Source organism: Oryzias latipes, assembly GCF_053564925.1.
Source record: "Oryzias latipes strain Hd-rR chromosome 1 unlocalized genomic scaffold, Olatipes_Hd-rR_3.1 chr1_Y".
NCBI classification, from domain to species: Eukaryota; Metazoa; Chordata; class Actinopteri; order Beloniformes; family Adrianichthyidae; genus Oryzias; species Oryzias latipes.
The window spans coordinates 9714571-9831277 of record NW_027616335.1 but is presented as its reverse complement, the minus strand read 5'-3'; the positions used below and the strand labels follow the sequence as shown (position 1 = coordinate 9831277).

At 39.5% G+C, this 116707-nt stretch overlaps 4 protein-coding genes and 1 long non-coding RNA gene across 42 annotated transcripts; 3 read left to right on the top strand and 2 right to left on the bottom strand.

Annotated features, from left to right (window-relative positions):
• The first annotated feature begins 4319 nt into the window (after positions 1 to 4319).
• On the top strand, positions 4320 to 46259 carry LOC144990449 (amyloid beta precursor protein binding family B member 2-like). Of its 7 annotated transcripts, none has more exons than XM_078943774.1 (18): positions 4320 to 4516; positions 20839 to 20930; positions 23016 to 23084; positions 24608 to 25672; positions 30487 to 30731; positions 31020 to 31151; positions 31520 to 31591; positions 32311 to 32355; positions 32899 to 32984; positions 33878 to 33938; positions 35252 to 35398; positions 35760 to 35887; positions 38437 to 38551; positions 39384 to 39471; positions 39858 to 39938; positions 40332 to 40447; positions 41576 to 41755; positions 43097 to 46259. In XM_078943774.1, exons 4-18 carry the CDS (start codon positions 24628 to 24630, stop codon positions 43265 to 43267), a joined length of 2712 nt encoding a protein of 903 aa, XP_078799900.1. In that variant the 5' UTR covers positions 4320 to 4516; positions 20839 to 20930; positions 23016 to 23084; positions 24608 to 24627; the 3' UTR covers positions 43268 to 46259. The 7 variants fall into 7 exon arrangements, with proteins under 7 accessions (XP_078799900.1, XP_078799899.1, XP_078799898.1 ...); XM_078943773.1 differs by having other exon boundaries at positions 39855 to 39938; XM_078943772.1 differs by having other exon boundaries at positions 32305 to 32355.
• A 594-nt stretch (positions 46260 to 46853) lies between these two features.
• On the bottom strand, positions 46854 to 63692 carry LOC105354157 (putative methyltransferase NSUN7). Its single transcript, XM_023961120.2, has 13 exons — positions 63523 to 63692; positions 62494 to 62610; positions 61921 to 62103; positions 60928 to 60986; positions 59067 to 59203; positions 58838 to 58990; positions 58285 to 58468; positions 56920 to 57133; positions 54499 to 54642; positions 54196 to 54297; positions 54004 to 54121; positions 51938 to 52058; positions 46854 to 47943 (listed from the first exon to the last, which is right to left on the bottom strand). Exons 1-13 carry the CDS (start codon positions 63560 to 63562, stop codon positions 47149 to 47151), a joined length of 2367 nt encoding a protein of 788 aa, XP_023816888.2. The 5' UTR covers positions 63563 to 63692; the 3' UTR covers positions 46854 to 47148.
• An 8836-nt stretch (positions 63693 to 72528) lies between these two features.
• On the top strand, positions 72529 to 104012 carry LOC101167848 (RNA-binding protein 47). 29 transcript variants are annotated; one of them, XM_011475162.4, is made up of 8 exons: positions 72529 to 72822; positions 74175 to 74329; positions 94692 to 95550; positions 96805 to 97138; positions 97458 to 97481; positions 97838 to 98044; positions 99822 to 100009; positions 100993 to 104012. In XM_011475162.4, the coding sequence occupies exons 3-8, from the start codon at positions 94723 to 94725 to the stop codon at positions 101242 to 101244; spliced, it is 1833 nt and encodes a 610-aa protein (XP_011473464.1). In that variant the 5' UTR covers positions 72529 to 72822; positions 74175 to 74329; positions 94692 to 94722; the 3' UTR covers positions 101245 to 104012. The 29 variants fall into 29 exon arrangements, with proteins under 29 accessions (XP_011473464.1, XP_011473439.1, XP_011473474.1 ...); XM_011475137.4 differs by having other exon boundaries at positions 97835 to 98044; XM_078943433.1 differs by lacking the exon at positions 72529 to 72822 and adding an exon at positions 73472 to 73722.
• LOC144990281 (uncharacterized) lies at positions 104006 to 114401 on the top strand. Of its 4 annotated transcripts, none has more exons than XM_078943425.1 (13): positions 104006 to 106738; positions 106983 to 107020; positions 107095 to 107211; positions 107295 to 107334; positions 107892 to 108005; positions 108091 to 108180; positions 108330 to 108515; positions 108758 to 108808; positions 111137 to 111215; positions 111433 to 111547; positions 112543 to 112642; positions 112732 to 113746; positions 113898 to 114401. In XM_078943425.1, exons 1-12 carry the CDS (start codon positions 106332 to 106334, stop codon positions 113711 to 113713), a joined length of 2319 nt encoding a protein of 772 aa, XP_078799551.1. In that variant the 5' UTR covers positions 104006 to 106331; the 3' UTR covers positions 113714 to 113746; positions 113898 to 114401. The 4 variants fall into 4 exon arrangements, with proteins under 4 accessions (XP_078799551.1, XP_078799549.1, XP_078799550.1 ...); XM_078943423.1 differs by having other exon boundaries at positions 108088 to 108180; XM_078943424.1 differs by having other exon boundaries at positions 112732 to 114401.
• On the bottom strand, positions 114267 to 115665 carry LOC144990282 (uncharacterized). Its single transcript, XR_013654281.1, has 2 exons — positions 115348 to 115665; positions 114267 to 115248 (listed from the first exon to the last, which is right to left on the bottom strand). It is a non-coding gene; the product is annotated as an uncharacterized LOC144990282 (long non-coding RNA).
• Between the last annotated feature and the right edge of the window lie 1042 nt (positions 115666 to 116707).

Genomic DNA, 116707 nt, shown 5'->3' with positions numbered 1-116707 from the left:
TTAAAGTCAAATTTGTTTGTAGAGAGCATTTAAAGATAAAAAATAGCAAATAAAATTACATTTACTTCCTCAAATACATCATTTTAGTTGAGCAGCATCCATAGCTGTAAAAAAAATACATGATTCATACACTATAAATGTCAATTCATGGAACTTATAACTGTTACAAAGTCATAGATGTAATATTTTACCAATGCATTTGGGTGGAACTGTTCTTATGAAATGTTTCTTTTGATTTAGTATTTTTATTTTAATTTATTATTTACAATAAAAAAAGCAATTTGACCCATCCCCTGGGGGGAGTGGTGAGCTGCTGCCAAACTGCACTCAGGAGGCAGTAGCATTAGGGTCTTGCCCAAGGGCCATCACTGCGTGATGTTAATTGCTTGCCATTGATATGGTACTTGCCCCAATACCATTGTTCATTCTCCTCTGGAAATTGAACCCTGGTTTCCTGCGTGGTAGTCTCTCACCTGAGCTGCCCAGCCCCACCAACTGTGCTAGTTACCTTAACCGTTGGCAAACGTAAAAATTCCCTTCATCCAAAAAATTGACAATTTTACAACATTCAGACATTTCTTGACATATGTTTACATCAAATTTTAACGGAATCTATTTGAAATAAAGCTGATCTGTGACTTGAAGTGTGTACTTTTACTTGAGACAGTTGGTAAGGTCACCTGTACACAGACTTGTTATGCGCCAGTTTAACCACCAGGTGTCCTCCTTTATCAGACCATCCATTTATTCATCTTCTAAACCTGCTTATTCTTGTTGTGGGTCACAGAGAGGAGGCAAAACGGGGGTACACCTGATAGTTGAGTCCATTGCAGCCCCACACAGAAACAAACAACCATACACACTCACATTCACACCTGAGGGACAATTTAACATCCGCTATTGGCTTAGGAACCATTTTTGGACTGCAGGAGGAAACTATTGCTAAAAAAATCCATGCATGCATGCAGAGAACATACACATTTTACACAGAAGGAACCCAGATGGGATTTGAACCAGGAACCAGGGCCTTCTTGCTGTGAGATGAGAGTGCGAACCATTACACCACCACACAACCCTATATTGGATTTTTTTTGTTCCTATTTATTTCCCTTATTTCTATTTTTATAATAATGATTACAGTTGAAGAGGAGAGCCAAATTAATAATTGGGTACACTGTTTTTCCAGTGATCAATACTGCAGCTTACCTAAACACTTTATGGACCTTCATGCTGTTGAACTAAGTGAATCAGAGCTTTAATTAAATTGTTGGCGAGTATGTGCAAACATGCAGATGAGAAAATAAGCAATCCAGAGTGTGGTGTCATACTCTACAAATTAAAAAGATTTTTGGTTCTAATCTTATGTCTTTGTTTAAAGTTCAACTGATCTGCTTTGGAAACAAATCTTAGTACAGTTTGTCATCATTTCCATTATTTTTTTCAAATGATTGTTTGAACTCTACTGTCATTTAATTAACTTAGATATTACTTCGACATGAGTTAAGTAACAGTGACTGTTCTTCCAAATATGTCTTCCTGAGGTAACATTTTGCAGGCAGACCAAGCTGGACTTCCTGGCCTGCAAGCCAAACAATAAATGTGGAAGTTATGAATCTATTTCTTCTTCTTTTTTTTTTAAATGTAACATGAGATGCATGATGGTTAACTACTGTATCAATGCAATGCTGAGTTATCGACTACATCCAGTAACACCTTTCATTTAGTTAGGAAAGTCATTACTGTACACTGTCATGGTCTTTGGTTTTAATTGCGGTGAACAAAAACACTCCTGCATCCACTTATTTTGTCACACTCCAAAGTATTTATGTCCTGCTGCCCATCAATCTGTCAGCTTATCTCCACACAGCCAGTTTTACGTCCTCTCTTCTCCCTGCTCTGTGTTTTTGTTGTTCGAAACTCTGTTTATTGAGCTTTCTTGCATTAGTTCCCTGTAAAGCAGCTTGAGTTTGTTCATTAGTAAGATAAAATACCTCACCATGTAGTGTTGATGGCTGTTTTAGCCACACAAAAAAAGAAATCCACACTCATGAAACTGAACTGGTTGAAAAGTGAAACTTTGCAAAACTATTTTTGGGAGATGCAACAATATTGATTAAAAGGCTTTAAATAACATAAAAGATTTCAGACAAACTTTAAACTTTTCTTTTTTTTATTATTGTGCAAAAAAATAAAACCTACAAACCTTTTAAAAGGCAATCGTTGTATTGTTTGAGACTTTGCGTGGAGAAAATAATTAAGTTAGTGTGTTGAATAGAAAAAGACAAAGAAAAACTAAAGAGAATTCTGCAGAGGTTGTGAGTCTCAGTCCTGAAACCTGAAATTTTAGGTTGCCAGAAGCTCTGAGATGCGTGCAAAGAACAGAGTACAAGGTCAGTAAAATGATTCCTAAGTTAGAGATCGTAGAAGTGAGGTTGGAATCGCTCTTTTAGGTTTGAATGTTTGTTACATTTTTTAAAAAGATGGAAAAAAAACTTAGCTCCTATTTCCTATTTAAAAACAAACAACAACAACAACACAGGACTGCATAAGCAGCATCTGTCATGTGTTTCTTTAATTTGGTCAAGCAATCAAAGCCTTAAAGTACTCCAAGCATCTTTTAATCTATTTTAAAATATTTTGTTCCCTCTTTAATTATAATTATGATGTTTTTTGCCTAAATTAAAAAAATTGTTATTGCTTTCTAGAACATAGTTTCTGCAGAGCAGCAGGAGTTCATTAGAAATTCTTTGGTGCAGAGGAATCCTGCCCCCCTTCCCCTCCCCTTTAGTGTGAGCTCTCTGTTTACAGGCAGTAAGCTTGTGGCCCATCCAGCATATTTTCTACATCACAAATACAAGATTGGCATTTTTTTTGTTTGCCCCTGATTTACAACAATTTGAGTAAAGAAATACTCAAAAATAACATTTTAAGCTTAATCTTCTTTATAAATATCCTCCATTATCATAAAAAAGCCACAACAACATCTTAAAAACACCAAAAACACAATTTTCTTCTGTCTGGGTCTCTAAAACTTTCCCTAAGTTGACCAAAAACTTCCGTGATGCCCTAAAGTTGTGAGATAAAAATATATAATTACAAGATTTCTAAAAATATTCTTTGTCTTATAGAGTTGAGACATAACATTCTGAACTAAGTACTACCTCAAATCTACAATTGAGAAAATCCTAATGAGTACATTCAACTTTAAAGAATGCACACACACCACCACAGCTGGGATCCTTCAATTCTATGCAAGTCTGCAAAAGGAGCTGGTTAAAAAAAAAAGAAAAGCAATAAGTTCTTATGCAAAAGCCTCCAGAGAGGAAACAGTTAATAAAGCTTTTCACATTTTGAAATAACCAGTAATAATAAATTGCAATGAATAATTCAAGTCCTCCAGAACTCTGTCCCGGCGTGACTTCTGCATTTCACCATGTAACAGAAGGAAAAGACAGAAGGATCTGGATATTTATTTACCTGAGTAAATATTAGGAATAGAACAATTCACCCTCCTTAGGAATGGGATCAGACCTCGATTTTTGGTTCACGATTGTTTCAGTTTGATATAGGCCGATGAAATGTGTATTGCAAAACAACAACAAAAACTGAAAAATCAGTACATTTCTTTGTTTAATTTTGCTAATAAGAAAGTACCAAAGTAGAAAAACCTTTCAGTTGGCTTATTCTAAGCCTGGTATAATGCAATCAAACAATATTAAATATATCAAATGTTGCTTAGACACTTTAGAGTAAACATGTGTTAATATGTGCAATATAGATGCAACAATTCCCACATCCACCACTGCATAAGAAGTGATCTTCTGTTATTTTTATATTTCCAGATCAGGGTAAATTAATTTGAAGTTTTGGAAAATTGAAAATGGGGACCCAACACTGTATCAAAAACTTTATTAATCAAACAAGAATTTAAGGGGGTAAGTAAATGCTATTTGGATTGAGGTTTTGCACTGGTGAACAGTCAAACAAACAAACAAATAAGAAGACAAACAAACAAACATACAGCTTGTTCAGCTGCTTTTGGCATGTGAGTGGATCAAAAATAAAACTCACAAACAAACGACTTATTTGGTTTGTAACAATGAAGAAAACATTATGTTTATGGAGGCTCTAGTCCCTTATCTTTGAGAAAATATACCAGACAGAAAAAATGTAGAAGTTTTGAACATTAGATCAAAGTTAAAATTTCGTTATTCCATATCAGATTAATGAAAGAAAGCGTTTATTACACACTACTATGTATTACAATTGTCATAGACACTTTAAAAAGTAAATGCCATAATTAAAAAAACCCTGAAACTAAACAAAAGTAAAGGGAATTGGGGGTGAGCGGTGGGAATGCCCACTTCCGGATTAGCTTCTCTTCCCCCTGCCGGAGACCAGCGGCATCAGGAGGGAGGAGGAAGAGACGCAAGCCAGGAGAGAAAACGGACGGGAGGGGAAAAACAAAAAGGAAGCAGCGAGCCTCCGAAGGAGGACGTAACCCGCGGGAGATGAGGTGAGTGATGTGGAATGCCGAGAATTCCTCCAGCACGGATCCTAAAGCCTCGTTACGGTTCCCGTATGATTAACCGAAAGGCGAGGAACGTGAGGAACTTTCATTCGTTCGTATGATCCTAATGACGACGGGTTGATTGAGACATTTTCGAGGGCGCCGCTGTGTTGCAAACAACTAGGGGAGGTGGAGGGGGTGGGATTGGGGAGGCTGCCGTGGCAGATGGGGGGGATCTGCAGGACCCTGTCGGTGCTGGTCGGGGTCCGCAGCTGCGGATTCGGGTCTCGTTCGAGCCGGTTTCTAACGGTTCAGTTAGCAGGCGGCAGACATCGCGGGGTCCCCGCGATGTCTGCCTGTTTTAGCTACCCAAAGTCGAGTGCTGTGTCACATTAAATGTCTGGGGTTCAGGGAAGAAAAACTCGGGTCCAAACAAAGCCCCCCTCCTAAATAAGTCCCCCAAATCCTCCTCGACCCCTGTTCCGTCCAGCTGGGTGCCTGGGTTTGGTCAACATGTAACCTTTAATCAGAACCTGACCCAACATGAAGAAATAGTTTGGCCCCAAACGCTTTAAATGACTCAAACAAATCTGCATTCATTTAATTGTCAATTGAGATGGCCTTTCTATTTATTATAAATCAAATAAAAAATTGTTTTGAACTCTAAAGATGGATTTTTGGAAATAATTAGCCTGGACGTTTCATTTAGCACCTTTTGTAATAGCTATCTATCTGATGTCAACATGGTCAATACAGGCTAACTTTATGCCCAGATAAAATCCCATGAAATATTATTTGTAAATACATTTACAAATAATATTTCTGCCATCTGGAATCAAAAATACAGCGCTAGAAGTTTGTAACTCCCAGCAATGAAAGCTATGTTTTCTACACTCACACCCCCCCCCCCCACACACACACACCCACACACACACACACACACACACAAAAAAAATGAATCTGAAAATCCTGAAGTTTCATGACATTTTCAGTCCAGAACAAAGTTACCTTACTTTAAAGTCAACAAAAGGATGCATCACTTTTATGAGACAAACTAAGCAGTTATGGGTCATTTTCAAGCTAAATCTTTGATATCATTTCTTCATCTAGCTAAAGTTTAGAACTCCGTACAGAGTTTTGTCCGCAGCAGTTGATGTTGCAGTGAAAAAGGCTCCTTGTGAACCCAGCGTGCATAAAGGAGTGTATTCTCCTGACTGCCTTTATGCGTGTTACAGCCCTGTAGGACGAATGGGCTATGTGTGTTTATGGTGCTTGGTACTGGCTAGACATGGCTGGATATTTCCAATTTCTATCAGACCTTTAGGATAATACACTTTTATTTTGAACAAACACACATACTATTATTATACTATTTATTCTTAGCATATATTTTGTTGCCCTAAACAAATTCTTTACCTAGTTTTCTTTAAATATTAGAGGACACAGACTAGAATTATTTTTATCCTTGCATATGAACCTGCTTAACATTACAAAGGAGCAAATAAGTCTGATTTTTGTTTAAGGAGGGATTTGTCATTTTTGGTGGATTATTGTGTGGATTAAAAGCGCAATTGAATAATGGAAAATCTCCAATTTAAGACACTTTCATCTGAATAATACTACGTAATTTTTTGAATTGAAGCTTATTTTTAGAGTAATGTTTAGGATTTTATGCAATTTGTACAAAATGGTTTATCTTAATGAAACACATCCATGTCTGTGAAGAAAAGGATGGCAGTAAAGAAAAAATAATAGTTTTAGGAGATGTTCTTTTTTTGTCAATGTGACTTTTTTCATAACATATAAGATGAATGCAGCTTTTGGAGTGGAAGTATTGTCTTAATATTTAAATCATTAGTATGTGTTTTTACACATACTGTGTTTTTATGGTTCCCTTTTTGTCCTGCTCATGTTTTGGCACATTTAACCATCTATACAGCCCAACAAAACTATCTTTGTGTCATTCCTTCAGCGCTGTTTATTGGTTGTCTGTCCTTAATGTTTACTTATTTATTTGGTTTGGGTTTTAGTTTTTTTTTAAATATGAAAACCAAGTCAAAGAAACCCTAAATAAAGCCAAACAACACAAAAAAGAGCAGTTAGAAGACAAATCATTTATAGCACAGCACTGTCCATAAATTCTGTTTTTATCTAAATAAATAGTCGATTGTTTATCTGCCAAGATGTGGGATTTTGCAGATGATAAACAGCCATTGTTACACAGACACAAATGCATTCCATAGAATTACCAGTTTATACAAATTTAGCACTAAAAAGTACCATATAGTAAGTATCTCCTTGGAAGAAATCTTCTTTCAACTGGTGTCTGCTTGTAGATGACACAGCTGTAGTATGTCTCATCCGTTTGTGCTTCACATTGGCTAACCTCTCATGCACATATTTGTTTTTGGCACACGTGTGAACCATTAGAACTGTATTCCTATCTCACAGCTTCTAGTTTCTAATTGGTATTCTCACGTCAAACAAAGAGAGAGATGAGGAAAAAAGTCCGGTGGCTGTGCTTTAAGATGCAGGCCCAATTGCCATTGAGCCTCTCTGTATAGGTATTCTTTCACAAAGGCAAAAATTGCTTCCCAGGAAAAAAATAATCCTTTTGTTTTGCTTGTTCTGCGCAGTATGTGGTAGGTGAGAAATATTCAGTTAAAAAAAAAGTGCTTATGTAAACTTCCTCTGCCATAAAAGTTTTCCATTTATGGGGATTCTGGACAATATGCAATTCTCAGACAAAGAGAAGTACTTGCAATTATACAAATATGAAGTATTGCGTGTTATAATCCTCGGATCATGCTGTAGTTGTGGAGATTTTTTTCTTTTTTATTGTCTTTACAGTGGTATTGCTTTAGTAAGCTAATCAGTTTAAGCTGCACCACCACAGTGGAAAATACTGCACTGCCGTCGTCGTTTACTCCTTTCTACACTTGGTCCTGTCTCTGGCTCCTCACCCAGGCCTGGTCCTGGTCTGCAGTGTCTGTGTGTGTGTCTATGATTTCATTGTTAATTGCTCCAGGCTCTCGGGCCGTTCTGTTGGTTTATGTTTTACCCCTCTCCCCATTTCCTGCTACCTCTCCTCACTTCATCCTTCTTTCCCTTGTCATTTAGTTTCTACCCCGCCTTCTGTGTAATGTCAGGATTTGCTGAGTATGGAAAAAGTGACTTGGACATTTATGGGCAGAGTTTTGGGCTAAGCGCTGCAGAGTGTTTTTCTACCCTTGTTTGTTTAGCGTTGCTGCTATTAGAGTGCCTCTGTTTCAAAATGGCCACTTCTCAGTCAGTCAGTTAATTGGTATCGTTTCTCTGGTGGGCAGAATATAGGTATACAACACTACCAGTGTGTACATGTATGATTGGGGTGATGGCTGCCTCCCAGCACCATCCAATTAGACGGTGTGCACACTCAAAATCGTGTTCAACAGCTGTTGAACAAGTGTGGTAGAGGTTTGCGTGTGCGTACATGCTTGTTTCTGTGTGGGGTTGTGGAAGAAATCATATCATGATGATTCAGTCTTATCACCTCCCTTCTTCCTCTGAAATATCACTACCACCAATGACCACCTTGGTTCAGACATGTGTTCATGTTAGTGAATAATCCTGCTTGTGTAGTCTATACAACAGTAAGGATCAACTAAGGATTTTGGTACAGTAATGGTTGTGTCAGCCCATGTGTCAATTTGTCATTATTTTCTTCCTTTTTTGTGTGTGCACTTTTTCAAGGCATCCTATCAATGGCTTTCAATGAGGTTATTGTGCCCACTATCAAGCTGGCTGTAGTGGATATGTGTGTGTGTGTGTGTGCATTGTTGTTGCAGGGAGCAGACAGCCGTGAGGTGTGTTTGAACAAGGAAAGGAGTACAGAGGCCCAGTTCATCCTGTAGGCTGTGAAAATGAATGGGAGGGTCCACATCTTGTCCATTGTTCTGTTGTCCAGTCTAATTTTTTCGGACAGATCTTTGCATCCGCAGCCCTGACCGATCATCTGTCTTTTTTCCGTCAAGTCTGCCATGTGAATGGCTAATGAGCACGGGTGTGTTTGAAAACAGGCGGAGGTTGACTTCACAACCACCTACTATCTCACCCATTGTGTATGCTCCTCTGCTGGTGATGTCTTTTCCACATCAATGCATTTTCAAATGTGTACCCCCATCGTTCCAGCTCAGCTGCGTTATGGTCTCTGCTCTTTTGTCTGACCGTTTGGCTTTTTCTCTCTGAATCATTTTTAAAACAAACGCACAGTGGGAAGATGTGAAAGCCAGAAAGAGAGGGAAGAGGCCTTTTGAACAGACCACCTACACTTGGTGTGAAGCTTTTCGCTGGGATTAAGTGAAAAATTAGTGGAGTACAGGTAGGCCTGCACAATATACCGCAAATCTATCGTTATCGCAATATCCATATCGCAAAAGACGGCGAATATCGCAATAAATCGCAAACCCAAAATGTGTTAAAACAACCTTCTAGCAGCTTGAAGCATTTAACGAATCAAATAAATCCCTTTATGCTTTGACCAATCAGATGGACGCCTTCCCATTGTTGACCAATCAGATGGAGGCCTATTATGTTAACCCTGGTCCTGAAGAGCCTCAACCCTGCCTGTTTTCCAGCTCTCCTTAACCAGCTTGCTGTTGATTGGCTGACTCAAGTGATTTCACATCCTGATTGACTGAACACACCTGATTTTGGTTATCATTATCAAGCAGTCTAGGGAGAATTGGAAAACAGACAGGGTTGAGGCTCTTGAGGACCAGGGTTAGCCACCCTGACGTTTGTCCCCCATGTCGATGAGGGTCATTTGGAGTATAATTTTTAAACTGTTGCAATGAAATGGGAATGATGTTTTTGTTTATTTTTCTATTTGTTTATTTACCGCAAATTTATCGTTATCGCAATATTGATCACTAATATCGCATATCGCAAGTTTTCCTCATATCGTGCAGCCCTAAGTACAGGTCAATTACTGGAAAAAGTTTTTGTCCTTGGGTATTGTAAGATCTGCAATATCAGAAAATTAAGAAATGCATGTTTTGAGTTATATAAGCTGAAATGGAATACTGATGTGTTATGTAAACCAAAATTTAGAACTTATAATTTGATAAAAGAAAGTTTTGGTACAGAAATTTATGTTAAACATAATCTGAGTAGAGGTCAGAGGTCATTGTGTGCCCAGTTTAGATGTGGTATTCTGCCTCTAGCTTTAGAGACGGGGCGATTCCACTCTGTCCCTGAAGATAACTGTGTTTGTACCCTCTGTCACCTAAATGACATAGAAAATGAATGCCAGTTTTTGTTTTATTGTACCATCTATCACAATCTGAGAAGTGGATTATTCTCTGGTTTATTTTCGATTGATATGTCGGATGAAGACAAATTGAAACATTTAAGTTGAATGTGTTTAAAATAGCATTTTTTTTGTTGAAAGCTTGGGAACGCTATAAGATATTTTATTCAAAATGATAAAAACCTGTCTGTCTATTGTTTTTTGTCTTCGGAAGTCCATGTGGGCCGGGGACTTTGGTGCTTGACGCTACAATAAATAAAAATAAAAAATCAACAATTTTGAGTGGGATATAGAGTATGTTGACCATCTGTGTTAATCTGTAAGAGGAATGCAAACAAATATTACTTATAGGCTAAAAAGGTGAGTTTAAGCTATCAAAGCTGTACAGTAATTTTCTTAGTGGCCTTGGTCATTGCCTATTGGGCAGGGACTGCCCAATAGTCATCTTCTCGGTGACCTTGTGGAACAGTGTTCAATCTAAAATAAGGTTCACTTCCATAGATGGGTCATATCATAGACTGATGTTTCAACCAGGTAAACTTTAAGTCCCATTTTTTTCAGTGGTGGGAATTGTTGAATCACCAGTTAGTTCCTGAGCATTGACTTCAGTTTACTATTATGTCACTGGATGGATGGAGTGCAGACAGCAAATATCTAGAGGCAGCTAGACTTCAGTTTATGGTTACATGATGACTGTGTATTAGTTGGTGTTACTTTAGCAGGAATGAGTGACTATAGAGAGCATACTGCATATGTTTGTGAGCAGAGTTGCATGCTGTTGGGTCAGAAATACATCTGGACTATATTTATCTAAATGCAAAGATGCATATTTGAAATTTAGCAGACAGGAAATATGGAGAGAAAGGGAATGAGAAAAGGAGAATTGGCTCGATTTTTCAATTCATAACTGCATTTACCTTGTGGGTAACTCGTAATCTAATGAATGCTGCAGAAACATCCCTAGTGGGGCCTGTAGGCGAATCAAAACAGCTAAGCTGTGATGTTTAGACTTTGGTATCACACTTTTAGTATTTCTCAGTACTTTGACCTAGAGAAAAAAGGAAGGTGCTTCACATGTATACGTTTATACAAATATCACTAGTGTTATTGACAGAAAAAGCCAGAGGTAGTGATTTCTTTTATTTCCCTAAAATGTCATTTTAAATAGAACATTTACATTAACGAAAATGTGTAGTTTGTCAGGATGCTTTTTTCGAGGTAAATATAGACTCACATAAATGTGTGCTGTAAGAAAACCTGATAATAGATCACAAAGGGAAAACAATTATGAACACATAATTTTGAAATATTCTAAATTACTAACAGAACCTTGTCTGGTCATTAAAAAAGAAGCCCATTACATAATACTATTTATCACTAAACAAAAGCTATGCTAATATCCAGAAGCAGTTTTTAAAAATCAACTCAACAGATTCTCCTGGGATTCCCTTTTCATAAATATTTGTTTAAAAAAAGCTTGTAATTTAAAATGTTTCTATTAATGGAGGTAATGCCATTTTTTAATAGAGGAAGTGAACTATCATTCATCTCTTTGTCCATTCCTGCTTTTACATGCTGGCAGCTTCCCTCTCCTTGTTCTGATGTAATAATCAACCCCCTATCAAAAGGCCACGGTTTGTCAGTTTACGAAAGGCTCTTTGGTTGGAATACCGAGGATGACAGGTAATTGAAATGCTGAGTCACGGCTCCTGTCATTGTGGTCTTTTGGGTTTTCGACCGCACAAGATGCATTTCATCATTTCCCATGGTTGGAGTAAAATGAATCACCATCACAATGAACTGTATAAGAAAAAAATCCTCAATTTTGACATGACTTCTGAAACTACATCAGCAAAAAGTGTCATTGTGGTTTCAAGGTTAACAACTGAAAGTAGTTGAAGAGTGTAACTTGTTTAGCTGCACAATGAAACAGCTAAAAATAAATCAGTGGTTTCTCCAGACAGTGGTGGTGCAATATTGGCACACCAGAGGTGGTTAACCATCTATATAATTTCTACCTCAAATCAGTGTCCATTCAGAGAAGAATGTGCCGTTGAAGTTGTGTAATAACTAGAAGAACTTGATGACAAAGAACACAAAATTATGCTGGAGCTCGAGAGACTATGAACAAGAAATGGAAAAAAAATAGAGAATTGGATAATGGACAAGTACTGTAATTGTGTCCATTATAGACATCTGTTTGCTCATGAGTCACTCTTTATTTTTCATTGGTTTGTAAGAATCCCTTCCCTTGACCTAAGGGTCAGAGCCATCCTTTCTAAACCTCTGTGTTTGAGATCAATGTTATTAGTAATAAAAACTCAGTTGTAGTTTTCAGAAAGTCTTGTGGCGCTACAATGTAACAACTTGCCAAAGGCTTTTCTTTTGTGGACAAGACTGGGCTGAAGTCACAAAATAGCTAACAGTCTAAGTGCTTCTCGGTATGTCTGGACCTCCCTGTCCTCTCCGATGTCCTGTCACATCTTGGCTATATTTAGGAAGCACAGTCTCTGGGCTGCCTTTGCCCTCGCCTTGGATCTGACAGGTCTTTTATTCATGTGCATGCATGTCTGCCTGTCTATGTCTGTTTTCACTGAGAGAAGATTTTCAAATGACTTGCCTCTTGTTTACTGCAAGCCAAAAGAATGATCTTACATATTGCTTTGAGGCAGATGTGCTAAGAAGAAACAACACATCATTCTGTTGAGCGAAAAAAGCCTGACATAGATTTCCAATGTTGTGAATTTAAATAAAGGTCTTCTTCTGGACAATTTCTCTTTTCATTATGACAATTTGAGAAACATTTAATAAAAATGTAATCATTGATGTCCTATTCACCTGAGCTTATTTACATTACCCCAAAATCCGATAACTGGAAGAAATCAGATAACTGCAACATTAAAGCCTTAGTCATAAGTACCATTAGGGCTAGATATGGCTGCCTGCGGGCAAAAAATGGGCAAACCTGAACGGGACATGCAGGTTGCATTTCGCGTAGTGGTTTCTCCAGACAGGTCACCGTATGACAGTTTCACCTGAACATCATAAGTGTTTGCAACTTCCATTAACCTTAGAAATATTTCACAATACACTTAACACTTGTATGACAATTCTACATTTCATTTTCATGACATCCCTTGAGGTGGTCATACAAGCCTCTTCAATGGAACTGTAAGACACACCTGCGCTCTTCTCAAGGTGCGGCCGCTCCTCTCTACGACCCTCCATGGGACCGGTCAACCCAAAAACCTGCAACAGCCGTACAGGTCTTACAATTTAGATATGACTGGCATTTCAGAAATCCAATGACCCCAAAAACCCTGGTTGGTAGGCCTTCACAATAAATCGCAAATTTATCATTATCGCAAAATCAAGTTGTGCAATAAGCATATCGCAAAAGTCGGTGGAAATTGCAAAAAAAAATGCTAACTTTAAATGTGCTAAAACAATCTTATGTCAGCTTGAAGGATTTAACTAATCAAAAAAAAATCCCTTTTTGTATTTGACCAATCGGATGGAGCCCTTTTACAGGGAGCCGGTTTAGCTTGTGCTGGTTTGCGGCGCCTTCCGTCCGTGAAACAAGGGTTCAACTCCGGGCCGCTCCCTGTTCCCTTCTCTACTTCTGTGCCGGTCCCAAGCCCGGTTGCTTTGAGAAGGTTGCGTCAGGAAGGGCATCCGGCGTAAAACATTGCCAAGTTTTCCATGCGACTCGTTCGCTGTGGCGACCCCTGATGGGAAAAGCCGAAAGAGAGACGGATGGAGCCCTTTTACATTAGATGCTTGCCTCCTATGTAGACGGGGAGTACATTTGGAGTGTAATTGACGTTATGTTGACTCTTATTTAAATTAAACAGCTGCAGTGAAATGGAAATAATGTAGTTGGTTGTTCTGCTATTTGTTCATGTATCGCAAGTATTGTGAGTTTTTCTCACATCGTGCAGCCCCACTGGCTGGTATGTTTTAGTCCTGTCTTTTGATTTCTATCATTTTGCATGGATGTAGGGACTCTAAGACTTTCTTTATTTGATTCTCATGGTTCCGTTTTGATTTGATCTGTCCTGTATTACTCTTTTATTCTGTTAAAGAAATCGAGCAGAATTTCTCAGAATCCAACAATTTACCCAAAGATTTCTCTGCATGCATTCATAATGGTAGAACTTAATGTGGTACCAACAAAAGAGACAGTACACTGCCTTCTGTTTTGAAATTTAGCATGCCTGCTGAAAGGTGCGTTGTGAAGAGCCCCCACTACTGTTGCAGCTTCTGTCTCACACGTTTGCTGAAGGGTTGATTGATTTGATCTTAAAGCAACTCCAAGCCTGTATGTGCAGATTTACTGCTATGAATTTGTGTGTTTTCATAAGATAGGAAGGACTATTTGTCCACTTTTTGCTCACACAGTAGAAATTAACAATAGTGCATATTAGGGTTCGGTAAATGATTATTTTGGTTGTGGACGAGTATCTGCAATTTTTTTGTACTTGTCATCCTACAAAAAGTCTTTTAAATATCGCATTGAAAATACCTATATTTATCCATTTTACCATTTATATTATCTGACTGGGATATTATTTTTTTAGTTGAATCTAAATTGGTCCACACAAGTGTGTTTGCATTTTAGTGTTTGTCTTTGTTGATCCTCAAGAGACCCTGAACTCTTTTTTTCTTAGTTTCAGAGACCTTGAAAAACAAAAACAAAAAAAACTTGATTACTTCATTTTATTTTGCTTTACTATAAGCCAGACATCTCTGTTGTTTGCATCATGGTCAAACCCCCGCTGTCTGACTCCTCACTGCTTTCAAAAGGCGAGACTGCATGGCCCCCACTCTTGCCTCTCCATATTGGACCTGTGTCAGTTTTAGATTTTAAATGGACATTCTTGTATTTGTTTTCAGAGCACTTCATGGTTTTACTCTTGCATTTCAGTGGTTTTAACAGCGTACCCCTCCTAATAGCCCCTGAACAGGAGCTCCCGGTCATTCCTCAGATGGTAGCTCAGGAGCAACCATGTGTTCTGGCTGCTGCACACTGTGGACCCAGGCATGGGGAAACTGGAATAATTGTTAGATATACGATGTAACTAAAAATCACCTGCTCTCCCCTCAAGTCTGCAGTTTACCTTGTTGCTGGCATGTAAAACTTAACAAGGAGAGACTGTTCATAATGGTCCTGTTGAGTTTATTTTTTGGGGAAAGTAACTGCTAAAATGCCTTTATACAACTTAATCGGGCTTTTTAACCATTTGTCCTGATACTTCCAGTTTTTTGTTGGATTTTACAAAGCCAAGCAAACCTTTACACATGAATTAAAAGTGCTTTAATGAAGCTCTTTCATTTAGTTATTCGAATAACTGCAGGAAGCGTAGGCTCTGCTGCACTACAATTGCAAAACTAATATTGCTTTTGTAACTTTAATGGTGTTGACTTTCAGCATAAACTAGTGTTTGTTTACAAAACTCTGCTTTGATACAAACAAAACCACTGGATGCAGGTTTTCATCAATATAAATAGATTTAAGACAAACAGCCTGCATCTCCAACTCATTTTTTCCTATACAATCCCTTTTTAAAAAGGTTGCAGTAAGGACCGGAGGTTGTTAATAAAGGAGGAGGAAGTTGCAGCACAAATACTCCACCTCTCCAAATGCAGGAAGACGTTCCTATGTTTTCTGAAGTTGTTAGTTTTCCATTTTTGATGGATTTTGATACATGAACGTGCCCCCCCTGACTTTTGTACAGCTTCAAAAGCCTTGAAATCTTTGCCTTGAAACATCACGGTTCAGTTCTTATCCATCAGTCCTGCCTGTCACTCAGTACACATAGGATGCATTCATGTAAATGCATATGAAAACACGGTTTCAGTCAAAACCGACACATTTCTTTCACGCTTAACACGCCATCAGCCTTTGCCCTTTCTCTATTTCATTGGTGCTTTCATTGCTGCATGTTTGCTCAGGGTCACTGGGTCAAGAGTGTTTGCAGAAATGCAGTCACTCACCACTCTAAAGGTGTGAGCTCTGTGTTCAAGTTTATCTGTGCTTGTTTGCTCCCCAATCACGCCAACTCCTGCAGAGATGCCTGAGATTCTTTGGCACACCCTGAACATTCCTCCCTCCTTTACTTTCTGTTGTGGTCATTTGTTCCACCCATGCAAACCACAATAGTGCAAAATGATATCTTTAGCTGTATGTTTACATCACATTGAGGCATTCCTTTATGTACTTTAAACTTTGTCTGACCTTTATCGCTATAAACTGGTGCTACCTTGTAGATATGGTACAAAAGTGTCTGCAAGTTTAAGCTATAGTGTTATTTGAGGGAAACACCCAAGTATGTGTGTGTTTGCCTGTACACAAGTAGGTTTGTTTAGACTGAAGGCTCAGTCAGAGTGTTACTTTGTCTCTGTCATTTCCCGCTATTGACTGAGTAAGGATACCCCCCCATCTCTCTCCCCCTTAAACATCCGTTGAAACCATGGAAGCAGTTTCATGATGGCTTAGTTTTCTCCTCAGCTTCCTTATGGAAAAAAACACAAGGAAGCACAAAGTGATTCATTACAGTTCAGATGTTCTTGATGGGCCTATCGTCAGTTGTCTCCTGTCTTCATATGTATGATGTCGATGTTTTTTCTTTTTTGTCACTTGCATCCGTTTAGTCAACCTACCTTTTCTGTCTCAATAAAGTTCAAGGAAGGAAGTTCTGTGCACTAACAAAGAGGAAGGAAGTTAAACAAATTGGTCAAGCAAGCACCTAAGCTGTTATTGATCACATTGGTAATAATTACTGTTTAACTACTAAAAGCAAATTAAGTAACACGTTTATACTGTTTGGCTTTTTTTCTCTTAATGTTAATGTCTTCAGCTTTTCTCTGCTCTGAAAGTCAAAGTGAAGTGCAAAAGAACAAAGAAGATATTTAAAAAATGAACATCTTGCATTTACTTTCATTACATCTTTGTTTGAGTTGTCTGACTCTTAAGCGACGATCACACCACCCTCGACAATGCACCTTCAAGCAGCTATTTGCACCACTTAGACTTTTCGCACCAAGCCTCTTCCAACCATACATGAGCTTATAAACGATAGCAAAAAAATAAAGAAAAAAAAAGGCGACGCCCCTCCTTGTTTGTATGTGAACACAATGGGCTGAACGCATTTGACGCGCTTTCAAAAACGAGCTAAAAGCCCGGTGAGAACTAAGCATTAGGAAGAAAAAGACAGCATTTCTGCAATAGGGACAGAAAAAGGAGTAAGAATGTGTCAAGAAACGGAACAGATCTCCAAATGAATCAGCAGAGAAGCTGGAATGACAAAGAAAGACTTGCCCATTGGAGTGTGGGCAGACGTCCACTTGGCATAAAAAGTTCAAACCCGGCCTTTCCTCACTGAGTGCTGATTCTAAAAAGTGATGAAGGCATGTAAAAGGAAACATTGATACAGAGAGAGAAATGTTGTTTTTACAGGTGGGAACTACATCCTTTTTGGTTGTCCAAGCTTGCCAGTATATCTGAAAAAAAAAATCTCATCACAGTATGTTTTTAATAATAATCCAAATACACATCTTTTTAGGCTAAAGATATTCCATATTATTGACTCATCAGACCGTATTTTATTCATTTATATTTAAACCTATTTACTTCAACAGTAACATAATTACTCTTCTCAAAAATGTTGTTTGCTGGCATTTAATGAAATGCCAAGCTGGTTTAGGATAACAACCCGATCTAAAGGAAAGTCTTTAATCTAAATGCCAAGTTAATATCTCTCATGTTTGTGATGACAGAAAAAAATAATGTATTAAAATGAATCAAGCTGTTCTTTTAGGCCTAAGAGATAATGTAACTAGGGGAAAATAAATGCACTATTTCTCTGAGAATGCAACATTTCTCAGATGTTTTAGTGGTAGAGGTTTTTATCATTTCTGTGCCCAAATGTAACGCTGCACCTATTTTTGTTTCATAATTGTCAACACAAATAGCTAACAGATTTTGCAGACTGCCTGTCATTCTAACTTACGTTAAGGAAGTTTCGCTGCTTGCTACTGTTGTCTACCACATGTCTCTCTCTCTCTGTGGGATGGTGCCGGCCCTGCCCATGACGAGGCTCTTTAATTATGCTTTGATACCCTTATCTGCAGCACAAGACTGCAGAGATCCCCTCAGTGTGTTAAGGCCCTAAAAACAGCAGTTCAGTTTGGAGATGTAGATTCATTTGGGTGAAAAGTTTCCCTTTTTTTAAACCTTAGTCACTAAAAACAACTGTAGCTTCACACACGAATGAATGGTTGGTTTGTCTTTGCATTTATACATTTTTTCTTGTAGAAAATAGTCAGAACATGATCAATTTTTGTAGTTTTTGTTGCTTTGTTTGCTGCATCATTCTTGGCTCACAATAGAACCTTTTCAGATCATTTCACCAGATTGTCTTCATTCTTTCACCAATAAACCATTAAAAAAAAGTAACATGTCATTAGAGAAAACGTTTACTGCACACGCCTTGTCGTACGTTTTCCCCTCTACTTTCTCACACAAAGATTTAAGCATATATTCTCTGGTATGCAGGCTTGTTGCAGCAGGATTTGAGGAACCAATTGAGCCTTGTAATTTTAATCCTAGTCTGTGTGAAGATGGATTGCTGCAGTTGCCTGTTAGTCTTATTTGGGATGTTATCCCTCCTCCCGATGTTACATCACCAAACATTAACCATTACAGAATAAACTGTTGTGTTTTCTTGTGTTTTTCTTCAAATGGTTGGAAACATTTTCAAGCAGAGTAGTTTGCTTTCACTCAAATCTGTTTTTTTTTTTTTTAGTTCTAAGCATTTTTTATATCTTGAAAAGACTGTATTTGGACTTGAGTCACAAAATATGTCTGTACTTTATTGCGTTATAACTGTATACATTATTAATTAAAGTTGTATTGCAGTCAGAAAGCTGGAATAGATGAATTTCTAGATTTGTTTGAACAAATGGAACATATTATGCTTGGAGCAGCAGATGTCCTTTCTGACTGCAAAGTGGTGGTTGAAAAAAGGCTACAAGATCTAAATAAATGCATTTAAAAAAGCTGGGTGCATACAGTGCAGTCAAGAGCTAAACATTAGTGACCTTAATTTAATTTGTGCAGCCATGGGTGACCGGTGTTTGCATTTTGACCTAAAAGACACAGAACTGGGAATGGCCGGGGCCTTTTTTGTTAAGGCACTAAAAGATTATTTCAGACTTGTGGCCTCTGGATTTCCCCTGAGATCTCTCGTTTCTACTGAGACTAGATTAGGCTAATTAAGTGCTGAATTGTTTCTCTTGCCAGAGCAGCATTGGTGTTGCAGTATTCGAAGCAGCCTCTGTATCAAATACAAAAACCTATAATCTTTTTTTAAAAATTGTTGCGATGCTTATAGTAAGATTCTTTAAAATTCCAGTTATAAGCATAATTACTGTCTTTATAAGCCTTTAAAGAATATTTATAAATCGTTCACTAACATTTCTAGTTGTCTTACTAATGCTTTATAAGTGTTTTTCTGCTGCTTTACATTTAAAAGACATTTAAAAATTCTAATAAATGTCCTCTAAATCTCTCATAAAGACTCTACACATGCTTTACATAATCTACAATTTTTATCAAGCCAAACTCCACAAAGATAGTTGAAGACAAACACTGAAGGAAGCTCACTTTGAGTCTAGTTACATTTCGAGGAACATAATTCCTTGGCATTGATAGACAAATGATGCTTTTTCTGTATTTTAGTATTATTAAATTATTAGCACCATTGTTACTGATTCATTTTTTAAATGTAAGGTTTGTTTTGTGTTTAAAACATTTTTTTGATTAGTCGTCAAAGCATTTATTTAAGAAGGGTGTTTTTGTTATACCAGCTTTTACAATTTAGAACTAACTACAATTTGGGATTAAAAAAAAAGGTTTGAAGTACTCAACTCTCACTTCCATACTGTCAGGTTGTTTTCTGCACAAGATCACACAAGCATATACCAGTATGTCTCCTTGCAAATTTTAAGATTTTAAAATACTGGTACTTAAGATAAGATTGATTATCTGTCACAAATGTGAAAGAGCACAGGGATAAACGCATAAAACTGAGAATGATCTGGTTGATTTTAGTCGTTAAATCTGAAATCCACCTGCTGCTGTCTATTTGGCAAAGGGTAAACTAGACATTTTTAAAGAGGGGATACGATTATGTTAACTATGCAGAAGGGAAGCTTTGTTGTACCTTAAAGCCTAAAGAACTGCTTACATGGTGAAGTGACTTTCTTATGTTGACAGAGCAGATATCTTGGGATGTGGCCCTGGGCTTTTCTTGCTCACCCCAGAAAATTACATGGAAGCTGTAAAAACTGTGATAGGTGTGAGATTGTAAATGGGAAGGATTGGCACCTTTACCAAACTCTGTTATAAGACTATATAATTCATTTTTAGACTTTATGGTTCTTGTCTGTTAAATCTGTTGCAGGCCCAGAACAGATAAAATGTCTGAATCTAGTAGCTTAGTTTGTATTTCATTAAAAAATGAAACTTCAAAAAGGCATGTAAAGACAGAAGGTGACATACCTTTAAATGGGATTTCCAAAACATGTGTTTTTTACATCATGTTTTTTTCCATAAACTTCCTGCCAAGATTTTCTGTCTCCAGTTGTGACAGGATGTCCAACATGGACTGCCTCTTGTTGTTTTAATTCACCCTTGAGACTGTTAGTACACCAATTTAAAAAAAAGAAAGCACTATGCCTGCTAATGCAGTTTCTTTTGCTTGTAGTTATGTCTCCTGGGGTATAAAGATTGCATTCCTATATAACATGTCAGGCAAAACTCATAAAAATAGGAAGAAAAATAAGCTCCCAATAAAATGAGCTCTGTGTTCAACCTATATAAACTCACTCACCTCAAGCATTTATATTTGACAGATGTTATAAATTATTCTTTGTCTGTATTGTAACTCTTTTTGGCATACTTTTTTTTCCCCCACTCTTCCATTTCCTGTTGTTAATTGTGTTTCATGGTCGTTTCTCTTTGTTTCTTTTTCAGTGAGATCTGTTTCATCGGTTAAAGAAACGTTCCACTGAGCACCACTATGGACCTCCTACTTTTTGCTGTCCTCCACAACCCTTAATATTCTGGTTAGTAGCAACTTTAAATTGTTTTCTTGCTGTGTTTACTATAAGGGGAAAAGAAAAGTGCATTAGTGCTTCATTCCTAACCCAATTCTGTACTTGAGAGAAATATGCACCATTGACGACTCTTTACAAGTGTACTTGAAGTGTACTTGGTGTAAACTACTGGTAATATAAAAGACAATGAACAATAAAACATAATATTTATCACCCTCCAGCAATATGGTGTGCGCTTTTTAAAGCCTGCATAAACCCCGGCTGGCTACGGTGTTATTAGTATTTAGCAAGTGTTGTGATGAATTCTAGTATATGTCAGCAAGATCTAGTGACAAAACATGCAGAGCCAGATGGTTCTTAATCCACCATTTTCCCATGGCAAAGAGAAATACAGTTAGCTTAGATAACACTTAAACAAGATACTCAGACTAATCAGAGATCAGGACCACCCATGGTGATATGTGAACTTTATAAAGACTCCTCTGTTGTTGGAGAAATACATTTTTTCCTGGTTCCAATATTAAACCCTCAAAATGAATTGCTAGCTAAGCTATGTTCCATTGAAAAAATAACTACTAAGATTTGGACCAAGAACTTCATTTTTTGTTTTTGGGAGAAGTGAGAACTTTGACATCTTGGGGTTTATTATTGTTTCTGAAGAAACCGATTTTTTTATTTGTAATAACGTCTAAAGCTGATAATCTTTTAAGGTCTGCGACGTTAATGTGGTGAATAAAAATTGGACATTGAAATGCAGATGATTCTTCTGCAGGCAACTTTAGAAAAACTAGAATTTCATGAGGTGTCATTTGTTTTATCAGTGTTAAAGATGGTGAGGTGTTACTAAACTTTTGGGTTTTATTGTACAGATGTTTGAGCAACTGGTGGTGTATTGTACTTTTTATCTGAAGAAGCCAAGTGTTGGATTGTTAAACTACTAATGGCGAACATGAGCTGGGTTTAAACAGTTGTGAGACGGGTTAGTTTTACCCTACTGATGTTTTGTTGTTCCATTGGTTTATTATGTCACTGGGTTTCAGCTCTTCCAAACCCCACAGTCTCACTACCAACTCAGGAATGTCAACAAATTCTGAAATAAAGGGCTCATCATCAACGACCTGCCTGACTTTACAAAAACATCTAAACCACCAGGGTACCCATAGTTTCTTTTCATCGCACCAGAAAAACAAACCCTACTTTTTGGCTCAAACAACCCAACCTTCTTTGCAGACACTCACCATCTCTCGGTTTAATTAATTCAGTGCAACGGAGCTGCCAGTCTGCTGGTAAAATGTCTCCAAACGATCCAAAAAAGCAGTTTTGTGTTCAGTTTTAATCAGCAAAAAAGGACACAGGCCACGCAGATATTCTGAACTTTGCACTGGATTGTTTTGGCAGATGCATGAGACTCTACTTTACACTTTCTAATAGAATAGCCTATTCAGTAGCACTTTTGTACGTAAAAGTTCAGCTCTATAAAACTTATTCTGGCTCTTCCAACAAACAGCAACTGGTGTGTCCACACAACATGCAGCAAATGTTCTATTCTGCATATCTTAGTACTTGGTGGTAAAGATACAGATGTGAAGCTAAACTTTTCAGCTCTGTCATTCCACAGGGGTGGAGCGAACCACACGATTGTGCAGGCATAACAGCCTTACAACTAGTGCTAACGCAAGTTAGAAGTCTAGCTCTTCTGTGCTCCTAAAAAGATGTTAATTTCTAACTCTTAAGATCTATAAAGATTAATCTCTGTTCTTTAGGTGCTTACGTTGACTCAGAATTTTTCCTTCTCATTCACTTAATTTTATGGTTTTTTGGAGTAAATAAAAGTTTGTTAAATGTAACTATGACTGATAATGTACATGTGCTCTTTACCGTGTTTAACTTCTACCAACTCTATTAAGCTCAGGGTCTGTTTTGTTGTGGATAAACGTCTGACTGGCCTTGCAGATTTATATAGTGTCCACGCTAACAAAGTCAACTGAGGTTCCACACGAATGAGTGTGGTTTGTCAGGGCCATCCAAAAAGAACTCAAAATTCCTTGCATTTTTCCCTCATGTACTTCCTGCTTTCCCCTCTGTGGTCTCCAGGTCTGCTGCTGAATCTACCGGATTCTTATCTGTGACAAGTACCGATCTATGACTGATCCCCCCTACCAGGTATGAAATATACACATGAACATTTCAAATGTGCTGTGAATAACCGAGTCATGTTGGGCTTTGCTGGTGAGTCTTTAGTCACTTTTGACCTTGACCCATCCAGCTATAGCTCATGTTGCTACGGTCACTGGGGTGAACAGATGCAGTGGTTTGAGTTGTTTTTAAGTCTTTGTGTGAACTGTGTCAGAAAAGCCTTGAGGGGACATCCAAAGCTGCACTATAATTAAGTGTTAGATGATACTTCAGGGCTCTCTGCTGTTTGACTGTTCTACTTTTCTTAACATCAACCATCTGCAGAGAAGTCAGTTAGGTAAGAAATTCAACTGACTTAACAAATTGTCCCCAAAAAACCCACCCATCTGAAAAAATCCGGACTAATTACCCCTCAGCCTGCTTGTATGATGGCCACAGTGTCTTTAAGGACCAAGAACGTGGACTTGCTGTATTTTTATTTGATTTCGGTTATTGATATTGACTAGACTCCAATAACATCTAGTAAATTATTATTTTAATTTATAACATTTTGAACAGTTAAAATCGATCAATAACCCTTTTAATTGGCTTAAATATTGGGAAATGCTGCTGTACTCTTTTTCTTAGAAATTTGATGTGATTTTATGTGTACAGATTTTAGGTGGTTTTCCTCAGATGACCCAGTAGTTGAGCCAGTTAGATGGATATTTCAGACATGCACTTTGCAGTACAAGGGACAAATTTGGATTGGATGTACCTTAGGATCCCTTTTTTCAGAAAAGCACGTTAGCCATGAATATATTAAAAAAAGGTGACCATACACTCAATTTTTACAAGAGTGTTCAATGTCCATTTGCCTCAGTCTCAACAATATGGGCTGTTCAATTAGAAAAAAATACTGTCTTTAAACTTGTGGGGTACCTGCAGAATATTATAAATATTTTGATTTTCTCGTGGCTAACATGTTTTCCTGAAAGGGGGGATTCTAAGGTACATCCATACCAAATTTTGTACTTGCACAACCAAAAGCACGATTATTTTAATAACTCCACCGCAATAATGAATGTATAGTCACTGTCCTTTTTGGGCTTTACCCATAGCAGAAATGGAGCATTTTAGGAAGGTGTATGATCATACTTTTTGGTTAATAAGTTTTTAATGTAAATATGATTTCTATCAATGTCTCTCAGCACTTTCTGGTTGGCACGTTGCTAGAGCAGTCACTGCTGCAGCTATATTTATGCGGGTGCCTTAGTACAATTTTTAACCCTTTAACTCCAGAGCTGTCACCAGCGACAGCTAAATAAAACATGCTCTTTGGACTTGCACTTCACTATATTGAAATGGTGCATATCAGTGCAAATCTGCTTTTCTCCGCTTAAGAATCTGTTGGAATTACGTCTGTAAACTGTTAAAGAGTTACGGTAACACAGAGAACGTCAATACTGGAGATAAGTCTCCGATGTTTAAGGGGTTTATGGTGTGTAATTCATTAAGTGTGTGGATTCTGAGTCATTACCTTTCTTTTTTTTTTACCTGGATTGTTTCAGGTGTTCTGTCTTGACCCATAATGATGCCAGTGGATGTGACCAATCGCAACGGCCCCGCCGCCACACCTCCCACCTCACTTAGCCTTCGCTCCTCTCACAATCAGCTTCTCACCAGCGATGTCATCAAACAGGGCTTGGCCACACCACCCAAATGTCGCAAAAAATATGCCCTCACAAGTATCCAGACAGCCATGGGTCTGGGAGAAGCAGCGCCTCCATCATCATCTCCATCCTCCTCTCCGTCGCAGTCTTCAACGCCTACAAACTCTAAACTAGCTAAGAATGGAGTTAACCAACTTCGAAAGGCTGGTCAGGACCAGAACAAAAACACAACTGGCTGTGATGTGATGGAACTTGACTATAACTCAGAAACTATGGAAGATGACTTCAATGTCAATACAGTAGAGGAACAGAATAGTTGCATTCTAACAAATAATGACCGAGAGGAGGATGGGTCTGACTTTAATGCTGAACCTTATTTATGTGCCAGCAGTGATGTAGAGTCTGAGCAGAATAAAGATTCAGACTTGGATAGCGACGCTAACACCACTGTGGAGGTAAAACTGAATAACAACACACCGGATCTGGAGCTTAACTTGAATGGGGAGGCAGACGAGAATGATGACATCAGTATTCTGTCGGAGAAGGAACTGATGTCCAAGGTAAGGCTTGAAGAAGACGAGCTGGTGGAAGAGCAGGAAGATGAAGAGAAGAAGCCTTTACTTGTGATTGGAAGCAAATCGCCCGTGAAGAGCCTCAGAGGTTCTTCAGACTTTGAAATCATCTCTGACATTCACTCCAACATCAAGCTCCTTCAATCAAGCAAGAACTCTGTTGTGCCCCCTCCTCCCTCCCCGCGAAGACAAGCCAGTCCAGAAGACACTCCATTGATGTCCTTGGCCTCCTGCCCCTCCTCTTCCTCTTCTTCTCCAGAGACTAAAAAGGACAGAAGGACCGGGGCAAAGACAGACTGTGCTTTGAACCGCATCCAGAATCTGAACCCCAGTGACGAAGAGTTGAGTTGGACGACCCTGTCCCAGGAGAGCAACTCCCCTGAAGAGACTGGTAGGTGCCAACACAAACTCATGCTGTACGTTTCTCCTTTACTCTTTCTTGCCACTGGCATTTGTTACAGAGAGTGGCGTTGCCATCTCTTACGACAGTCTTTTCTGTAATTAAAAATGTTGCTATTCATTCCATCCTGATCTGGGACTGTGCTTTCACAGTGCTCCTGCTGTTTACAACGGCCCTCCAGGCGGCTTTTAACAAGGTGACTCAGTTGGGCTCCGCCAGATTAAAAACACATAAAGGCTGTCGAGCATAGTATTGTTTATCCATTAAACAGACACTTTAACATCTCCGGGAAGTTTTTGTGTTATTTCACAAAAGGTTAGAAAGAACATGTCACAGTTTAGCTGATTTGTTTTGCTGCAGTACGTGAACTTCAATCTTATTCTCATAAATGTTGGACTTTTTTCTGAAACTTTATTGGTAGCGCACATTCTTGGCAGCATTTCTTGCTGTTTTGTCAGGTAGTGTCACGTTGAGTTTTGCTCAAAGTATTTTTTTGTTTGTTTCTCATAAAGTTTCATCGATTGTGGAAAAAAGTTGTTTTTATGTTCTACTTTTTGGGTAATAATAACAAAAAAATCCGTCAGCTGCAGAGCTTCAGTCTTGATTCTTGAATCCCAGTTCTAAAACTTAACTTAAGAGATATACTCTCTTACAACATCACTTCTGCCCCCCCTCAATTCACTCGGATGATCCACAGTTGCTTAGACTGAAGGCTCAAAACAACAGTGTTTTTGAATATTTCTACATATACATTTGCTGCTGGTGGTAAATTTGTCTCTTATTATGTCTTTTTGTCCAATTATTTTTTTTCTAAACTGTAAAACTTAACTTGAAAATTGTGTTGATGTTGTTTCTGTTAAGTTTTATTATTTTTAAGTTTTCCTAATTTTGTTATCTATGGATGATGGGACAGAACAAGACCTTGGAAGGACTGTAGCTACTGGCTTTTGTTGGCTTTAGGGTTGAATTAAGCGCAAGAGGAAAAAAAATATTCTTTTCAAAATAACTCTAACAATTACTATAAAAAAGTGTTATTTCCAAATGAACAAAATCAAAATTTTCAAAACAAGTTCATATGACCAATTATTGAGAACAATCACTGCTAGAGAAGCTACACCACACCTTCAAGTCTTCTTTGAGTTAAATTGTGTCTGTTTTTATGACTGCTGCAGTTTACAGTTGAAATTATTGCTTTTTTAAACGTTTAAGTACATTTTTTTCTGAATTGTTGCCTCTGAATCCTCGTGGTGATCGTTATTGCATGTCTGGTTGCTACCATATCAATGTGGGACTGTGCAGACTGAGCTGGGGTTTCTTTCACAGGCTTGTGTTAGCTTAATTTTGTGGGTTGGAGGGCTTGATGACACTACACTTGCATAGAGAAGCTAATGCAAATACACATCCTACCCGTTTCAGCTGTGCCCAACATCATACTTTAACTCTACTCCGCATCAGGCACACCTGGTGTGAAGCTTCTTCCCAAATGTTACTGAAGTGTGCTTATTGTTTTCTGACCTCTTAGATAGAGGAAACGGATTGCATAGGCATGGGTAAGGAGATGGGGCATTGTAAAATTAAAAATCTATATAAAAATTTGGCAGAAAGTTCAGCAATGGACTATTCTTTACTTATGAGATGCCAAGTTACTGTGTTGTGTTGTTTATTCCAGTATTGTTGTAAATTAAACAAAAAAAATCTATAGGAAAGTGTCTATTACAGCTAAGCAAAGCTTGAAGAATAGAGTTCCGGCCATATGATACTTTGTTTTGAATTTAATCCTAAAAAGGTTTTTTTCTTGTCTGAATTAAGGATTAAGGAAAATTGGGATTTACCATAGTTGTTCTGCTTCACACAGATGTCTCTGTTTCTGCTTTGTCAGTGCTCAGTCATGTTAGTTTTTGAAATCTCTGCAGCTCCAAACATAAAATGGGCTTCAATAGAACCTCTAAAAATCTCCGTTAGACTCATTTGAGGAGCATGTTGTGTGGCATTGCACATGTTTAAGCGTTTGCCTTAATGCATGGTTGTTTCGGTACTCGAAAGGGGAAGCGCCATTACAAATCTCCACTGCTCCAGATAGAGAAGGCAGAGACGACTATAACAAACCTGTCTCAGCTGGAGGGAACGCACAGCCTCTCCCCCTTCTTAAATGTCTGTCTCTCTTTTCCCTCTTTGCCTCAGTCTCTATCTCGTGTTGCTGGTACTGTTCTCTCAGGCAGCCTTTCTTCTCGTCTTCCCTGCCCCTCTCCTTTCAGATCACGCTGCCTCCGAATCTGTGCTCTCCCATGTCTCGATGCCCCTCCGGTCTCCGCTCTCTCGTGTGCCTCCTCACCCCTCTTTACCAGCCTCTCCCCCTTCCCTCTCTGTCTGTCTGGGATTCTCTCTGATCACAGCAGCAAGTTTTTGCTGTTTGAGAAGCAGCTAGCTAACTATGATGCTGGGGAAAGACTATATGCTGGCAATTGTGATTGTCAATCACGAGGGTAGGTGCTTTTGTCACGGGGTCGGCTGGAAGCAACACTGTGGGGTTGGTTAGTTTGCGCCGTCCGAGTGTGTCAGTGTGGCTCTTGCAGCAGTATCAGCAAATGTGTTTTGGGGCTTTCTCCGATTGGTGCACAAAGTTAGTTCATGGCTGCATTGGTCTGACACACGTAAAGGATCTGCAGTTTGTGCATGCTAGTGCTGGTGCGCCGTGAGGGAAGCTGTCGGTCCATGTTGGTATCATTTGTCAGGCAGACGTGTGTATCCGTGTGAATGCCTTTTCTTGTTGCTCCACAGACTCACACTTCTCCCCTCCCCCCTGGCTCAACTGTATTCTGCATAGAAATGCGTGCGTGCCGGTTGTCACATGCTAACTGCTCCATCGCTCCCTTGTGGTACATTTTTACGGCGCATTGGCACTTTAACATAACTGCAATCTGCATGCCAGATCCCCATGTTGCATTTCTATACTTGCCTAATTGCTTGCAGAGAACTGACACTGCTGATTTTGTATCATGTACCGTAATAACTCAGAGTTCAACTTTGATGTCTGCTTGCCTCTTCCTTGGTGTGTACATGCTTTGCTCTTTCATTCTCATTCATGAGTTCCCATCCTTCCTCTTACTCAAAGCAGAGACAGTCATTTTAGGACCGCTGTAGTTTTATTTGCTCTGACCTATTTATTTGTTTATGGAGACTACAACTCCCATACAGTGCAGCTTCACAGCTCGTATGTGCATCTGTGTGTGTCTCCGTTCCTTCTTAGTCTGGACTCGTCTACTTGTTCTGACATGTAGCCTGATTTTATGGCCACAGGTCCATGTTCCATCAGTGTGTGGTCAACAGTTTAGAAACTGCTTGAAATTGTGTACACACACACACACACACACACACACACACCCACCCACACACACACACACACACACACACACAAAGCACCATTCTAGTCGGTCAGAGCTTATATCATCTTTAGGAGCTGCTGTCCCCATTTCTGCAACTTGGCATCAGTTACCTTTCATCCTCTGTTACAGCCTTCTCTGCAGGCGTGCATGTGCTCTTCACTTCATGGTTTTGTTTCTTGTGTTTGATGTAGATGAAAAGACTTTGGGTAAATCAGTGACAACAGATTCCAACAAAACACAATCATCCTACGAGTGTTTTATTATTTTCTTAGGAAAACTAGAGCTATGGTGCCTTAAGCAACCTTCACACGGCTCTCTGCAACGTGCGCTTAGGCAGCCACTTACAATGAAAAGTCTTTCAGGAAGGATATCAGGAACTTTCGCATTCACACATAGATACGACAGGGTCTACGACTTTTCTCGGGCTCTACGTACAAAACGCACAGACATTGAATGCACGTTGAAAGTTAAACCAAGTTAAACTTTGACCAATCTTGGACTCGAATTTGGTAGTGACGTATGGATGGCGGCCCCTTTTAAATTCACGGAAGTGCCAAGCGGTTAAAAATTGATCATGAAGGAGAGATTCATCGTTGCCGTTTGTGCTCGGCTGGAATTCTATTACAGCAAGTCTTTCATATAGTGGAAAAGAGCTGTGAAAGAAGAAGCCTTGAGCAAGATTCTTAAGATTTGCACCATGACAGCATTTCACACCAGGACCGACAGCACGTGGTGGCCACGCGCTAGTAAACAGTAGAAAAGAAAAAGAAGAGGAAGACCCTCAATGCCTATCTAGTGTAAACACCATAGGCTATATGTTCAGGAACTCATGTTTAGCGCGTTCTTGAACCCACGCCACATGCCCAGCATGTCTGTAGTTTTAGAGACAAATGCCTCACGAACATATGAGAGAAAAAAAGAAGCATAAAGTAGTGAAGGGTAAGTTGTAAATTGATCACATATCCACTTAATGAAACTGGTGATATTTTTGCAGAATTTTTGGAGAAGAAAACACGATGGCAGATGTCCAGTATAAATGTTTTTACTTGTGCTTGTAAAAGATGTAATATTTTTCAATTCTGCTCACATTTTAATCATTGGGATTTGACAAAATGTCCAGAGCTGGGCATGTACTTTTTCTTCTAGAAATTTATCTCTTTACACATATTTTGAAATCAGAAATATTTTTCATTCTTGTGGGGTTTTTGTTGCATTAATCTCAGCAATTTCTGTCCAGTTCTTTCTGGAAAAAAATGATAAAATTAAGTTAAATATTATCCTGAAACCTCCGACCAAGTTGGACTTTCTGCTTTCAGGATGTCCTCTTACTAGTTGGTTGCTTGTTGCACTTTAGCTTGGACTCATTCCTGTATTTTTGCCCACTTTCACCTTTTTTCTTTCTGTTTTTTAATTGCTCATCAGATATTTGGAGTGAGCAGTCATTCCAGACAGACCCCGACCTCCCTCCGGGATGGAAGAAGATCACAGACATGGCTGGCATCTACTACTGGCACATTCCGACAGGTACCACCCAGTGGGAGCGACCTGCTGCCCGTCCACCTCACCCCGGAGAAACTGAGTTCACAACCTTGGGGGATCATTCAACTTCAGCACCACGTAAACACTCGCTGGGCTCCCTCAGCCCCTCGCCCACTCCTGACCACGAGGTGAGAGCTTAAGAAAGTGCATTTGATCAGATGGTTGAAGTTTAGAAAGATTATTTAAAAAAAACATTTTTTTATTGATTTCCAAGAACACTACATTTTTGGTTGGTAGAAAAATCAATTTTTGTCTTAGTAAAAGTCCAGAATGTTGAGAAAATTCACAAGTTGTTTTAATGAGATCATTAATGCCCCAAATCTCTGTATATTCTTTAGATGTCTTACCATCTGTCACAGACCACAGGAAATATAAGACATTGAATTTTTGATGACTCCTTATGTGTTTTTCTACAGTCGTCCCAGGCTGAGATCTTCTTCCAAGCGTCAACCCGCTCAGGCAGCACCACTTCTGACAGCTCTGTGGAGCCCCTCTCAGCTCATGAGCACATCCTCCCCACGTGTGGATTTGTCAACAGCTGCTACTTTGTAAGCTTCAGAAGAATTGTTTTTAAATCTCCTTTTCCACATGTTCTTAAAAAAGTATAACCTGCTTTTATTGATGTCCTCCTTGAAAGAAAAAACCTTAGTCGTGTAGCATGATGGCTTTAGGACAGAGTGTTAAAGGAGATTGATGGAGATCAGCAATGTGTAGATACAATATTGATCGACTGAGAATGGCCTGATGTTGATGGATTGACGTGTTGGAACCAGATTCCTGATAATTCTTTATGTGGCCACTGACCTTGAGGCCTCTCCTTTTTAAGCTGACAAAGTGACAAACTAGATTATGACCTAATAGAAATGACAACATTTCACATCTCATCGTCGTCTCATTCGATCCTCTGTCTTTTCAGCCTCGCTCCACTTCTCCACAGGGGACGTCCGATCAAGAAAGTCACTCCCAGCATCATGAGGACGAAGATAAGGCAGGGAATTTAAGCATTTCTTTTTCTGTTCACTTTCTACTTGAACTCAGTGGAGTTCTGGGCTAAATGGGGCAATTCTTTTTTCCTGTAACACTAGAGATGTTGCCAGCAACACCTAAACAACCCCACGATCTTTGACATAACTCAAGTTAGAAATGGGAATCAGTGGAATCTGATGCAGAGAAAAGCAGCTTTTCTTTATACCGCGATAAATTGATTGTGTGAGCACTTCACTACTGTAAAGAGTTGCACATCAGAACAAGGCTGCTTTTCTTTAATTTAAAATCTGCTGGAATTACGTTCATTAGGTAAACAGTCAAAGAGTTATGATAGGCGAAAGAATGTAAACACTGGAGAGTTAAAGGGGTAAAAATATGCATGAGTGCATCTGGTAAAGACTCAAACGTGGCATCAATGTGTTGTAGCTCGCCACATATGAATAAAAATGGTTTCTGTCAAATAAATCTATTGTTCTAAGCACACAAGAAAAAAAACAAGTTTCTAATCAAGCTTATTCTGTTGTTTTTTTTTAAATGTTTTGTTGCTTCGCTCCTCATTGCAAAACCCGAGTGTGAAGTGATCTGGTTAGCTGATAATCCTGTTTTGTCTTTCTCCCCTTGCTCCTTTCCCACCTTCAACCTTTCAATCTCCACCCACCACTGTCTTTTCTTTTTTGTGTTTTTTATTTTTATTTTTTTTAACGCTGTATGTAGAAACAGGTGTGGAGTGAATTTGGCGGCAAAATTGATAGTGAAATGTGGAAGGCAAGTATAAAGCGCTCTGAGTGTGTGGGGAAGTCTTGTCTAACCTCACAGTGTTTGCATTTTTGTAGAGTTCACTGCCCGAGCAGAAGCATGTGTGGCTGATGCTTCAACAAAAGCACAGACATTTATTTTTCAATGACGCTGATATGTGAGAATATGTCCGTGACATGGCTCATTTAACAGGTTGCCTCTTGAAACCATCTTTTCATCCTAATTGCACAGACATCTTTTTGTCTTGATGTAGCATGCCCTGTTATTAGTATTGTACCATAACCATTTTTTAACCAGCCCACACTTGAATGCATGTTTGCGTGCACCGTTCAGCATATTGGCTTTTTAGCATATTTTGTGTTTGGGCTTGTAACCTATGGTTTTTCATGCCACGACAGTCGATGTGTTGGTGTTTATGCATATTTTATTCCAGAGTCTGCCAGAGGAACATAAGCTGCTGTTAGAACAGACATGTTGACTGCACATTTCAAAGGGGTGTATTCTGGGGTTTTAATCTTTCCTTGACACGCCCATGTCACTTGTGTGTCTCAGGATCTTCAGGCTGCTACAGTGAACCCTGATCCAAGCCTAAAGGAGTTTGAAGGGGCCACGCTTCGATATGCATCCCTAAAGCTCAGGTGAAGGTTTGCTCAGAGACACTGCTAACATCAGACTTTCAACTTACCTACCGGTACATGTACTGTAAATGTCTGAAACCTATTTATTTATTTTTTACTTTTAAGCTCCATTTTTCTGTTTCTGCCACTAATTCTCACCCTAAATATTTAGCCTTTTCCTTTGTGTATTTAGTGAGGTCAAACAGGGTCATGTAGACGTTAGTTCCATCATTAATTTGATCTTCATCAGCACACTGAATAATGTGGAGAACAAAGTAAACAGGATATTCTGACAACATTTTATTCTCCTTTGCAATCACAAAAAAGTCTATTAACTAATTTTTAATTTTTTTATTTACATTTAAACTTGCACAGAATATTAGGACAAATGCTTCTTCTCTTTTTTATGCAGTAAAGTGCAGCCTTTTAAGTTGTTGAACAGGTGTTGATCTTTTTGTTGAGCAGTTTTTAGGTTTTCCTGACAATGTAGAACGTCTGTACGCCTGTAGAAGTGTAATGTTTCAGAACAAATACAAATTCTACCTATCATATCTTAAAGGAGAACTAAACAGTGCTATCAATCATTTGACGCTATTCACTTATTTTTTACTTAACATAGTTTTGTTATTACTCAAAGAAAAAAGCCACTACAGTTACTCTTTAATACAGCAGATCCACCAATGCCAGCATTGTTGTTTTGTGAGGGGAAAAGCCATTCTTGTGATATTGTAATCAAAGGGAGATTTGTTTTACACATTTCTGTAGGTCCAAATGTTTGCAGGCTATTGGTTGTATTTGTTTCTGTGCACACTATTGGTTTAGTGGCCAGCAATCTGATTCAGAGTCCACAGGATCTTAGCATTATTTAACCTTCGGAAGAATGTTAATTCTTTGACTCTGTTGGGTTTTTTTAGGAGCTGTCCTGCTTTGGAAGAGAACGAGACGACAAACGTGAAGAGTGAATCCGAAGCAAAGGTAATTCTTTACGTAAGGGTTACTGGCAGACGAAGTGTGCATTATGAAAATGAACGCACTTCTGCGAAGTGCGTTCATTTTCATAATGCACACTTCGAAGGCCATTAACCCGCTTATTCCATGGTCACTTATAAAAGAAATAAATATTCAACCAGTTTTTAGTCCTTTATTGGTATTATTTTCTTTTGGATCGCTTTTGTTCACAAAAAGCGGTCTATTTGTCACATGGAGCGGCGCCCACTCTGACCTCCGATCTCGACTGCAGCGGCAAAGGAAAACGATATCTATGCTGATTGTCACGATGGGTTAAATAATTTCAGAGAGAAAGTTCACCTCTTAATGCTTGTTTTTGTCCAGATGATGAAGAAAAAGTTTGTTCTAAAGAAGCCAGCGCAGTGAAATAGAACATTTAAGCTAGATGTGACCAGATCTTCTTTTTTAGGTGTGCATTTTTACTGTGGATTATCACTTTTTAATCTACACCCAGCAGCCAATCAGAAATGAGAATTAACCCGGACCATGGCATAAACCCATTTAAATGATGGCATCTGAGGTCAGGGGGAAAATTATAAGTACAAAAAAAACTGTTAAAACTTTATGAACCAAATAAAAACTAGCCAACCAATATTGCCCCCTGGTGGTTAAACAGGATAAATGACATCCTTGTTTTTCAAGGGTTACTGCAATTAAATGCTGAACTAAATGAAACATTCCGGCTTTAAGGAGTCCCTCATACTGCAGAGTTATTCTGGTAACTTTCTACAATGGTCGCCCAGCTGATGATTTGTTTCATCATAGCTGATCCAAGTTTGATTATTCAGTGCTAATTTTGCCAAAGTCCTGAATGTCAGAAACTTTCTTAGCTTCTCAGGTGCCTTAAATAGACCCAAATGGAGTCAAGCAATCTGGGCTTCTGGACCAGCAGCACATTTGTGTGAAAAATAGTCATCTGCAGATAAAGATTGGAATCTTTAAAGGCTTGTGTACTGTTTGGAATCTGCATGCACAGAATAGCCTGCATTAAGGATGCTTATAGCTGATTGTATTTTATTTGTAACTTCCCACACTACTTTCTTTTAATGGTTTTGATTTATAAACTAAATCTGATAAATAAACTGTACTTTTACTGGAGGAAAATGATGTCAAAATGTAATGAATACTTGGCTTTCTCTGCCTCAGGTTTCTTCCTCCTTACTACTTGCCTTCTCAAGTCTAAATTGAACTTAGAAAAGGTTTTCGGTGTAAAAGCCTGGTAATATGTATCTGAATCAGTAACACGGTTTCCTGTTTTTTTTTTACTGTTTGTCCGCCAGTGCTTTGCGGTGCGCTCTTTGGGCTGGGTGGAGATGGGCGAGGAGGACCTGGCCCCTGGAAAGAGCAGCGTTGCCGTCAACAACTGTATCCGACAACTGTCGTACTGCAAGAATGACATTAGAGACACTGTTGGCATCTGGGGAGAGGTGAGGAAGAGGAAGGCATGAAGCATGAAGGCATGGCAGCAGATTTATTAAAGTAAAAGACTTTTTAGGCTGAAAACTTGCTTTTAAAAAAAACAAGAGGATTAAAAAATAAAAGACTTTCTACTATCAAACATGTGAAATATGTCAGACAGAGTGAGGAAGAGGAGAGAAAAGAACAGACATGTGTGAAGGTGTCTCTCTGTGTGTGATGTAAAATGACACTTCATGCCCTTCTTCGATGCTTTAATCTCGCTCAGGTTTGATCATTTATTTAAAGGCCTTAGTAAACAGAGAAAGCACACACTTTTATACACATTTTCAACATTGTGTGTTTGATTGCACTGTATTTGCTAATCCTCAGGGGAAGGACATGTACCTGGTTCTGGAGAACAACATGTTGAATCTGGTTGATCCCATGGACCGCAGTGTGCTTCATTCCCAGCCAATTGCAAGTATCCGGGTCTGGGGCGTTGGCCGGGACAATGGCAGGTAAGCTGTGATGGCAACCCCATAGATTTACCCCATGTTACCTCCTTTTACATTCACCTTGGTAATACAGTAGTTTGTAAATTTCCAAAGAGACCTTGTATTAAACAACAGTTGCATTTGCTGTAGTTGTTCTCGTTAGTCAGAGCTTTAAATAGGTTTTTGATGAAGAGATGACGAAATCAGAGAAACTGAAAATGAAGATTCAAAGATTATTAGGAATAAACCATCCTTTAAATCCAGAGGACAAGAAATGATTTTGATTTTCCTTCTTTCAGTTTCATCTCTTCCTTTATTGATTGATTTTATTGCAGCTGCCTTTCACTTTAGGTCACAGATACTTCTGATATGCTACGTGTTGATGACCATTAGAGGGCGCTGTGCACAAAAACCAAAAAATATAGCTAAAATCCATTTTCCAGCATGGATATGTGATGTGAAGTTTACAAGCTGTGCGATTCTAACAGGCAGGTAGACCAGCATGTGTTCACTGCCAAGCTGCTGGAGTCAGAAAAGGAAGAGTTTCAAGCTGCTGCAGTAGCTGGTTCCACGTTTCCCCTCTATACGCATCCACACTCGAGCTTTAAAAAACAAATCATAAAAAAACCAAGATGATTCTGTCATGTTTCCTGAGAGCTGCAGAGCTGCTACCGTGCACATTTCCATCGCAGGAGAGCCTCACGAGTGAGAATACCTCAGCTGGAGCGAAGGGAGGAGGCTGAGGGATGGTCAGAGGGAGGAGGAGAGGAGAGGGGGCTTTCGGAAGGAGAGAAGGAGAGGGGGAGGACACTGTTCAGTTCTCTGTGATTTGGGGGATCAGACAGGTTAAGAAGAATGCGCGAGCCTGCAGCATCACCGGGGACTGAGAATGTAATTGTCTGAGGACGATCCTGTTCAGAGGATTAACTGTCAAGACCGCAAACAAAGCGCTGTGAGTATCTCTGCAGCCCTCTTGTTTTATCAGAAAGTAGAAGTAGCTGATAGGAGGTCTGAGCACCCTGATGATGTATCACAGCAGTCTGTGTCTCCAAGTCTTTAAGAACTGTCCAGAGGTCTACCTGTTAGAGATCAGCAGTTGGCTGTAGGTGTAGCTTTACTCGTAGCTGGTTTTCTGGATCTGTTTGCCTGAGATAATGTTAAGTGATATGTGTGTTTTTTTTAATGTAGCATCCTCACAGTCAATTACTGCAGAGCAGGGTTCTGTTGGGGTCTGTCTGTGCATATCTCTTCCCATTTTTGCTGTGGTTTGGATTCCCACGTGAATGATGAGGGGATGAAAACCTGGATTTAGCGGGGATTTTCCTGTCCGCGCAGACAGAAGTGGATCTGTCAGTAAACAAGCAGAGTCTCTGATCCTCCTCTCTCCTTATGTGCCTGAAAAGTCATCATCACTTCTGAGGAAACGCATTCCCACTGAAACCTTGGTATCTTGGTGGGGGGTGTGGCATATGAGATTATAGATGAAATGAAAAATCCATCCAACCTGCATCTCCATTTTTATGTTTTTCTATCTGGATGGTGCTCTGTCATCCTCCAAGTGTTTCTATTTACATTTTTAAGCTTTTCAAATGTGTTTTTCTTTGTCCTGGATAATACTTAACAATGCAATGTGATGAAATGTGATGTTTCTATTTGTGCTTTTATTTATTTTAAGGGATAAAATATTGATTAGTAGCTTTCCCTGCCAATGAAAACTACCTATTCCCAACCACAAATCTGTGTATTTGACTAAACTGCAACTGAAAAAAATGTCCCAAAAACTCCCAAAGACACACGATAGATTACAAGTGTTTACTTAAACTGTTTATACAGGTTGTCTCTGGTGTGAAAACAGTTGTTTTTTTTTGTTCTTTTTTACTAAATGCCCTCTTTTCCTGCCATGCCTTCTTGGATGCAGAGAGAGGTAAACACATTCTTGGTGTCGCTGAACCTCCCACAGCATGTCTGTCATCAGTGGTCTTTGTTCACTTTTCTCCGTTTGTGTGTATTTATTTTCGTGCCTTTGTACACACATGCAGAACTGAGGGTGACCTCATCTGCTGGTTGTTTCTACAGGACTGCAGAACAGAACCACAGAAAATGCCAATGTTTAAGGAGATCTTCCTCCCCCATGATTCATTATTACAACATGAAAACAAAGGATTTCATTTGTTCAAAGTCGTTATTTTTTTATTTTTTTTAATGAATAACGCTATCCATCTAAGGCAGCACTGTTTTTTCCTTATTATTACTTTTGTTTATTCTAAGAGGTTCAAAGGATTCCTTTCTGGGCCCTCTCCTCCCCTCATTCGTCATTCCTTCTGTACAGCAGATTTAAATTATTTTCTGCTCCAGTGGCCTCAGTGGAAAGTTCTGTCCTGCTGTCACCGGAGTCATCTCCATCGCACATCATGCTGTTCTATTGATCTCAGGGGTCCTTCGACAAGACAGTGCATGTGTGTGTTTTTGTGTGTGTGTGTAATGTTCAGCATGCTGATAAAGGGCTGCCAGCTCCACAGCTGGACCTGCCGCTCCTCATATTTCTTTTTTTTTTCTTTTTTCCATCTTCTCAGGGACTTTGCTTATGTGGCGCGGGATAAAAACACCAGGATCCTGAAATGTCATGTGTTCCGCTGTGACACTCCGGCCAAAGCCATCGCCACCAGCCTGCACGAGATCTGCTCCCGGGTGGGTGTCTTCACACACCAGGCTGCTCTGGAGGCCACAGCCCTTTCTTTTGATGAGGTTTACATTGAATGATGAGCTTTAATAGAGCTGTGCTTCACGCCATATTGATTTATAAAATTCCTTTTGGCCGTCCTCTTTGTTTTTCTTTGAAGAAGTAGCCATGAGGTTATGGGCCGTTTAAAGGCTCCGTGTGTGTAATTAAGGGCTTTCAACTCACTTACAAAGCTTTTTCTAGCGTTCTATTATTTCATTGTTGCAAAGTCCCCCCCCCCCCCCCCCATCTCATTAGTCATGTTTATTGACTCCGCATTTTTTAAAGTTTTTTTAAATTACATTTACTGATGCTTTCTTATTGCATTTTTTCTGAAATAAAGGGAGAAATTGCAAATCATTTTATTTCTTTACCAATTTGCTAATAAATCCAACTATTAATGTGGTTTAATTCAATTGTCATTGATTTGAGTCTCCAAAAAAGCAAAGTTATGCAAGAATTACCAGCATTTTTTTTAAAACTAAAAATACATTTTTACAATGATGTATCTGTGGATCTGAAGTTGTGATGTTTCAAACAATCGATTTGCCTTTTTTTAAATTCTTCTTGGGAAGTGAAAAGTAGTTTGTTAGCCTGCTCAGACGCTTTCTTCTGAAGATTTTCCCAGGAAGTAGCAGGGGTCCTCACCTGCCGCAGTTTTCCCTTTAAGCTTGTTACACATAACAGTTTTCAATCCACTCTTCTTCCCCATCGTCTCAGCTCGCTTTTTTTCATAAGCCTATTTGTCAATAACGCTCTCTTTACGCTCAAAAGTTCCTATTTCTTCTCCTCCTCCTCCAGATAATGACAGAGCGAAAGAATGCCAAAGCCATGGCAGGAGGCTCTCTTCAGGACAGGATGCAGGCAGGACTGGACCTCCCCTTACAGGGTTTGTTTCAATCATTCATCCACTGGTGAATGGAAAATGAACTTCCTCTGTAGATAAAATTACTAATTCTCTGCATAAAGAAAAGCAAGAAAATTGTATTTCAAAAAGATTTGATGTAGACAATCGGCTAGAGAAGATGATTCCTCACAAAATCCACCAATAGAATCTTTCTCTTCATTTGTTTTCTTATGAAGGCAAATATTTAAAATTCAATTGCGATATAAATCTTTCAAAATAAGAGTGTTAATGTAAAAATGATCTTAAGTAGGATTAACAAACGCCTCACAAAATTGACGTCCTGAATATATTTGCATTTGTAGTATTTTGACTGTTTTGGACAACAATGTTTTCCAGCCTCTAAGTTTTTGTTAAATTCTCCTCAGCAGAGTTCCCCACACCAAAGACTGAGCTGGTTCAGAAGTTTCAAGTACTTTACCTAGGAATGATGCCTGTGGCCAGACCAATCGGTTCGTATCCCATGTTCTGAAAAAAAACGAAAAACCATGGACGCTCTTCTTCATTAGAAGTGGAGACAATTTCCTAAAGTGTTCATCAAATCCATGCAGAGTTCCAAAGATCAAAAAGATGGAGGATCGAAGCTCCTTTGTCTTTAACCCCATCTTCACACAATCTTTCATAAAAAAAACACTTTTAAAGGATAGATTGGTGTTTGAGACTAACACATGTATTCTAAATGAGCAATGCCTACTTTTAAAGTACATTAAATATTTTATAATTATTATTTCAATCAGTTAAAACAGTTTTATGGTCTGGGTTACTATCAAAACTGTAGCTTTCATGTCCAGTGCAGGTGATCCACTCACACCTTTCCTGTTTGTTTTTCATATCCTCTGTTCCAGGGATGGATATATTGAATGGGGCTATCGACAGTCTTATGGGTTCTTCCACTAAAGAAGACTGGACTCCTGTGGCTCTTAATGTGGCAGACGCTACAGTCACCATCAGCAAAGACCAGGTTTTCATGTCTTTGTTCGCCTTGCCTTAACTCTCATCTTTCAGTGCTCAGCAGGAATGCCCCCACCCACCCCAAAAAGTCTTAGATAAATTAAGTCTGCTGACTCGGACAGCTCCACTTTGACATATCTGAGCACATGGTCATAGTTTTGTCCTGCGATTACCATGGAAGAAATGTATTAGATGCTGGACTGTTGCAGAGCTTCACACAGACTAATGAGGCATTCTGGTGACCGCTACACCACAGCCAGCTTGAGTACAGCAGCATTCCATCAACGCTGCGTGAATGGTGAACATCCTCAACTTCGTTCCAGATGATCCAAGAAGAGTCTTGTGATGCTGTCCTACAAATCAGTTTCCATGGCAACATGAACCTCAAGGAACCACTTTAAGGGTTTGCTGACATGACCAGTATCGTATGGAAATGCCGAGGCAGCAAACGGCAAAACAAGCAGCCAATCTCTGATCAGTGACTCTGTACATGAGTTAGATGTCATTGGTTTTGTAACTGGCTCATTTAAGGCCACCGTGCGCCTCATCCAACTGAAAATGTCCTCACTAAACTTCAACCTTTCCAAATATTTCTAAATATGGACATTTAGACAGTGTAACCAAGTAAGGCCGCTCTAAAGATCTGGACTGGTTGCTCACTCAAAAGATCCCATCCACTCTTTTTGCACAATTTAATGTGAATTTAAATGAAATGATAAATAGTTTTAGAAAACTTCAACCTCCATAACAGTTGCTTTGGATTTCTTATGCAACCAGAGGGGGAGAAAGTAAAGGTTTAGAGTTGCTGGTGTGCATTTTTTCCTGTAGCTAAATTAAGACTGTTTAGGTTGAAGAAGTTGGGAGTGAATAGAGACTCAGTTACTTTTGTAACTAGCCTTCTAGTGGTCATCTGGTGGAACTGACCTGCCTTCAACTCGTGTTTGCTTTGAAATGTGTCAATAAATGTGTCGGAATTAAAAAGAGCGGAAAATAGAAGACTGTGGAATCAGAAACTAATGATCAAAAAGAAAATGAATAAAAGTAAAGGGCTTTAAACAGATAACAAAAATAACAAATTAAAGTATGTAGCATATTTGAATTATTATTTTTACTAATCTCACCCCCTTGTTTCTGCTAGGATGAAGAAGAAGTGTTAGTGGAGTGCCGAGTTCGTTTCCTGTCTTTCATGGGCGTGGGTCGTAACATCCACACGTTTGCCTTCATCATGGACGCTGGCGGCCATCGTTTTGACTGTCATGTGTTCTGGTGTGATCCCAATGCCGGCAGTGTCTCTGAGGCGGTGCAGGCGGCGTGCATGGTAAGTCAGAGTAAACCAATCTCATCCTGAACTACCTCACAATTATTAAATATACTGCACAGATGAGAATCCATAAACATAGAAAGGTAAACACTAACACGGCAATTACATGTAATGCCTATTCATTTATAACATTTCCAATGTAAGGATTGGTCAACTCTAAGGTTTTTTTTCAGGGACTGAAATATGACTCTTTTTAGAACTTTTTTTTTAATGTTTTTTTTTTACATTTTAGTAAGCTGCAGTGTTTGAAAACAACATCTGATAACAAACTTTAGGATATTTGGCAGAATTATGCAAACAGTTTTGACATGAATGCAGATAAAAACGCACAAAAACTACAATGATGGACAACGATGTACTTAAAAACAAACTGAATCTTGAGAGTTTTTGAACATCCACCCTAATGAAAAGTGTGATTCTTTTTACATTTTTAACATCTTCTTGTGGCATTTTTCTCATAATGGACGACATGTGTGAAGAGAATTAAGCTAAAAATTGCATTTCTAAATGTTTCTTCATTAAAATAGTTGAGAATCGGTAGCAGACACAGAATACTGTTGCTAAAAGCTTGTACGTGTGACGTAGAAGCTACTGTGGCAAAGCCACAAGCTTCCATTCTGATGCATCCACTTGTAGATGAATAGATCCACGAACGTCTTTGTTTTCCTCATCTGAGCTGGAATTTTGGCTCCAAACTATACGGTTGGATAGCTTCAGTATTGCTCAGCATTTTTGTTGCACCACTAATGTTAGATTGATGTTATGAGGGGCTGTACGCTAGGGGGAGAGAATGTAAACAGATAGATAATGGGAAGTAAGGGCAGGCTTACTCTACAGCAAAAGTCCCCGCCCACATCTCTGAGGAGAATTTCTAATATGAGCTACTGACGCTCTGCAGAAACTATGTCCTAGAAAACAACTCAGGTTTTTCAATTTTGTCTAAAAATGATGTCATCATAGCAAAATGAATGCTGGGAACGCTTTTAAAATAGATCAAAAGATGATTAGAGTGGGAAAAGAGAAACCCCATCCGAGTGTTTTTGGTAGATGCAGTCCATGCATGCAGGCTGCAGATGCTGCAGATGCCTCTGCTCCTCTGAGGTATTTACAGCAGTGCTGGACTGCAGGCTATTGATCACCCTTCACAACTTTGGATGTATGCTCACACAAGCACATACACACACAGGCAAACCAAAAGTGATGGACGGTGACATGAATCATCAGTCATTACCATTGATCACAGCCAGCAGCCTGCAACAGTCCAACTTCTTTCTCCGTGTTCCTTTTGCACACACATGCGTGTGCTGTAACTCTTCTGTCTGTGTTCTCTTTTCTCAGCTGCGGTATCAGAAATGTCTGGTGGCTCGCCCGCTGTCCCAGAAGGCTTGCGGCTCCTCGCCTCCCGGTGACTCTGTGTCCCGCCGCGTCTCCACCAGCGTAAAGCGGGGGGTCTTGTCGCTCATCGACACGCTCAAACAGAAGAGACCTGTCACTGAATTGCCACAGTAACCACAGCAAAAAAAAAAAAAAGAAGAAAGGGACTCTATCTACTTACAGAATCTTAATTACCATGGTAACTCATCGCATCGCTGCTGAAAAGTCCATGTCCATAGAAGACTCAAGCAATGGCGGAAACAACAAAGCATCACCATTTGGGAATGCTACCCCAATTTCCTCCGTTTTTGGGAGAAAATCTAAAAAGTCCTGATTACTCGGCTCTCTCCTGAGCAGCGGGTCAGCTTAGTTTCCTCTGAATAATCAAGGAAATTCGGAATCATCGGCATGGGGAAGAAACGATCAGGAAGGATGCTTTGGAAGGGGAACTTGTACATAGAAGTACTTTCACCTGCCGCTCCCCCCAGAACAGTGAAAACGTGGAACACAGCTCACTCCTGCCCCAACCGTGGATCTCTCCATGCTTTGAGTGTATTTACCTGTGTGCGCTGCCAGCATGACCTTCCACCGCAGGCCGCAGCGCCTGCACTTCAATCAGCTGTCTCATTAGTCTAGGCGCTTTGTCACAGTCTGGTCCTCCTTCCTCAGTGAACATACTATAAACCTAATGAGAGAAAGGAGTAACCATAGCTACCATGTCTTGTTTTGAAGAGAAAACTTGAATTGAAGGAAGAAGCAAGCTGCTACGACATTAAAACACTCGCCAGTCTACACCTAAAGGCTAATGCATGAACCGTTTTCTATAAATGTGAACCGTTCGGACACACATCACCTCACTGCTGCTGCTTTACGGACTGGAAGGGAAGGCGATAGGAATGCTCAGCCTGACTTTCAGCTGTGGATCATTGGAGACGAGCGGTGACCTGTCACCTGAAGCTTTCTTTCACATCCCCGCCTCTCTGTTTGTTTAAATCTTTTGTTATCCCTTGTTGATAGCCATAATAAAGGCAGAGAGATTGGAGGGAAGGGGGGGGCATTTCCCCTTTGCAGGAGCAAAGTGTTCAACCCCCTGCTTCAATCACAGAAGATGTCGCATGCCGCTGCTCCACGTAACCCCCGCTGCAGGAAATTTGACTTTTGCAATCCTCTCAATCCCACCTCAGAACTGTCTTAGTGTCTTAGTAATAAAAGGGGGATTGCCTGGAGGAGATATGAGAGTTGAGGAATGTGTTTTATACTAGTGTGTTGGTTATTTTTTTTATATTATTTTATCATGTTTTTTTTTTCTCTTTATCTTACAAGGAGAGGAAATTGTTTTGGCCTCCGCTTGTTTTGGAGAAGAAAAGCAAAGACTTGCATGAACTCCAAAAGACGGGGACTGTCCTGAGCTGCTCCACGTCTCCACTTGAATTTGTTTCCTCTTCATGTTTGTGTTCATTGGTGCCATGAGATCAATTATCACGTAAATTACTTCCACATAAAAACCTTTGTGTGTCACATATCATAGATTAGATGTAATCTGTCTCATCACAGCACTCAAGACTTCAAAGCTGTAGATTGATTATGAACGGGCAAATGTTTGAAACAAGCGAAATATGTTTTTATTTTTTTTCCCAGTAAATCAGCAGATTGTCTACTTTAAAGCTATGGGCCCACCAGACATGCGATGCTTGTTCTAGAACTTGCTAAACGCGGGTTCTTGTTCAAGCAGGGAAGGGCTACTCTTTCTTTTTCTGCTGTCTACTCGAGCATGTCCACCACCTACAGTTGGAAGAGGTTTGCTGTGAAATGCTGAAGCGGTGCAAATCTTGCCAATTCAGGCTTTTTCTTTACAGCCCTACTCTGATATATGAAAGAGTGGGTATCATAGAATTCCACCCGAACACAAACTGCAATTATCAAATTGTCCCCCATGATCCATTTGAAAAAGGGTCGTTCATTCATGAACTAAAAAGGACGTCAGCCAAACAAAAATACCAAATCCGAGTCCCTGATTGGTAAAAGTTCAACTTGGGTTAACTTTAAAAAGGCATTTTGTACGTAGAGCTTTGGCGGTGTGAACATGGCTTTAGAAATGTTTATGTGAGAGCTTTTCCTGAAGCTCAGACTAGTTTCTTTAACGATTCTAGATTATTCAAAATAAGAAACCACATTTTCTTTATTGTAGCTATAAAAATCAACTAACTATATTATTAAGACATAAAAAAAGAATCAAATATTTGCTTGTTCAGAAATGTAAAGTGAATTTTGATAAAATGCACATTTATGGGAAAGCTGTTAATTCATCTTGTTTATTGTGGCGTTTCAATTTAAGGGATTTCAAGGGATGTTTTTTTTTTAAAAGCAGGATAAAAATTCTCCCACACAGCACCTTCCTTCCTTTTCACAAAGCTTTTAAAATGAAAAGTCTAAATTCTGAGTGTGCATAATGCCCATTTAATGTAACCTTTAGCGTTCGTTATTATAAGCTATTTTTATCTTTTGAAGGTTTTTTTATTTTCTTCTCATTTTAAAATGCCTTTATTTTGAAATCGTTAAATGGCCAAAGTGTAAAATACTTATATAGATCATTGTAGATATAAAAAAAAACAGTAAAAATGCAAGGAAATAAAGAAAACAGTTAAGAGTAAAAAGGGGGAAAAACTTCCAGTTATCCCTTAGATTGATGCTGAATTTAACTGTGCAATTATCTATGCATTCTTTGAGTAAATGAAAGTCATGAGAAAAAGCCTCGCATGCCCTCGAATGGTTGAAAGAGAAACTGTATGTATTGAACAGAAATATTTTTATTTTATTTATTCTATTTTATAAAGGTATGTACGGATTTTATTGGTTGGGGAGAGTTGAAGCCTCTTGACGCCATTCTCTTTGTCCCCTCTATCAAACCCCAACAAGCTTAACTTTGCAGAAAAGGAGGAAGGATTGAGAAGAGGAGGGGAGCAACAGTGGACGCTTAGCTTAAACTGTCACAAACATCAACAAATGAACACCCTCCATTACTATAGATGGATGTGTTTGCTTCCGTTTGCTGCTCACTGATTTGTACACTTTATCAATGTAACCAGTTGTGAGGATAAATGGCATTAAAAAAAAATGTATTACCTGACCTTCTGCGTCTGCTGCCACCAATCATTTCTGTGTCCCCCTACTACTACCTTTAGCGAGTCACTAATGTTTTATTCAATTAAAAATGATACTAAAATTCTTCATAAAGAAAATTTGAATCAAAACAGACTAATTAAAAACTAATCTTAAAGTTCTCGTTGAAAAAAATCAATTAATAAAAAAGGTCAAATGGATGGTCGGTGCCTGCAGGCTCCCACCTGGAGACTAAATAAACAGCAACCTGTCAGATTAGTTTGCATTAATTTTATTTTTTTAATCATGAACACCTTTAACACTCATAGGCCCAGATAATTACACTCTCACCTCTGCTTTGCTGTTTACATCCTGCAATTAGTGCTAATGTTTTCACAGAGGCCCTTATATACATTCTGTGCATACTTGGGTCGAACAATTTTACCACATCATTTGTTAGATAGTTTTCATTTTATTTTCTACAGATTAATTGCACAGTTAATGAAAATGCCATGTTATTGTCTGGGCATAAAGACAATTAGTCAGCAGGCGTCCTCGGGGCAGAGGAGACGTTTTTGCTGCAGAAATGTTGGCGTAAAAAAAAGTAGTTTTTAGACCCTTATTTGATCTCATATTTTATTTTTCTCATGTGTAAAGTTAAATGTATATATACATTCAATATATAATTATGTCACATTTACATAGAAATATAAAACTATGGCACATAAATGAATTTAGCTACATTAATAGTAAACAAACATCGTTAAAATTCCTTTTGTTCAAGCTGGCCTTAACTGTTTAAGCATTTATCTCATGTGATGGTGTTAAAAAATACACCAATTGTTAATTTTTTTATCCTTTTTTTTCAGTTTGACCCAAAAGTAGAAACACTTAAGATAAACCTCACGGCTGCATTTTTAAATGTCAGGCAGTGAGATTGAGGATAAGGATGCTGAAGTGCTTACAGGCTGAGAAGAGACGCTCTGGGAGACAGAATTTCTGCTCTTGTTGCCCGGAGAAGAGGAGATGAGACAGGAAATTGGTGGTAGGACATGGTCTTTAGGCCTCACTGCTCCCTGTGTTGTTGCAGCCTTCTCCTGTCTCCCCTGTCTGGAGGGTTCGGCGGTGTCCTTGAGTGTTTCTGCTCCTGCTTGCTGAACATTTGGTCTTCTGATGGTTGAGTTGGAAGCAGCTGAGCTCTGCTGGGACTGACCCGCTGGATTCCCACTGATCTTGTGTGCGAGAGCTGTGATCAGAGTCAAGCTGCTGGAGGGTTTGTCTGAGGAAATTGATGCGAGCGTGAGACGCGGTATTTGTTTGGGCTTACTTGCTTTCTTATTGTGCGACTGGTTCCCTGTTTTCTTTGTAGACTTCTTTTGAACAGAGTCTGCTTTTCTGCTTTGTTTTTTTGCCCGTTTACGCTTTTTTTTCTTTCCTCCGTTCGTTTCGGTCACCTTTTCCCCGTCCTTCCTGAAGTCTTCCTGGACAATCTCTTGTCCCTGTTCTGAGGTTGGATTTTCAGAATCCTCCCCCTCCCGCCTCTCTGGTTCAGATGGGGATGATGGTTTGCTTATAGATGAAGCAGCTTGAGTCTTCTTGCTTTTCCCCTTTTTACGACCTCTTGGCGGTTCAGGAATTATGCCCCCCAGGAGGCCCTTAGCAGCTGCTCTTGCCAGCACATCCTGGACTGTTTCAACCTTTGTGGGGTCAGCCTGAAAAACACCAAGTTTTTGATTGAAAACAAGCAATTTTACACCTTTATAATCATAAACCCTCACATGAGAAAGATCGGTGCAACACAGCTTCTCAGATGTGACCGTGGTGTGACTGCTTTCTATTGCAGGAAAGACAAATTGCTTCTAAGTACTGTCCATCTCCTAAAAAAAAAAAGGAAGAAAATTTAACATCTCTCAAAGCCAGTTTAGAAAACTTATTTTTTCTTTTCTTGAATCTGTCATTTACTCCACATTTTTAATGGTAGGGAGCCCAAAAGTCATACACACTGTGAAACAATCTGTCCTCTTTAACTTCCCTGTGATGCCCCATTTAGCTGCTCTAAGCTCTGGCTCACTGATTTCTTTGTTTAGGGCAGGGGCGGGTGAACTACGGCCCGCGGGCCACATCCGGCCCACCTCCATGTTTGGTCCGGGCCCCGTGAACAATATCAGAGACTCGTGATCTTTTCTTTTCAATCTGGCCATGCGATCGAGACCCGTATAGAAGGTGACCTCTAATTCCACCGTCGTGCAGTCTGTGCCTCTGAAACCCTAAAAAAATCCCTGTCAAATAGAACAGAAGACAGTCTTCCCTTTCTACATCGCAGTTCATCTTTCGCGGTTGTATTAGAGAATGTATTATTATTTTTCCTGACTTCTTTTCTTTGAAGATAACAGAGACGTTATTTTCACTTCCCAAATAGTGTTGTTTATTTTGTTAAAAGGATCCATGAACGAATGAATTAAACTTTTTTCATGTATCACTTTACAACTCCTGCAGGGGAACCCAAGTGCTTCACAATAAAAGAAGGAGAAAAGAAGTTTAAAATTAGACACATCAGTGAAGAAAAGAGTTATTGTGGCCCTCACATGAAAAAGTTTGGAAACCCCTGCTCTAGCATCCATGTGGAGTCGGACGATTTGTTATTTTTCATTCTTCCGATTGTTCAAACATCAAATGAATGCAGCATTTCTCTAAGTTTGGGTTTTACATGAAGTGCATCAAATGGCTCTAAAATGAGAACAAAAGCCACAGTGTTGAAATAAAAACTCAAACATGTTCTCTTATAAGGTGAATTACCAAAACACTCCATGCATCTGCTCCCTGTCCGGTCCTTCTATCAAATTTTAGAACCGTTTGCCCACCCTTGGTTCAGGGGCAGAAGCTCTGCTCTTCCTGAACGTAGAACAGATAGATTGTTAAAGCTTTTTGAGCGATGCAAACATTTTTACATAAAAAGCTGTTTGTGGTAGAGTCCTTTGATTAGAGAAGTTCAGCTTTCAGAGGCGGCTTTGGTGTAAGTGTTCTACAAAGTCTTATTTACTTCATGCAATGTCAGTTACATGAAGTGTTATGGTGTCAATTCAGCGCCTAATGTATTGCTGAATTGACATTTTCAGTCATTTCTGATCCTAAGAACTCTTTTCGGCCGTGGTGCAGTGATAGGGTGGTCGACCTCTGATCGGGAGATTGCAGGTTCGATTCCCGCCTTGCCCGCCCATGTGTCGAATTGTCCTTAGGCAAGACACAGAATCCCACCTTGCCTCTAGTGGGAGGTTGGCACCAGTGTGTGGCAGCGGAGTCGCCATCAGTGTGTGAATGGGTGAATGCGACTGTGACTGAAGCGCTTTGGGCCTTCGAGGAAGGTAGAAAAGCGTTACATAAGTATACTCCATACATAGGGATATTGAGCTGTGAGTAAGAACGAAACATCTCACTTGCGTTTCTTCCTCTCAGAACCGTTCAAACAATTTCCTTCTCTTGAATACTTGAATAATATTTGCAAAATGAAGCTTTCCTGATGAAACAGCATGTGAGCGCTGACGGCTGACTGTCAATGTTTTGCTTAGAGCAATGCAGAGAAGATATTTCCCAGGAGCATCCATTCATTTATTTAAATGCAGATATGAAAAAACGTCAAAGCTTTTCTTTCTGTCTTTTCACACACCAGTATTTGATTGTCTTTGTTTTTTTTTTTGTTTCCTTGATTAATAATGCACGCTTTATATATGTATATATATAGTTAGATTTGTATTTGGGTGGGGCACCACAAAAGTATTGGTGGATCAAATATTCTGTTCTGTGACTTGACTTGCTGTGACCTTGAATTTCAATCCAATTTGACCTCCTGATTGGATTTTAAATGACTGCAATGAGCTGGACGAGCCAGAATCTGCTCTGTCTGTCTAAACAGATAAAAACCATGTGGATCTTCTTATCAGCAGACATTTAAACCAAAAATATAAACACAGGATAATTTAATACATTTGTGAGGTTCTCTAGACTGTCTTTCTAGAGATATAGACTGCATTCTGTGAGCAAATATGAAATTAAATCACCCAAAATTGTATTCATAAAACTTCACTAAAACATGTGAAGGAGTTACTGTTGAAACATGTTTCCATAATTAATGTGTCATAATAAACGATGTAACTAACATACACACTGCTAAAACAGATCCCTAGAAATGTGAAAGCTTTTCTTTAAATCAATCCATTTTCTCTGTACCCCTTTCGGGGGGATGGAGTTGCTGGAGCCTGTCCCAGCTACTGTTGGGCAAAGGTAGGGTACATCCTGAACTCCCACTCACACCTATGAACACTTTAAAGCACCCAGTTAATCTATGAAGCATGTTTATGGACTGTGGGGGGAAGCTAAAGTGTCTGGAGAAAACCTATGCATGCATGGAGAGAACATGCAAACTCAACACAGAAAGATGCTGTGCAGCCCACTTTTCTTTAAATAAGAAAAGAAATCGGATAGTGGGGTAGGATTATTGGATTATTGGTCTGGTCGCTAATACATGTTTTCTCAAACTAGGATTATTTTGTTATAGAAAAACTTTCTTGATAAGTTTATTTTTCTTGAAAAAAGGGTCTTTTTTACTTTTTAAGTGTTCGTTTTTGCAGATTTCATCCTCACAGGAGGTTTCTAGTCTCATAAAATCAAAGCCTGTTTTCAGTTTTAAGGTTTTAGCTTTCAGAGTGAACGACCTCTGCTGGATTGTTCTGTTTGGAACAAGAAAATAGGATAACATCCGGAAAAGGCGCACTCATCATTTTCTGCAGGATTTTCTGCTTTTTTTTGTTTTTCGTTTTTGTTACCTCTGCTTACCATTTTTGGTTTTGTTGGTGTCTGAACTTTACTCTGTTACCTTTGTTTGTGTTAAAACTTGTTTGTGGTGTTTTTATGGTGGCTGAGGAGACTCAACGTTAGAACTCCATCAAGCTGCAATGGTTTGACATCCCTTACACTAAAAGTCAAATTTGAAGTTGGCTTTCTGAAGCCAGATGGTTTAGCCTATGGGGCTGTCAGAGTGTTAGCATCACGAGGGCCTTTTTTTTTAAGGGGACAGAGCTCACTTTTCATCTGGAGTTCTTGGTTGTTCTTGCACCATAGCTATTTATATTTTAAATCCTTGACACTTCATTACCACATACCTTTTTTGCTTACAGGTAAACCAAACAAATTAGAACATGAAGTGTGTTTTTCAACTCTCAAAATTGCATTGCAAGTCTAATTGTGCTTATGTATTTGGTGCCAGATTTTCCGGCTGCAGAGGATCAATCAAAGGAGCAGCATCTCACCTTTTCCCTCCATTTGTTCTTTTCTTGGTTTCATGAGTAAAGCAGGAAGACGGGTGGGTACAACTGTGTGGATGCAGCATGCTTGAAGAGCTCTGAGACTGTCAGGATTATCCATTCATCTTTGCCATGAAGCTCTGATATGCACCAGTGGTCCGGGTATATTTTTTTCCATAACTTGTCTCTTTTCTTATTGAGTTGGAATAATGCTGCAGTATTTTCAAGGAGCACGACTTTGCATCTGCGTGTCTGCTGACAAGCTGCATGACCTCCCAGCAGACAGTAAAAGAGTGCTGCCTCAGCACTTCTGAAGGCAATCACGCACAGACACACTCGCCCTCACAGAAATACTCCAGTGCAAGAAACACCACCGACTCCCTCTGCCCCGACTCTTTTACAGCCTCACCTGACGCGATAGTCTGGCGATAAAGCATCCGTTGGTGAGCTGAGAAGGCGCTAGTCTGAAGAACCTGGGGTCCGCTGTGGCTCCTGGTGGAGAATCACTTGGAAAAACCGGACCACTCACCCTGAGGAAGCAGTGAAAAGCAGCTCATGAAGAACATGGTCAGCGGTTATTTATTATTGTTTTAGTTCAGGGAAAGGTCAACAACTAGGGGCACTGCATGAAAGCTGTCACCTTCAGAAGTGGCATTGTGGTAGATCGTCACCCTAAGATCGGGAGGTTGGAGGGGGTTGGAGTTGGTTTTGAGCGACAAAACGGTTCCAGAACGCGATCTGGCTGCATCGGGGTCAAATGTGGCAATTTGCACAACCAGGTGTGTGACAACAACTAATGGAACTTTCCCTCAAAGACCCTGCAGGTGTTATGATAGTCAAATGGAGAAAACGTTTTTCCGATTGTGTCCAAATTCCCTCATTATTTACTACTTAGTGCACTAATTTACAATTCCAAGAGTCTCTGTGAAAAACTATTGTGCAATGATGCTCACTGGAATGGCAAATGTAGACCGCAGTGCACTGTGTTTAAACAATGTATCATTTGAAAAAAATATATATAACTTCATTTTTTATATTTCATCTAAGTTTTTACTATTAGAACACAGTGGACTCATAAATAGTCTTTGTAAAATATTAATATTTGTCAGGTTTCAAGGGTTGACCTCATTTTTTCCCTTTCAAAATAAAGTAGTGAGCTTTGTTGTCGAAAAGCGTTAAAATCCAGGGCACTGGATAGTCCTGCAAGTCCTTTAGGGGATGGAGAGTAGGTGGGGGGATTTGGACACATTAGTTTATATAAGTTATTAAAAACCTTAACACCATGCCCCAAGTGATGTAGCACAAAAATATGGAGCTCAAAGCTGAAATACAAACAAAAGTACTGTAAATCTTATTCTGATTCTTTACTTTGAACAAGTGTCTCGTTCCTCTTCCTGTTATGGGAGCATTAGTGAGGGACCCAAAATGCAGGAGACCGGACTTGTGACGGTGATAAATAAGGTCAAAGGATGACAAAATCATGAAGCAAATAGGAAGACAAAGCAGACATCCTGACCAGACTGACCTGAAAACAAGACACTTCAAGAAAACTGATGTTTGAAAAAGCCTGCAGCAGCCATGTAGCAGTTGGACCAAAATAAAGCAATAAAAAGTTGAGAGAAAAGAATCCTTAACTATGGCCACAATATATTTTAAGAGATTGTTACTTTTTCAATATTTGGATCTTTTGTCGCTTTTGTTTTATCTGTCCAGTGTTCTCGAGTGTATTGGACACCTTTTTTTAAATATAAAATCTTTAGAAATACGTTGTTGTTCAGCCGTGATATATTTTTTTAAATATAAATAAATTCAAGCTTTTATTTGACAAATCACTTTAACACATAAAACGCTATAAATTAAAAGCTTAACACAATTAAAATTTTTTAAAACTATTAAACAAGTGAAGAAAAGCATAAAAAAACCTTAAAGGTTTAAAGCAGGGCAAATTCCCTTGTTGGACCAAATGCGTGACTATAAAAATGAGTTTTAAGTATATAGAAAAGATGCTTCACTGACATTTAGAGGCATAAATCCTTGTGTGACAGCTGGCAGTTCAGCCTGAAAGGACAGTTTTGAAACGTCTGGGAAAGCAATCCAGTGAACGTGCCAGTCCTCTTGATGTTTCAAAAGAGTCAAACACACATTGAATGCTCACAAAATTGGAGATTTATCAGTGAGGAGAAGAAGCGCTCATTGTTTTTCCTGTTGGTTGTTGTATTTTCTCCCAAATGACTGACATCCTGGGGATGTCAGACTCATACCTACACATGCTCACGGCAGTTTATTATTTCAGCAGCTGCCTCTGGACGTCTTCGAATATGTTGAACAATTCTCAGTCCTTCACTGTTCATTTCAATCCTGGACAGGCTTACGGCAAAGAGATCAGTGCAAAGAAAAGTTACTGCTCTGCTTTGCAGTGGTGAACGCTCAAAGCAAACGCACAAAAGGGGAACAACGTTTTAGTTTGGGTTGTACCTGAATGGCAGCAGTTTGGGAGGAGTGCGGGCTTTTTCTAGAACCTTCCTCACCAGATCCTCATTTTCGTCAGGATAGACTGAGCGAGTGCAGTACAGAACAGTCTGCACCTTTGGAACTGACAAGCAGAGAGAGGAAGTGAATGGTTGGAGTTGTTGAAATGTTTCTTTGAAACAGTGATGTTGTACTCACAGGTGAGCGCATGACCCAGCAGCCATGATTGTTTGGTGGTCAGGGAGAGCATTTTGCTGGAGGAAACAGAACCCTGGGACAATTCTGGCAGTAGAGTCCAGTCTGTTAACAAATTCATTCACCTTTTTTAGATTTCAACAGGAAAAATTAAAACTTTTTATTTCGAACAAAAAAATGGCAGTTTTGGAGTTTTATCATTTGTGTTTTCTCTGGGTTTTCCCATCTTAATGTGGGAAATTCGTTCTTTTTTAGAAAAAATTTTAAACATGGGGCACATTTAACACAACCCTTTGATTGACACACCTCCGTGTTCGCTGTGCATGGTGGGCACCGGGTCATTGAGGGCAGAGGACGAACACTGTGGCAGAACAGCGATGACTCTGATCATCTGAGCGCTGGTGTCCCACTCGCTGAGATTGGAAAAAGCATCTGAAAGGATTTGAACATCTGCAAAAAATTATGGGTATGAGTCAGGAAAGTACAAAAGAGACGCAAACTGTAAGGATTCACCACTGACTGTTTTTTTTAGTATCTATGACTCGGCAGGCTGTTGAGATCCCCTAGGGTAGGCATGTCTAAAGTCCGGCCCGTGGGCCAAATGCGTCCCGCATTCAATTTTGCAACGACCCGTAGGCTCCTTTAATAAAATGAATGATATGTGGTCTCCAGCATTTTCTAAAAACTAGGTGTACAATTTCTTGATGGGGGATGGCTAATTTATGATTTACAGACGAGACATGCCATCAACATCAACGACAAGTTAACTAGGAATGAATAGTGCGAAAAAATGAGAACTTGACAGTAGTTTAGGCCAAAACGTATTAAAAATGATTGGTTTTCTGCGTGAAATATGCCGTGGTAATGAAATATTAATTAAATAGCTAATTTTTATTTAATGGCAAAATAGTTTAAAGAATGTCAGGCCAAATGGTTGGCCCTCACACATTTTTCCCCTCACCAAACCTGGCCTTCTTTGCAAAAAGTTTGGACGCCCCTGCCCTTAGTGAAAGCGCTTTCTTTTTCTGAGATGTGTGTTGCAGGTCTGGGTTCCAAAATTCATTAAGGTTTGAAATGTTGCAGAACTTTTAGGAGAACAATTGACCAGGACGTGGCAATGTGACATGCAGGTATCAGGTGAGAGTAAAGCCGCAGACTTCATCATGTTCAAAATCTCATTAAGCTGCACCCACAGGTCCTGAGCTGCGCTGTATGATGGATCCCACAGCGAAGAGGAGATGTGTGTCAGGTGATTGTAAGTTCCTGAACTCTACAGCCTCTTCTTACTGTTCAGGATGTCCAAGATGAAATGTCAACTGTTGCTTTAGGTTCCTTTCAAAGTTTTTCTTTCCTCAGAAATCTTGAAAGTACAGATATTTTGTCATTGAAAAAAAAAGAAGTAAACACTGAAATGAACAATAGCAGACAAAGAAAAAAGTATTTTAAAGACACGATCTGACCCATTTGAGGTTAGATTTGAACAGATTGGACCCAGCTAGATCCAGCGATGTTTATTGTTATTTATCAAATGCAAATGTAAAGCGTTAACTGGTAAGAGGGGAAGGTTTGAAGGCTTTCCAGATAAATCTAGTTAAAAGGTTTACACACACAGAGCATCTTCACCTCTATTGAAATCTCTATTGAAAGTTGAGGGTTGAGTGTCACTAATCTGTCACTGCCATATACTGAACAGATCAAATCGCAGTTTAAAAAGTTCACTATCTGATTTAAATTCCAATTTGACACCATTTTTGAACCATTTATCAAATTTTCATTCTAAAACCAATTTTATTAGGTTATAAAAAACACATAAGTGGGGATTAAGACAAAACAAACAGAAAACTTCTCTTGGTAAACTTGATATTTCTTACATTAAAACAAACAAAAGAACAGTTTTTCTCTACAAACATTATAACAGTGCTGTAAAAGAACATCAGTTAATAGATTTGGTATAGTTATTGTATATTTTTTGTGAAGTTCAATTGAATTATTACATTTGTAAATATGACCCTGGTCACTTATTTCACAGCCAACGAAACATCATCATCATTCTTCATCTATTTGTATTCTGACCCTTTTACAAAACATGCAGCCTAGTTATGCTTCAGTCCAACAGAGAATTATTCCAACATGAAATTCTCCTGAAGGACACAAAATGTTCAGCTCAGAGTGCAGCAGGAAGAGTACATTTTTATACTCGAAGGGGTTTGACGATAAGGCGGCTAAGTGCTGTCAGTCCTGAACTTTTTATCAACTGTTCAGGGAATTGAAGGCTTTCAGAAAAAACAGCTGCCTGTGGAAACAAACTAGAACCTCTTCGAGGAAAAAAACTCTTTCACTGAAATAGGGTTGACATGATCAGAAAAGTTACATTTTGAGTTCTTATAGCACTTCAGTATCATTATAAACTAAACATATAATTGTATGTTATAACACATTAAGCCATAAAAAATAGCTATAAATTATGAAGAGAAGAAAACTGCCAAATGGATCTTATTAAAAATGTGCAATAGTTGTAGATTTTCTTCATATCCTCCCAATTTTTGCATCAGAAACAATGAAAAACTAAAACCCAAATATGGAGCAATAGTTAATTCTAAGGAACCTCCAGCTGTGATAATAACAAAAAGATCATTAACAAATAAAGTTTTAGACTCATTTTTCCAAAAGTCTCAAGCATATGCTCTACCGTCCGAATCCGATCGCTGAGGTCTAATCGCCACTCACTTTGTATGTCCATTTGTGCGAGCAGCTCCCGCATTTCCTTCACCTGTGACGGTGTGTGATCGGTGCTGCACACCAGCACTCTGCCCACGCGGGAAGCAGCCACAGTGGCGATGTGAGCCACGGTCAAAGCTGAGAAGGACCCCACCACCAACACGTCGGCTTTTTCATACAGAAGAGGCTGCAGAACCCTGACTGTCAAACACGCACTTCTGTCCTGCATACAGAAGTATAAGCCAGTGTTATATATCAACTCTATATAAATATTAGAATACAGTAAAAGCAAATTCTATGTTCAAGAAGGGAACAAAATTTGACCTTTAATTAGTAAATCAGTAATTAGTATCTATCCGCTTTGTCAGGCACACCTGTCCAACGGCTCGTTAACGCAATCAGCCAATCACATCACAGGAACTCAGTGCATTTTGGCATGTAGACATGATCAAGACGATCTGCTGCAGTTCAAACCGAGCATCAGAATGGGGAAGAAAGGTGACTGGAGTGACTTTGAACGTGGCATTGTTGTTGGTGCCAGTTGGGCTGGTCTGAGTATTTCAGAAACTGCTGATCTACTAGGGCTTCTAGGGAATGGTCTGGGAAAAAAAGGAAATATCCAGTGAGCAGCAGTTCTGTGGGCAGAAATGCCTTGTTGAGGCCAGAGGTCAGACTGGTTACAGCTGATAGAAAGGCAACAGTAACTCAAATAACTACTGGTTACAACAGAGAAGAGCATCCTAATGTACAACACATCCAACCTTGAAGCAGATGGACTACAGCAGCAGAAGACCACACCAGGACCACTCCTGTCAGCTAAGAACAAGAAACTGAGGCTACAATACACACTGAATCACCATAATTGGACAATAAGAAGGAATGTTTCCAGTACCTTATTGAATCTATGCCACCAATAGTTAAGGCAGTTCTGAAGGCAAAAGGTATACCTGGCAAGGTGTACCTAATAAAGCGGCAGCTGAGTGTATTAATAACTCTTCTACATTGGGTGATAAAGATTTTTTCATGCAATGTCCTACTGTGTGCAACTTATAAGACTTTTATTTTTCTCATTTCCTTTAGGAATTTTCTTGTATTCTTTTTAATGATTCCCTATGTTTTTCTTTTAAAGTAAATGTCAAAAATAAAACATGAAAATAAAAACTTTGAAAATAAAAATCCTCCTGAAAACGCCAAACATTTGTGCTCAGATTCATGCACCTTGAATTTATTTTTCTAATTTGTAAAGTCCAAGTTGAACTTTTAAAGAGCAGAATGACATTGCATGTAATAGCATTTCTTTTTTTTTCTCTCTGGGAGATTAATCTTTTTTTTTACTCTGTTTCTTCCATCTGTGCTTTAAGTGTAGATTTCTACCTGTATGTTCAGCACATGTGTGGCAGTGAGACGGCTGTGCAGGAGCTTAGCCTGCAGGCTTTGATGGAAGACAAGAGTGTCTGGACAGAGTGGGTCTTTGCAGAAGGTGAACTCCGTGAGGTCTGTTATGTTCTGAGCTTCAATAAGGCCGGCGCTTTGCAGGGCTTCACAAATATCAGCAAGACTGCAGAAAAAAAAAAAAAGACCCAGTCTCATTTATTTTATCAGTGTGATATCAGCTTCTTCTCAGTGTTACATTGACAGAATAAAAGACTTTTACCCTCAAGTTACCACAGTGTCATTCACAAAGACCCTTGTGCTCCTAAAAACTTGAAAAAATATTCAAAATTCAAACCGTGAGACTGCCTGGAAACTGTGTTTCTCCCAAAAACAATAAAATTGAATACAACCAAAGCAGTTACAATATAAGTTCTTATATAGTTTGTTCTGCAAACACAGGTTTTTTTTTTAAATCCGAATTAGTCCAAAAATTTACAAGACTTTAAAAAGAAAACAAAAGTGCATTATTACTTGAGGAAAAACAAAGACATACCTTATCTTGTGGGTGTTAATCCATGCGTAGAGTGGCAGGATTTTAGCTCTGGTTTGTTTGGTCCTGACAGAGTCAGGCAAAAAACAGGAGACGCTCCGCAAACGATGTTTAACTCTGAAGCGAGCTAGATTTGCAGCCAGCTTGGTTTTGCACCTGTAAGAAACGGATCACACTTGCACCCATCCCAATGCAACAATGCAATTACAAAGCTCTTGAGATCTAAACACACTTTTGAAGAATCCTCTGCAATTCCCTCACTTCTTGGAAAACCTCCTGTCCCTCTTTTGGTACAAGCTCTTGTAGAGCAAACTTTTTTTCCTGGAGCTCAAACAGCATCACCATCGCCAGGGGCAACAAGTCGCTGTCCTGCAAACATAACTAAATTAATCACACAGAGAAAATAGACATAATTATTTTTCAAGACTGTCATTCATAAACAAGATTTAATGAATCTGGCATAGAGTTGGAGAGAGGTTGATGCAGCGATTTTTCTCCCCTGGAGTTTCAGCTTCATTTCACGTTACTCTCAACTTTCCACATATTCCACAACTACCTTTACAGATGATCAAATGGTCAAACCTGTTGGGGGAAAGCAGGTGGCACGCACACAATTTTGAGATCATAGACAGCTCGGTTAGCTGATTTTCTACAGGCATGCTGCAGGCGACAGGTCGTAGTGAACACTTAAACGACACATATGGGTGGACTAGGTGAGACTTTATGGATTATTCATTTTCTTAACCCCCCCCCAATCGCGCACACTTTGCAAGGAGCCCATTAGTTCTGTTCTAGTGATAAATGCTCATTGCACCCTCTGTGCATGCATCCTGAAAGTTAGAAATTAGAAAGTGTTTAAATATCACCAGCATACCCCTGTGCGTGTGGCATTTGTGCACATTAAGTAAGGAGCCAATACACGCACCTCAATAATGACTACAGTGTGGTTTAAAGGGTCTATATCATGCAAGATCAACTTTTTAAAATTTTAGATGCTTTATAATGTTCATTACTCCCAAAAAAACAACAACCCCAAAGTGGTATTTGGATTCATTCACTTATTTCTGGGTATTTCTTCCAATGTGAACATTCATCTTTGCAAAAGTTACGATGTTGTTTGTTTTCGTTGGCGACACGCTGCAGAGCCCGACTCTAGGTCAATGTCTTGAAATGGGCGGCCCCCATTTCACCCATTACAAAAGGCGGCGTTTGTGTTTAGAAAATAATTTAGGAAAACAACTAATATTTCATAAAAATGTTGTTCTTTTGTGTGTCTAAGGTAATATATTACCATGTAAATGCCCTTTAAAAGTACACGGCATTTACAATTTTTAGAAACATTTTGAATTTTAATCTGAGCAGAGTTTTAGGGGCTATATGTATTTCTTTTGCTACCTCTCTTGAACCTGTCTAAGGTTGTCTGACACATGAATTGATCCTGCATATAAATACCATCCCTCCGTCACTGTCTCTGCCTGTGGTTGACAATAATTTTTTTAAACCGGTAACTGAAAATAATACGTAAAGAGACATTAAAATGCCCATTAAAGCTAAGATTACCTTTCTGCTGTGTTAAATCGTCTGTGTTCATAATGGTCTCTTCCGGGTTAATTGATCACTCCAGGTATTCTGACACCACAAGCCAAAAAGCTGTGTGCATAAAAGGTGAAACACGTACAGTGCCGTAAAGCTGTTTGTAGAATAATAAAAAGGATCTGTGGTGGGGTTTATGGTCTTGCTTCCGCAGTAACGGCCTTTCCCCCTGCATTCTGCTCCCCAATAAACTTCCCATCCCCACATACACAAAAACAGTGTCTGTTTATCACTGTATGTGAGGTTGCACATTGTTTTATGGAGTAATTTAGTCCCCTAGTTGGAGAATGCGTCTTCTTGTATGCATCTCTTGTCACCTATAAGCAGCCAGACAACAAACGATCTGAATACAAATGTTCTTTAAACTGCAGCACTGTCTGCCTCCCCAGCATGATCAGGGGAAGCACTGATGCTTTACTGGAGGACAACAAAAAAAAAAAAAAAAACTCACATTTTTTTTTCTACAGCGAGATCCAAAATTGAAATGAGAAAGGACTCACCATATGTGGACATTTTTGCAAGCCGCTGTTAGCAATCACATCCATGAGTAACTCTTGATCTAGAATAAGAGTTTAAAAACAATAGAAGAAATACGCACATAAACGAATGTTTCTTTTTTGCACATCAAGTTTTCTCACCAAGTACATGTAGTTGTACAGTACCTCTGTACCTCTCATTTATACAAAAATACAATTGAATGATTTCTATGTGCCATTGTTTTCAAGAAAAACCTAGTAGCCAAAAATAATCCCAAGTCCTCCATGATTTCATAGAAACATTTTTTGTATTGCATCACAACACCTTGTAAAACTATTGCAATACTTTGTCTTTTATGCAATTCAAAGATCTGAATAGAATGCATTTTGAGGTTGAAGAGGCTTGGCAAGATGTAGTTTATTGTTAAGTACTACAAGTATACTTAGTCTATGCTTAAAATGTTCAAATTTAGTCTAAAAAAGTATTTAGTTAGTATACTTCCAACACTACACATACATTGTCAAAAGTTCACACACTATACTTCGTTCTGTACTCAAGTATACTTCATAAAATAAACTTCAAATGTTCTACTTTTTGTTAAGGGTGATAGTAGGTTTCTATGCTAAGAATGCAGCTGTCTGATATCATTGGTTAGAAAGGTTGTTTTTAGTTACTGTCAGTTGAGTCACTTAAGATGCACATTTGGTTGCATCATTGCAACCAAATCAATGATGCATTTGATTGATTGCAATGAAATGATGCTAAACTCTAACAGCACACTGAGTAAAACTTTCTTTTTTTAAAGCAGGGGACACAGTTTGGTAGGGTTTAAACAAACAACTGTTGCACAACTAAATAAAAAATAAGTGCTCTTTTAAGTATTTTACTGGGTGTGTTTTTGTGTGTTTGATGCATAAACCCATACAGTAAGATAACAAAACAGCTTTAACATCATTCTTTTTCTTTTTTTGGTGATAGGGAAACAATAATCTTGAATGGTTCACTGCTAAACTTACATTTGAGGGTGTTGAAGGCGAGCTGGTAGGCCTGTTTTTCTGTGTTTTTGTCTCCACTCCCCGACAGCGGTATGTCTGTCTTTTCTCTGTGTGGCAGGAGGTGATGTGGCGCTGGCTTTTCAGCATGCAGCCACTGGAAAATGGCTGCGGCCTGGAGATAAACCTGATCTGAAAGGCGTCTGTCTGAGGAGGAAGAGCAAACAATGCATGTTCAAACGAAGGTCTGAGGTAAATAAATGTGATAAAAAATGTATTAGGTCCCATTTTCTACGTTGACAAGGATGAACCCTTCAAAGAACTGAAAGTCCGACTTTAGGATAAAGTTTCAGTTTGCTTTGTTTCTCCTCTCTGCTTCATTTGATGCTCTCAGCTCATCCGGCAGACTGCAACCTGAGGCCAAACACATGCCGCCTTCTCTTCGGTTTCACAATAAAAGCTCTTACTACTTTAGTTCAACATCACATCAGCGATCAGCATGCAACCTCACCACTCTTGGAGCTAAATGATCATGACAGATTATGAAGAAGCTTCAGAGAAATGTTACATGATTTTTTTTTAAATTTAAAATCTTACCTGGGGAGGAATGCAGATCAAGAAGAGGAAGAGTGGGCAGGTTCCTTGTGTGGTTTTGATCAGAGGGAACTGCCTGCTCCGTCTCAGTATTCATATTGACATCCTCAGTGGAGCTTCCTGTGCAGTAACAGAGAGGATGAGAGTGAAATACTTGTAGAGGGTTGGCAGCTACTCTCTTTTGGGTCATTGATGTTTCTGCAAACATTTAACAAACACTTTGTGTGTTCAAATCGCTGACTGATGTACAAATATAATCCTGGTTCATGTGTCTTCTTCCTTCAGTGTTGCTATTGGTAAAGTGCATTTATAGGTTCCTCATGGTGCAGTTAGAGGGTAGTTCAGATACAGCCATGAATAAATAATCAATTGCTGTCCGACCCTGGACAAAGGTCCATCTGTGACTCACCTGCTTAACTCGTGTGCGAGAAGCGGTGCTTCAATAACATTGATTACCTTTTTTTTTTTTACTGGAAACATGCCCAAAACACCCTGCCACAGACTGCCAATCTGTCCTGGGTGTACCCCCTCTTCACCCAACAGTAGTTAGATTAAACTCTTGCATCCCCATGAAATACCCCGTGGAATACAGCGGGTTAAGAAAAAGGATGGATGGATGCCCAGAACCTGAATTATTTTGACCTCAGAATCAAAAGTCTACATGCATCCTACCTGTTCAGTGGCATTTCTTAATTTTTATTTAAACATCTAAACAGGCAGCCCCCTAATTAAACCTGAATGAAGACAAAAAGACATATAGAGTCTAATTTGCTTTTACTAAACTCATAAATGTTTAAAGAGCAAAGTCAGAGTTTATCGGAAATGTGCAGTATGTCCAATAAGGCGGCGTGTCAGGTCGAAAGGAATAAATGAGTGAATTTCAAACAGCACCGATTTAATGAGTGTCAAGCTGTTTTCTGCACCCTGCAGATGAAAACTTAAGAAGCAGCGCGTGGAAGAAAGGGCTACAACAGCTTACTGTAATCTGCACAGAGGATGATGAGCTGTTTAAAATTGCATAGCAGGTCTTACCATTGTCATTCAGAGCCCTCTTCACTGAAACTGCACTCATCTTCACAAAGAAATGCAGGGTAAGCAAGTATCCAGAAGCTTTCCATAAATTTCTAACTGCTGTTTTCTGCTCGGTGTTGTATTTCTCAGTGTCAAGGGCCTGGATGCTTCCTGATGCCTCTCCCTCTTTCTAATGCATTTGTTCGGCATGAGCCTTCCTGAGTTTGGGAAAGCCATGGCAACAATATGATAATGAAGGAGGCCTGATCCTCGAAGACAGACATGTAAAGTCTAAACTCTTTCCACCATCACTCTCATATTGATTACTTTGACTGCTGGCTGTAAAAGCGCTTTCGTATCATTTTAAATACAGTCTAAGTTCCTGCATGGAAGTAAAAGTGTAAAAACAAACAAACAGAGAAGTAAGAATAGGAGCTTAAAAGCTGTGATCTCTGCCTGAGATGGTTTAACTCCTCCAATTAAACAGATGAAAACATAAAGAAAGTTTGAAGTGTAACTATCATATTAAAAACGTATTATGCATGATTCTGCAAAAGCGTGTCATAAAATATTCAGACTTTGTTCCTTTGATGAGTACAAAGAGTTTTCTGGTTTATGTAAAGCATGTACACTCCAACGTTATTCAGAAACGTTCCATTTCGTTTTGGAAATTTAAACATAAAAAGTACAAACATTGATCCATTGATCTTTCAAATGACATATCAAAATTGTTTTACTGTTTACCTGTCTGGTCACAGGCTTGCAGTACATCTTTACATTTTACAAACTGTTAAAACTTTGGAGAAGAAACCCAACGTTGTTCACCATTGTTCAACATTACAAAAACATGATTTACTGAGTTGGCGAAACATGGTCAAATTCTCAAATCTCTGTCTCATGTCCAAAATTCTTCATGGCTTACTATCCCCTCCTCTCCACCAGTTTGTAAACAAACAACAGTCAGAGGAGACTGCATAAATCCCTTTGGAAATAGTGTTTTTGGTCAACCTATAATTCATTTTAGACACAGTTAAAGAAATGGCTCATTGGGAATCAGTGCTGTCAACACTAAACTTCCACTTACTGATCCCCGCGACCATCTTGTCTTGTATGTGTGTATATGTTCATACATTTGTCTGATTTTGGATCGTGATCTGAGGCACGAATGGCGAGTAAGGAAGGGGGAAGCTCAGTGAGGTTCAGCAGGGCAAGACCATGTAAAAATTAAAAAAACAAATAAAAGAATCTTAAAATGAACCCTAAATGGACAAGCAACCAGTGGAGCGATGCTAAAATCGGCGTGATGTAGTCTCTCTTATGTCCTCCAACCAGAAGACAGGCAGCTGCATTTTGAACACATTGGAGACATGAGAGAGACGACCACTGAGCTTATCTGCTGATCCAGTTTAAAATGACTGTCCAATTTAAAACCCAAGTTCGAAGCAATTGGTTTTAAAAAGGCAGTCAAAGGACCCAAATCAACTGGGGACAGCCCACTAAAATCATTCGGTCCAATAACTACAACTTTAGTTTGGTTTTCTTTAAAACTCAAGACAATTCAGATTTGAATGTCTTTTTCAATGGTGAATAGGGCCAAGAACTGGCAGCCCACGTCATCAAAACAAAGCATTTAGACAGTGGAAGAGAGTCAAGCACAAATACATAAAAACATATAAAAGTTTTTTTTTTCTTATTGTTTTCAAAATTTGAACAATTTGAACACAAAAACGTTTGAACAGTTTAAGCATCAAGTATCAAAAATATGTCAGCCCCCCCACCCCACCCCACCCTTCAACTTAAGACAGCCATACAAGTAAAATAATTAAAAAATAATTATACTAATAATAAAGATAAAAACTAAGTAAACAAAAAAATAAAAATAAAAAGGTATACAGGCAGTTAATACATACAAGGATGTGAACTTTTTTTTTTCCACATGTGTTACAATTCACTGACCAGTTAGTTTATGAACAAGGCATTAAAGAAGATTGCTTAATGTTTTGTCCCTGTAAAAGTAGACCCTTTAAGTTAAGCAGGCAGATGGTTTAAATAAAAGTAAATTTTTAAAAAATCATAGAAAAAACAGAAATGTAAGAATATAATGGTAAAAAAACACAAGAGTATTAAATTAGAAGCATAGTCACTGTTTGAAAGACTCTTGTTTTTTTGGGTGATTAGGAAAAGAACTAAGAATAAATGTTGGGTGCTCCAAGCAGAAGATGCAACTACTAAAAGCTTGTTTTTCAAGATTGGTCCTGACATGTGGAACATGCAAAAGATAAAGGTCCCTTAAACATTGTTGTTTTTCACATGCATGCATTTATTTTATGTGTGTATCATGTTTAAAGGACTGATTTTATGAAATTGTTTATTGTCTACAAATTTCACACTAAAAACTCCATTGTTAAAAAAAAATGTGGGTTGATTTTAACTCAAAACCAATGGGAATAACTTTTTTAGGGGTTATTTTAACTGAGAAAAAAAAAGAACACTCAGGAAAAAAACAAATTGGGTTCAAAGGACAAACAAAACCACAATGCGCCCTCCCCCCCCATAAATGAATGAATGAATGAATGAATGAATGAATGAATGAATGAATGAATGAATGAATAAATAAATTAGTATTGCTCCAAAAAAATATACACACCAACATGAATAACCCAAGTGTTTTTTTAAGTGTTCCAACAACAACTCTCCAAGTGCATCAATGATATTGATGCACTTGCATCTTGCTGATATTACCATCCATCCATCCATCCATCCATCCATCCATCCATCCATCCATCCATCCATCCATCCATCCATCCATCCATCCATCCATCCATCCATCCATCCATCCATCCATCCATATTATTAACCCGCTACATTCTGGACAGGGCCAATCTGTCCCAGGGCGCTGACCTTACTAACACTTTGATTCTTTTTTGCAGTTCCTTATAATCAGCAACTGAGATACAGTTGGCAAACATAAAAAAGTTAAGTAATGAAAAACCTTTTAGATGATTTAGTTCAGGAGTTTCTGTTCTGTCATGCCAAAGATAATTGAGTTATGTGTTTCTTCCAGTAGAATGTAAAAAAGTACCTCTGTCAAAGAATACATTCAAAAATCAAGAGTGTCTAGTAGACAAAGCATCACATACAGTCTGCACATATATTTATGGAATGCATACCCTTTGTTTAATTTAGCTTTAAGAAAATAAAAGTCAAATTTACGTTTTCGTAAAAAATGAATAACTTCTTTTTACCCGGGGAAACATGTTCTTAATGGAGTAAGCCCCTCAGGTAAATCATTATCTGTAAATATTGTAATGTTTGTTGTAGTACTGCTGTTGCACCAAGAGAGGGAGACATTTTTCTGAGTAAATCATGAAAAAAGAGAACCACTACAGCAGACTGATGTACTTTAAAAGTGTTTGTGTATATATATATATATATATATATATATATATATATATATATATATATATATATATATATATATATATATATATAAACTCTAGTAGTTATTTAATATGAAAAAAAAACAAACCAAATTAATTGCCAAGATGAAGTCACAATTCCAGAGACAATCAATTGCAAGGGATCGGACACGGTCAGCACGTGTCCAGAACTTGCTGGTAGAAGAAGAAGGAGTGGGCTTCATCAGAGTGGAAAAACCACAGCAGGATTTTGGGGCCAAATGAGCCTCACTTCTCTGCGGGTGAGAGTACAGCTGGAGAGATAATCCCATCCAACAGACGTCATCAGTGTCGCCTCACAACACGGCTCCAGTTGGTCAGAAGGTCTGGTGTTTGCGTGCACATGCGTGTGTTTGCCAGCACTCAGTTCAATAATCGGCCTGGTTGGGGACGGTGAGTTGCACTGGCTTAAGCTGACCTGGAATTTTCTCAATAAAGATTTAATCTCCAAGAAGCAGTACAAGGCCAGGGGACTTTCTGTCTTGTTGATTTTCTATCAGTTCACCTGTGCAATCACTGTCAGCCAATCCTTCACATCAAAGCCGTTCCACATGCAGTTTCGTTGCCTCCAGTTAGACAGAATTGATCTTATTTACTTATTTGATTTGTTTTGATGTGAAGTTTTACTTCTTAAATGGTACAGGTGATGCTTTAAATTGAATGATTTCAAATATTGACTAATTTTATTAATAAAGTTGCAGCCCATAGTGGCACCTGCAGTAAAGTTTGTTTTTTAATAAAAACTCTTATAAAATAAAATGTCACCCCATACATTGTAGTTTTTCTTTGCTGTGTTGTTGACTCCATTAAACTGTTGTGTGTTTTCCTGTAGTTGGCATGACGAGAAACAGAGATGATTGTATTGGTCATGGCATGACCTCATTCAGTCTTTACAGGACTTGCTAGACAATCTGTTGGAGTTGTTCTTCTTACTCCTGTCCTTTAAAGGTCTCAATTTAGCTACAAAGCAGAGAATAACACATTTGTGAAAAACACAAGGTCAGGACTTGACATGTAAATACAGAGACAGTTTGCGTGTTATACTTCACAGACTTTTGACTGATGAATTTCTTGTCTTTAAATTAAAATCTGTCAGTAATAAAGTTCCTGGAATTCGTTTGATTAGTACTTCCTGTTTTATTTTGTAAATTCTTTTCCTGTTTGTGTTGTCCTTTTCTTAATCCCCGTCTTCTCGTTAGATACTCATAGTTGCTTGCACTTCAGTCCAAAAAATATGGTACCGGTACTTGGATTTTCCACACTCCAGCTACATCTGAGATCTTGGGAAACCTTCACACTTAATAGTTTGTTTCCTTCATGTGGCTGGTGTGAAAGCTCACCTGACCTGTTGCCAAACAAGTGAATTTTTATTTCTCGAGTGATGTTTGGTGCAATTACATGTGAAGGTATCAGAAAAAAAACAGAGGTGTGTAAAGTTTTCTCCATTCCCTGCCCATGTGAATCAAGTTTGAAAGTCTTCCAAGCAAGTCTAGGAAAATGGAACAAAAATGAACAATATTTTTAGCTAACAGAAACTCTAAAAAACATGGAAAATGCAATGTTTTGTTGTGAAACCCAAAGTTTTTTGTAAAAGTGTTTTATTGAAATTTAATCTTCAATGTTGAAGAGAAACTTGGCCTGAGCTGCGGGTTGAAAAACAAGCCCAAGGCATGTTTTCTGTTCTGTCAAACAGGGAATGGTCATTTACATCAAACACACCTTCTTTCCACACACCCCTTCTTTCTGCAGGCAAAAAGGCTTGCTTTCTCGGTTGACATCAGTCGTTTCTAGAATGCATCTGTACGGTGGTCGAAAGTTAAATGCCAATTTAAACGTTTGAGTTACAAAACATCTTTAGCTCCAATTTGTGCACATTTCTTTACAGCAAAAATGTTGCACCACCTTTAATTCTGCTAAAACGTCATGAGTACCAACTGTAGCCAGACAAGGATTAGTTTTGTTTTTCTAGAAATCCTACAAGCCCTTCTTTTTAGAAACCATGATTAATGTTCCCCTAATGACATTACGACACACACAAAACAACTCCCTGGTTTAAAAAAATTGGTTTGTTGACCTTTTATAACGTCGATATTAAAGTTTTCTCTTGTCAAGATTGCTCATTGAGAACAATGCAACGTTGCTGCTTTCTGTAGTTAAACTTTGTGGTTAAACTGCCGCTGAGATTTTCGGTTCTTCTCTTTTCTTAAGACCTGAACCTGGATCTTCAGTGGGTCTCAATGTGAGACCATGAAGTCTCACTTACAAGTTACAGAAATGCATTACTGAGTCCAATGCAATGCATGCCATTGCAGCTTAATCCAAGCTTTCCTCTGTCCTGGGCTTTTTCTTTGTGGTGATGGAGGGCTGCACTGAGCGCGACTTTTGCAGATACAGAGCTACACTGGCACTGGTGGGCAGATTATTATCTCAGAGGGAATCACTTGTCTGTCTCAAGCCTCTCTTTTTATTGTGTTGCAACAAGGGCAGGGCAGAAGCTGATTATTGTTGGATGACTTTAGCTTTGATTACACGCTGAGAAAACCACACCAGCATGTCTGTAAGTTTCAGTATTAACTCCAAATGATTACACCTTCGGTTCTTAAAAGTACAGATTTGAAAAAGTAGCTGAAGCATGAAAACACAAACTTTGGATTAACTTTTATTTACCTTTTGCTTTACTACACTAAAATTGCTTGGGTTCAATGAGTAAAAGGATTAAACTTCAAATAGTTAATGTTGAAGGGGATTGAAAACAGGATTTTGATCTCTTGAATGACAGGTTGCTAAATTTCAAAAGTTTAAAATTAAAATAGGCTTTTAAAGAAGGCGTCTAACAAAACTCAAAAATAATGAGTAAAAAAAAAGAAGAGAAAAAGTGAAAAACTCAGATTCTACAGTGCGAGAAGCTATTCAGAAGCCTTGCATAAACATTTCTTCTACGATGCCATGTTCACACCGGGCATGTGATTGCTCGTTTATCCCACAGTGTTCACACTGGACAAGCAGGGAGGGGCTTCTTCTTTTTTTTTTTTTCTAGTGTTTACTGTCTCGTGAATCCTGCTCCAGGCTTTTTCTTACACAGCTCTATTCCGATATATGAAAGACTTGGTGTCATAGAATTCCGTCCGGGAACAAACTGCAATGATTAACTTCTCCTTCATGAACGATTTTCAAACTTTTGGCACTTCTGTCAATTAATGGGCATGCCAGCCAAACCTTGCTGGCAAATTCAAGTCCCCGATTGGTTCAATTGGCTTATACTCGCATTTACATAGACTTTTCTATTGGAAGTGGTTGCTTAAACACACGTTAGCAAGGGCTGTGTAAAGGTAGCTAAAGATTCTCTGAGAGGAGCCCAAATCCAGGCCTCGAAGATGGGCCTCCTGCTAGTTTTTCAGAAATCCTGCCTTATCTGCAGTTGATTATCTGAATCAGGTGTGTTTAGCCAATTAGGAGCTTCATTGGCAGGAAGGCTGGAAAACATGTAGGACACCGGCCCTCGAGGGCTGGATTTGGGCACCCCTGCTCTAAAAGATAAAAAAAAAACACTGGTCAACCCCCTAAAATAGAAACAGTGGAGTATACAAACACAAACCGTAAGAAGAAAAAGCTCAATCCAGATTCAAAATATCAGTTTATTCTCATCTACAATAGATCAGTAGTTTATTCAAAACCCAAACATGCAAATAATTGTTTTTTCATGGCTTCTCTCTGTTATGAATCCCAGTAATTACTAAATTGCATTTCCACATGTGTTTTAATAGCAATGGACATGTGTAGACACTCCCTGTATCAATTGCATGTTTAAACACAGATGACTCCACAGCCACATAGGCATCAAAAGAGCAGCAATGAAGAAGCAGTTTTTATATATGAATGTGGACATGAGATGTTTGTAAGTCAGTGAAAAGGAAGCACGTGAGACGGGGCATCCATCTGCAGTGTGGGAAAGCTTCACCTGCTTTACCAAATGAAGTTGTTGTGACGGTTATAGTTTCTTTGCTTTTGTGCTCTAGTTGTCTTTTGTTTCTGTTTGAATTCAGTTTCCTGTTTTACTTTGAAAGGTTTCCTGTTACATTGTTGTTTCGAGTTTTACTTTTGGTCCCCATTTGCCCTCATTGTTTCCACCTGTGTATCGTCTGTTCTGAATGTATTTAAGTCCTGTCCTTCCCTTCCCCCTGGGCTGCTCCATAGGTTAATGTTCCTGTTTCCAGTGTGTCTAATATTTCGAGTTTCGAGTCTGCCTGCCTGTCTGCTGCAGTGGTTTAGTTTGGGACTCTTTTCTTTTTTTTTTTTTTTTGATATCTTGTTATTAAAGCCGCTATTTCACTAAAACCTTCTGCCTCCTCCTCCTCTCTGCGCCTGGGTGCTTACCTCAATCCGCTGTTCGTAACAGTTGTAGCTTACAATTCTGGTTACATACCCAAGTTTGAAAGATTTGACAAGGACACAGATACAGATGAATGGATGGATGATTGCCTGATTTTGGCTACATGAGCCATTAAATTTTGAGTGTAGAAAAATTATGTCATGTAATGCTTAAAATCAATAAAAAATATGTTGTTCACCTGTCACCATATCCCTTCAGGGAATCAGCTTGCCCTTATTTTATCTGGGCTGGGGACCAGCACAGGGAGACCTGGGTCTCGGGAAGTTTAGGCAATAGCATGAAGGGTCTTGCCCAGGGACCCACATTGGAAGAAGCTCATCATAGAACATTATTGATCCCGTAAAGGGAAATAGACTTTGTTATAGCCTTATTAAAAACAACAGCTAAATAGTAAATAACACTAAAAACAAGTTTAAAAAGATGGTGCAACTAACCATTCTATCGTGTCCTTACTACGTCATTACTAACAGTGGAAGTCATTTCAATAAAAATCTCACTGATGGAGATTTGTTAAAGAAAATTATCAAACTATGTTAAAGTTAATCTGAATTATAGTTTTTTTTCTTGGTCCTTATTTTATTAGTTTTGTTTTGGTTATGTGCCCCCGTGCTGTTTTTTTTAAATCCATTGACTTTGCACACCTTAACCCTTGTGCTATCTTAGATGACCCCACCCTTACATTGACGTGTTATTCCTACCATGACAAAGGTGGATAAAGGTGGAAAGATTTCATGTAATCCATGGACACCAGTGAGGTTCACAAATCATTGAAGAAAAAAGTTTTACGCACTGTTTAGTGGGTCTAGATGACCCAACTCCCAACGTTAAAGTGCCTAGGATAGCACAAGGGCTACACTGAGGACTCTGCCCTAACCTGGTTTATGCTTTACTGCCTCCTTTTCATATAAAGAGTAGGAAAAGTTATCCAGGAAGCTTTTCCAAAGTTAACTTTAAACTCTGCAGAACACCTGAGTTGAAGATGCCTACACATTCTGCTGCAAAAAACATTTCTGCTTTATTCATTCAGGGGGGGGTGGAGGGTGGTTGAGATGTGTTAAGTAAGCATTTAAGTGAAAATCTATTGAGCAACTCATCCAACGGCCCAGCCTCTTCCCTGCCAGAGTTCAGCTGCTGTGTTGAAACCTTATTTCTCTGTGTGAGCACGTCTGACTCAATCTCAGTTTCCTACACACACACACACTTGCAAGTTCCCTACTGTGTGAGGGAGTGAGTGCGTGCGCTTTATCTGAACGTATATGTGTGTGTGTTGTTACTCTAAACAAAAATCCAGCTTCCTCACTTCTCTGTCCTCACTCTGGTAGCTGCAGCCCGTGCCGTTCAGCACAGTTCTCTTCTGTCCCTTTGTCTCCATGACAACTGGCTGTCATAAAGACAACGCTCTCAGCACACACCTGAGATCAGGAAGAAGGAAACACTTGGTGCCGCCCACGCCCGACTCGCGAAGGAATTCAGGTAGGCAGACACGCTCGTGTTCAGTGTTAAGGGGCAAACACTCCATGTCTGCAGCAGTACAGCTGCATGATCAAACAAGTACAATATTTTCAGTAAAGAAGGAGAATTAAGAGGGTGTGGGAAAGAAAAAGCGCAGCATGTGAAGGACAGTGAGAAACATTACTTTGGTCAGAATCCATGTTGGTTCAACGGGGTAAAGAATGTTTCTGATTTCTCGACTTCTTCCCTCTGACAGAATAACAAAACTCTTCTGAGAGTGTGTTATCACTGACAGCTACCATCATCATTACGCACGTCAAATAGCAAAGGCAGTATAGCACAAGACTGCATGTCACCATGACCTCAGAGGTGTGCGCGCATTTGTGACCCAGCAGAGAGCCGGTCTGAGCCTGATCAGCAGTAATAGGCAGGTGGTGGATGGGAGCGGTCATGTGGTGTGAGGTTTTGGGTGAGCTGTTAAGGAATCCTCTTTAGAAGAATGCTGCTCTGACTTCCATGATGCAGATCTCAAACTGGGTGTTTGAGCACACACACACACGCACATAGGGACACACACACACCCCCAAACAGGTTACACAGGGGCACAGGAGGATAGCATTTCCCATCCGGAATGATGGGAGGGAGGGTGTGCTGAGAGTGCGGGCAGTTTGATTCTGGTTTGGTTGGTTTTAGGAAAAGGCTGTACCTTTCACACACCGACAAGGTGATATAGAAACGAAACACTAACGTGAGGAACAACAGAGAGGGTTTTTTTGGTCTTTCAATACAAAGAGAGGGAAGATACAACAGGAAGTTGGACCTGGGGAACTCTGGCAGCAAGCGTCTTCATTGTACAATCTCATTTTGAGTACTGCATCAGAGAGGATAGCTCCGCGGGTCGGCTGGAATGATATTCCGATTGTGTGTGTGCTCAGAACTTTTTTTCTCTTTTGTTCCTCCTTCCTCATCTTTCTCCCCCCTTCTCGGCTCTTTGGAATGTGGGGCTTATGTCAGTGAGAGTCAGGTACAGACTCACTAATTGCCACTGCCCTTCCTCCCTCCATCCCTCCCTCCTTCTTTCTCCCGCTGTAGCGCTCTCCTTCAACTCTGTCACCTCCTGCTCTCTCCTCCACTTTGAGACCTTGTGCTCTCCCCCTTTCTCCTGTCTCCTGCTGTTACGTCTACAAGTGTTGTCGTGACTGGAACAGAGGAGAGGACAAACAGAGAGGATCTGAGTCAGAAACTGAAAAAAACCCCAAAAGGAGAAGAGAAACTCTGACTTGTCCTGTCTTACTGTGACTGGTGGTTTGTGTGTCTGGTCAAAGTTTCTGAGACCTTCTCTTGTTGTGCTTTTGGGGAACCTGTCACTGAAGGCACCTTGACAGACGACAAGAGGTCGCTGAGAACCTGACAGACTCTATAGAAGAGCTGAGGAAGATGAGTGAGTGACAAGTACGATTTGCTGCTTGAGAGTGGAGAAAGAAGAACCGAAAGTGACACTTCAACTTGGCATCCCATCATCCTGCAGGTTAGTTGTAAACTTGTCTCTTGTTTCACGTGTCTCTTCAGTCTAGTTGTTGTTGTGCTCTGGGTATCTGACAGTTTTGCTGTGAGGGCAGTTGTGAGGGACTTAGTGTGTTTTCTCACCTGGAGGTTTAATGGCGTGCACACGCAGATAGACACAGTGGGTATCTGGAAGGACATTTTTTCAGCTGGTCCAGTGATCACACTGACCCAGCTGACTGCTGTAACCTTCACTGCAAGGTTACTGGATGAGGACTTGATGTTTATTTGAGTGTGTGTGTGTCTGTCCATTTGATGTCTTCTCTGCTCATTGTGTGTGTGCGCTTTAAAAAAAAAACTGGTCGAGCAGGGCGCCAGTCAGCCTTGAGTGTCCTGTTGTTGTACAAACACGATTTAGTTTGTGTGTGTGTGCATACACATAGTGTGTGCAGAAGTACTTGTGTCTCGTAATGGCTCGTTCTAATTTGCTAAATTGACATTCAGAATCTGAAAGTTCTAAAACTATCGTCACACTGTTGTGTTTTTCTTCCAAAGTAGTTTTCTTTTGTTGATAACATTTAGCAAATATCATTTTAAATTAACAACATGACCAGAATCAGGATTAAAATCAATTCTCATTTAATGTTAGTGGGCTGAAGTGCATTTTTCCAGAATGTTGTGCTGACGCTTACTTTCACTATTCTTGTATTCTTGTCATTCAAAAATGAAAGGAATGAAATGAGGAATTATCAAATGTACTTAAAGGAGCTAAACATATTGTTGTACAAAAAGAAGCTTTGATGTAGATCACCAACACTGATGCTAGAAGGCTTTTTGCTATATTTTTATTATGTTTATTACGTATACCTGTCCTTTCGTGTAGTTACAAAGACACGCATAAAAGGGCCCACATTTAAATCTCAGAATGTCTAAACAAGACTATCAGGTCTGACTAAATAGTTACAAAAAACTGTTTAAAAACCGTTTTCATTAAGTCGAATACCTGTTGTCGTATTTTCGTCCCCATTTAGTGACATTTAGTCACAGCTTTTCAGACATTTGTCTTTTTGCACTGATCATCAGATTAGACTTAGTAAAAATGTGTCTAAAGCCGGTTTCCTGTCCTCTGACTTCATGGAAACAAGATGATTTAACACAATGAATACTTCAGCAAGGGAGGTGTCTGGAAAGGTGTGTGTTGAATCACAGGTTTATCCTGATATGCAGTTTTTTTCTTTAAATTTGCTTTATAAAAAAACAAAACAAGAATAGAGAAATAAAAAAAGATATAGATGTTAGTAAAACACCATAAAACCTATTTAATAGTGTAGTTTTAGAAAGTAGATGATCATTGTACATTTGATGCGAAGACTTGACTTGTGTAATACAAGTTTCAGGTAGTCAGAATGAAAATATGTTGTAGACCTGCAAATCTCAAGAGTAAAAGTAAGGAAGAAAAAAACAGCTTAAGCTGCATGAATCAAGCATACAGACACCCGCAACGACTACAGGATCGTGTCACATGACTGTCACGTGAACAAGTCACGCTGATGGTGAGGAAGCACAGATTCAGTCTGCCGTATGACAAAGTTAAAGTCCCTAATTCAGCAGAAACGTAAAGCCGCTGTGTGCAGACACACATGCAGCTCGGGGAGAGAAGGGAGCCTGTTAGCACCATTGTGCTGTTTATACAACACCTGTAACAAGATCTGATCTCCCCTCTTGCCCATTCTTTCATTTTGTCACAAACACACATACCTGGAGAGCACAATGATCACATTCTTCCCATCTCTTAACCCCCCCCCCCCACCTTCCTCTTTGGCTCCCCTCTGACGAAGCCACAGCGCAGCAGTGCAGGAAAGCAGAACCATCAAAATTAGAATAACGTGTTCAGGTAAAGAGATGGGTGAAGAATCATTTAAGAGAATATTTGTCGACAATTACACACTTCAAATTTGGTTGGCGTGGACTTGAATATGGAAAATGTGGTTGAATGGGCACACTTTTTAGGGATTTTAAGGAAAGAAAAAAAAGAAATCAGTGTAACTGAGTCGGGGGTTGTACCTGCTGTCCCACCTCAGCTGGAAGGATTGCCCCAACCCCTTTGTGTGTCATCAAAAAAGTGTGTTTTTTTCTGCATCCAGAAGAAAAACACACTTAATTTGACAGTTTTTATTTTACAATGTGTCAATCATAATGTTACAAACAAGACAATTGCTTCGTTTTCATCTAAAAATCTCCATCATATGGCTTGATTCAAGAGAAAAGTTACTGTTGGCATTGAAACTCTGCCACAAAAAAGAAGCTGTTGTTAAGGTAGCCACAAAAAACATGTAAGTGTGGTTTTGACTTCATTTAATACCTGGCTTAAATACTTTGCTGTCAGATTGAGGCATTGTCTGTGCGTGTATTGCAGGATTGCTATTTTTAGTGTTTGTTCTCAGGTTCTGTGGTTCCGTCTGCACTAACACAGGAGTGAATTACTCAGACTTCATGTGTGTTTGTACAGTACCATAGTTTCTGCTAATGCAATTTGTACTTCTGAAATGTACTAAAAGGACTGCCTATTTACTGCTGCACCTGTTATCGTTTGCATTTGTAATCTGACACATCTCGTGTGCTTGGTGCCCCTTTTTGATGCACAAGTAGACTCCAGGATATAATGGGGAACTCTATGGTTTCCTAAAGATTTTGTTTTCTGATGCAACTCCTTTTTCTAAAATAGGCAACAATTATTGAAGATGTGTTTAGTAGCATTTAAGAAATGTTTTCTCTGTCTTGTATTATAGACCCACTCCAAGGAAAATTGTGTTTTTGGTATTCTCGTAACATTTTTCTGAGAAACCTAAGCTTGAAATTGCTTTTCTGATTTATTTTTATTCCTTATTCCAATCATGGTGAATCAGGATCCGACTAAAAAAATGCAGTTTAAAAAAGCTTTTGTGACACACTACGGCAAGCCAAAAGCTCTGTGCTCCACTTCATTCTGATGCATTTGCTTGTAGACAAACAGATCCATGTGCGTCTTTATTTTCCTTGTCTGAAGCATCTGGCTCAAAACGGAATGGCTGGATTTATCTAATATTGTTCACCATTTTTGTTTTTTGTTGCATCAGTTATGTTAGGTTAGGGATGTTAGGGGCTGTAAGCAGGAGAGCATGTAAACAGATGTATGATTGGAAGTGAGGGAAGGCTTACTCTGCGCCAACAGTCCCAACCACAACTCTAATGAACAAATTCCGCTCTGCTGGAACTATGTCCTAGAAAAACAACTCAGGTTTTTTTAAATTTTGGCTAAAAACATCATAATCATACTAAAAAATACCACTCTGAACACATTTACAATAGATCAAAAGATGATTGGAGTGGAACTTAAGAAAAAACGGTCAATACCATCAGAGCTAATGTGCAATCATGAGCATTCACACAAAATAGATATTAAAAATGTCAAAAAAGTTTTTATCATTACTTGCTTTACTATTTCCCATCAAACTGGACTCTGCAACTTCACCACATAATGTCTGTACCTCTAACGCATTGCTCTATTAATTAACCAATTTTGACGCAGATGCATAACCCTAGACTGATTTCACAACACCCAAAGTCTTTCATTGAGACGGACTGTTGTGCAACTGTCTCCCGTATGAAAACTTTGGAGGACTGTTGAGAGTATAAACAGATGATATCCAATCACAAGGAAGGAGAATTCAACCCTCCTCCTGCCGTGTTTTTCTTCCTTCGTCCCGTGCCTTTCTGCTGTTCAACCTTTCACCCCAGGGTAACCCCCTGTACCCCTCTCTTCCAGTGCAGTAACACCCCCCCACCCACATCCTCTCCTATTATGCTGCTCCCTCTTTGTCTTCCTTGTCCTTCAAACTCTTTGTACACCAATGCTCTTATTATGCTTCATTTCACCGCTAGTTTCATAATCCACCTCTTTTAGGTTCCATTCTGGGTAAATGAGACGACTCATAAATTCATGAAAACACTCCTGTATTGTTTCTCCTGAGGTGATCCTCCCTCTATATTTCCTTCGTATGCAAATGTTTGTACAAAGCAAAGGCACTTTCTCTCTAACCTTTGTTACGATTTTTTTCAAGGATTTTGACTTTCTGAAGGAAATTTGTTAAAACTTTGACAGCTTTTTTAACTTAATCATTTAAACAGTTTTAATTTCACATGACAATATATAAATCTTTTTAAAATTAAACTTGTTTGCTATGTTTTTAAGTGCTCTGCTCTGTTTCATCCTTTGAGATACATTACTTCTCTTTAGGGAATTATTTATAATGGGCCAAGTGGCTCAACCATTGACTGTATATGAGAACAGGACTGAGTGACCCCCCTCCACCCCCATGTTCTAAGATGGATATACTCACTGGTTCCCAGAAGCCAAAATCACAGACTTCGATTGAGAAATTAACAGCTATCATATTATATTTGTCGGAATCTTTCTCTGCTACCTTTCTTTAACTTGTTCTTGCTAATCCTATTTTTTTTCTCCCAACTTTTTCTTTATTGCAAGTTATTTAAGTTATAAATTGACCAATCAGACAGCTCAGTAAACATATGTGGTCCCCACGGGCTCCACGTAGAAGGTTCGAAACGTTTGACAGGTTTTGTGTAGCCGGCTTTCAGTGGTCGGGATATGGACTTCCAAAAAGCTCACATCTGATTGCTGAGGGTTGTTGCCACAGAAACGTTGACTCAGACAGACTCAGACCAATCACTGCTTACTGACGTTGTCTGGCTCCAATATGGCTGTATCCATATCATGAAAAAATGGTGACTAAATTGACTTCATTTCATCAGAGCCAGACATAAGGACTTGATGATTATGCCATTTTTAGGCAAAAACAAAAAACCTGTGTTGTTTTCTCGAATATAGTTTCTGCAGAGCGGCAGGAGTTCATTAAAAATTCACCTCTAAGTAGTGGGAGGGACTGTTGGCGTGGAGTAAACCAGCCCCCACATCCCAACATCCATCTGTTCACACACTCTCCTGCTAGCTTCCAGCCCCAACCTCACATTACTAGTGCAACAAAAATGGAGAGCATGTTGGAGCTATCCAGCCCCATAGTTTTGAGACAGATGCTAGCTCTGACGAGGAAAACTAAGACATTTTTGGATCTAGTCGTCTAACAAGTGGATGCATCAGATGGAGCTTCTGGTCTGCCGATTGTTGCTTCTACACCACAGCAACAAGCTTTTTCAAACGGCTTTTTTTTATCTGCTCCTGATTCACAATGATTTGAATAAAGAAATACTCATAAGTGCAATTTTAATCTTAATTTTCTTTAAAAATGTCCTCCAATGTGGGAAAAATGCCACAAGAACATGACAAAAATGTGATTTTCATGGGAGGGAATTTTTAAAAGAGATGAAGAAGGATGTTAGATACCAACATCCTAACTGTAAGGTGGTGATGGCTGACCAAGCAGACCTTCTTGTGACAGCAGAGGAAGGCTGTCGCATTGATAAAAAAGAACATGTGAAACGTGAAAAACATCAAGCGGTGACAGAAGTGCTATGTAAGGCAAAACTCAACATACTTTCATAGCCTCCCTACGTTGTGCCAGGATGGAATGTTCCACTAAACTGATACTAAACCGATACTAGAATACTGTTGCCGCATGCAGACACACTCCAGACAATCAGGCTCATCCTTCCTCTGAATTGTCGCTCACACTTCTTCCTTCTCTGTTACGTTTAAATATTTCCTGCTTTGTCTGTGAGCAGTATCACTGTGCAAGTGGATCACACACAGCTGTGGGTTCTCAGGATGATTTCTTTTTGGCCTGTTGTTCCAGTGCCCGTTTCTGTGTGGTTTGCGTGACACTATTTGGTTTAGCTATTGTGTCTCTGCTAAGGGGCGTTAGCCGGAGTTGACCGGCCCTGAATTCCATCAGCTTTTTATTCTGCTCTTATCTGCCTTTATACTTCCCCCTTCTCACTTTACTGAGTGAATGTGTGTGTGTGTGTGTGTGCTTCTAGGTGTGTTGAGAACGTTTTGTCTTTTCATGAAATGTAAATATCTATTTTACCTAAAAAGATTCAAAATTGTCTCCATTCAAGTCGCATACTTTTTTTCAATGCTGGTCATCCTTGATGTGGTGTTACGTGAACACACAAGCCACACATAAAACAAATATCAACATGTATATTTTTTGCTTTGAACTAGACTTTATTGGTATGCTTTCCTATTCTCTATGTATTTTTGTCTTTTATGAAGTTGTGTTGAGTTTATTCTTTTTTAAACACTTTTGAACACCAACGCTACAAAGGTTTAGCTTCCCTCCATCATTTTGGCTGCTGCTAAGCTGCTAATTACAACATGCATTGTGTATTTTTCATGTTTTACTTTGTCTTTTACCAGATTTCCGTCTTTCCCAGGATTTTGTACTTTGTTTCTTTATATTGAGTTTACAGTCTAATTCTGTTTTCTCCTTGTTGGGATTCTGTTTGGTGTTACTAGAATTAAATAGGATTTCCTGCTTTGGAAGGGTCTCTTTTTTTTACTCTATGAGAATTTTTACTCCAGAAATCAAAATTAGGAAACATTGGTTGAACAAATTTGACGTAATTACTTTGATCTTCCCAGCACTTACTTTTTAATGTAAAAAATAAAGGCTTGCTCTAATTTTTTGGATTTACTGTCCCACACTGATCAAATTTTAATTTATTTTCAAAGCCTTCCAAGTGGTCTGTTAATTATGATTATGCTGTTTGGGCAAAATCAAAAGGATATGGTTTCTAAAGAGAAGCAGTACTTCATTCGAAATTCGCCTTAGTTGTGGCGAGGACTGTTGGCGTGAAGTAAGCCCGCCCACACTTCCCATCAGCCCTAAGTTTAAACTTTCTTAAGATATCTTACAGCTCCTCACCTATAAGCTCTTTCCAACAACAATTTTTTGTCTTTCACAACAATTTGAATAAAATCGAAAAATAATTTTAATCATTATTATCTAAATCGTCCAGCATGATAAAAAAAAATACCACAAGAACATGCTAAAAACACGAAAACACAATTTTATATCGGATTGAGTCTTTAACATATTGGTTTCATTTTGGTCATGTTTTAATGTAATCTTGTGTCATATAATTTGGTGTCCCACTCCTTATTTCACATTAATTTTGGACTGTAAATAGGGTTTCACACTCTTATGGAAAATAACCTGTTTTTGCCTGAACCATCAGCAAAAATTTTGTGTAAGCACAGTTTTTCACGTTGCACTGATGCACACTTGTAAAACCTGAAAAACATACACATCTAGTTAATAATCTGTTATTCAGCTGCTTAAACCATTATTTATACCATTGTTACTGGATCAGCTCATTACACCTCATCTCATTAGTGCTGTATAAAATTGCAACTGCCTGGCAGTAAATCTATCTCTTTTAACCAATCCCCACTCAAATCACAGATCATTTAAAATGGTGTTTCGTAAAAGTAAAAGTAGAGGAAGTCAATGAAATGTAGAGTATAATTATTACTTTAAAGCAAAAAGTTAAAGTTATTTTACTGTGATTTATAAATCTGTAGTGTGCATTGAATTACTGGTTTAGCTAATACATTTCTATAGCGGATGCACATCATGTGTATTATGATGCAATATTTATAATAAATATTATATCTCATTCCATACTTGTTATGTAATTGTATGCAGTTAGAGGGAATCTGACTGGATAGCATTTGAAAAACAGCCACATAAAACAATAAAAGCTAAAAACCTTGAAAACAGGAATGGGTTTGATTCCTTCTTCCTCTCTATCACATGACAGGGTTAACTGTGACTGCTGAGGAAAGGACAATCATCCATGCTGACGTTACAGTGGTTACTGGTTATTGGCCAGATAATGAGCAGTTCCAGTGTGGTCAACAGGCCCTATGACTCTCTTGTGCTCCTGTTTTGCAGCTTCTTCATATCTTTGCCTTTCAGTTGTTCATTCTGTCGTCTCCTTGACCTTGGCTGAAGGTGCAGCACATTAAAACTAACCGCAGCTCGTTGGCTGCTTACCGACATGCCACCTGACTGCGCAGAACCAGCTGATCAACCTCCGGGCAAAAGGGGAAACTTCTGTCATCACAATGGAAAACAAAGTGTTGGGACTTTTCGTCACGTCCGATTTCTCTATCTGTTTGTCATTTTTGTGCTGAGTCATTCAGTAGGTCGCAAAACTAAGACTGCAGCGTCGGTCGATAGTATTTCGAGAATGCGAGGTGACGTTTGGCTGAGGGAAGGTGAGCAGAACCTTTGCAGTTGCACACATTGAAACCCTTCCGATCAACTTTATTGGTTTTGACGTAAAAGATGTGACGTTTAGCATCTGGTTTCAGTCAACGAGCGTTCGCACAAGCCCAGCAGAAAACCGTTGCCACAAAAGCCGTCAGATAAACCCTTCTCATTGGAAGTGCTGCTGATAAAGACGAGTTCTTCTTTCAGCCGGAGGTGTTTTCATGAGAAACATGAACTTTAACCCCCCGTGGCCCTCTATCACGTGTCATGCAGGGTTGAAACACATCTCAGGATGTCTCTGAAATGTTTATGTTTCCAGTAACAGGATAGGAGAGTTGGAGGTTTACATACAATACATCCCCCCAACTGACATGGTTTTAGTTAGTATTTCTGACATCTGTGTTGACACACGGATCTATGTTCCTCTTAAACTAAGACAAAGCATTCAAACCCATCAAACGTCAATATTAAAATAGATTTGTCCAAAACTATGCAGGAGTGCGTGGTCTCTTTAACCGTTGAGCCTTTATTGTTGTTCACCTAAGACCTGTAGACCCAGTTCCTCCATGTTTATCTCTGTGAACGTTGAGTAGATGCTATCTGGCCTGGGTTGTGTGATGCACACGTAGCACGACTCGGATTTTTTGGCATTTTGCAATGTGTGACCATCAGAAACTTAATTTTGTGATTTGCTTTAGTCCAAATAAAGATTTATGGTGACTTGCGAGTTTAATAAAGTTACTTGTACTTGATGTCCATCTTTCATTAATGTTAAAAGATTCTACAAATGTTCAACTATTACTTAGAATTCTCAGAGTTGTTTTTTTTTTGTGCTTATTTTAGTTTTGGAAAATAAGTGCTCTTAGCCTTTAAAACAAAAAAGGTGAAAATATTCCAATTTAATTTGACTTTGACCAAAATATTTTAACAGAATCAGCTTTTCATTAAGATCATTGGTTAGACAAAGCACCAGATGCACCAGCATCAGATTTTATTATCTTTTCCAACTCTTTTTTCCTTAACTTAGCTAAATATATATATACTATCAAAGGAATGATTTTAGATAATAAAGCAGATTCCTTTATTTAAAGTTTGTCCATTTTCCTCAAAAGAGAAATTATGTGAAGTCATCCTCTCGCAATAGAACACCAACACCCAACATGTCGTGATGCAGATCTTACTTATTTGAAAACCTTGTCAAAGTGCATAATAACTGACAATCAATCTTTATTTCTGACCAATCTTTTGGTCAGTTTTTAAGATATCTATTTTAATTTTTTGTGCTTAATGAAATATGTTCTTGTATTCATTCAAACAGCATCTAAAAAGATTTATGTTTTAAACGTTTACTCATTTTTTCTAATAATGTATTTTATATTTTCGTGTTAGAATGGAGTCTGCATAAGAGGTTTTCTTGAACGCCTTACTCCTTATAACAAAACATTATAAATTGTTCAAGGGGTAAATATGGATTATCTTAAACAAACATGCACTTCCACAGATGATAATGACCACACTATACTTTTCTTGAGGACATTTTTTTGAAACGCTGTCAGAGAACCTAGTTGGATCTTTAAAGGGCTTGTTTCTCCATTTCTCTATTTCAAAAACACATTATTTTGGAGTCACAATGACTTTGTCTTGTTTGGGGTCTTCTTCTTTGACACTACTGTGCCAAACTTTCTGTTGTTTACAATGATTAAAGTAGCTCTACTAACACACGCATACAAATGAGAGAAGGATAGATGCCTGGCTTTTCCCATGAGTCCACTCTTTTTACAGCTGACCCTAAAGAAACATTTGAATTGACCTATGACCTAAATGAAGTGGTCGTGCGTCCGTCTTTAACAAAGTTGTTGATTAATCTGTCACTTGTTCAACACAAAGACATCCCCTGACTTCAGTGGGAGCTAAAGCAGGCCTGGTAGTTTGTCAGGGTTGCTTAAGGTTACATACGACCCCCTCGTTGTCCTTTCTCTTCTTCTCCATCCTCTGTGTTTCTGTTAGATATAACTGGAATGTGACAGGTTTAGTCACGTTTGCATTGTCCTTATCTTTGATGAGTTTAGCAGCTTGTTGTTGCTAAAGGGACTCTCAATTGTTACCTCACATAACAAACCAGCTGACTCTGTACTCCGTGACCCTCTGTGCCATGTTGGTTTCCCATCATCCCCCTTTTTGACAATTCATTTGAGCAGGAAACATGTCTTTGAACTTAAAAAACCTTAAACACGTTATTATCACTTTACGTTGTTTTATTCTTCAACAGTGCCCTTTTGAATAATTACTTCATTTCCCGATTTTATTTTTGATTCCTTAGACTATTTATTTCTTTATTGACGATTTGATTCAAAGACTGACTCTAATAGAAATCCTGTTTTTGTTGTATTTAAAATAATCTTGTAGCATTTTCTTGATGATGGCAGACATAAAGAAACACAGTTTAGTATTTCTGAGTATTTCTTTATTCAAACTGCTGTGAATCTGAACCAGATGAAAAAAAGAAAGTAGATGCTAAATTATGCTATGTTCACATACCCCAAAGTACCACCACGCGGCGACCTAAATACAAGTTTTTTGGCAAATTTGGCAGGTGGCCGTGCGGAGGATTTGTAGTCGAGAGATGACAGTCTCATTTTTACATGGCCAGGAAGGTTTTAAGAAAAAGTTAATGTTTTGATCTATCGTAAAAGTGTTTCCAGTAGTCTATTAACTATGATTGTGCCCTTTTAAGCTGTCGTTTCCTTGGACATAGTTTCTGTAAAGCAGCAGTGGTTAACTAAAAGTACCCCTTTTGAGTCGTGGGCAGGACTGTTGGTGCGGAGTGAGCTGACTTACTTCCCATCATCAATCTGTTTACAAGCTCTTCACCAGCTTACAGCCCCTCACAAGCACAAACGTTTGAAAGTGGTCTTTTATTTATGATAATGCTGTTTTTATTAAATTAACGCAAAAACCTGTGTTTTTTTTCTAGGACATAGTTTCTGCAGAGTGGCAGTCGTTAATCAGAAATTTATCTCTGAGTTGTGGGCGGCACTGAGTATTTACGTGACCAGATCTAGCAGTTTAGAACTGAGATGAAAAAGCCAAGCTTTTATTGCAACCATCCAAGACAAATGCCCAACTTTCTTTCCTTATTGTAGTCAATCATTCCAGTTTGTCCCACCCACTGCCCTTGTATTCTTCCCCTTTGGTCGGAATCTTTATCAAGAGAGCAAGAGTGAGATTAAAAGAAGGAGAAAATACAGAGGTTGGGTGGAGTGGAGGGTTACCTGTACTGAGTGGCTCCACCCCTCCTCTCCAATGGCCACTGAGAATGATTAACATCAAAGCACCTTTGCTCACCTCAGAGCATGTCTCAATGCTGAAGCACCAAAAAGAGGGAATGGACAGAGGAAGCAACTTTTTAGAAAAAGTGTGACGAGACGCCAAGATCACACTGACAACAACCCCTCTGCTGCCTCATCACTGTCTGCACTAGGATACAGGTAAACAAGTTCCAATCTTTAACAGGCATTCAGACGTTTTTTTTTCTGTTGTTAGTTTGAAATCTATCTAACCCCTGACCCCCTTTAACTTTAGGATTCGTGTCTTCCTCACCATCCCATAGTAGAATTTCCCGTCTTGCTTTGTGTAAGTCTACCAGACTTGCCTGTTTGGCAACCTCAGGTCTGATCGGAAAAGAGCAACAAAAGCACGCCACGCCGATCAGAAACTAGAGTGGAGATCAAGGAGTCTTTTCAAAGAAACCAGTGGAACCAGTGGAGTGGCCTGACACTGTACAGTGTGTGTTTAGAGTGGTGGATTAAAATGACAGAATACACATAGAAACTGCTATTATTGTTCATAGACATCCTGACTCTTTGTCAAATAATATATGGACTTTAGCCCTGGTAAGGCGTGTTGTTTGTTCAGTGTGTTTGTGTCAAAGATTCATTCACTGAATGTTCTGATTCACTTCTTCAAGGACAAGTGGAAAGCAGAGAGAGACTCTGACGTGAGCTGTTTTTTTGGATCATGTCGCGTTTGTCAACAGGGTGGGCCCAAGTTTGTGCAAGGGTTAGCTGCTTTTGTAACCCGCTAAAGTTGGTGGGATGTGAAGTATGCCTGGAAAAAAGATGGCAGCAGGCAGTATCATTTGATTCATAACAATTCTAGAATCTTTTTAAGTTCATGCTCCGAAACGCTAAATTAACTTAGAGCCAAAAGGGTATTCATTTATTAAGGAAACATTTGTCTTTAGTTAAATCAGTTTTGTGAATATTGTAAATTTCCCAAGACTTATTTAACATTTTTCTTGGTAAATTCATTCAATGAAATGCAGTAAAAACATTTCAGTCAGACAACTTATGCAGTAGAAAAAGCTTTATTTTCCAGATTTTTTTTGGCATAAGGCTCCGTTCAGATACGATAAAACAAGACCTCCATTGAAAACTTATATATAAAAGTATAAAACTAACTCCTTATGGAGCTCACAGGTAGAAGCCGGGGAGGAGGGTGGGGCGACAAACGCAGCACTAGGGCAAATGGATGACTGAAGGCGTAGAGCACACACCTGGTTCTTGAAGTAGGTCACGGAACAGGTGAGTTAATTGGCTGAAGTGTCCATGTAGAGGTGAAAACAGGTAATCGCACTGCTGAGCTGCCTGCCTGAAACTCTCCCAAGGTCGTTCATTTTAATATAATGTTGTACATCAAATAAAAATCTGGTTCTGGCCGTCACCGTCTTCAGTCAGGTCCTCTTGAGAAAAATGCTAATTTACAGTTAGGTTAATGTCTTTCACACATATTTGCAGGTGAATGATTTCATCAACGTTGTTGTTTTTATTTTAATTGAAGGCTGAAATTGTGCTTAAATGGGGGTGTGCTGTCAAAAAATAAGATTTTACTCGGGCCTGTTTACTCATTTTTGCAGAGGTTGGGGTTTGGGGAAATATTTTTAAGTCAGGATTGATGAAAACTGTGGAGCTGAAAAGCTTTCTTTAAGTCCGTCCAGTGCAAACCAACAGGTCTCACGGCTGCTATGTATTTAGCCATTGATGTCCTATTCTGTTTTCAACGTGTAGCCTGATAAGAAAACACATTTTGATAGAAGTACTGTTAAGAATTAATCATCAAAATTGACAATGCATTGATCACCATATATGAAAAGGTTCTATTTTTCTTGAATTGGCCTTCAGGAGTCCCCACATCCTTTATAAAGCCACTTTTCCCAAGGAGGCCACAGTGGCTTTTATCCCAACTGTGACACGGTCAACGTCAGGAATAATTGTTTGAAACAATGACTGCTAGGGCCTTGAGCATGCTAGCAGATTACCCCGAGGAATGTGTTTGCCCAAGGAAGCAAAGCCCCTAAAGCTAAAGCAGCTCTTCTGATTAGCGATGACTGTGTGACTGAATAAGAGCCTCCTCTGTTTAGAACTCCTGCTCGGAATAAGACCGATAAAATGCTCTGAGCTGCCGATCTGGACTCTTTGCAATATTGTTTCCAGTTTTTGCACTTTGGAGCCAGGCTGCTGTGGTTTTGAGTGACGTTGGAGATAAATGTGAAGGTCCTGGAGGAGGCAGGCTCAGGAGGGGGGTGCTTAGTTAAATGAAGTGGAATCATCTCTCTCTGGTGAAGTTAGTGTGGGCTGGAGGCAGTGACTTCCAAACTCTGTCTGACCTGGAATTCTTCTGGCTGGTTTCACTTTGAGGGGCTTTCTAGCGTCAAGGGAGTCCTACTCAGGTTCTCCTTCTTAGACCTTGTCTGCCTGTAAACACACTCTTTCCTTGAAACAATCTGCTTCAGTTTCTTCAGTGCTGCTTCTTTCTGAGACTGGGTGAGCCAGAGGAATGCTGGCGACAGGTGCATGAATGAGAAAAAAGAAAAATGAGAAGAATTAGGCAATAGAAAACAGAGAATTAAACACAAAGGATGTTATACTTCACAAAATGACTAGCAATGATGCTTTAAGTGAAATAAAGGACATTTTTTGGGGGGGTTGTATTGAATCTGCTTTCGATTTGTTTTAGTTGAGGAGCTGAGAGTCAAAATCTGCAAAATGAGGATATCATGTGACCTCAGAGGTCAGCCAAAGCTCTCACTTCTCTCTTTCTCCTGTCAAGTTCAGAGTTACATAACAACTAGTTGGGACAATATATTCTCAGACAACACAAATTCCGCTGGGATTTATTAAAAATCCCATGAATCATCCACAGTTTAAAACAGCTATGTTGTCAATAAATTACGTATTTCGAGATACTGAAAATAATTCTTTATGTTGCTGAAATAGAGTGACATGGTGGTAACAGCTTCCAGGAAAATATAGTTAAGCCAGTTTGGATCGGGTGTTACTCCAGTTCAAAGCTGTAGGACCCACAGTCTTGTGACACGCTGCATCATTCACTTGTAGATGTCTCGTCACAATCAGTCATCAAGCCATTTAGGACGATTAGAAGTTTTGCTGTTTTGCTTACATTTTGTTCTGATTTTTTTAGAACCCCCCCCCCCCCCCCCCCCCATGCAGCAGATTCCATTACGGTTGTGTGTGTGTGTGTTTTTGTCAGACAATGACCTTACAAAAGAACCATCTTATCTGAGATTTAATTCGAGACCCACAAGGTCATATCTTCTCCTCCTGCTTTATTTTCCCCTTGATTTCACTTCCGGTCGAGCATCAACATAATTAGCCATCATATTAAAAGTTAAAAGAATTGCTACATTGTGATCAAAGACCGATCAATCAACCTTGCTCCTAAACAGATCATCTTTAGTTGGTTTCAGCCGTATAAAACTGTTTTGTCTGTCAACAAATCCTGAACAAAAACCAGATTCACCAATCATTCCTGTCTTTCTTTGTGCTTCCAGTTGGTTCAGCACAGATAAATACAAACAAGACCGCCCACACGTCAACCTGCATGTTATTTTACGTTGCTGCATTTAACACAATGACCGTGGTTTGTTTTGAATTACTTTATTCATTTAACAGTTGTCCAAAGGTCATTCTGCGTGATAATGTTCCTGTTTGTTAAAGATGGAAAATTACAGCTCGGTTAAGCAAACTCGAAAGATTTTATTGAAACAACAAGTGAGTCAGCAGCATGCATTGTTGCTTTTTGGGTTGAGTTTACCTTAAATTGAAAATGAGAGATGAGTTAGTTTGTCGGCTTGTGGGTTTAACAGTTAACTGCTGACCTGTTGGGCTGATGGTTGCGCTGTGCAGTCACCAGAACACCTCAGTCGGGAGACGTTCTGATTGGCTGCTAGCAATGACAGGATGTTAATCTTTACACTGACCTCCTTAGCTAAAATGAGAGTTCACAAATATAAATTTTTCAGACATTCTGACAATACAATCTAAAAACAATATCTGTTTTCAATATTTATCTAAAACGTTTAATCAGATCCTGAGATTCTGAGGTTCTCTTTGATAAAAAAAAAAGGTTTTGAAAAAATCAATCCCTATGCATTTTAGATTACGCAAACATGACTTTCTACTTTCATACAAGCTGAATTAGAGCGGCTGTATGATCAGTGCAAAAGCAGGCACTTTAGAAATGATCTTAAGAAAAATGGTTTTAAAAATAATTCTAATTTTAAGAAAAAAATTCTAGTCATTGAGACATATTTTCTCAAACTAAGATTATTTTGTAATCAAAAAACTTTATTAATAAGATATTTTTTTCTTGAAATACAGAAAATAAGACAACTTTTCTTTTTACTTTCTTAAGATTCAGTTTTTGCATCGATGGGCTTTCGTCTTTCTACGAAATTAAAGGATCTCTTTTTCCCCATTTTCTTTGGTTTGCAGTAACTTCAGATGACATGAGTGCTAATGTTGTGATATCAAAAACTGGTAGAACCAGATTTCAACCTGTTATCCTCTGTCATTGTTTTATAATCACCCTAAAAATCTATTTTGACTACTATTTATTTTTACATCCAAACTATATCTTTTAGTCTAAACTTAAATTTTCTGGACATTATTAAATTAGGATAAACAAAACCAATTAATCATATTTTCTTTAATCTGAAACCTGCTGCTCTGTTTATCACTGATATTTATACTAAAACAAACCCTTTTAGAGTGTTTGCTCAGTCTGCACGGCGCGAGCTAGTTTCAATAGCAGCTGAAACTCACACTGAGTGTGCTGTTGACCTCACTGCGACTTTCACCTCCTTTCTTTTCCTCACTTTCTCCATTCTCACTCGACTTAGCTACAGTTTGAGGTGTTTTTCCACAGAAACTCCTCAAAAGTGAGGACCCCCCTGTCTTTGTCTCTTCTTTTTCTTTTTTTTCTTTTAAACCTGCCGGTCTCTTGACTGCCCAGGAAGGTGTGTGTTGTTTGTACAAGTAAGGTGCTCTGGGAACACACTTGTTATGTACAACAAAAAAAAAGTACGCACACTTTATGACAATACAAGCACATTTAAAGACACAGAGAGTCTTGTGCTGACATGACAGACAGTAAATCCCTCTAGTGGTTACTCCCTGTCAGAATTTCCTATGGTCCTCTTATACTGTGACACAAACATCAGGAAGTTTGAACATTTCCTGCCCCTTTTTGCCCAATTCTGCATCTCTAAGCAGAAAACCCTCGAAGGCTTGTAAAACCAGATTTCCCATCATAAAACTCTCAGTCCAGGAACGTTACTGAAGGTGGACAATCGGTTAAGATGCCAGAAATTGAAAAATCTCTCTTATTATATTTGGTCTACAATGAAGACATTGAAGTTGATGCTTAAAAAAGCAGGGGAATGAAAACCTCACAATAATTTGTATTTGTCTGTTATGTTCCCTTTTCACTTGAAGTAAAATAATTTTTAAATTCACACAATGGTTAAAGTTGATTTTCTGTTTAATGTCCAAACTACTCTACCCAATTACACAAAAAAAACACATCTTAAATAATTAATAATAATTCCCCCCTCTAATTTTGTGAAATAAACTATCACTAAAATAAAAACTAAAGCGAGCCACACAAAACACTTGATGAGATGTCTTCCAATTTTGTTTATTACCCAAAGATCAATACTTCCTTAAAAACAAAGCTGGAATCCATGCACTCTACCCAGTATTACCTTTTTTTTTTTTTTTTTGCTCCACCCTCACCGCCTCTCAGGGCTGTGGCTTTAATCTCGTTGTGTGTGTGTGCACAAGTGTGTGTGCGTGTGAGTAAAGGAGGCTGGACTCTGCTCAGTGCCCTGCTGTACCTGTCTCTCATGGAGGTGGACTAACACTCCCAGAGCAGGCGGCCAGGCAGCACAGCGCTGTGAATCCACAGGGGTAGCTATCCTCTCTGATCACTCTCTGCTTCTCTTTTCCTCCTCCTCCTTCACCGCCTCAGCTATGATAAAGCTTTGTCAAGATTTCTGATTTGTTCTGGTCTTAACTTCCTCTTTTCCAACACTGCCTTTTGCTCGAAAAACATTGTAGCTGGGAAAAACAAGTACTTTGACCTGAGAAGTTCTGTGACTTTATGTTTTCAGTTGAATCTTTCCTTTGTTGAAGGATAAGTTGAACTGGGGTTGCATGAGACATTTAGCACCTTGTCTGTTTTTATGTGGCAACAGCAGATTGGGGCTTAGATTTTAAGTGCTCTGTTGATCCTGTTCTGCTGAGTTGTGTTGTCACTAGCTGCTGGGTGGATGCTGCAAATCAACTGCATCCACGTGTCCACATGTGCGCTCAGGCACCCATGTTTCCCTGTAAAGTGGATCAATGTCAGTCAGAATAACCAGAACAATAGATGCATTGTTCCTTATTTCTGAAAAGGGCCTGGATTTTCTGTGCTCCATAATCTGGAGTAAAATGGGAGGTTTTTTGGTTCACTCCTTCAAAAAAAATTAGGGGCAGTTAATTTGACATAACAAATGCAATGTGTTTCCCCCTTTAAGCACTGTCTAAATTACACTAGGTTGCATTTGTGAAGAAATTGTGGAAATTTACCCAAAGTAGCCACACTGTGTTTGTAAAACTCCCCCTTAAGGAAACCCATAAAAGCCTTTGTGTCTGCTCGTAAAACAATCTGGCCCCAGGTTAACATGCTGTTAATAAGCACAGAGTCAGGTGCTTCTATCAATCATAAACATAACTTAATGGGCAATAGGGGCAGCAATAACCGGAACACTGACTTTCTTCACTTGCTCGCTGGCTGCTCCATCCCCCTTTCTGAGCTAACCTTTGACCAGGTGAACTCTGAGTCTAAACTCGGATTATGTTTGACCTGTAAACTGCTGGCTGCTCCTGTCAACCTGAACAGGAATGATTCTCATAACTTTCTATATTGTTTTAACTCGATGAGTCATTATCTGTAAAACTTTATTCCTTCTGCGAACGAAGACTGTGATTAGCGTTCGTCTAAGTTAATTATCTACCTTGTAATGAATCAGGTTTCCTTCTTCCACAGACACATGATTACACCTTCTACAAATCCCAGGGTCTGTTGCTGCAAAAATTGCTTCAAATGTCATCCATTTTTACAAGACATTCACCCCTTGCCATGAAAAAAAAACCCCAACTCTTGGGTCTTTCATATATTGGATTTTCAGTTCAGTTTTGTCAGCAATGAGGAAGCTGGCCTAAAAGCAGGAAGCAGGATAGCGTATGTCAAAAGTAAAGGTCTGACAAACATGTCGCAAGGAGAGGAATTCTGCATGTGTCACCAGAATGTTACATCGTCTTCGTGCTACATAGCTCCATCTTTATCAAGCAAGTACTGTCCTCCCTTTGTCATCGGACAGCAAGATAAGGCTGATAAGACATGGAGTCATGTTAGCACTTTGGGCGAAATGAAGAACAGAGGGAGGACACGTCAGGCTCCCAAACCAACCACAGAGATGTTAAAATGTAGCTAAATTTATTTTTGTGTTGTTGTTTTTTCTGTGAGGTCAAGGCAACTTCACCCTCTGTGAGCAGAATCAGGACCTTTACAAACACTTAGTTTCACCCTATTGAGGTTTCCTTCCTTCCTGCTGCCAAGATGGAGGAGGAAACTGGAGCACGTGGTTGCTACCACTTGACTTTTGATCTGTTTTGACTGTCTTGTCAAAACAGCCAAATCCTGTCACTTTAACCAGTAATGAAGCCTTGAAATAGCTCTCCCATATCATTCTCTTTCAAACTGATGCTCGTGTATTTGTTGTCATTTTAAGAATCCCAGCCTTAGGCGAACTGAGCAGGTACATGTGTGTATGTGTGTGTGGGAGGGAAAGATATCAGGTCAGGTCAAATGAGTGTGCATGTTGCCATGGTTGCTTGGCTTTGTAGTGTTCCACCATTGTTGTGACAGCCTCACCTATCTCTGTCAAAGTCCAGGCAATCTTGTTAGCGGCCTGGCTATCGAGCAACATGTGGCTTTTTTTTTTTTTTTTGCTAACTAGCTAGCCAGGCATTGAGCTACGTGTTGGAGTTTTGATTGGTTTCTTCAGAAATTGAGGTTATTTAAGGATTTGGAATTTTTCTGAATGTGGGCTGTGTTGAAAATAAGAGAGTAAGAGGTTTATGTTTGCGAAGCCGATTTCTGCTTGTTCTCTGGCACTTTTTTGAGACTGCGCCCCTCAAAGAAAGCACACATGCATGCTAAAAGCTACACCCACACATTGTATAACATTCATATTGATAAGAAGGTTGAAAGTCCAAGGTGGACTTGTGTGTATGTGCTTTTGCGTTTAACTAATGAGTACGTTGGGTCACAATGTACAACAATTAAATGTGCAGAATTTTTGTCACAGCTTGAGGTCATATTTCACAAAGAATTCCTCAAGTAGCTTAATTCCAATTGGTCTTTCCTCTGACCCACACACACACATTGTCACGTCCATACACTCACACACTTATGAAAGCACACAGAGCATATGACGGAGTCACACTGAGCGGACCTTGAGCTAGAGTTTTCAGGGTTTACAGCCCTTCGTGTTCTCAGATGGGGGTCAGAGGTCAGCCAGGGATCTGACGGACTCAACAAAACAAGGTTGTAAAACCACTGATAGAGGAAGGTGCTCTGAGGATTTATAGACGCTTTATTTCCACTCTTGCGTACAGGTCAAATAATGAATCTAAACTACTGGGCATATTGTGTTTATTGTTAATTGATTTTCTCCACCCTAGAAAGCAGCCATTTTGTGAGCAGTTTGGCTTGATTTGATGTTTTTTTCCTGTCTTCCAGTTCCCCAAACTGATTGGATGGTTTAGTCAGAATGACAGCTGAGGATCCTGCTGCTTCTTCAACAATGAGCAATAACGCTGCCCATGCTAAACCCTCCGCTGCTTCCCACCATTCTCTCCACGGACACATCAACATCCCAGAGGGTGTTGCAGGAGCCTCCAATGAAGCTGCACTGGTGACCTTGATGGAGCGCACTGGCTACACTATGGTGCAGGAAAATGGTCAACGCAAATATGGCCCTCCTCCTGGCTGGAACGGCCCATCTCCTCCTCGAGGATGTGAAATCTTTGTTGGGAAAATCCCAAGAGACGTTTATGAGGATGAGTTAGTCCCAGTGTTTGAGTCAGTAGGCCGCATCTACGAAATGCGTCTGATGATGGACTTCGATGGCAAAAACAGAGGGTATGCATTTGTGATGTACACAGAGAAACATGAGGCTAAAAGAGCAGTGCGGGAGCTAAATAACTATGAGGTGCGGCCTGGTCGGCTGTTGGGGGTCTGCTCTTCTGTGGATAACTGCCGTCTTTTCATTGGTGGCATTCCCAAGACAAAGAAGCGTGAAGAGATCCTGGAGGAAGTCTCCAAAGTGACAGAAGGGGTATTAGATGTCATAGTTTATGCCAGTGCAGCAGACAAGATGAAGAACCGAGGCTTCGCCTTTGTAGAGTACGAGTCGCATCGGGCAGCTGCTATGGCCCGCAGGAAGCTGATGCCTGGCCGAATTCAGCTGTGGGGCCACCAGATCGCTGTGGACTGGGCTGAACCAGAAATCGATGTAGATGAAGATGTGATGGAGACGGTGAAGATCCTCTACGTTAGAAATCTAATGATGGAGACAAATGAAGAGACAATCAGACAGGTAGGACTTGTGATATATTTTGTGTTTTTAAAGAAAGACTTATTTTCATTTTTGCTGCTCACTAGAATTCACTTATATGGTTAGTAGTGTTCAAATTAGTCCCAAACATTTATTTCGACAAATGTCAAAGCTTGTTTGAAACTCTGATCCACCTAAAGAAAAAAATAGGTTTCTCTTGGGTTGCAAGTGAACACTGGTGTGGTTACCTACAGTGTGAATTCACTATCTGGCATATTAGAGAAGAATAAAAGACATAAAATGGCATAAGCAACAATCATTTGTAAGGAAATAAATATGTATAAAGATTAAAGTACCATTTAAATGAGTGCAAATCAAGAAAGGTTTTAACATGGTGGTGCTTGAACCAGCAGAAGTAAGACAGTAAAGGTCCTTATTCAGAAATTATCCTAGGTCTAAAAACCAACAAAGGTTTCTCTTCACCTTTTTCCTTCAGTGCTTGTTTTTTGGACAATCCCACTTCCAGACATGCAGATCTATTAACAGCAAAATCCTGCTTAACCCTTTAACACGGCAAATGTCTGCAGTAACACCTAAATAACGCACACTCTTTGACATACCGTAACTCCTCGACTATTCACACAATTAACGTGAAGCGGCTGATTCTGAAGTGGAGAAAAGCGACTTTTCATATCGGCTTTGCACCTTTACGCAGCACATTTCAAATGTAAAGTGTTGCGCAAGGCTACTTTTCTCCACTTCAGAACCCGCTGAAATTATTTGCCTAATTGCATAAGGTTGGAGAGTTACAGTAGTTGAAAGAATGTCAACAACACTGGAGCAGGTCCACTCCTAAAGGTTTATTAATAAAAGACAAAAAAATCTAAATACAGTTTTGACATCTTTTATCACTCCTTGTCTAATTACGGTAAACCAAGTCCGCCAAACTGTTCTGATCTAAAGTTGCCCTTAATAAGTCTACCTTTCTCAAAAGGGTTCTCAGATTTTTAAGAAGGCACATTGTGGAGCTTACGCTACTCACACTTTGTCGACATCAAAGTTGACATTAAATAATTGAACGTGTCGACTCAGAAAGCTAGAAAGCTATGGCTAGAAAGCTAGAAAATGCAACGTTTTTTTTTTTATTGCTGATTAGACTTTTTAACACTGTCAACCTTTACTTTTGAAGCACCCTAAAAGAAAAGGGGAAAAAACACAAAAACAGATTCATGATTCATCTTCTTTGTGTTTTTTACCAAAAGATCCAAAATCACGTTGTCTCATTCCGTTCTCCAGATCTTCAGCCAGTGGAACCCTGGATGTGTCGAGCGCGTAAAAAAGATTCGTGACTATGCTTTTGTCCACTTCACATCACGGGACGATGCTGTGCTGGCAATGGACAACCTGAATGGCACAGAGATTGAGGGGTCCTGCATCGAGGTGACCCTCGCCAAACCGGTAGATAAAGAGCAGTACTCCCGCCAGAAGGCGTCCAAGGGGGCAATTCCTGCCACTCCAGAAGCCACTCAGCAGCAGAACTACGTTTACCAGTGTGACCCCTACACATTGGCCTACTATGGTTATCCCTACAGCACCCTCATTGGACCAAACAGGGACTACTTTGTGAAAGGTTAGAGTTCATGTTTGCTTAACGTCTGAGAAGATTAAAATGTCTAATACACATCTAGAGATTGTCAGAAAAAATGCAAGTTCTGCATTATTTAAGAAAGCGATGTAATAATGAGAAAGGATCACATTAATTTTCAAAAAAATTCCCAAGCTTGATAAATATTTCAAATCTGAGAATTGTTAAAAACCAAAGTCAAAATGAGCTGATGGACCAATGAATGCTAATTACTTGTGATGATTGATTAAGTGTGGTCTTGGGTAGGAGAAGGACGATCTTATTGACTTTCAACAATCATTGTGTTTTGGTTTTCTCTCCAAAGGAACCCCAATGATACTGAACAATGGTAATCACTCACACCCATATTCCGTCTCATTCCTTCAATGAACAATCAGCTTTCTTGTCATGTGACAAATTTCACATTCTAACACCATTCTTTTTCTGCTGTGCTGTCACCTCACATTTCAAGCTAGGTCATTTTAGAGTATTTTACAGCGCTGTAAACTTACAAAACTGCATAGTTGTACATAGACACAAGGCCAAACGTGGATAAACAGTCCAGCGGCAAGTGTCTTTTAAAAGCCCACAACAGAAAAAAAGTTCAGCTTAAAGAAAGTTTTTAGTCTTGTTCCCCACCAATAGTTACCTAAGTCCTAAACCACAGCTACTGTCGTCATATAACTTTAATTGTATTTTAAGCAGGTACTGTGAGAGGTCGTGGCCGTGCCGCTGCAGGTAATCGTACCCCTGGACCGCGAGGGTCATACCTTGGGGGTTACTCTGCTGGTCGTGGCATCTACAGCCGCTATCACGAGGGCAAGACCAAGCAGCCCGAAAAGCCCTATGAGCTGATGAACAGTCTGGAGCTTCCTGCCTCCGTCAACCCAGTTGGCATCAAACCTGGCACAAGTCAGTGAGATAGATGTACCCATCCATGTCCAAAGCCTGCACTAAACCTCTCTCCTGTGTGGTTTGAGGCAGCGTCATAGCTGTTGCTAGATGGTCATGTGTGAAAAGACTTTATCTAGATGAGACAAGTTTCAAATACAAAAATAAAATGTTTGAAATTTCTGTCTTTTCCATCATGACCGGAAAGCAACTCATTCATTTCATTTCTCCATCTTTCCTTTTTCTGTCCCATCAAAAATGTGCCTTTTCTGAGAAACAGTGCTGTGTTGAATAAACAAAAACAAACACGAGGAACTGCATTGGACATTGCCAGTAAAACACAATGGTCTGTTTAAAGATAACAGGAAGGATTCCTCACATATGTATCATCTTGCCTCACCATTGACTTTGCCAGAGGGCATTTCATTTCCTTTAACGAACACTTGACATTCATAACACCTATTGGAGTTTTTGGCACCCGAATGCAGTGAAACGATGAGTTTTGGATGCACAGCGCTGTTACTTCTCTAAATGTGATGACGGGGGTTGACAATTTTTACCTGAGCTCCAACTTTGACTCTAACCTCAGGAAGAATTGAACCCGTTGAGCAACCAAAGCCTACATGGTCCGTCAAAATGCCTCTCTTCGTGGATAAAGTTCTTCTCCTCTCCTGAGCTTCCATAGATGGAACTGAAATTTTAAATATGAATCATCTCAGCTCTGTCTGTTAAGATATTCAGCAACGGGACCTTGAATGGTTGGTCTAGGCGACATCTAATTGCTCATCTGAGAAGCTTCTTCAGTTCTAACTGGGAATGGGGAATTTCAATTTCAACCCAAAGTGTCATCTATGCATCTGAGCCCAAATGTAAACTAGAAAAAGGTGGAGTTTAGCCGGATGTCCCGCAGATCAACCTTTTAAAGTCCGCTTTCCTTGAGGAACACAATTCTGCCATCCTAACGATGAAGTCAGGAATAATGCCTGCGTTGATTAACTTGAACTAGTTTAACGTGCTTTAAGAAAAATTTGTTCTAATTTCTGCTTGACTTCTTTTCATGCCAGTGAGCAGCACTGTAGCAAATGACAGGAAGAATTCAAGTCAGACAAGAAGATTTCAATTTTTAATTTGTCTAGATCAAAAAAAGAAAAAGAAATGGACTGTATTCCCAAATAAACACAGGCATTATTTCCCAATCAAATCCCTTTTCTAAAGCCTAACCCAGCGACTGCCCATCCCGGACTGTTTGCAAGTCTAATGCAGGGTCCCAATTGAATCAACTTTACACAAATTACCTAACTTAATTGCTTTTTGTTTTAAAATCATTTATTGTTGTTTTCATTTGTTCCTGATTGCAAGTCTTGTTTTGATTTTTTGGTTGATTTAACTTCAAGTTCCTTTTTCCAAAATAGAATCATGTCAGTCTGGAATTTGGCTTTGTAGTGTCTGTGAAAAATTAATACAGACTGAAAGATTTTTTAGTCTCTGAAACAATTACTTATGTTCTGTGTGAGTGTTTGTTAAAGTAAGGGGGTTAATCCGCTGCAGAACACCGTCATAATCCAAATCACACCTCAGTGCCAGTTTGTGTAACTTATTTTCACCACTTATAGGGAAATGTAAATTGCCCTCATGTTAAGGATGCTCCATTGTATTTTAATTCGTTTGTTTTAGAGACTGCTTTCAGTTTGAAGCATGCCTGCATGTGTGTGTCCCCTGTCTCCTGCTTTTACCACACCCTGTTGTTGTGGCCCACTCTGTTATCCAGGCTTTTATTTTGGAATATTTCTTTGTGCAGTGGCTTTACCTGCTCTGGGTGCCCAGTACCCAGTGTTCAGCCCCACTCCTGCACCCAAACTGATGGAGGATGGAAAGGTGCACACAGTGGAGCATCTCATCAACCCTTTGGCCATTCAACACCCAGAACACACCACTGCTGCTGCCGCCACAGTCCTACCTGCAGTGTCCACTCCTCCTCCCTTCCAGGTGAGTCTCACAGAAAGCTGTTGTTTAGGAGAGGGTTACTACAGTTATTGTAGTTTACTCAAAATACTTATTACTAAAAAGTTATTGCAAAAAAGGGGTTGGTTGGCTCCACTTCTTATACCTTTGCTCCCATGTCTCTAAATGACTGACCCCAAACGTAACAGCCATAAAGGCTGATTTTAATATTTTTGTCTTAAAAGAAAGTTAAACCATGTCAGATGTTTAAATATCCACTCCGATGAAAATTGTGTTACGCACACAATTGTACTTCTGAACATTTCTTAATTTAAATTGTTGTGAATCAGGGGCAGATAAAAAATGTCACCTGAAAAGGCTTGTAAGTGTGATGTAGAAGCTACAATGGTAAGCTGCAAGCTCCCGGGTCCTTTCCATTCTGATGCATCGGCTTGCAGACAAATAGATCCACGTACATCATTCTTTTCCTCATCTGAGCTGGCATCTGGCTCCAAACTGTACGTCTGGATAGCTCCAATATTGCTCACCATTTTTGTTGCACCGGTATTGTTAGGATGGGGTGAGAGGGGCTGTAAGCTACCGATAGAGAGGGTAAACAAAGGGACGATGGGAAATGGGAGCAGGTTAGTCCACATTAAAAGTCCTGCCCACAACTCTGAGCTGAATTTCTAATGAGCTACTGCCGCTCTGCAGAAACTATGTACAAGAAAATGACAAAGGTTTTTTGATACTAGGATAAAAACATCATCATTATAATTAGAAGACCACTGGGAATGCTTTTTACAATAGATCAGTAGACGATTGGAGTGGGACATTAGAATGTTTGTAAGGAAGAATAACCCAAAACTCATGAATCTCATAGAGTGTTCTGTAAAAGAGCTCCTGAGATGTTTATGAAACATTTACTTTCCATTGATCTTCTCATGTTTATTTCTCTGTCTGCATGCCCTTTTCAGTCACTGTGGACATGTTATAGTAATCCTGGTGTTTTTGTCTTGTTGAATCAGGGCCGTCCCATCACTCCTGTTTATGCCATGGCTCACAACGTTCAGCGCATTCCCACAGCCGGTGGCCTGTATGGACCCGGCTTCGTCCCCATCACAAACTACACGGCCAACACAGCTGCTCTGGCTGCCCTGCAGAAAAACGCAGCCATGACCGCTGCAGCATACGGAGGTTATGCCGGCTACGCCGTGCCGCAGGCCTTCCCTGCAGCCGCCTTTCAGCTGCCCCTCCACGACATCTACCAGACATACTGATCCTGACCAAGACACCAGGGTGTGACTGAACGACATCTCAACAGTGCCTGTTCCTCAAAACATCTCTCGGACTCGAGTTCTGAAGGAATTTGTAGCAAACATTAGGAGCAAAGAAGTGACATCCAGACTTCTCCAGCTCTCGTCCCCGTGAACCCAGAAAGGTGTCAGTGCGGTTAGATATAATGACAGGTTTTTACCATAGATATATTCTCACAAAAACACAGTGTACACATCCTCTTCTCCAACGAAAGCATGGCTCCACCATTTTGTTGCTATGGCAACGGGAACACTGAAGGTACATTTAAGTATTTATGACGAGAAGATACGTATTTAAGATTTTATTCTTTGTAGGTCTCTCATTTATTTGTGATGGTATTAGTTTTTTCCCCAAAATAGACCTTTACACTGCCTTTTAAGTGTAAAAACGAGACAACAACAAAAAAACAGAAAGATTGAAATGATTGGAAGGAGGTAAAACAAAACAGGAACTACTGATAAGACAATGCTACTAACTTTGGAAATATTCTTGTTTTGTAGTTGCTCTTGTATTAATTTGTGATATGTTAGCCAGTTTTGCGTCTTGTAGGGGATACTGTCCGTCCATGTTGGTTGAATGTTTATACTTTGAAACTTGTTTCACTTAGCTTTAGCTTTTTTTTTTGGTTTTCTTAAATGAAGGTTCTAGGTGTTTTTTTCCTCAACTTTAACTAGTTTGTCGTTTTTTGGCTTTAACATTTGGAAACTTGTTTTTGGTTTATTGTGTTCATGGCTTATGTAATGACAGAATCCACAAGAGCTTAAAGGATACATATATATATATATATATATATATATATATATATATATATATATATATATATATATATATATATATATACACACACACACAGTACAGACCAAAAGATGGACACACCACACCTTCCCACGTTTCACATGTACACTAGCTGTATTTTTAGAAACCAACCACTCCTGGAAGGCATTGTGTACAAGGAGGTGTCCCCTGGCTTAAGAGCTGATGGGGGACCAATAGACTGAATCGTTTGGTTTTATCCTTTATTTTCGTTTCTTTTTTTTTTTGATTGGATTCCCTCTTGAGAGGTGAACAAACATGGACAGAGGGTTGGAGGTATTTTCTGTTTGGGCTAGGGGGCGCCATGACTGGAACCGCTTCCATGTTTTTCTAGTGCTAAACAACCCATTTACCACACTCCAGACTGATGACTCTGACTTACAAACTCCTTTGTGCTTGACTTAAGTGCCAATGCCTTATACTCTGTGCCTACATAACAAGCCCACAGAGATTTCCATTAGCCCCCCAGAATTTTTTTGTTTTGTTTTTACGATAACCTCAACTTTTAGTGTTACTGTGCCATAGCGAAACAAGTCTGTTTCAACTTTTTTGCAGTCAGATGAGACAGCGGCTGCCTCCCTCCAGTGCAGTAACACTCCATAAGCCCATTTTCCCTTTACAGCAACATATTGTGCTTGACCGAGGTGCACTTATTTACAACTGGAAAGAAGTCATCACTTTCAAATGAAAAAATTTATAAGTGTAAAACCTAATCTGAAAACATCTTTGACTGTTTTTATGTAACAATTTGAAACCCTTAATGGATGAAAAAAGCTCCTGAATGTTTTCCCTGCACTTGTTAAAACTGCCCATTGTTTTTTTGTTTTTAAAATGTGTAAAATTGGATGTCAGCAATATCTCGTTTTGAAATATGCAACAATTTAGCCATACTTTAAGCAGAAAGTTGCGCATCCGCAAAAAAAAGAAGAAAAAAACAATTTTTTTCAAAATATGCCAACTTTCCTTTTTCTTTTTTTTTTTGATTGAGTTATATTTGAAGTTTTACTCTCATATTTAACTGATTTAGTGATTGGTCCAAGAATTTGAAAAACAAGTGTAATGACATTTGATGTGTCTCATCTGTTGTATGTTCCTCCATCTCCTACTGGATTTTACTGCTGTTAACTACATTATGATGACAAGTCAGGATATATATTTAATATATGCATTTGTTGTGTATGAAGTGAGAAGAAAAAGGTATAATATATTCAAAACTTCTTTTCCTTATTTACAACTTAAGTAGGGATAAAAATCCACAGTAATAAAGGTAGAAAAATATGGTATTTTTTTTTTCTTATTTTCCCCCGAATGTCTGTTAGCCTTAGACAATAAGGTTACCCTTGCCTTTTTTTTTAGTTTTGTGTAATATACTTAGTGTTAAGAGTGGGAACACAAAGAATCCTCATGTTCAGCTAAATTTTAGCAGCTTCAGCAAAGATTAAAGCTGGCCCACTGAGGTGTTACAACCTGCTGGTACTTTGAACTGGTGGTGTTGCAACTCTGCGTGTTAGCCGTGTCTTAACTACTGACAGACTGAAGTCGCATTTGTCAAAAAGAAAAAAAAGAAAAAAATATAACAAACAACAAAAGTGTCCTTTCTATCCTGCCTTCCACTCTAAAAATGCCTGCTGTACTTTTTTGTTTTTTGTATCTGCATTTCATCACACTACAGTGGAGGATAAACGGCTTACATCAATGAAGTTTTTCATTGAGGCGTTATCATTTAAACTCTTCCGAGTGTGTGTGCCTTATTGTCAACATGTTGCCTTTGCTGTACTGTTGTAGAGCTATGCAAACTGTTTTTTTTTCTATCTACAGGTTTGTTAAAAAAAAAAAGAAATAAACAGCCTCATTCCCTCTTTTGTGCATTATTATATTTATAGTGAAAAAGTAAGCAAATAAAGTGTATTTGAAAAGATGCGGAAGGTGTCATGGTTAATCATTCCCCCATCGCTTTATGAAACGAGGTCATCATCAGCCTCAGCCTGACGTTTAGATTCAAGGACAGATGAGGGTTATGTGAGGTGAAAGGACTCCAAGAAGCTGTGGATTTGAAGGAGTTCAGAGTTTGGAAAATGTTTCATCAACTGCTGAACTTTCCTCCACATAGAAGCTGAACCCAAATGGCCGTTTTAGGCTGGATTTCATCATTTGAGTTAGTTTGCTGTTCTTTATTAACTCTATCTTTTACCCAAACGGTTTTACTTTTTAACATTTATCGAGCTACAAACTCCTATCGTTCCATAAATGCCTGTCGTATCATTTAATTGGAAGCATTGTCTTATGCACAAGAATGAAATGTGATCAATAAAATAAAAAATAAAAAAACAGTGGCTTGGACAGAATCTAAGGAAGACAAAATGACTTTCCAAACAGATAAAACACCGGTGGACGACATAGCTACTAATTAGGTTAATTGTCAACTATTCAGTGCTGTGACTTCTTGAGCAAAGATAAGCAAAGTCCTTGAATTGCAGAAAAATGCACTGCTCTACAAAAAGTACTTTTCTTTAGAGTCATCCAAATAAAATTTGTATTTTTTAAATATATTTATCCAGCACAATTCATGTTTTGCAACAGTTGAATAAAGATGACGGACACCATGAATTGGTTTTACCTGCCTGTAAACCTCCCTTCTGCTGCATTCAAGATCATAAATGTAAACTTATGAAATAAATGAACCAAATTCATTATTACTTCTTGTAATATAAAAAAAACACATTACATATTACTAGTCTGCTGTCTTCTCAAATTGTGACTTAGAAACAGAGGTGACAGGTGTCATGTTTGATATGCCTTTTTTTGGTGGGGAGGTTGGTCTTGTCAAATTTAGTTTTACATCAAATAAAAATTTGGTATTGTATAAAAAAAAGTTTTTATTGATAAAACGTTTCAATACATATTTATTTATACTTGATGCTGCTTTTTATTAAAGTAATTTATTGCAAATGTAAAAATACAACTAAGTTGTTTTTTTTAACATCTCAGAATTTTGAATGAACTAAGTTATTATGGTCAATTGTCGCCATCTAGTGGTACATTTATGTAACTACAGCAGTGTGATGCAATTGTGATCGATGCGGAATCTCATTGGGCGCCATGTTGGGGATTATTGTTGTAAAATAAAACGCAATGGTGACATTAGTTGACCTGCAGCGTGAAGGGAGTCTCAGTATTCACCGCAGAGAAATCTCTCAGAAATGTGGGGAGATTCACAAATGATAGCGGGTTTGTGAACGCACATTCTAAAATTTGCACGATCTGTGAGTTCATATAACAAGTGTACCTAAAAATGATGTTTGTGAAGCATCTGTTGTGCATTTCTGAAAAAATTTATGTGAATTTCTGCAAAATGTATTGTGTTTCTGTGAAACACAGCGTGCACATTTGGGGGGAAACACTTATTGTGCATACACTACACAGGGTGTGCATTTGTGTGCATTTCCAAATTAATATTGCACGTTTGCGTAAAATTACAGTTGTGAATCAGAGCGTTCGTATTTGTGAAACTGGTTGTGTGCATTTCTGATCATTGAAACTGAATTAACTCCATACATTCAAGGTTGGTCTCAATTGCTCGACCTCTGACTTTATTTCATTTTTATGTAAAATCCCAGAAAGGGGACATACACAAACCTTATCGTCAACCAGTGAACTTGGAAAACATATAATCTATATTTCACTACATTTCCCATGATGCCTCGAGGTCGTCTGTGTACGCCTCTCTCGGGTAAACAGTACGCACTACTTCTGCCCTTACGGCGCACGCCGTGGTAGACTTGTAAACATACTCGCTAGACCGGCCCAGTTGTGTGAGGCGCTGAAGGAAATCCACTTGATTTATATATCTACTAAAACGCGCTGCCGCTCTTGAACATACCCTCGGTTTATATTTGGCTTAAAGGAGACGCAACAAAGCGCACAAAATGGTGGTGCTTTAGGCCTGGACGACTAAGTACGATTACTATGGCTTTAAGAGCAAGAAAATTGTGTCTGCTTCTTTAAAATTATTTCACTTTATTGCTGAATAGGTAATTAAAGAAACTTAGAAGTTTCTAATTAATATTTACTTGTATTTAATTTGCGAAGAACTAAACAGAAAATGCATCACTGTTGTATTTGGGCCGCTTGTCGTCAAATCGTCTTCAAAGCAGATATAGTTATTTTTTTCTTACTTTGCGTGTAAACCTGCTCGACTTAAAGCATTTCCCGAGTGGGCCGTGCTGCCCTCACTGTGATGGAACCAGCGAGCGACCGAGACGGGGATGTAAATAATGGTGAAACGCCAGCCGAAGACAAGGCCTCAGTGAAGACCCCGGCAAACAGTACGTCCAGTGCACCGCGGAGGGCGCTCAGAGAGCGGGGAGCGGGTCGACCGCGGTCCGGAGCCTCTGCCTCGGCGGAAGAAGTGAACGGAGCCGCTTTGAGCCCTCTGACCTCAGGACGGGTGTTAAGAGACAGGTCGACACGAGCGGTACCGGCCTGGCTGAAGGACTCCAAAAGTGACGAAGACGAAACGGGTCCAGAGAGCGGAGCAGCCAAACGGAGGAAAGTTTCCAACTCAAGGAGGAAGAAAATTTCTGACTCCGCGAGTGCGCTGGAGGCTGAAGAGGATGTTCCAGGAGACATCCTTCAAGGCACAGAGTGAGTCTCAATTTAACTATTTAGCATTAAGTAAAAGATGTTGAAAACGTTCAGTGTGTGCCAGTGGGGTTCTTGTTGCAGCACGCCTTCAGCAGGGCTCGTCCCCTTTCTGCTGCTTGCATGGGTGGAGTAAACCTTCACCTGGCTGTGAAGATGCTTCCAGTCTTCCCTAATGAGATACGCTTCAGTTGTGATCATTTTGTCACTGAGTAAAGTGAATGTAACGCTGTTCTCCTATCTGCAGGTCGGAGGAGTCCAAGAAAAATGCAGCAGATGTACAAGGTAAGAAATATTCATTCATCCAAACCAGATAGCTGTTTGAACCCACAGTTAAAAAATCGACTTCTTCTCTCTAGCTCTTCCCTCCAGACGCCTCTCGACCCAAACCGGTGCCAAGACTCCAGCTGGCAGGACAGTCCGTGGACTCGCCAAGCCTATGTGTAAGACCGAACCTGGCGTGGAGAATCCAGCAGGTGTGAAGCTTGTTGACTCACATTCCTTAGATTATGTTGAGTTTGCAAGTGATCGTTTAGTGATGTCCATCTCTGTCATGCAGTGGCGGAAGGAGAGAAAAACGACAAGGACAAGAGTGACACGTAAGTGTGTTTTTGGCCCTTCAGATACACGAGAGCATTATTGTTTGTGAAGAATTTGGACTATGGTATGGCGTATGTTTCTGCTCTTTACCCACATATTAAAAGACATAAACTCTGAAAAGAAACTTAAGTATTTGCTATGCCGCTTTGTAACCATTCCTGTTTTTTTAATTACCCCTTAAAATAAATGCGACCAACTACTAAATTTAGCCTTGGATCTATTAAAATACATGCTGGCAATGCAGCAATGTGCATCTTGGCCACCCTTAGTGAATTTTTATCCGTTTTTGTGCTTGGTTGCACTTTAAATAGGTGCAAACAATATCAGCTGGTTGAAAACCAGACTTCTACAGCTTCTGCTACGAAAATCTCATAAAAAAAAGATGTGCTGCTGTTTTATCCTTTCCGAATTTACTGTTTGCTCTATGCAGTCTTTTCTTTTTTTTATGACCCAAACAACTGGTATGTTACTATTTGAAGAAAACGTTTTGACATTGACTAAACAAGCCTCTGCAGCCATGTGGAGAAAAAAAAAATCAAAAATGATTTTCACACAGTGAAGGAAAGAAAGGGGATGGGAAGGACAACGCCGCTGAGCAAGCGCTGAGGGATGAGGAGCCTCTGTTCCAGGATGACCTGAATGATCTCAACTACCAACCCCCAACGCAGAGGTACGCAAACGCCACTCGCCGGCGTTCATGCGCTGACAGTGAAAAAGAGATGTTTAAAGCACAAGACGTTTCTGTCGTTTAGCAGTCTAGACGAGGAAGAGGGTCTGAGTTCCGATGAAGATCCGCCCTTCAGGGACGACCTGAACGATCAGAGTTATGACCCGAGGGATGAAAGGTTTGTGTGTCAATAAAACAAAGGTTTAGGTGGCACTCGCTTTTAGAAGAAACTGAGCTTTCTTCCTGTTTGCTCGTGCTGGAATAGACGCAGGAGTCAAATTTGCTCTTTCAGAGTCAGATTTTTTGTTATTAATCTTTTTTTTATAGGGATGCCGCTAAACCAAAGCGCAGAGCTCCTCCAAGAAACAAGGAGAAGAAGGACAAAGACAAAGGCCCTAAGAAAGAAGAAGAGGTCGATGAAATAAAAGTAGAAAGTTCAGAGAGTGTGGAAATCGTACAAGAGGAAGTAAAGATGGAGGAGGAAGTTACAGAAGATCCAGATGGACCTAGGAAGTAAGTTTAGCCGACAGCAGGTTTCATGCAGATAACTAGACTGATCATCACACATTCCAACTACTGTCGCAACCAAGTAGATGTTTACTGAAATACTGAAAAGAAAAAGTACATGGTGTTTTTCTAAGTACTAGCCAGCAGTTTCTTCTGACAGTTTTTGAGTAACATCTAAGATTTTTTTGGGGATGTGTGTGGCTGCAGAAGCCATTTTTAACAGCTAACCTTTCTTCTTTCTGTTTTAGGAGAGGTCGTCGGAAAAAAGACGACAAAACTCCACGGCTGCCGAAGAGAAGGTGAGAGTCAAATCTGTTTTGGTGATTATAATCCCAGATTCTACAAACGGTCACATCAAATATACATTTGTCAGATTGAGATTGACTACCGTATTTTCACGACCATAGGGCGCAGTGGATGTTTACGGGTGCTTTTTCTGTATTTAACACATACAAAAGGCGCAGAGGGTTTTAGGGCGCGGGTACGTTAAAACATACCGGTAAAACATGCATGATAGTGTGCGTTTTAAAAAAGGCAGCGGAAGCAAAACCGAGTTGGTTGTGATTTTTTTTTTTTTTTTCCAGTCATCATTTAGCATCCAAACATCTGTCAAAGTCCTCCTCTTCTGTATCTAAAATGAACAGCTGGGTTACATTTCTATCAAACATGCCAGGTTCCCTTCCAGCATCTGCAATCTACTCACAAACGGTGGCGTATCTCACCCGGCGCTGCCTCCCAGTAGGGTTGTGCCGATGGCTGACTGACATCACGATGGAGAGACACCATCGTGATGCCACGCCCCCGCCGCGCTGCGAGTCGACACCATAAGCGGCGGTTACATGTGCAAAATATCTTGATCAGATCAATGGTTGGATTAGAATTCAACCATGCACACGGGCCCAGAAAACCTTTTTCTGATTATAACAAACGTTAACATGGGTCCCACTTTCGGTCGGAATCAATCATTCGCACATGCTCAGTAGTGTTAAAAATACCGGAAGAGGAAATTAGTCTCGCTGTAAACAAGCCGAGTTGCCAGATACATAGAGACCTGGCAGCTCGGTAATATATGAGATGATCTTCTAAACGTGCTTTCATTATTGTGATGGTTATTATGAAGCAGCTGTTCGCTCATCATTGTGGTCAGTGCTTTTTTTGTGGAAGAACGGAGCCGGAAGAAGCCAGGGTTAGGAGAGGCTAACACGCGCTAACAACATTTAGCCTTTGATGAACATAAATCCATGCGGGAAAAGCTGCAATCTGCAGCTTGGCTGCATGTAAATATGTGGAAATAACATCAGCCTTTGACACGACTGGAAACACAAATCCACGTGATTGTTTAAACGATTTCTAAGGACTGAGTGGCATTTCTGCTTTGAAAAAAGTTCACACACCGCCCCAAAGCCGCTGTGAGCTGACGGTGCGAGCTCTGCCTGGACACACACTTTTAGCGGGAGACTCGGTTCTCCTGAGTTCGGTAGCTCGTTCACCTAGAGCTGCGGGAAGGATCGCAGTCCGAAGTCTCCCACCCATAGCGCGCACGTAACAAAGCATCCTCCCTTCCCCTCAAACACAGAGCAATAAGTCCGTCTGCTCTGCTCAGAGACACAGTCGCTCTGTCCACTTGACTAATCAAGTGCAGGAGCGGATTACTTCTTTTCTATTTTTTTTTTTTTTTTTTGTTAAAGTCACTTCCATCAGTTTATACTGGACATTTTTTTTCATCTTGAATGAGTCATTAGTTGGTTAATAAAATAAATAAAGTATTAAAATAAAATACCGAATAATAATTATATAATAATGAAAAATTACCCCCCCCCCCAACGATATCATCGTCAATTTAAAGGACATCGCCCACCCTACCTCCCAGTCTTAGTAAAAGTAGGATAGGTTGCAGTTTAAATACCCAAATGATCTGCACTTTTGTACTATTTGGGATGGTGTCTTCTTTCACGTCTTCACTTCCCTCCTTACCGTTCTCATGCTGTACTATCCTACGTCCTCTTTACCGAAGTCACACAACAACATGTTAGGCGCACCGCACCATAGGGCGTTGGAGAAAAATAAAGACTTTTAAGTGCGCCCTATGGTGGTAAAAATACGGGAATGTGCGCCCCTTAATGTATGTGGTCTGGAGTAAATACTTAAAGATCCACTGCGATCATCTTGTGATCTGTTTGAAAGTGTTCCAGTGGTGTTTTAATGACGATTGTAATAATAATAATAATAATAATAATAATAATATTAATAATGCATTTTATTTAAAAGCACCTTTCAAAACACTCAAAGACACTGTACAGATTCAAAGGTAAAACACAATAAAAACACTTGAACAAAATGTTGCAAGCACAATAAAAAAGTAAACTGACTTCTTAATAAACAGATTTTGCCGTTTTTAGGTTGTTTTGTGTGACATTGTTTCTGCAATAAATAAAATAAAAATGTAAGCTTGTTTTTCTTTACATATGCCCTCCATTATCAGAAAAATGCCACAAGAAGATGTTGAAAACAGCAAACACACAATTTTCCTCTTAGTGAGTCTCTAAGGAGGAACTCTTTAAAAAGTGACGGCTGCAAAATGAGGCAACTGTTTGACCTTTGGCGTGTCTGTGCTCTTGTCCACGCAGGAAGAAGCCACCGGTGCAGTATGTGCGCTGTGAGATGGAAGGATGTGGGACCGTTTTGGCTCATCCTCGATACCTTCAGGTTGGTCTCGCCGATCATTGGCGTTCAATCTGACCTCAGTCGCCTTGTCTCCTTTCCTGAATTGGCTTAACAAAAAGTCAATTGATTTAGTAAATCTATTTATTTACTACTTTTAGGATTAGACAAGTTTGATTAATTAAAGATCTAAAGGGGGATTTATATAAAATATCAAAATATTAACCCCCCATCTTATTATTTGAACTCCCCCTCTCATTAGCATCACATCAAGTATCAGCATTTACTCAAGAAGAAGTACGTTTGTCCCCATCCGTCGTGTGGGAGGCTTTTCCGCCTGCAGAAGCAGCTGCTGCGCCACGCCAAGCACCACACAGGTATGCAGGCTTCAGCCTTGTTGGCTGTTTACTTTCATGTGTTCTGTGTTTTCCAGAGTATAAGGCTACGTTCACACTGCAGGGCTTAATGCTAAAGAGTACTGCAAAAGAGTACTCAATGGTGAACGACGTCACTCGTTTGCGGAAGTAGCTAACGTTAACAATGGATGTCGACAACGCTGGGCTTATCCCCCAAAATGCAGTCCAGCTCTTCATAAAATGGACAGGTGATTCATTGACGGCCACTTCGTTTGTTCCAGTCTTTAACCTCCTTGTATTTCGCTCGGAGATTTTTTATTTTTCGCTGGCATTGGAGCCAGGATGGTCTGTACCCATTTCGCTGGAAATCTTTTCAAACCGCGGTTGCGATAAGAGCCCTTGAGTTTGGCCTGTATAGAGCTGTCACCCCAAATATGAATCAAATCGGTGACCTCACTTCCCTTCCACTGACTGGTCTCAGCAGCATCGTCCGCCGTGGTTGATGTTTATGTTCTCGTTCTCGCCTACTTTAACGCAGAATTATGACTTTTGTAGCGTATCGATGACGTACGGGTCGGATACATGTGGCCTGGCCGTTCAGACGGCGGTCGCATTTCAAAAAATCGGATACGTTTCGGATTCAGGACCACATACCCAAGTGGCCTGGGTCACATTTCAAAAGATCGGAATTGGGTCGTTTCAGCCTGCAGTGTGAACGTACCCTAAGTCGCAGGAGCCAAAATAAAAAGCATTATAAATAAGAACAAAAAAAGTATCTGCCAAATTTTGAGTAATTTTTAGATTTGAGTATCTGCACGGTCGGGACATATCTAGCACAAAACACAAAACAGAGCAACCAGTTTTTAGTGGGAAAATAACAAATTTATGAACCTATTTATGTTTAAAAAATCACAAACAAGTTGCTCCCCTGGCCAAACTATACAAAAAAGAAACGCGACTTATACTCAAAAATACTGTATGCTAAAAAAAATGACTTTTTTTTATTTTTGTCACAGACCAGAGAGACTACATCTGTGAATTCTGTGCTCGAGCCTTCAAGAGCTCCCACAACCTGGCTGTGCATCGCATGATTCACACTGGGGAGAAGCCTCTACAGTGAGCACTTTGACCGTTTGGTTTGTTTCTCGCGGTTTCATGACTTGATTTCCCCTTTCAAACCATTGTTTTTATCTGTTTCCTAACAGGTGCGAGATCTGTGGATTTACATGTCGCCAGAAGGCCTCTCTTAACTGGCACATGAAGAAGCATGACGCTGACGCCACCTATCAGTTCTCTTGCTCCATCTGCGGCAAAAAGTTTGAGAAGAAGGACTGCGTTGTGGCTCACAAGGCCAAAAGCCACCCGGAGGTTTTAATTGCAGAGGCGCTGGCGGCCAACGCCGGTGCCCTCATCACTACCCCTGCCTCGCTGCTCGAGCTGCCGGGAAACCCCATGCAAGGAGAAGTCGCAGGCGTGGATGTCAACCAAGCTGCACCAAGTGGGGCGGTGGACCAGTTGGGTCAGGACATTGCTCAGATATCCCATATGAGTCACGTGCCTCAGCAAGTGAGCCACCAGGTGGTTTTACTGGGTCAAGACCAGAACCTTCATACCATGCAGGTGCCAGTGACAATTGCCCTGTCCCCAATCGACCCCCCGTCCCCAGCTGACGACCAGCAGCAGACTCATCTCCAGCTGCAGATGCCCGTCCAGTTTGTCCAGACTGCTCCACAGCAGCAGCAGCAGCAGCAGCTGACCCTCCACTCCGGCCCTGTGGTGACTCAGCACCAGGCCCAGCTGCACCCGCTGCAGTCGTACTCGTCCGAGCAGCAGAGCTCCGGGCAGACCCAGATCCTACAGATGACCTTCCAGCCCGTCAGCCAGTCCCAGACCCACATCCAGCAGATCCCCATCTTGGCCACTTCGCCACAGCTTCAAACCCTGCAGACGGCCGCTCCGAGCCCACCTCTGCTCTTAGCCTCCCAGCCTCAGTCCCAGAGCCAGACGTCCACAAGCGCAGAGGGCTTCATCCTGGACAATTCGGTGCTGCCCCCCGGCTCTCCGGCATGCACCTCCCACCAGCCGACAGACATTGTGGGAGAGAACAGCGTGGTTTGGGAGCAGACGGCTGATGATGAAGTTCTGACGGGCGAGACAGAAAGACACGTACAGCAGGCCCTCATTTAAAGACGGGGGCTGTACTATAATGCCACCTTTAAGGTAACTGTAGGCTCACCAATATATAATGTACTGTTCACACTGGTAGCATTTTAGAATATCTGTATCAGGGAAAGATCTGTTTGTGTATGCCTTTGTAAATAACAGTCCTGCGACTAGCTGTTAATGTCTGTATATTGATTTCATGTTGCAGTGATGCAATAAGATTCCCCATCTCTGATGAATTAAGCATGGAACGTCAAAACTCGGCATCAAAGTGGAAAAAGGTGATTTTTTTTTTTGTATTTATTAAAAAAAACACGGAGGCAGCTTTTTCTTCACAGATGAAGAGGAGATGGAACAGAAAATACAGCGAAATGAAAATGCCTGTAAGACGAACCGCTAGTGAAACCGTGTTGACGTGTTTTTATGTGCAGCTGTTTGTCAGACTTGTCGTTTGTAGACTAAAGGGAGGATAAGCTTTTCAAGACAAATGATTTCTTAAGCCGTCTCTGACTATTAAGTACACCAAGGCTCAACTATAACTAATAATGGACAAACATGTTCAATATCAGCAAGCCACTTTCACAGATTTATCAATAATTTATTAACTGTAATGTCATTTAACTGTAATCTCTGATCTAATGTTAGTTTCATTCAAGCCCAAAACAAGACACTGTTCATTTAGACGATGTAAATAAATGTCTTAACACATAAACCAACTGTTTTTATTGATTTACTAGATTTAAATCAAAATGTATCTTCCTCCACAACACGATCAGAATTTGACCAAGTGAGTAAAATAATATTTCTTTTATACGTATTATAACATTAGTGTGTAGCATCTCATATGGTTTGACTCTCAAACTATCCAGATTGTGATCACCGTGAGCAATAATACTATTTATCAGGACGTATTGATCTGCTCTCTGCTCCTCTGCAGAGCAAACTGTTTCATTGCCTTTTTAGGAGGAATTAAAGTGTTACTCAGTCCAACTCGCTTCTTTTTCGCTGGCTGCTCCTCTTCCTCTTTGAACTCCAGCCGAGGATTCTGGGATCTTTGACCTGGAGCCTGAGTTGCACCTGAGGGTTCTTCTCTTCCAGGCGGATCATGGGAGGAACTCGCAGTGACAGTCTGAAGGTCGCTGTCGTGAGCAAACTTGCACTTGATTCCAAACCTGCATCTTCCATCCTTTCTGTAGGAGACGCACATTTTTCTGCCTCCGATCTGAGATGGCTTGGGTTGCATTGTGAGAGGGACGTGTTTCTGCAGAGCGATGAGTTTCTGATCAACCTGAGCCTTGAACGGATTCGCAAACACACTGCAGTCAGAGGAAGATTTCAGGGGGGGAGGGGGTAACCTGTTTGGATTATGGGAACCAAATGAAGGTGCAGGAAGCGTGGGTTCCCTCGGTACTGATGCTGCCGTTTTAGGATGTGGTGGCGATGAAGGTTCTGGATCCTCATATTCCGGTTCTGATTCACTAGATGTTAACTCAGACTCGAGTAAAAAGTTGCGACCCTCCTGGCCGGCTGTTGTTTTCTCCCCAGTCTCTTTAATAGATCTAGAGGACCAAACGTAATGAGTTGTCAAAAACAGCCACCATAAAATAATTTTCAAGAAATTCATTGTATATATTAGAACACTAAATGTTTGTTCTCACCCCAGTCTGTCGCAGGTCCTATCCCTCGTCTCGTTCTCGCTGTCAGAGTCAGAGGACACTCCGTAACCAACCAGGGACTTCATATTGTTCTTGATGCTAAGCTAACCAGCCTATGAACTCAATCTTAAAAATAGGGGGGGGGGGGGGGGGTATTGTAGGAGACAGTTTAGCCTTACAACAATCTAACTTTTATATTATTAGTAAAGAATAAAATAAAAATAAAAGCTAGCTTGACATGAATGTCTCAGCGAACAGAGAACTAATTTTGTTTATCTTTTGCTGCAGCTTTGGGATTACTGCGTTCTAACTGCCTGCACTGACACCTACAGGATGGGCGTGGTACTACACCAATTCTCACCTAATTTTAGCCTTGAAAAAGCTTTATTGATAAACAACATACAACAAAAGTGTAAATCTATCATATTGTACTAATGTATTAATTAATCTAATTTATTTATACAGGGGTGTGTGATGCAACACAAGAAGTAACAATTATTGCAGGTCCTCAAATGACCACTGATGGTGGAAAGACTCAATCGCTCACTCACTCCCAATGTTTTTACACCAATAAGTGTATAGTTAATCCATAATGTTTTATATTTTATTCATGTCCAGTAAGGAAATTATTTTTGATTGCCTGTAATATTTCAAAAAATCTAAAATTTTGTGCATTGGGAGTGGGGGTTGTGATTGTCAGGTGGGTGGGGAGGGGGTAAAAAGAAAAAAAGGCCACACTTTATTTTGTCCTGCTGAAATGCTTTTTTTCTAAACGTTATTGAGTTTAACATGGCCTTTTCATGTCAGGCTTCATTTTAGCTCAGCAAAATTCAATATGTGACATCAGAGATTACCACAATGTTTTTTGTTATCACTGCCAAAATACTGAATTTTAAATAAGTCATTCACAATTTGATTTGCAATTCTACAACATACAAATAATTTTTTCTAATCTGCATTCAAAAGCAATTTTTTTGGTTACATTTAATTTTTGCCTAAAAATGTTTCATGCTAAAAACGTGAAACTTTCAATATAAATTTTCTTACACATAAACAAAATGTGTTTTTTTTAGCTAAGACTTAGAAGCATCGTCCAATTTTCTTATCAATGTCAGATTAAATTCAAAGGGTCTATTTAAAGGAAAACAGAAAAGAACCAGTAGCCTTATACATGAACAAATTTAGTTACATTTTGTAATTCTGATATTTTTTAAAGCAGTTAAATATTTTTACACAGATTTGTCTGTTAAAGAGAAGTATCATTGCAGTTTAATTTCTTATCAAAGTTTCAGTTTTCTCCTTATCATGAGAAATAAAACAATCTTTTTATTTGAATCAACAATAAAATGATTAAAATGTGTTT

Coding starts and splice junctions, on each gene's coding strand:
- LOC144990281 (XM_078943423.1), top strand. CDS start 106,332: ATGGAACCAGCGAGCGACCGAGACGGGGATGTAAATAATGGTGAAACG. Junction 108,809..111,136: donor CCACGGCTGCCGAAGAGAAG/GTGAGAGTCAAA, acceptor TTGTCCACGCAG/GAAGAAGCCACCGGTGCAGT. Junction 111,216..111,432: donor CTCATCCTCGATACCTTCAG/GTTGGTCTCGCC, acceptor CCCTCTCATTAG/CATCACATCAAGTATCAGCA.
- LOC101167848 (XM_011475137.4), top strand. CDS start 94,723: ATGACAGCTGAGGATCCTGCTGCTTCTTCAACAATGAGCAATAACGCT. Junction 97,482..97,834: donor CCCAATGATACTGAACAATG/GTAATCACTCAC, acceptor TTGTATTTTAAG/CAGGTACTGTGAGAGGTCGT. Junction 98,045..99,821: donor TGGCATCAAACCTGGCACAA/GTCAGTGAGATA, acceptor TTCTTTGTGCAG/TGGCTTTACCTGCTCTGGGT.
- LOC144990449 (XM_078943771.1), top strand. CDS start 24,628: ATGATGCCAGTGGATGTGACCAATCGCAACGGCCCCGCCGCCACACCT. Junction 25,673..30,486: donor CAACTCCCCTGAAGAGACTG/GTAGGTGCCAAC, acceptor ATTGCTCATCAG/ATATTTGGAGTGAGCAGTCA. Junction 32,985..33,877: donor TATGCATCCCTAAAGCTCAG/GTGAAGGTTTGC, acceptor GGGTTTTTTTAG/GAGCTGTCCTGCTTTGGAAG.
- LOC105354157 (XM_023961120.2), bottom strand. CDS start 63,562: ATGAGTGCAGTTTCAGTGAAGAGGGCTCTGAATGACAATG. Junction 59,204..60,927: donor TGCAAAAATGTCCACATATG/GTGAGTCCTTTC, acceptor TTATGTTTGCAG/GACAGCGACTTGTTGCCCCT. Junction 54,122..54,195: donor GCTGGGTCATGCGCTCACCT/GTGAGTACAACA, acceptor TCTGCTTGTCAG/TTCCAAAGGTGCAGACTGTT.